The sequence below is a fragment of the Rhinichthys klamathensis genome, unplaced genomic scaffold, assembly GCF_029890125.1.
Source record: "Rhinichthys klamathensis goyatoka isolate OS25496 unplaced genomic scaffold, OSU_Roscu_1.1 h1tg000054l_1, whole genome shotgun sequence".
In the NCBI taxonomy this organism is placed as follows: Eukaryota; Metazoa; Chordata; class Actinopteri; order Cypriniformes; family Leuciscidae; genus Rhinichthys; species Rhinichthys klamathensis.
The window spans coordinates 62,501-202,500 of record NW_026606599.1 but is presented as its reverse complement, the minus strand read 5'-3'; the positions used below and the strand labels follow the sequence as shown (position 1 = coordinate 202,500).

Genomic DNA, 140,000 nt, shown 5'->3' with positions numbered 1-140,000 from the left:
GTCCCAGGCCAGTGTGATCGATGGGACTTGTGTGGTCTATCAGTGAATGAACTCACTCTCACGATCATCTCTCAGGTTTGGAGAAGAAGGCAGTGTTGTGTAAAGTCTGCCACACGTTCTTCAACACACACACACGCCCAGAACAGTGTGAATCAGTGCGTGTGAGATTCTGTTGGTTCATTGTGCAGCGATTATCAAAAAAACATTAGCATTAGGATCCATACATCACACATATCTCCTCTTCCGAGTGTGTTTGTTTCCCCATCCCGCCTCAGATGCACGAACCCTCGGCTTCCACTCAAGGCTCTGGCTTTGTGAGGATCTTTGTGTGCACTGTCGGAGATCGCGGGCCATTAATTTCACTCTTGAGAATGTAAATAAGTAAATGTGTGGGAGCGCAGAGCCGTTACTCACTCGATCCGAGAGAGCTTTATCACCCTCTGCTTCTCTGAAGGGACACGCATGAGAATCCAGCGCGCACACAATGCCAGCTCCCACAATGGCACCCTATGCCCATCTCCATCAGCTTCCGTCTCTGTCCTTCCCGAGCTCCGGGAACACAGGCCCGCTGTGTGTTTACCTCCGGCTGGGGCCAACACAGCACAAAACAATCCCCTTCATTGCCTGTTTGTCAGCCCTGAGGCTTTTGAAAAAAGAGAGATGGGAAAACAATTAAAAGCCCCTCCTGAACGCTGCACTAACATTTTCCCAGCTCAGGGAGCCTGTGAACAGGGACAGAGCCTCTAAACGGCTCCATTATCCCTGCGCTCTTGGCTGATGCCAGAGCCGCTTGTGTCTGAATGAAACACTCACACAGAGAGCTTTTGTGGAGCAACTTGGCAGAACACAAGCACTGGTTAATTAAGATCTATCTCTCTATCTATCATCTATCCATCATCTATCTATCTATCATCCATCTATCATCTATCCATCTATCTCTCTATCTATAATCTTTACATATATCATCTATCTATCTCTCTTTCCATCTATCTATCTATCTATCTATCTATCTATCTATCTATCTATCATCTTTATGTATATCATCTATCTCTCTTTCCATCTATCTATCTATCTATCTAATATCTATCTATCTATCTATCTATCTATCTATCTATCTATCTATCTATCGCACTATCCGTCCATCTATTTCTCTATCCATCCATCTATCTCTCTATCCATCCATCCAGATATTTAGTTGCAGACGTGGCTCAGTTGATGGCCGTGTAATAGAGTTAAGCATAATGTTGCAAATTCAGTGTATAAATCTATACTTGTGAATTCTAAACTAACAAAGAAGGCTCTTTTGACTAGCATTGCATTTCTGCGATTTACACATATTTTGTCAACAAGTTTGCATGTTGATATAGTCACAGTTAGTGTTAAAAGATAGTGATCGTCTCTTCGTCTAATCTTTTTCATCATAGTTTTCGTTAACAAAATGAACACTATACTTGATCGCGCTGAGAATAAGATCGCGCTGAGAATGAGATCGCACTGAGAATAAGATCGCGCTGAGAATAAGATCCCACTGAGAATAAGATCGCGCTGAATCGCGCTGAGAATAAGATCGCACTGAGAATGAGATCGCACTGAGAATAAGATCGCACTGAGAATAAGATCGCACTGAGAATAAGATCGCACTGAGAATAAGATCGCGCTGAGAATGAGATCGCACTGAGAATAAGATCGCACAGAATAAGATCGCGCTGAGAATAAGATCGCACTGAGAATAATATCGCGCTGAGAATGAGATCGCACTGAGAATAAGATCGCACTGAGAATAAGATCGTGCTGAGAATAAGATCGCACTGAGAATAAGATCGCGCTGAGAATGAGATCGCACTGAGAATAAGATCGCGCTGAGAATGAGATCGCACTGAGAATAAGATCGCGCTGAGAATGAGATCGCGCTGAGAATGAGATCACACTGAGAATAAGATCGCACTGAGAATAAGATCGCACTGAGAATAAGATCGCGCTGAGAATGAGATCGCACTGAGAATAAGATCGCACTGAGAATAAGATCGCGCTGAGAATAAGATCGCACTGAGAATAAGATCGCGCTGAGAATAAGATCGCACTGAGAATGAGAATAAGAAAGATCGCAATGAGAATAAGATCGCGCTGAGAATAAGATCGCGCAGAGAATAAGATCGCGCTGAGAATGAGATCGCACTGAGAATAAGATCGCACTGAGAATAATATCGCACTGAGAATAAGATCGCGCTGAGAATAAGATCGCACTGAGAATAAGATCGCACTGAGAATGAGATCGCACTGAGAATAAGATCGCACTGAGAATAAGATCGCACTGAGAATGAGATCACACTGAGAATAAGATCGCACTGAGAATAAGATCGCACTGAGAATAAGATCGCGCTGAGAATGAGATCGCACTGAGAATAAGATCGCGCTGAGAATAAGATCGCACTGAGAATAATATCGCACTGAGAATGAGATCGCGGTGAGAATAAGATCGCACTGAGAATAAGATCGCGCTGAGAATAAGATCGCACTGAGAATAAGATCGCACTGAGAATAAGATCGGGGTGAGAATAAGATCGCACTGAGAATAAGATCGCACTGAGAATAAGATCGCACTGAGAATAAGATCGCACTGAGAATAAGATCGCGCTGAGAATGAGATCGCACTGAGAATAAGATCGCACTGAGAATAAGATCGCGGTGAGAATAAGATCGCACTGAGAATAAGATCGCGCTGAGAATGAGATCACACTGAGAATAAGATCGCACTGAGAATAAGATCGCGCTGAGAATGAGATCGCACTGAGAATAAGATCGCACTGAGAATAAGATCGTGCTGAGAATAAGATCGCACTGAGAATAAGATCGCGCTGAGAATGAGATCGCACTGAGAATGAGATCGCGCTGAGAATGAGATCGCACTGAGAATAAGATCGCGCTGAGAATGAGATCGCGCTGAGAATGAGATCACACTGAGAATAAGATCGCACTGAGAATAAGATCGCACTGAGAATAAGATCGCGCTGAGAATGAGATCACACTGAGAATAAGATCGCACTGAGAATAAGATCGCGCTGAGAATAAGATCGCACTGAGAATAAGATCGCGCTGAGAATAAGATCGCACTGAGAATAAGATCACGCTGAGAATAAGATCGCACTGAGAATGAGAATAAGAAAGATCGCGCTGAGAATAAGATCGCGCTGAGAATAAGATCGCGCTGAGAATAAGATCGCACTGAGAATGAGATCGCACTGAGAATAAGATCGCACTGAGAACAAGATCGCGCTGAGAATAAGATCGCGCTGAGAATAAGATCGCACTGAGAATAAGATCGCGCTGACAATAAGATCGCACTGAGAATGAGAATAAGAAAGATCGCGCTGAGAATAAGATCGCGCTGAGAATAAGATCGCGCTGAGAATAAGATCGCACTGAGAATGAGATCGCACTGAGAATAAGATCGCACTGAATCGCACTGAGAATAAGATCGCACTGAGAATAAGATCGCGCTGAGAATAAGATCGCGCTGAGAATAAGATCGCGCTGAGAATGAGATCGCACAGAGAATGAGATCGCACTGAGAATGAGATCGCACTGAGAATGAGATCGCACTGAGAATAAGATCGCGCTGAGAATAAGATCGCGCTGAGAATAAGATCGCGCTGAGAATAAGATCGCGCTGAGAATAAGATCGCGCTGAGAATGAGATCGCACAGAGAATGAGATCGCACTGAGAATGAGATCGCACTGAGAATGAGATCGCAATGAGAATGAGATCGCACTGAGAATGAGATCGCACTGAGAATAAGATCGCACTGAGAATAAGATCGCACTGAGAATGAGATCGCACTGAGAATAAGATCGCGCTGAGAATGAGATCGCGCTGAGAATGAGATAACACTGATCTCAGTGTAGATACGGTGAGAGGGTTTTCAGTGGTTCATTTTGCAAACTAGCAAAAGTTAGGATGAAATGTTACTATCATACCAGCAAACATGAATAAGAATAAGTCAGTATCAGCTACTGGAGCATCTTTTAATGAGGGGTGCTTTGAAACTTTTACAAATCTTTTGCTTTAAATCAGTGTTCAGAGTGTGTGTAAAACTGGCCCCATCATGTCATTTCAGCTAACCAGACTTCAGTATGTAATACAACATTCCTGCAAAAGCATATATTTATATTCAACCGTTTTACGTTCAACTGAGATCCTTAGGTCAGCTTGAAAGTGAAGTTGTGCTCTTCTTTTCTTCCCTATGATGACGTATATCCGAGTGAAACGGCTTCTGGAATGAGAAGAATGTAGGGCGGGGCTTATGATAACTTGATAACTAAATGGAGGCGGATCTGAATGGCATTTGCAGTCAGTTGTGGAGGTTATTAGTACGTCATGAAGAGAACAGACGGCGTTTGGAGGAGGAGGGGAGGTTAACGATTCTGATGAAAGATTACCAGTGCACATTACTAAAAAAAATAACAATATGCACACAAATCACTTATAATAAACACCAGATATTATGTTAGGTCAGTTTGAGGTCGATATTTTAGTAATATAGTCATTTTCATGTCGTGTCAAAAAGTTGTTGGTCAATAAATAGCTGTATTCTGTACGTTTGACTCGTGTACGATAATTTTCTTCCAAATACGATAAATTTGAGCTTCTGGTACGATACTTGGACATTTCCAATCTGGCAACACTGCTTCTGACTTCAGGTTATGCATCAGGGCCCGTATTCATAAAGAATCTTAATGCAAAGAGTAGCTCCTAGTGACAAAATTCTAAGAAAATTCTTAGAAATGTGGGCGTTTAATCTTTATGAATACGGATGGCAGTGACGCCTGAAACACCCTGCAGTTTACAAAAGCTCAGTTTTGCACAAATTTGCAATGTGACAACACAATAATTACTGGATGTAAAAGGATAATATAATTTAAATATTAAGCCAGTTTGCCTACTTTCCACTCACAAACCATTGAGAGAAACATTAGCATATTTAAATTCATTTAATTTAAGGCCATCATTTAAAGCTCTGATGTCTTATCAAGTCTTTTTTTGATAAGGGGGGGGGGGGGGGGGGGGGTCATATTATTTTTGCATTACCTTATCAGGCAGTCGAGATGCAAGTAGAGAAATAAGAGAATAAATTGCACCAGAAGAGCTGTATAAACTCTAACATTCATTTGTTAGTGAATGTCTGTGGGCGATATTTCACATAATCTGACAGAATCTTTCAGATTCGTGAAAGTCCATAATTCATGTATAATTGCATAATTCAGAAAGCATAATTCAGAAAGTCATGTAAAGTCCATAATTTGGTGATTATCTGCATCAGTAATGTCTCCACATGCATCATGTTCCTTAACAAAAAACTGATTTATTCTAGTTTCCAAACAGAGGAGAAGCAAACAAAAGACACGGTAGAAAACTGTCTCACTGTCTCAATCAGCTTCCAATAAGAGACAGATCTTTGTGATGGGTCTATCAAGCTCGCTTGTTTTAGTCTTAACTTGAACTTTGCGTACAAGTCCATGTTCATCTTGTACTCTTTTGGAAACTCTTCCCATTACCCATGATTTTCTAGGTACTGATTCATCTACAATCAATACGATATCTCCAGGCTGATAATTAACTTCATTTATTTTTGACGTCTTTGAAGCTCTGGGAAATATTCTTTAATCCATCTCCTCCAAAAGAGGTCGGCAATGTATTGCACCTGTTTCCATCTTTTTCGTGCATATAGGTCTTCCTCTAGGAAGAGTCCGGCGGGCAAAGCAGGCTTTACCTTCAGCAAGTGGTTAGGTGTGAGAGCTTCTAGACCATTTGGATCATTAGAGGGGGTTAGTTATGGGTCGACAGATAGCTTCCACTTCACAGAGAAATGTCTGAAGACCCTCCTCATCTAGGTTCTGAACCTTCAAAGTGGCATTGAGAAGCTTCTTAATGGAACGGATTATACGCTCCCATACACCTCCGTGGTGAGATCCAGCTGGAGGATTGAACATCCACGTGATGCCACGTTGAAGCAGGGTGTTTTCTATTTTGGAATTGTTCCATTCTTGAATTGACCTTTTGTGTTCTCGATCAGCACCAGTAAAATTAGTTCCATTGTCAGAGTGCATTTCTATAACTTGACCTCTTCTTGCTATGAAGCGTCATAGTGCATTGATAAAGGAGTCTGTATCTAAGGATGTTGTTACCTCTATGTGAACAGCTCTGCAGGCCAGGCAAGTAAAGATGATAGCATAGCGTTTATGATAGCATAGCGTCCTGCCACGCTTGACCTCAAATGGCCCATAGCAGTCAACTCCACTTCTGGTGAATGGCGGTTCATTTGGAAGAACTCTGTTTCTGGGTAAGTCTGCCATCATTTGTTGACCTGTAGACCTGTGACCATCTAGACAGGATTCTTCTTATCAAGGAATTGGCATTGAAATTTTGGCACAATCTAGATAGAATATAGTTGCGTCCACTATGACCTGTTTCTTTGTGGATTTCTTGCAGAATCCGCTCTGATATTCTGTGGTCCTTTGGTAAGATAGCTGGATGTTTGGCTTCCACTGGCACGGATGCACGACTGAGTCTTCCGCCAACACAGAGAATTCTGTCTTGAAATACTGGACTTAACTTGATTATGTGACTTCTTCTACTAACAGATTCTTTCCTTTGCAGTGAAAAGATCTCTTTATCAAATTTCCTTTGCTGGCAGTATTGAATGATTGATAGCTCGGCTTGCTGAAGCTCATCAACTGTGAGATTCTTTCCCCAAAGTGCATGATGTTTCTCTTTGTCCCGTTCAAGTTCTGTTTATGTAAGATTCCGTTTTCTTTTCCTTTTGGAACGGTTTAGCAGCATGCTTTTTACTCTGAGTAGCCATGCTACAGCTCTTTTTAGAGATTTCCAAGAAGAGAATTATTCCATTAACCTCTCTATTGTGTCGCTTTTCTCTTTCTCCCCTAATGTTATCAGATTAACAATGACACTTCCTTTCTTAATCTCAGGGTCTGCTGCATTAAGGTCCTCTAAGTGATAAGAGTTCTCTGGCCGTTGCTCAGCTGTTTTGGTGATGAAGTCAGGGCCCAAAACCCAGGCTTTTTTTTGCATAAAGGCATCAATGCTTTGGCCTCTGGACGTATCTCCATTGGGGCACTTTGGAAGTGTGCAGTATTGCTGCTATCCTATTGGCCACAAACGTCCGGAATCTGCTTTTTTTTATTGGAGAGTTACTTAAGCACTGCTGTGCAATCAGTCCAAAACACTGATTCTTTTAGTGGTAACTGCAGCTCCCTTTTTAACATTTGGTCCATACGTACAGCTGAAGTTGCTGCTGTCAGTTCCAAGCGTGGAATTGTTGTTGGTTTGAGTGGTACAACTCTAGCCTTTCCTAAGGCAAAAGCACAATGAGTTTCATTGTCGGAATTCTGCTGCACTATGTAAGGGACTGTGCCATACCCGACCTCACTTGCATCAGAAAAATGCAGACCTAGTTTCTCCAAATTTTGCAGGTTTAAAGCATCTGTCAATTTTAAAATCATTAAGCTGAGGAAGATCTGCAAGCCATTTAGACCATTGCTTAGCAATATACTCTGGTACTGTTTCAACCCAACTGATTCTCAGTCTGCAGAGTTCCTGTAAGATGTTCTTCACAAACAGAATCACTGCTGATATGATCCCCAATGGATCATACACTGAGCTGATCATGGACAGAATTCCTCTTCTTGTTAGGGGTCTGTTTTGGATGACAACTCTAAATTTGAAGCAGTCTGACTGGATGCACCATTGTACCCCTAATGCAATGGAAGTGAATCTTGATCCAAATCGAGGTCTTTCCTTTATTTTGCCCTTTCTTCTTCAGGAATTTGTGCCAATGTGGCAGTACTGTTGCTAATTGTGTTAATTTGAAGCCCCCTGCTTGACTGTTGGCTGTTAGATCATGGCACAGATAAATGGCTTGATCGACAGAACTGACAGCTTTCAAGCAATCGTCAACATAAAAGTTGTTTTTTATCGTCTTTACTACGACCGCATCAAATTGGTGACCATTGTCGTCAGCACATCGTCTCAGGGCATAGTTGGCACAGTTTGGTGATGATGTGGCACCAAAGAGATGTACTTCCATTCTGTACTCCTCTAAAGCTTGGCTAAGCTCACCATCTGGCCACCACAAGAATCTGAGCAAGTCAGCATCTTCAGAGAGAACGTGCCTGCCATGATTGTCACAGGCTCTTGGCGAAATCTCATGATAACTCCAATTAGAGTACTGGTCAGGTCTGGTCCTTGAAGAAGTTGATAATTTAGGGTAGTTCCCTGGAACAAAGCCCCACAGTCAAATACAACACGAATTGTATGCTTGGTGGGATGGTACACTCCATGGTGAGGAAGGTACCATACCTTTCCATCATTATGGCTGAGGTTTGTTACCTTCACTGCGTAGCTCTTGGGGATTACATATTTCATAAAATTAACATAGTCATGATGAAACAATGGATTCTTCAGGAACTTTTTTCTCAGGTTTAATGCACGCTGCCCAGCAAGGCTGCGGTTGTTAGGCATTTCCACGTCTTTATCCTTTAAAGGCAATCCAATGTAGTAGTGCCCATCTATCATTGTGGTTGATTGAGAGACCCTTTCCATGAACAGTAGGTCTGATTTTGACATTTACATTTTTTCTTCCTGCTCAGGGTAGTCATATTTGAACTGCTGGCTCCAGAAATCTTCTAATCTGGAAACAGATATTCAATTAGAATATACTTTTATTACCCCATCTTTGGTTCGGTTACAGTTACCTTCTCTCAATTGTCCATTTACCGTCCATCCAAGAGCAGTCCTCACAGCATTTGGCCCCTCATTTACACTATGAATTACCTCCTGTGGCTCCAATGCCTTTGGTACATTAGTATGATCAGCAGACCTATTTCTGCATTGATGCATGGAACTTGTACACCCTTTAGATGCGGCCATTGGTCTACTTCTTCCTGCTGTGGGATGTGATCTTTGCTCACTCTAATCGCTCTTTGAGAGAAAACTTCAGCTAATTTAATGAAGTCATTATTATTCAAACCATTCACTCCCAAGTCTGTTACAACATTGCTGCACACAACCCTTTGCTTCCCCAAGGAGGATATTAACTGTTCGTCCACAGAGGTTGAGCTCTGTCATAAGCTTGTCAGTGCAGAAGGATGCATTACTTCCATGGTCTAGAAAAGCAGAAAAATTCACCACTTTACTGCCTTTTCCTGCTTTCACTTGTACTGGAACAATCGGCAGAGTACTGTTTGTGTCCCCGGTCTTGTGGCCTGCAGGTTTACTTTCTATACCTACAAAGCCACTGACAACAGTTGGATTCTCGTCCTTCCGTAGCTCCTCCTCCATAGGTGGAACTAGAACTTTATATTTAGCCCTTATATGCAGCACTGTAGGATGTACCAACGAACATAGACGGCAGCTTAATTTTTCCTCACAGGATTTACTCATGTGCCCCGACTTCAGGCAACTAAAACACAGGCCTTTGCTCCTTAAAAAAAGTCCAACTTGTCCTTGTGAAGTAACTTTTGTATCTTTCTACAGTGTTCCAGAATATGATCATCTCTGCAAAAGATACAAGGATTGTATCCATTCCATAATAACATTATGGCCTCTACAAAAGTGCTTGTATCTTTTTAAATGCTAGTAGGTAGTGGGTTGATTGGTTTGTGTTGGCAGACTGATGGCACTGCATTTTGATAACAATATTCACAGTCAGACTTTGATAACAATATTCACAGTCAGACTTTATATAAGGTGTTTACTATATAAGGTCTTTAACTACTATGAACTGTGTAAAACAATAGATAGAATAAAGGTTTATTGTGTTGATGTTGTACTGTAAAATACTTGTGCTGTTATTGAGGAGGATCCAGATAAGATTAGCACACGTTTACTGTATGTGTGAGTTTAAGGGTTAACAGTGTCATTATAGATATAATGACATTCAATTCAGTAATTTATTACAGATGTAATTACATGCAGGTATTTTTAAATAAAAGTACAATGTAAAAACATTTACAGTATGTACACAATAAGTGCATTGTATCAATTGATTGATTTAAATGTTAGAACATAGTTAAAGACACTTAATATAAAGTTGGACCCTATTTAATGATATATAATAACAAAAATAAATAGTTGACCAATTAGTTAAATGTGAAAATATCACCTTATTTACATATGATTGGAGTTCATTTACATACACATGATTAACTATAAAATGTATGAGCTTGTTTGTGAATTTGTCAGAGAGTTTTAGGAAAGGTCCTTGGGAGATTCATGAATGACACCCACTGTATGTTTTTTTATCATTAGTCTATTTGTTTCAGGCATTTCTTCAGTAATTTTTACAACTTGTTTCCCGTTTTTTACCTTGTTGAATTAAAATGCTTTAAATGAAATGAGGTGGAGGTGGGAGAAGAAACGGATGTCCATGTGTTCTGGTGGAAAAAAGTAAAGCTATCCGCTGTCCCTCTGTCTCAGTCCCTCAGAGGTGTTCTCACATCACCGCTCAAATGATTACGACACTACAACTGCAATGAAAGTCTACATGGCATGCAATAAAAATATTATTATACCTATTATATTTTCTCTACAACAGCAGTGGTATTTTGCCCGCATCATGTATTTTGTTGGTGATGTGGCCTTATAATAGTCAAATAATAGTAACTATAGAAAGTATTCAGATTATGCAACTTTCATGTTGTGAAATTTGGATTAGGTTACTAATGATGTTTTTGGGAACAATAATATGCTGAAATAGATTTACTCTTGGTGCAGTAAACAGTCTTTTGTCATTCTTTATCTTTCCTGAGAGACATTAGAGAAACTAATCCAATGCTTAAAACACAGTTGTAATGATACATCCACTAAAGGCGAGCTTGAGAACCCATGTGCAGTTTATTAAAGTATACCTGAATAGAATTGAACCAGACAGTGACTTGACATAAACTTGACCAAACTTAACCATAATAAACCATGAAACAAAGATTCACCAACAGCAAGGTACATTTAACAAAGCTAGACATGAGGGCTAATGCTGCGTTCCAGGCAGGTTTTTGAGCACGTAAATCACAACTTCAAACCACGACTCACGGCTTTGTAGCGTTCCAGGCCAGTCACGCCAAACTACCTGAGCGCAATATACATACTTATTGTTTCAGACACATAACATTGTAATACATAATCGTGTGTATTATTATTATCATTATTATTAATATGACTGCAGCGTTATATTGTCCTAAAGTGTATTCTCACCGTGTACCGCCTGCAGAAACACTGCATCCGGGGCTGCCATTGTTGTTTTGTATGGTTTGATTGGTTTCACGGGCTATGTGACGTCAGAGCTCGTAACTGGGAGTACATCGATCTAGTACGAGTTCACGGGTGGGAAGTCACGGGTTTGACTGCCGTTCCAGTGCACTTTCACGGGTTTTTACAGGTTGGAAAAACACGGGTTACAGGTTGCCTGGAACACGGCATAAATATACAAGGACTAATGACATAAGACACACCTGAAAGTAATCAACGCAATGAACCAATGGAAAAACACTACTAAATACCACATGACAAGACCATAAACCAATGAGAACCAGACACATGAACCAAAGGAACCAACCAGAACATGAAGCAATGGAAGCACATGACAAAAACTGAAAACATGGCTGACAAATTACAAAATAAAAGACAAAGAAACATAAACTAAGAGAGTATTAAATCATTATTATCAAACTATTTATGAAATCGTCTTGTTTTGTTGTGAATTTGCTGTTTTTTGGAATTTAATTGAAACTGTGAATCGCGAATTGAATCGAAGAAAATTAATATGAAGGGTTTTGGTGGTTTTAGTGTATTTTGATAGAGAGATTAACTGTTGTTGGAGAAAACAAGTGTGTGAAGAGCTTGGTAAAAGTATACTGAATATACTTTTTATATAAGTATATCAAATATAGTATATAGAAATTTGAGAATGCAGCCAAAAAAAAAAGAAGAAAAAAAAGTAATCACACGATTAAATTGAAATCCTACAACAGATTGTTTGAGTTTTAGATGTATTTTAGGGTTGTTTTCTCAACATTTTCTGCTCAAACACTAACCAGAATAAGCATGGGATTTTTTAACCAACAAAATAAATGCCAAAAGCCTACATATATAAATCCTCTTTTCCACAAGTAGTGTATAAAAACAAGGAACTTTTGTTGCATCTGTCCCTGTGTGTTAATGTTACAAATCTGATATTATACTACATTTCGCTTAAACATAATGACAATGTTTATACTTGTTTTGTTTTCTACATATTAAATGTACTATGTATATTGTATCATTTCGGTATTTTTGTGAATTTGTGATAGATACGCATTATCCCACCGTCAGTGCAGTCAACTGTTAGCATGCATATAAAAACACTCAAACAATAATGAAATCAGGCGCAGTTTGTATTCTTGATCAGACAGGAATAACTATCTATTTACAGCAAAGAATGAATGAATAAAATGAAACACATACAGCTCCCTCCAAAAAAGTATTTCTCATATTTCCTTGTAGGAATGTGATTATATAATCTGCAATTACAATGAATGGGAGAAACTGTAACACCTAATATGGGGAAGTAAGTCCTGCCTGACAAACATGAAATATATATATTTGAGATTTTGGCATTCCTAATTCAATTAGATAGGAAGTGTAGTTGCATGACTGAAAGTGTCTGCCCGAGTGCGTTCCCAAGATGGCCAGCTAATGAACGGGTGGCCTTGAAAGGAAGGTGTTTTAATTGGGCTGTGAGAAATTAGGACCAATCTATCTTCTGTCCTGTTGTTTCTTTCACAGTGTCTTTGTTTTGCTGTGCGTTTGATTCTGCTGGTTGTGGATGTGATGGTCTGTTGTGTGTGTGGACTCAGGAGTTAAGCGGCTCTCTGTCGGGGTGGAGGTGTGGCGTACGAGACGTGGGGGGTTGGGCGCTGGACTTAATGAGCTCCTCTGGGGTTCGGACTGAGATGATCAAACTACAGTCAGATAACAGAGGCTTTGTGTTTAATGATGGCTGAGCTCAACAGAGCTGCTCTAAGGCACTGGATACCTTTACATCTGCACCAATAATGCTAGTATTGCTAATGATCTTTACTTTAAGACTTAAAGTCGGCATGAAAGGGGAGATGCGCTGGTCTTTTATTCTCTATTGTGCCGTATATCAGAGTGAAATGCTTCTGGAACAAGAACAAATGGCTTGATTGTGTCCATAGGGAATTGATTGGATGGTTGGATGGTTGTGGTTTGCTATTGGTGGATCTCATGTGAGTGACAGGTTGCCCCGTCCTCGTCATCAGAGAAGAGATGCTGCAAGAGGGAGGGGAAGTTATTCTGATTCAAGATTGTTAATCAATAAGGATGTGCACCGATAAATAATTTATTTTGGAATAATTGATTCAGATTGGTCAACCAATGCATTCAACAATTAGATATTTGCCAATATTGACCGTTGTTTATGGAAACACTGTATACCAGACTGATAATCCAGGTAACTGAAACCGTCTCTCGTATAAAGTCAGATCACATCACGTCAGGTTTATTTGTATTGCTCTTTTCAAAGCAGTTTAAGAGACTGAATTACTATATTCATCATTATCATATCTCTCCATAGAGTCACTCTCTTTTGTCTCATATAGACGTAACTGCTGCCATCCTGCAGTCTCAGTTGTTTAATGTTGTGAAAATGACCTCCAAGGACTTCATTTGTAATATTATTTGACTTCATTTGTATTAATATTATTATAGCTAATATTGAAATAATTTAACCTTAAATCAATATTTCATGGCCACATATTTACGTATTTGGTGAGAAGCTGTGCAATAAGTGGTGTAATGTGCAACATAAACTCATTCCGGGTGATACGAGACCTGATTACCCTGTCTTTTCGTTACTGATCTGCTGATTGTACATCATCTTTACTAATGTCGTTTGTCATGGTTTTGAACCATCATCCACGTGTTGCACTACTTTGATACACTACTACACTACTACACACACACTTTGATCAGAGTGGAAGAAATGTGATTAAAATCCCAGTTCTCCACATATTTTACTCTGATTATGGTTTCCTGATTATGAGCATAATTTCATTAAAGTCCCCCGGAAGTCAATATTTGTATCCCTTAAAACTCATCTTTGATCACCAAAATGACATATTTCAACGTTTTTTCCTTGAAAAAAATGTTTAAAGGAGTTGTTCACTTTATAATGAAAATTACCCCTTGATTTACTCACCCTCAAGCCATCCTATGTGTATGTGACTGTAGCAGATGTAAACTATCAGATCAAGGGAAGGAAGAGGACAGGGTCGGCTTGAGGAGACTGTGGGTATTTATTCAAACTCAAAACTCTTTTCATATAAACAAAAGACGCGCACCGTGCGCTGAACAAAACAGACTCAGTTCGCTGCAATCAGCTGTCATTCGACGTCACTCGCTGTCGTCGATCTCCACTCTTTCTCTCCCGTCTCAGTCCAGTTCACCCACAAGTCTCCTCCGGTCTCTCTCAGCCATTCTCTCGTTTCCTTGTGACTTTTATCCGTCTCCCCACGCCAATTACTGAAATAAGACACAGGTGTTTGTCATTCACACTTAACCCACTCACGCCGCACCTGTCTCCCGATCCTCTCTCCCATTACAGACTTAGCTTAACCACACCCCCCTTGCCACAGTGACATTCTTCTTTCAGACGAATACAATCTGAGTTATATTAAAAAAATGGTTTCAGAAGGGCTTTATTAACCCCCCGGAGCCGTGTGGAGCACTTTTATGATGGACAGATGCACTTTTATGATAGATAAATGCACTTTTATGATGGACAGATGCACTTTTATGATGGATAGATGCACTTTTATGATGGACAGATGCACTTTTATGATGGACAGATGCACTTTTATGATGGACAGATGCACTTTTATGATAGATAAATGCACTTTTATGAGGATAGATGTACTTTTATGATGGAAAAATGCACTTTTATGATGGATAGATGCACTTTTATGATGGATAGATGCACTTTTATGATAGATAAATGCACTTTTATGATGGATAGATGTACTTTTATGATAGATAGATGCACTTTTATGATGGATAGATGCACTTTTATGATGGATAGATGCACTTTTATGATAGATAAATGCACTTTTATGATGGATAGATGGACTTTTATGATGGATAGATGTACTTTTATGATGGATAGATGCACTTTTATGATGGATAAATGCACTTTTATGATGGATAGATGCACTTTTATGATGGATAGATGCACTTTTATGATGGATAAATGCACTTTTATGATGGATAGATATACTTTTATGATAGATAGATGCACTTTTATGATGGATAGATGCACTTTTATGATAGATAAATGCACTTTTATGATGGATAGATGCACTTTTATGATGGATAGATGCACTTTTATGATAGATAAATGCACTTTTATGATGGATAGATGCACTTTTATGATGGATAGATGCACTTTTATGAGCTTCAAACTGTTGGTTGCAATTCACTGCCATTATCAAGCTTGGAAGAGCCAGGATATTTTTTAATATAACTCTGATTGTATTCGTCTGAAAGAAAAATGTCATATACACCTAGGATGGCTTGAGGGTGAGTAAATCATGGGCTAATTTTCATTTTAAAGTGAACTACGCCTTTAAAATAGCTTGAATGTAACTCAACACCCTTGCCTCATTTAGTATGTCAGGTTCTATGAATATGCAAATGAGCCCCGCCTCCACTCACTCACTCAGCTCAGAGATCCACTGGTTGAGCTACAGTACTGGCATAAACATATTATAATCACATTCTGAGGGCACACCTGTGACCATTGACTTGTGCCGTTTTATGAGATGAGTGGATGACATCACAGAACGATTACAGGACGCATCTTTACAGTGAAAAGCCTTACACCTGGAGCAGTGTGTTGTGATTGGTCGGCTGGAGCAGTGTGTTGTGATTGGTCAAGCGCTTTGAGTGTGTTTGGGAAAAGTCCCGCCTCTTACCATAACCGCCAGTTTAACACATTACTAACTAACTCAACCAGGCCCCGCCCCTTTATTCTGCGTATTAATTATTATAATGAGGAATATTGTGATGTATTCGTTCCCGGAAGAAAATCAAGACTACAATGGAGGCGTTTCAGGAGTTCAGAAACACTGACTCTGATATAGAGAAGAACTCCCGCTGGAGGGACTTTGGAGCTTTACAGAGCTTTTTCATGCGCAAACAGCAACATTACACACTAAAGAAAGATGAACATGATGAAAAGAAGAATAGGTACACTTTAAAACACTGCATTCTTCAGTTAAAAATGATGATTGATTGATTGATTGATTGATTGATTGATTGATTGATTGATTGATTGATTGATCGATCTGTGTGGTTGTGGGATGCACTTGTGGTTCGGTGTAATTCCTGTGGCTTTGTGTGTAAACAGTGTTTTATGGATAGCCGTGTCACATCTCTTAATGGTTTCTTCACGCAGATAATGTGCCAAGCAAAAGTAGCCATGTTTACTTTTTAAGCCGATTATGAGATCAGACATAACTTTACACAGAATTCTACCAAAGCATCATGTTAACCTGTGTCTTACTGTTATACTGTAGTTGAAACATTCACAGTGCATGCTAGACTTCCATTAAAACATATTCAGTTTATAAATACAAAGAAATGAGGGAACTATTTTCGTTCGCACTCCACAGTCTGGCACAAATGATCTCTATAAACATTGTGTTGAAAATATTCCCGTGGAAAAGCTGTGTGGAATCTGACAAAACACCTGGCACACAAACCCGTGCACAGTAGTTACGTGAGAAGGAATCTCGACAAAATAAAGTATAGAATGAAAGAAAATAAGTGAGAAAGAGAAAGACGAAGCATGTGAAAGAGAGAGAGATCGGCCCCTGAGGGGCCCCTCTGTGTGCTCACTATAGATGAATGAAGGCCTGCGAACCCTTCAACCAGAATGATCTGAGCACATCATTACAGCTCGCGTCTGAAACCTGTGCGCACACAGAATCCCTAATCACTCGCTCATTACAGCCGGAACCAGCTTCCGCACACTATACGAGTGCGTCCATGCACATGATGGAGTGCACATATGGGTCAATCGTGCTTATACCTCACCTCACAGCATCCATAACACCATAACATGCTCCGTTTATTTCTCTTTTGTGCACTATATGGAGAAAAGTATGCACTGGTAGTTGTGAAAATTGCTACCTTTCATAAGTTGACACTATACAATACTGTTAAATATGAATTATTTGTGTATTTTGAAGTATTATCATGATTTTCTATACATTCATTTTGCTCTAAAAATTCTATATTTTAATCAAATGATAATGTTTATACACAGTGATGAAGAGTAACTAAGATAAGCAATGCTACTGACTTTTCCAGGCCATTTTTCTGCATTATTTAGTACATGCGACTTTGCCGATCCAGAAGATTCCTGTAGAGCAGGGCTTCCCACCTCTGGCCCTCGAGGGCCGCTGTCCTGCAGAGTTCAGATCCAAGCCTGATCACACACACCTGAACAAGCTGATCGAGGTCTTCAGGGTCGTGAGTGTGTTCAGGGCTGGAGCTAAACTCTGCAGGCAGTGGAACGAATTCAGATAGTTTGGTGTTAAAGTGCATTGTGTGAGTTAGTGTGGATCAGTTATTAAAACTAGCATGCTTTTTTCCCCTCGCTCTTTGTTTTGACCTAATGGGATGCACGTGTGTGTCCTTGTGTGTGTGTGTGTGTGTGTGTGTGTGTGTGTGTGTGTGTGTCCTCCAGCACAGATCTGACCTCTGTCTGGACACTCACTGTTGCCCCGAGTCTTGACCCCAGACTGTGTGTGTGTGTGTGTGTGTGTGTGTGTGTGTGTGTGTGTGTGTGTCGTGACTCTGACCCATACTGCCTGGTTAGGACACTATGATATGATTAAGATTCATGTGGTATTTTCTGTTGTATATCTCAACCCCAGTTTACTATGAAAAGAAAACCTTAATTGTAATTGATTGTGTAAAATGATTTTAGTCGCAACATTTGTGATGTTTTGAATAAATGAAATGTTTAAATGTCAGATACATTTGACAAATTACATTTCATAATACTTTCAGCCTAATTGTTTAATAACATGGTGTTGTAGGTCGTCTTATATAAGTTTTAAGCTATTGGACCTTGTGGTAATTGCATAAGCAATTACTTCTCAAAATATCTTGAACTTTCTTCATGAAATAACATATGCAAGAGAGATGTATCCTTCACAGCTAAATTCACAGCATCACACAGATTCTGGAAGTATCTATAATACTGGAATATCATGGGAACGTTCCTGTAAATGTAGTTTGTGTCATTCGGTCTCACTTGAGAAAAAAATGCATTCTGCCAGACATTAAGGGCTAAAGATATTCACTGCACTCTTAAAAATAAAGGTTCCAAGAGGGTTTTTCCACAGGGATGCCATAGATTAAACATTTTTGGTTCACCAAAGACCCTTTCAGTGAACCATTTTTTCTTAGTGTGAAGAACATAAAAAAAAAAATCTATTGTGCAAACGAAAGATTCCAGAGATGTGAAGGGTTCTTCGTGGAACCATCAATGCCAATAAAGAACTTTTATTTTTAAAGAGTCTGAAAGCAAACTGAGTGTGATACTATATCAGCACTGATCATATCGATCGGTTCTGCATTGACTGAAGAGATTATAGTCTATGAACTTGTGTATTGAACATGTCATTTGATTACTGATTTGATTGCAGTGATGTTTATTTTATCAACATCTTTATTTCAGATGTTTAGGTGCTTTTCATCTATCTTTTACTCCAGTTTTATCTATTTATTATGTGACAAGCTGTTGTGGAGAGCTGTGTGTGTGTGTGTTTAATTCAAGAAGGTCCAAAAGGTTGTAATAGCTGTCAGAGAGAGACACAGAAGGAAAGAGAGTCAGAGAGAGAATCTCTTCACTCTGGACAGTAGCATAAAATTGGGATAATCGCCATCAATTGTGCCTCACAGTGAATTCCTGAAAGAGTGATTCATCCCGATAGAGAGAGGATTGAGCGAGAGGAGAATGGGTCCTGCCCCCCTCCGAGTCCATCCGCTGCTCTCCCACGGTGGGCATATGCATGACATCAGCGGGCTGAATGGGGCTGGCATCCTCCCGCATCCCTCTCCATGCCAGATTAAACCCAAAGGGAGGAAGAAGGGGGCACTGACACTTTGGGGAAGGACAAAAGCCCTCAGATGGGTAGCCGGGAAACTTCACATGGTCCTGGCCAAGTTAGAGAGAAAAAAGAGTGAATTCTCTGTTACCTTTCACTGGCCTCCTTTGGCATGGCATTGAGACACATCAAACACACATACCCACACACACACACACACACACACACACACGTTGTGTTTTCATGTTTTATGGGGACTTTCCATAGACAAAATGATTTTTGTACAAACTATGTATTCTATCCCCCTATACTAACCCTACCCCTAAACCTACCCATCACAGAAACTTAGTATGATTTATAGGCTGTTTTCCTCATGGGAACCAAAAAATGGACCCACAAAAAACAAGGATTTGTCCCCTAACCCCATAACTTAGGGTTTACCTGAGCCACACACACACTGCATTTCAACTATGATCCCTGGTGAGGAATTTTAACTCAAGGGATTCCCTTTCAAATAGGAACTTGCACTGAGTTCAAAGACATTTTGTCTGAAGCATATGTACAAACGCGACAAAGACATTGGCCGGCAACAGTCTAGTGCGACCGTGAGTTTAAAAGGCCACCTATAGAGTACACGTCATCACTTTTTTGTCTTCAGGAGACCATTTGTTTTGAAGCGTGTGAAGGCGAAATAGAATGGCATCCTCTGACAAGTGTTTCAGGAAGTGTGTTCCTCCATGTGCGTCTTATCTGACGCTGGAGAATACACTCTACAGGTGCGTAATTTGTCCCGGTGAGGATCATGAGCGTTCTGTTCTCGAGGGGGTAGAATGGGCAGGGAAATAGGACAGGCGTCTGCTCCCCATGGTCCGGGACCTCCTGCAACTGAGGCCCGGTGGAGACTGAGATCCCGGGGCTCGCGGGATCTCGAGCGAGATATGTTTCCTTACTCATTTCTCTGCTACCGACACGAGCGATCTGCTGGATGCGGATGTTCTCTCGCTTATATCATCTGATAGCGCTCTTCTGGCTCCGAGCCAGGAAGAGCAGGATGGGGCTGTTGAGGGCAAAAATATAGTAATGGAGCCCTCTCAACCTGCCTGCCCTGCATACAATGAACTGTTAGAGGTAATGGCCCTTGCGTCTGAGAGATTAGATCTTGCTTGGAAACGTGAGAAGCTGCAGATTCACAGCGAGGTGGAGAGGTCCTGGAAAAAAACATATTCGAGTCGCATTCGTCTCTTTCATCACGTGAATTATGCGAATGTGGAGGGGATGCGAAAGCGCGGATATCCATCAATGCCTTTCATTGATTATACACCTGTCTTTCAATTGGGGAAACATTGATGTTAAAGACTCCAACCCTGCAGTCAAAGGCATTACGAGTAACATCAAAGCTCTATGGCAGGGCGTATGCAGCTGCGTTACAGGCCGGTGGGGCTTTTCACTTAGTGGCAGTGTCGAAGGCCTACCAGGCCAACCTGCTTAAAGACCTGGATGTCGGCAAGGGACTGTCCCTTGAGTAGCTCACGGATCTTGCTCTCCGGGGCTCCAAACAGACAGCCGTCGCGATTGGTCTTGCGATGGCGGCCATAGAGAGACTTCTGTGGATCAGTCTGGCTGACATCGGGGAGAAACACTTTATTATCAATGCACCAGTCTCACCCTCTTAGCACTTCGGCACATCCGTCGAGACGGTGGTCGATAAGTTCAGACAGGTAAGGGTGCGGTCTGCAGCTTATAAAAGAATACAACGCATTCCAGGTCTGTGCCTCAAACCTTGGTGGACCCTGAGCCGTCTGCGGTCCACAGACAGGCCCAGAGGCCGGGTGTTGCCACTCAGGCTCCTCCCCCTGTGAGTATCAAGACACAAAAGAAGCGGGACTTGAGGAAAGCTAGAAAGAATTTGAGGGAGGTTATTAAAGCCAAGCATTCGGTTTAAAAAAAATCCTCCGTTCCTCCCCCCTTCCTTTCTGGCCCCTCCCCCTCCTTCTAAGACCTTGAGTGGGGGGTTTTGGAGGTGCTTTTTAAGCAGAACATCAAGTGTGTCTGCTTTCTGTGAGCCGCTGTGATGGCTGTCTCTTAGATTGAGCGTGAAGTTGAGGTTGAGCGTTTACTCTCCTAGAGAGTAACTTTGTTGGGCATCCGCTCACCTGAGCTGCAGCTAGTGACATCAGGTGTGTCGGCTCGCTGGGGGCCGCTGTGATGGCTGTCTTTTAGGTTTAGTGTGCGTGGCCTCCTCTCTTTCTGGAAAGTAGCTCTGTTGGGCCTCCGCTCACCTGAGCTGCGGCTGGACAACGACAACAAGCGTGTCAGCTCTCCGCGGGCCGGTGTGATGGCTGTTTCTTAGGTTGAGTGTGTTTGGCCTCCTCTCTCACTGGAGAGTAGTTCTTGGGCCTCCGCTCAATTGGGCTGCGGCTAGACAGTGACATTAAATGTGTCCACCCTCCTTTGGCCGCTGTGATGACTGTCTTTTAGGATGAGTGTGTCTGGTCTCTTCTCTTGCTACAGAATAGTTCTGTTAGGCTGCCACTCATCTGAACCGAGGCTTGACAGTGACATCAAGTGTGTCAGCCCACCATAGGCTGCTGTGATGACTGTCTTTTAGGATGTTAGTGTCTGGCCTCTTCTCTTTCTAGAGAACAGTTTGTTTGAGGCCCCCACTCAGCCCCCGCTTACCTGAGCTGCGGTTAGACAGCAATATCAAGTTTGCCGGCTCTCTCTTGGGCCACTGTGTTAAGCTGTCTTTAAGGAAAACTATGGTTGGCCTCTTATTCTAGAGTGCTGTTCGGCTGAGGCCTCTACTCATCTGAGCTCCAGCTAAGGAGTATATCAAGTGTGTCAGCTCTTTTTGGAGTCACTGTGATGAGCTGTCTTTAGGTTTGAGCTTGGTTGGGCTTCTCTCAGGCCTCTGCTCTCTGGAGCCCATCTAGACAGTGAAATCAAGACCGGTGTGACAAGCTGTCTTTAAAGTGAGTGTATTTTAGTCTCTTCTCATCATGAGAGTTGTATTTTAGGCCTTCACTCTCTTGAGCTCCAGCTAGATCCAGACATTGATATTAAATGTTTAGGCTCTCTTTGGGCTGCTGTGATATGCTGCCTTTTATGTTAAGCGTAGCCTGGCCTCACCTGAGCCTGCAGCTAGACAGTAACACCAAGTGTTTCGGCCCTCGTGAGGCCACCTTGGTAAAAGGTCTTTGAGGTTGACCACTATGGTTGACCACTCTCTTGCTTTATAGAGTGGTTTCGCTGAGGCCTCCACTATCCGGAGAACCTGTCTCGGGCCGTATTAGTAATATTTGACCCAGAGATGCTGATTTCGAGTCAGGCAGGGTTGAGCATTTCTTTAGCATTTCCCTGTGTTATTTTAGGGGTTGAACCAGATCCCCCTTGTATAGTGACACTCGAACGAACTTATGTTTCTTTTTGGCAGTATTAACTTAAAGGTAATACCTATTAGGAAGGCTGGCATTACCAGACCTTTGAGCTGTGCCCTTGGGACGGGCACTGGATGCCCTCCCTGGTAAGGAGGAATTAACAGCAGGTTCTTCCTTGAATAGGGCTTGGAGCTTAGGTTGTGGCCTTAGGGAATAGAGTCACTGACAGTTCCATATTTGACCGGAGTGAGGGATTGGTCTCCGACATCTATGTCCGTTGAGCCTTTCTTTGTGCTTGTCATAGCCATTTAGGCAGTTATTCCCTCAGCATGGCAGAGTGGGTACTCGTTCCCGAAAGAGTCTTTGGACCCAGTACGAGTTCCCATTTAAAAGCCCACGTCACACCTCTCCTCATAAAATTGCACTGGTTGCTAGAAGCCGCAAGCATCAATTTCAAAGCACTGATGTTTGCCTACAGAACAACCACTGACTCTGCACCTCTATACCTGAACTCATCACTTCAGACCTACGTGCCATCCAGAAGCTTGCGATCTCCAAGTGAATGGCACCTTGTGGTGCCATCCCAGAGAGGCACAAAATCACTTTCACTGACCTTTACCCTGACTGTTCCAAGCTGGTGGAATGACCTACCTAACTCCACCCGAGCTGCTGAGTCTTTAGCCATTTTCAAGAAACTTCTGAAGACGCATCTTTTTCTGCAACACTTGACCCATTAATACTAACACTTACTATTCTATTTCTATTAAAAATAATAATAATAAAAAACCTTGCTACGTGTACTGTGCTGGACTAACTGGGACTGGTCATGGCTCTTGCATATTGTTGCCCTATTGTTGGTTTGATTGCTTCTATTGCAATCCTCATTTGTAAGTTGCTTTGGATAAAAGCGTCTGCTAAATGATTAAATGTAATGTAAATGAAAGGGAACATCTCAGGTTACGCATGTAACCATGGTTCCCTGAGAAGGGGGAACGAGACACTGTGTCTCACTGTCATGCTTTGGGTATACCTGGTCACGTGCCCTTTCGACAAAAATACTGATGACGTGTACTTTAGGTGGCCTTTTATACTCACGGTTGCACTAGAGTGATGTCACGGCTGTCGCAGGCCAATGTCATTTTCGCATTTGATACATGTACTTCAGACATCGTAATACTGGAGGCGTTCACCAAAGTGTCTTTGAACGTAGTGTCTTGTTCCCCTTCTCAGGGAACCATGGTTACATGTGTAACCTGAGACATTCTGTCATCCTTCCAGAATGAGTGGATTCCCAACAATGGTAAAAATGGTAGAAGGTCTTCATAATGCTAGCTAGGACAGTTGGTCTGACATTCTTGTATTTTTAGAGGCTGCATAAATGGAAGATCCTGAAATGTATCCTGAATCCTTTGGGTGGGAGTGTCAGAATAATCTCACTGTTTAGATGCTGGAATAGAATTTCAGATGAATCCCAGTTAAGTCAGGCTTGGGTGTTCTGTACGTTAACCAATAGGCAATTCATTCTTAGTCAGCTCAGGTTTGTTTCTATAGTGCTTTTCACAGTGCACAACATTCCAGAGCAGCTTTACAGATCATGTCTTAATGGGATAGTTCCCCCAAAAATGAAAATGAACCCACGAATTACTCACACTGAAGCCATCCGAGGTGTATATGACATTCTTCCTTCAGACGAATACAATCAGAGTTATATTAAAAAATGTACTGGCTCTTCCAAGCTTTATAATGATAGTCAATGGGTATATTTTTTTTTTGGAAGTCCATCAAAGCGCATCCATCCATGATAAAAGTGATCGAAACGGCTCTGGGGGGTTAATAAAGGTATTTTGGCGTAAGTCGACAGTCGACGGCTGTCTGCCGGAAGCGAGTTATTTTAGTCGATAAAGTTTTAAATATGGATATTTTTCTTACATGAACACATCGCTTCACTCCAGAAGACCTTTATTAACCCCCCAGAGCCGTTTCGAGCACTTTTATCATGGATGGATGCGCTTTGATGGACTTCCAAAAAAATATACACATTGACTATCATTATAAAGCTTGGAAGAGCCAGGACATTTTTTAATATAACTCTGATTGTATTCGTCTGAAGAAAGAATGTCATATACACCTAGGATGGCATCAGGGTGAGTAAATCATGGGCAAATTTTCCTTTTTGGGTGAACTATCCCTTTAATGCCTTGATGATGTTGATGATCAACTAGATGATGTTTTACTTAATTAAATATATTACTTAAGGTATAAATAAAGGTGGATTGGAAGGTAAACTACGCAGCTGTACGGTATATGTGCTATATTTCAGTGGTTAAGACTGCATGAAGGTGTTCACTTCTGAGAGCAACAAAGAAATCGAATATATTTAACCCTAGTTAATTTTTCTTTCGTTTCTCCACTTATTTATCCAGCATTACATTTGTTAATGAATGTAACTTTCATATATACTTTTGGTCACTTGTTTGTTTGCAATATTATGTATATAAGGGTGACCCTAAAGGTACATTCGTCAGAGTTTAGTTCAAGTTCACAGTGACTAGACATGACAGATCTGACCCTGCTGTTGTTTTTACCTTTTGTCCCGCAGCTGGACGGTCATCACTGCGCATTGTTTAAATGATATGGAGATTTGCCTGTTGTCTCACACTCAGTAATTTTGAAGTTTTGTTTTATTTTGTTATTGTTTGTATTGTTTATGGTAAAGACTTTGAAGGGAATAAGGTGATCATTTCTGAATGAGACCCATCCTCTGTTTTTTAATCGCTGTCTCTCACATGTCCAGTACGCAGTCCGTCCTGTTCTAAATAACTGGATAGAAACAGCCAAAAGTGAAGAGCCATCAACGTCATGCGTGACCTTGTGCGCAGCTCCGAGGAATATTGAGATTTGATTGCCCAGTCACTGTTATTTATAGTTGGTAAATTATCATATGTAGAGAATCTTAATCAAAATGATTTTTTTAATGTTAAGTTTTGCATAATGCACAACACTATAAATCTAAATGAGATGATAAGGGGATGGTGGTTTTACAGAGAATTGTTTTGCCATTTTATTTTCAACAAGGGGATGGCAAATCGAGCACTGCATAATTCCAAGTAAAAGAACTCACACTATATAAAAGAATAAGTCAAGTCAAGTCAAGTCACCTTTATTTATATAGCGCTTTTTACAATACAGATTGTATCAAAGCGCTTCACAGTGATAACATGAAAACAATATAACAAAAACAATATAACAATATAACAAAGTTTGTTTCTAAAAGAAATTGCGTCAACGTCCACCTTAAGTAAGGCAGATCAATAATATTATTGAATATTAAATGTTAAATGTCCCCAACTAAGCAAGCCAAAAGCCAAGGCAACAGTGGCAAGGAACCAAAACTCCATCAGGTGACAGAATGGAGAAAAAAACCTTGGGAGAAACCAGACTCAGTCGGGGGGCCAGTTCTCCTCTGGCCAACGGAAGAACAGTGCATGATTCGGGCAGCATTACAAGTCAGATTGGATCGGAACATTTAGAGTATTTTTGGAAGTCCAAGTATGCACGCCGGTCTTAAGACGAGTTGTTGAGGATCAGTGCCGTCCACCATAGAGAGTCCATATCGCCCGTGTTTAGTCGTCACTTCACACAAGACAGTGACTCTTGCGTCCCAAAATCACCCCCCTCCGTCCCCCACTCAACTCAGCCCAGCTTACTGACCTCTACGTCCCTCCTGCTGCTGAGACCTAACCACAATCTCACAATCTCTCCGCAACCCAACCATACGCGCCAACCCGTTGACTAAGGCTGTCGAGCCCCACTGGTGCGTGAATAGGCAGTTTCAGTGGACAACGGTTCCGTATGGCATACTACCTACCGCAACACAATATCTGCCCAACCACCCTTCATTCATGCAATATACACAGGAACGTAATGACTGTAAATACTATGCAACCTATACAGATAACCTACAGTCTCTTCAAGTTTTATAGTCTTAAATGCATTTGATCTGATTCAGCAGTATTATAAAAGGTAAGCATTATGTAAATGCTTGGCTAAAAAGATGCGTCTTTAATCTAGTTTTAAACTGGGACAGCGAGTCAGAGCCTCGAACAATATCAGGAAGGCTATTCCAGAGTTTAGGAGCTAAATGTGAGAATGCCCTCCCTCCTTTAGTGGACTTAGATATCCTAGGAATGACTAGAAGCCTCGAATTTAGTGATCTTAAAGAATGCGATGGATTGTAGGGCGATAGAAGGTCCATTAAATACACAGGAGCTAAACCATTTAGGGCTTTATAGGTCAGTAATAGTACTTTGTAATTGATACGGAACTTGATAGGTAACCAGTGTAGAGATGATAAAATTGGTGTTATATGATCATATTTTCTTGACCTAGTAAGAACTCTAGCGGCTGCATTTTGCACTAACTGTAAATAAACATTTGTGCAATAATGCAATTTGCAGAGTGTCAAAGGGCAAACCTGAATCTTTAAGTAACCTGATAATTTAAAATTATCATATGAACGTTGCTGAATCTCACTTTTATCATCTCTATTTTGTTATCCATCAGCCGACAGCCATGTTTGTTTACATTGCTACTCGGTCAGGGAGTGAGAGCTTGTTACATTTACAACACATAGATTCCACTTCTGGGAGAAGAATAATCATTGTCAATTTATTTGAAAGATTGTTTTCTCAATTATTAGACATGTTAATGTCATGTTTAATCTGTTTTGGTTTCGTTTTCTCTGTGTTTTGTCCTGTTTTGCCTTCTAGTTAGTTTCCATGGTTCTTAATTAGTTAGCCTGTTCTGTTTTAGTCAAATATCCACAGTGTATTTAAGCCCTCAGTTTCCTGTGTTCCTTTGTCCGGTCTCGTCTATGTTACATTATTCTCCTTTGTTTTAGTTAGTGGATTATAATAAAGACTTTTGTTCCTCTTCTCCTTCGGCATGCGCTCTCGATACAACCTACGCCTCACATGTTAGATATCAGTGTGTTTTTTATGAACTATAAACGTCCTTTGTTACTAGGTCTTTGTACTTTGAACGTTGTTTGAAAACACTGAAAGTTTGTGATTATATAAATCCTATATGAGCGTATCAATCTCTGGCAGAGCATGAAAGCTGATTTGTGTTGAGCAGTCTTGTAAGTGTGATGGTATTGCAGCTTGCCTTGTTTTCGTGGGCCGGTTACAGTGTTTCTGAGGGCTGTAGTTTACGGACCCCTGGCCTAAATACTGTTTGGCAGAGAGACAAAGAGACAAACCCGTTTAGGTCTAGGACGACTGGAATCGTTGACAATGGGAACTTGGACATGTTTGAAGCTCACTTCCTTGGCTGACTGTATCACCTTCTGCTGTGTTGTGCCATCGTGAATGAAGCAGCTCCAGATCTGGCACTGTCTGTCAGGACACTGCAGTAGTAGAGCATTGGTAGAACCTGTCTGAATATGCCATATTACCACAGAGTTTCATTTGCCCAATGCTATCCTTGAATATAATGCTTGCTCAGTGTGTTAAACATGAATACATAAGTCTTAAGCCCTTTAATAATGACCAACACCCTTTGACATGTTTGTGTGCAGCAAAGCACACATTTAATATGTGTCAAACAAACTCATGCGATCCATCTGTGTCATATGCGCTAGAATGATTGTGTGTGTGTGTGTGTTAACAACACACCAAACTTGAAAAAGGCAGAACTTTTGGATGATAAATTTTCATTTTCTTAGACGTCAAAAATAGCAAAACTTCCTGATCTCCATCTGTGTTCCTTGAAGCTGGCGAGGAGATTTACCCATAGGGAAACCAGCATTGACTCATTAAGACAGACACATGTGCCATTCTGCCAGTTCCTCTAAACACGCATCCAATTAAAAATGTGTAATTACACGAGATCACACATGATCAGCCAACATGAACACCAGAGTCGCGTCTGTGAGAGGGAGCCGTGCTAATGTGAGGTGTACATGTGCATTGCTTATTTTCATACCATATTTTCCGACCTAATTTTATTTAATTTTCTCTCAGATTTAAAGTAAACCAATATGTAGATTAAACAGGATTTTAAGAGAGGTCATGTTAAACTGTGCTGATATCTGACATAAACTGTGAATGTACACTGACTGATTCAAGACCCCTATTAACCTTATAGCAACATTGTTTAGCTAGAGTAGTAATAGCAGGGCTTTAAAGTGTATTATGAGAAAATGCAATTTACTTTATTTTTTTTACAAGCAGAACTGCAGTATTTAGGCCTGGTTATAATTTTATACTAATAACCTGTTACTAAACATGTGTCCTTTGATGTTCATCATACATCACTTGATTTGCAGGACAACAACTGTATAAATGTAGTTCTTATTTGTAGGAACTCGAACACAGGGTGATGATGCCATAGCAACACATCAGTGCTATAGAATCGTGTCAATGCATTGGCTGATGAACAACGCGCGTAAGGAGCTTCCTTATAAGTACACACATGGTGCCATTGTGTCTGATTTTTCTTTCTGCAGTGCACAGTGTGTCTCAGCCCGCTGTCCTACAACTCACGCTGAAGTTAAATAATTCCCCTTTTGAGTGTCAGTTATGTGGCTTCAGCCTTGCACACTATGACGGTCTTGAAAGCCTTTCAAGCTCATTTCAAGAGGCACAGCAGTGGATGCCGAGGCTTGACACTGAGGGCTACCAAGCGGATGACGAATGATTGAAGATCCTGTTGTTTCCATACTGAATTTTGTTCATTAGCATCTTCAGATGCGACTCCTTTGACACTTAAGGTGTATGTAGTTCCTGCTTTAAGATTTGGCTTTGCCTAATAGAGTCGGTGCATTTTCTAGTGCTTTGGTGGCACGTGTGTTGCCTTCCCTGGGAAGTTTGACTCTTGGATCATCAGCCTATTGGTGTGCTACTATGTTTGCCACATGGGCTGAGCTACTGTTTGCATGGCGTGACTGCTTATATTCCCATTGCGTCATCATGCAGCGTTGAGTTCCAACAAAATGGAAAGTCTAGGTTACTGATGTAACCCAGATTCCAGTAGCACCTCATTGCAGTACACGAGATCCAGGGGGCGGAGTTTGATCCAGATCTAAGGGGCGGAGATGGGTAGGATTAGGGGTGGGGTTAGGGATCAGGGGGTGGAGATGGGTAGGTTTAGGGGTGGGGTTAGGGATCAGGGGGCGGAGATGGGTAGGTTTAGGGGTGGGGTTAGGGATCAGGGGGTGGAGATGGGTAGGTTTAGGTATATGTAAGGTGGGAGGAGTTGGATCTGGATCCAACTCCTCCCCCTGGATTTTGTGTTCTGCAGTGAGGACCATCTCCCAGATTCCCTGAGTGGGAACAAGACGCTGTGTAGCTTCTTGGGCTCGTGCCCTTTGCAGAAAAATCTAATGCAGTGGTGCCAAATATAGGCTAATAAGGCTCCTTATGGGCGTCATCCATCAGCCAATGAACTGGCATGATTCTGTAGGACAGCGTGACTACTGATGTGTTCCCATTGCATCATTACCCAGCGTCTTTGGGAACGTCTTGGTTAAATATGTAACCCTTATTCCCTTTTAGTCAGTCACGTTCAACGTTATGCCAGAACAACTGACTACTTGGGATCCCAATTCATCAGTCGTTCTGACGTAACGTAGAGCGCTATGGGAACGTTAAAGGGAACCAGGGTTACCTCATTAACCTAGATGTTTTGTTGTTATTTGTATGATTTTTTATGTAAATGCCAGCTGCCCCTTCACATGCTCATGCCATGATTCCACCTACTTACTCTTGTGTCTGTTTTTCTCTGCAGTTCTGGAAACATGCCGAAGCACGTGGAGGTCAGAATGCATGAAAGCCACCTGGAGCCCATTGAGGCGAGGCCGAGGTCCAAATTTGCCACAATATGCCAGAAGCTGCGCAAGAACCTGCTGCTCACACTGACTGTACTGGGTGAGTGTTCTTCAGCATCTCACAGGGATGAACGGGAACAGCAGACAGTTTCACAGCACTCGTAGCATGATTACACATAGAGCGACTGCTGAATGTCCGAACACCACAGCAAACAGCTGACTCTAAATCCTAGTATTTGTTTTAAACCTCCGTCAAAGGAAGTGAAATAAATTGTGGGGAATGAATATTTGTGCAGAGAAAAGATGCTTTCATTTCCTGCGACTGAAGCATTGTTGAACACAGAGTGAATACAGAGGAAGTCATTTTTACGCTGTATATCTGAACAGGTGAATATGCGATTAGCTCTAGAGAGTGTGTATAGCAGTTAGTGTCTCTGAGAAGAAATCTGCCGTGGGCGGGTGTGATACATGTGCGATATGTGTGTGTTTCAGGATGTAACAAACAAACTTCTTTGCAGGATTATAAAGCCAGAAAGTAATCTGCCTCAGCAGGACAGCATTAGTAAAGAGCGTTCGGTACATGTAGAGCTGGACGGGGAAAGACTGCACTGTTCCCAGAGCCTGCCCTACACACAGATATGGATAATGACGCCTCACACAGCATAGTTCCACAGCACAATATCTGAAAACATCCCGCATGTATGTCATGGTACAAATGACTACCCAGACCTGAATATCAAGACTCTGTTTATTTTTTGTCTAATTCAGCCTACTACACATGATCAGTCTTGCATTATTGCAATTTTTTCCCATTTATTTAACATCTGCCTTTGGTTTCAGAGGACCTTAACTGGGTGGTGAGATTATTTGTTTGGAATGACATATGTTCAGGAATATTTTGTCCAAATGATCCAAAAGAAGAGCTTCTCTTTCCCCCGTCCCAGGTGTGATTTTGGGAGCGGTTTTTGGTATGCTGCTGCGTGTCGCTTCTCCGATCGATGACAACATTGTCATGGTAATTGCCTTCCCTGGAGATATTCTAATGAGGATGCTGAAAATGCTCATCCTTCCCTTAATCATCTCCAGCTTAATCACAGGTAACACAATCCTCCTCTTTTAACAAGCTGTCGACTGTTAGATTAGAAATGGTGAAGATTTGCACATTCCATTTTACACTTGGCAACATAAACATGTCTTCACAAAATGAGAATACGTCTGATCTTTAATTCCTGTGTTTGCACTAAATGAGACTCAACTGAGCTCCCGTCACGAACGCCTCCTCCTGAAGTCTATATTGCAATCTGTCTGAAACGCTTGGTCTCTTCATGGTTATATATATTCCTGTAGTTAAATCAGTAAAGCATGGCGCTAGCAATGCCAAGATCATGGGTTTGATTCCCAGGGAATGCATGAACTGATAAATGCAGTGTAAGCTTTTTATGGATAAAAGTGTCTGCTGAATGCATAAATGACCGTATGGCTATGAAGTGGCCAAGTGTAAACAGCCTCTAAGTTTAAATTCTTAAATAACACAAAATCTTAACAAAAACTGTCCTTCAATGTCTGTGTATTCATTCAATTTAAGTATACAAGAGATAAATCGTTGAAAGCGGAGGGCAGCTGTGAAGAAGTCTCTCCTGTAGAAAGAGGCAGTAGAAGAAATCCTCTTTTCTCAGAAAGAGAAGGGTCTTTTTTCAGTCATTATGTTTTGTGAACATAAGCGCCCTATATTGGACTGGTTAAATATGTTGAACATTTGGTTTGATAATGTCCAACAGACATTCACAAAAGTACTTTAATATATTTTTATTTTTTATATAATATAATAATATACCGGTAAGTTTTATATAACACTTTTTATATAATTAAACTTCTCTAAACTTTAATTTTCCCTCATGCCAATTCACTGAGGTTTAAAAGTATAGTATAGAAAAGTATAGTATAGAAAAGCACAAAAGTATAGAAAAAGGTCAAGTCTCTGTTTAGTAGAGCTTTTGCATGTCTTTGTGGATAGCAAGGGTCAAACTGTCATTATTGCTATTTAAACTGCTTTATGATGGTATATAGTTATATTTTTGATATAGCATATGTATTATTTATCATATAAATTAACAAAGTTACCAGCCAGTAAATGTATAATTTTAGCTTTTTTTTAGAGGTGGATTTACACAGCAATCACATTCACAGGATTCCTGTGCACAGCCAACAGAAATAAGATGTGTGCTGATTGTTATAAAAGGGATGTTTAAAGATGTTTAATCTATGACTGCTTTCATACCCAACGCATGAAAGCAGATTGAACTAGACTAGAGTGATATAAGCTGTATATCAAGACATTTGAGCTGATGAATATGAAACAATGACATGCCCATTTCCCCAACCAAGGTCTGGCTGGCCTGGATGCAAAGTCAAGTGGTCGTCTGGGTTCCAGAGCCATGATCTATTACATGACCACTACTATCATTGCTGCTGTGCTGGGCGTGATCCTGGTGCTCCTCATCCACCCTGGAAATCCAAAACTCAAGGAGAATCTCGGAGAAGGAGCTAAGAATGATGAGGTCTCCAGTCTGGATGCCTTTTTTGACCTTATCAGAAACCTCTTCCCTGAGAACTTGGTTCAGTCTTGCTTCCAGCAGGTACGACTCCACAGCTGTGTGCCAAGATGCAAAGTTGATACGTGTAATGTAAATTTGGCTGGGGAAAATAATGCATTATGTTAATATTTGCTGTTTAATTCGTTACAAATAATTGATGCAGCATCTGCAAAGTTTCCACATTCACTTGGATATTCAGTGTGACAATATAATTCATCAGTTTCTTACGTAAATACAGCACTAGTAAATGCCTGCATGTAATTACACTGTTGACTGACTGAACACTTAAACACCAACAGCTACATGTACTGTGTCAGCACACTAAGCAGACTGTATTAAATGCTTAATGGTTGAAGTGGGACAAGAACTTGCAACAAAATGGTGAATTGATTGAGGTGATGTTTAAATGCACAGATCCAGACCGTTGTGAAGAAGATAGAAGTTCAACCTGACCTCGATGACACCAACAGCACTATGTCTGACTTTCTCTCTAATGCCACCAAGCCACCGCCCATTGTCATAGTCAAGAAATCTCTAGAGTTCAAGAGTGGAATGAATGTGCTGGGTAGGGCAATCATTCTCTCAAATATCTTTAGATAAATCCTTACCTTTTCATTTATTTATCTTTTTTCATCTTTGTCTTTCAATATGTTCCAGGTCTAATTGGATTCTTCATTGCCTTTGGAATTTGCATGGGCAAGATGGGAGAGAGAGCTAGGCTTATGATTGAGTTCTTCAACATTCTCAATGAGATTGTGATGAAGCTTGTCATCATGATTATGTGGTCAGTTGGACTTTTCATGTCCTCTAGCTGAATAAGAAGTCTAGTGATTATGTTTTATACCGATGGACTAACATTATGGACTGACTTTATAGGTACTCACCCTTTGGCATTGCCTGCTTGATCTGTGGAAAGATCATCTCTATTAAAGATCTGGAGGTGGTGGCCAGGCAGCTGGGGATGTACATGGTGACGGTTATTGTTGGTCTGATCATCCATGGTGCCATATTCCTGCCAGCCATCTACTTTGCAATTGTGAGGAAAAACCCCTTCACATTCTTCATGGGAATCTTCCAGGCCTGGATCACGGCTCTGGGCACAGCTTCTAGGTATGAAGTTACACTACATGATCTACATTCTATGTAGCCATACATTTGTAAAAAATAAATCAATAAAAAGCCATACATTAAACATATATATTTACCTTTTGCATACATATTGCAACATAATCACAAGCATAATTTATTAACCGAGTAAGAATGATCATTTTGTCTTTTCTTCTTCTAGTGCTGGCACTCTGCCTGTAACTTTCCGCTGTCTTGAAGAAAACCTTGGTATTGACAAGAGAGTTACACGGTTTGTGCTTCCAGTTGGAGCAACAATTAACATGGATGGAACAGCCCTCTATGAGGCTGTAGCTGCAATTTTTATTGCCCAGATGAACGGAATTTATTTAGATCCTGGTCAGATCGTCACTGTCAGGTAATAATAGGTTGGTTCGTAATTTTATTATGAACCAACATCCACCTAATAATTCATGCACTGTGCACCAACTAAATGTTACAATTATTCAATGTTTTTTGTAGGTTAATGTTCAACAATATGCATTTGTTTCTCCCAAGTTTTTCCCCCCAAAACCTCCAAATGTAACATTTCCCTTACCAGAAACTGAAAACTCATATAAAAAGTGATTTTCTCATTAGCTGTTAATTATTCTTGTCCTCTGCTGAGGCATACAGTAGCACCAAATCTTAATAAATAAGTTAAAAACACCTAGCCTACTAACAAAATAGTCTAATTTTTTATTTTTCAACTGAGGTCAGTTCAGTGTCGATCCAGTTCTGTTCAATAACTGTGTAAAGTTCAGCAATTATAAAATTAGTTCAATTCAGCTATGAAGGAGCTCTGTAGAATGAGAGTGATGTCATCATCCAGCTCGGATCGGTTCTCATCCAATAGTGTCAGTGCATTCAGATCAATAATATTAGCAAGGCAAGGCAATTCATTTATAAAGCACAATTCAAAACAACAGTTAAACACCAATGTGCTGTACAATTCTTAACCATGCAAAAAGCAAACATTCAGTACACACCAATATTACACGCAATAGTAGTAGTAGAGGTGAAGGAGGAATGGAGGGGGCTTTGGAGGTGGCTGAGGCGATGACATAGGGAAGGCAGGAGATGAAGAGGGGATGGTGCAATACAGACAACGAGACCCCGGCGGCGATGATGAAGGGCGTCTGACTGCACGGGCCCAGAGATAACAGTCCATGGGGGAAGGAGGGAGGAGCCAAGGTGGCGTGGAGGCAGACGTCAACTGGGTGATAACTGACGGAGGTGGAGCCGATGGATCCCAGGGCGCAGACGGAGAGCCGATGGAGATGAGCGACATCGCTGGCACAGGAGGCCTGGGCGATGCCGGAGCGATGACCCAGACTGCCCGAGAACTGCGGCGATGGCGGTGTGATGGAGTACTGAGGCGTAACCAAAGGGAAGGAGGCGGCCGCTGCAGCCGTAGGGGTGGAAAGTCCACATGTCCTTGGCAGAGGTGGAGTGATGACTGACCAAGGGGGAGCCGGTGGGACAAGGGAACCCGGTGGAGCCGTAAGACCGAGTGTGTCTGGAGGAGCCAAGGTGGAGCCGACAGCTCGACAGCCCTGAGGTCTCTGGGAGGTCTACGGGGTGATGGTAATTCGCCCCAATCCAGAACAGTGACTTCAGGGTCTCGTCGTCAAAGGGTCTGGTGACGGCAAGAAGGCAGAATTTCTCCATGAAAATTTTAAATTTGTGGCTCTTCTGAACTACAGCAGCGAATTTTGTGGCGTATTCCATTTTTGGGTCCGGTATTCTGTAACGCTAAATCCAAGGAAGATGAAGATGAAGCGAATATAATGAAAGGTTTATTCCTTCTTCAATAAGATGGTTTATCTGCCCATGCTTTATTTGCTTTGAATCATTGGATTAATTGTGTTTCAGCAACCCACATCAAGTGGAATGATTGTTGGAACACGATGGCTTTTTGGAAGTATTTATCTCTGTGTCCTCACGAGTAAGAACATGCATGGTAAGTGTGTGTAATGTTTGGTCGTTTGGCATGTGCCAGCTTTTCTTGAATGGACTTGTTGAACCTGCTGCACTTTTAAAATGAAAGTGTTTCTCCCAAGGTTCATTTTGAGGAAAGAAGGGCAATCTGCTGTCATCCATCGTTCTAATTCTGGGGTTCACAAGGTGTGGCATGAGCTAGAGTTTTGGGGATTCGATGTTGAGCTTGAGGCATTTGACAGAGATCAGACTGTCTCTGCTTCCCTCTCACTCTGTGCAGTGTATTCTCTGAAGAGTTTGCACATAAGGAGTTGTACTCAAGTCTGGAAACTCACAATGCAATCTCTATTAACTTGTATTATGTCTCTGTTTCCTATCGCTGCAAATGATTTAGCACTTTTGGGTACCAAACATTCTGCTCACATGATTGGTCACTCCGTGACTGATTTGCATGGTCAGGTTACATTGTGTTACACATTTCAGATGACAACAGTTCAACTGTGAGTTTTGGATACAATCATTTTTCGTTCATGCTCCACGCAATAATGCCATTGGAGCATAGGAGCAGTGCTCACGACCACAATGTCATGATTTCAACAGTGTGTGTCCCTATGAGGATGTTTATATTAAGTTGGCTGTACATTCTCCCGTTTTGGGATAGGCCATTCAGAGAACCATGTCATTGTGGTCGTGAGCACTGCTCCTATGCTCCAATGGCATTATTGCGTGGAGCATGACAAGACTATCTGTCTTTTTCCTCGCTGTCCTTGGGATTTTGCTTTGTCAGTTCTGTTTTCAGAGGATTTAATAGTACAGTGCCTGACACAACTCTCGATTTTTCTGTCCCTGGATGAATACTTCTGCTTTCACATCATGATCTGGCCTTTTAGTAAAAAAAAAACATACAAACAGTTTTCTTGACATTAAGATGTAAACATGATTTGATAAGCCATTGTGAATGGTATCAGTCAATTTCTATGCCGCCTGCTGTCGATATTTTGCATGTACATTCAAGACAACATCATCAGCATACATTTGACAAATAACATCTAGAGGAAAGACATTTGGTAAATGTTTTGCATTCGCACTAAACAACAATGGACCTATGATAGGAGAAGAACATCACCTGGTTTTACCTCTGATTCTGTGAGGATCACCGTTATTTCCGTCTCTGTTGTTGTCGCATGTTGATGTTGATGTGGAACAGAAGGTAATGTCCCACATGAAACTGGTAATTACAAAGGGAGTGTACTAGCTGTAGGTATTGGAATACATCCAATGCAGTTAGTGTACTTGCCTTCATTTAGGTGACACCTACGTGACCCAACATTGTGGGATTGGCACATTGTCTAAAGGCAAAGTGCAATGTCAGATGACTGTAGGGGAAGAATAACTTGAAGATGAAGGCGGTTGGGAAGAGTTTACTGGAGGTGATCAGGATGGAGGTGTAGCAGTCACATTGATCATCGTCTTCGTCCCCTTCTTCCCTTTGGAATTATGCTATGTGTTCCACCTGTCATTTGTCATACTGTTCTAGTTTGCTGTGAAGCTGGGCCATGTCGGCAGCCTCATCTTTCTCCTTGTCAGATATAGACTTGAAGAGTTTCCTCAGTGAGTCCATACTCAAAAAGTCTGTGGAGCTTGAAGTCTGTGGTGTCTGTGGCTGAATGCTCACCCTGTCTGGAGGCAGGCTCTGCTTGACTAGTAGTATAGCCTGAAACTGCTGCTCCTTTCTACTCCCCTGACTCTCTTCCGATAATGTGTGAGGAAAGGGCAGGCTATAGTCAGGGATGTACTCCTCCAGATGCTTGGCATGCAACAATGCATTTAGGGTCTATCAAAAGTCTTAATATGAGGGAGAGCCGTGGATTTATCTTCTGATGACAATAGTTGACCTGCCCCATGATAATCTAGGCTTATTCTACAAACTAGAATGGTGCTGGGCTGAGAAGAGCATCTATTATTTAACTGTTGTGATTCTATATGGACTAGTCATTCCCGGGGATTCCCCTAAACATGAGCTACTACTGCCGTGTCTCGTTCTCTTATTAATGGAACCGGGTAATATCCATGACCTGGACTAGTTTCGATGTTGAAAGTGACATAACCTATGCTGTTTATCATTAACATATAAGAAAAGTATATCTAAGTAATCAATTTCCATAATGACATATTATATATTCAATTTAAATAATGCATAATACAGTTTCTTTGCCTAGTTTAGCTTCATTTTCTTCTGACTTTTGTTCTTCCCAAAGTTGATGTACCACATCTTTTATTCTACACAGATAAGGCTCTTATACTACATATTGGAGAAATGTGCACTGGAGAAATGTCTGGCTGCTTGCCCAGGCTCAATTACCTGTTAAACAAAATTCAGAACACCTTTGTCTTGTGGGCCGTATATTTTGTACATAACCAGTCATGTCTTTTGCCGTTTTTCACTTGCTCTGGAGAAGAATGTCTACTAAATGCTTTGTATGTAATATGAATGAAACATAAGTGCTTGCATTCCCATAATTTAGTCTTACAGCAACACTTGCCAGTATTGGAGCGGCGAGTATCCCCAGTGCTGGACTGGTCACCATGTTACTCATCCTGACAGCCGTCGGCCTTCCCACTCAAGACATCAGTCTGCTGGTGGCTGTTGACTGGCTCCTGTGAGTATTCCTAATCTAGGTTTATTTTATCCTGATTAGGTCTGTTTAATGTTAACTGAAGGCATTTCCTGAAGCTGTCAGTAGCCGCATTTCCATTATCCTTCAAATTGAAAATTGAAATTCCGCCCATTGGAAACATGTCAATTTTGCAAAAACTCCCATATATCGCAAAAAAGTTTTTATGCTCGCATGAGGAGGTTTTTCAGGCATTTTGAAAAAGGGATATTTCGCAAAACTGCAATGGAATCAGTTTTTGTGCATTTATAGGTCACCTGACGCGGTGTGTTTGGACAGAAGACGAGACAGAGTTCTTGTTTAAACTCATAAAAGACAAAAGAATTACAGGAATACTGGATTCTAATCCACAAAAAAATGCCACAATCAAGACCTTGAAGCAGATTTGAGGAAGAAACACCCATAAACATCTCACATGTGGCCACTCATAAGTATAAGGGGCTTTCTTTGCCATTAATGATTGTATAACACGCCTAGTCTCATTTGATTAAAGGGGTCACGAACTGAGAAATCAAAATTTCCTTGAAGTTTTTATATTTCCTTGAGGTATTATGAGAATATGCTGAAAGTTTCAGAACTGAAAACTACTTTGTTATTCCAAAATCAGCTTTTATTGTTACCAGGCCCAGCAAACGACTCGTCCTGGAATGTGCCTCTTTATGATGTAATAAGGTAGTGAAAGACCGCCTCTGCAGAAGAAGATCAGCTTAGGCCCCGCCCACTGGCGTTTGCGAGATGAGGAAGAGAGTAGAGCACAGGGTCACTCACTGGACTAAAAATAGCATTACCTTCAGGAGGATCCTAATGATAGGAATGTGGATATTTATTTTCAACAAGGAGAATGTCTCAGTTGAACATTATTTATTCGTATTCGGTACATTTCACTGGATTCTTTGGTAAATCAGTCCGCAAACTCGGCGCAGGCTTCTACGATATGGACTCGACAGTATTGTCACAACATGTAAGTAACCCTGTTCATTCTAATGCCTGATCTGTGTCCAGTGATTTCTGATGTAATGATTCATGCAGTCAGATGTTCTTTGTCATGTCAGTAAATCAAATCAGTGACTAAATGGTCTAGCCTACTTCACATTGTTTCTCTTAGTAGGGTGTAAATAATCTGTTATTTAAACTGATTAAATTATATATAGAAAGTGATCAAAGAACGCTCCGTTTACAATAGCGGTAGCTGTCAATCAAACGCCACGTGCACACTGGAGCTGTCAATCAAACAGCGAGTGTTTATCAGTGACTGAGTTCTGGACTTGCGCCAAAACTCCCACAATAATCAACAAATCTCTTATTTCCATTGTGTTTGCACTGTTAGTTATGATGAAAGCATTCGTTAGTGTGCAGAAATCGAGTTGCAATGACGAGATCGCTGCATACATGTCTGTGTTCAGCTACATGCTCATCACTGCAACCTTTCGTGCCACGATCTAAATATAATGCCATAGATCTAATTGTAATGCTATAATTATCAATTTTCACGAGAAGTTAACATTGAGAGCTGTAATAGTAAAAACGTGCTAAAAGTTTTTGAGAAAGTTCCATTTGTAATACTAGCTATGTCAGCCAATCACAGCAGTGAGCGTTTACACTGAAGTCTCACAGCAGCCAATCACAGCAGTGGGCGTTTACACTGAAGTCTCACAGCAGCCAATCACAGCAGTGAGTGTTTACACTGAAGTCTCACAGCAGCCAATCACAGCAGTGGGCGTTTACACTGAAGTCTCACAGCAGCCAATCACAGCAGTGGGCGTTTACACTGAAGTCTCACAGCAGCCAATCACAGCAGTGGGCGTTTACACTGAAGTCTTACAGCAGCCAATCACAGCAGTGGGCATTTACACTGAAGTCTCACAGCAGCCAATCACAGCAGCAGACACGCCCCTTAAAACAGAGCGTTCAAATCAGAGCGCTAAAATCAGGTTAGGAAAAATGCCTTTTATTTCTAAATTATAAAAAAAAAATCGGTAAAAATCACACTAACATTATAAGTGCACCCCAGGAAACATTAATAATGGCTAGCGCAGTGGCTGGGATACATGCAAACCTACTGACATCCGTCCCCATGATTTTTGGAATGACTCATTGCGATAGGACAAAATTACATTTCATTTGCATAAAATTGGATAATGGAAACGCCGTCATTTCGCAATAGTTTTTATCGACATTTAGAAAATATTGCAAAAGTTTTGCGCAAATCTGTAATGGAAACACGGCTAGTGTCATTTTTAAGCTTATCCTGCTCTGGTTAAGGAAATTCTTTGTGATTGCTGAGCGGAGCTTTTCGTCTGGTGTTTTCTTTATTTTTCTCAGGGATCGTTTCCGTACCTCAGTTAATGTGGTTGGAGACTCGTATGGTGCTGGCATTGTCTACCACTTGTCCAAGGCAGAGCTGGACGCTCTGGACGCCCAACATGGGAAGACTGATGACATAGAGTTGATGACCAAGACCCCATCCTACTATGATGACCTCAAAAACCATCATGAAAACAACTCCAACCAGTGCGTCTATGCTGCTCAAAATTCAGTCTTATTAGATGATTGCAAGGTACAAGTCACGCTTATGGACGTAGAGACATCTATTTAACACATGCCTGCATGCTCTGCACATCTCTTTACTGATATCTTTTGCATGCTAGCATATATGTAAATGTACATATGTATATATATGTATCTGTGCATATATGGTATGTATAGTATAATTGTGTTTTTCTTGGAGCATATTTTCTGCATTTTACAACATAGGATTCTTTGTTGTTAACAAAGGACATCAGAATCTATATTTAAAAAAATGAAACCAATATTTTTACTATAAACTCTGCTGTTAGTATAAAAATGCTTTTTTTTTACCTTACATCAAAAATAGTTATATCATGACAATTACAGTAATAGCGCATACATCTTTGCCGTCCTATATAATATTGTGTCAACAATTGTCCATAGTAGCTAATCTAGGAACCTTTCCCTTTCTACATGATGTGAGCATCCTATATAGCACACACACTCCAGTGTTTACATACAGTGTCGTGCCACCACCAATTCCTTTGTGACCGAGGTTACATACATCATAATCCGTAAAAGAAACCATAACCATGGCAACTGGCCCAGATCAGCATGAAACGGCATGGTTTGCCAACAAGAACCCTTCGGCCTGATGGTGGAAAAAGGCTTTATTCAGCTCTGATGAATGCTCTATTGAGTGATTCAATTTAAGTGATTATTCAGTTAAGCCTGTAATTGAAATAAAAATCCCTGATGATCAAGTTTGAGAACATCAGCAATGAACCATTGCCTGAGACTAACCAAACTTTCAGGGGAGTTCAGAATGAAAGGGTAGAACCATCCTCCTGAGTAGACACATCTTCATTTTCTAGTTTTGATTAAGCTGCTTTCACGGCATGTTGTTATTACCTTAATTACGAGATGACTGTGACGTTCTCCTCTGAGCTACGTTTCTATGGAAACAATGCCAAATTGAATCTGCAGTGGTCATGTGGTACAAGTCGGAGCTCTTAGAACAGTTCTAGAGTTTAAAAGTCGTAATTACGAGTTCTACGAGGATGTGAGTGCTTTTTACAAGTCAGAATCTCATTATTACGGTAATTCCGATATGGTGTGAACATTATTAAGCTTTATTTTATGTTACAGAGATTTAAACACATTTGGTTCATGGATTCTGTTATTAACTGTTGTCTAATAGACAGAAAATCTGCTCCTTTTATTCTGCTGTCTGTTCTGCTTTCATGCTCTGGATACAAATCTATAAAATAACAAAATCTAACCCAGTTTATTGACAAATGCAATCCATTGTAGAAGCCTTGCAAAATAACCACTCATAAATGCATGTATGAATGTTGTACCTTGTTTGTTTGTTTGTTTATTTATTTATGAATTTTAATGAAAGACTGTGTTTTGTTGAATATTATAGAGTAGTCTGTGTATGTGTAATTGAATATTCTCACACAGGTAAAGCAGTCAAATGGTTTAAGTGTCAGTGTGTATTGTTAAATGCAGATACTTTAATCTTGGAGCACAGAATTCTGAATGGATTAAACATTGGATTTATATTTCCTGAGTGAATCTGAAAAGTTATATCTAAAATGAGGCAAAAAGAAGAAGGAAGTCAAAGGAATGGAGCACAGAGAGGAGACTAAGAATGATAACCATAATGATAACTTTGACTATAAACGCTATGGGAACGCTTCTGCGTGAGCCAGTGCCTGAAGCATGCGTCTAAACACGGCAATCCGATTGGCTGAACATATGAGCGTCATGGTGTAGCGCAGCGCATCACCATGTCCATAAATAGACACTAGAAATCTGCGCCAAAGGCTTCTTTGTCTTCAGAAGCCTCGTGTTTGATGAAAATTTTTATTGTGTGTTTGGAAAATCTTTAGACCTGGAGTTAGTCTATATAGTCCATATATATATATATATATATATATATATATATGTGTGTGTGTGTGTGTGTGTTAGCGTCCTTATACGCATAGTTTCAAGTTTGCTTTGGGGGCAAAGCATTCTGGTATGGAGTCGTCCGCGGCCTGACCCAGGTTAGGCCAGGACACATTGCAGCGATTTCTCTGGTGACTCAAGAACAGAGACTTCCTAAATCCCTGAGAGCATCCCCTCCTGGGGGTAATCTGTGCACACCATGATGTGTGTTCGATTTCCTTCGGGGCTCTCACTTATCCCACCGCTTCTGGTGATTGGGGAAGTGGAGGCGTCCGGCGGGCCATCTTCGCTCACAAGCGAATCGTCTCTTTAGTTAGGATGTACTCATACTAGGTATTGTTGTCTTGTACCGTGCCCTGGAGTGATTGTCCCCTCTCCCCCGCTAGCCTGCACTCACATTGCACTTAACATTCCGGGCCGGATCACGCTTGCGTCATTTACAATGAAACTTTTTTGTTTTGAAGAAAACAGAAAGAAAAGCACTTTTGCTAATAGACTGCCTAATAGATTTATCATTTATGTAGCGCAGAGATTGTACTGCACAAGTGCACTTATCAGAAGATTCTTACGGAAGCAGTTGACATTGATGGAGGAATTTGCAGCTTTACTTGCAAACTACAATTCCTGTTCATCAATAAGGTGAGAACCAGACTCGTTATGAACCTAAATAAACTTGATTAAATTAAATTAATTGAAAAGTCTACCGTCAAAGTAGTAATAGAAGATGTTTGCTGTCATAATGATGACAGTAGCGCTTAGCTGTTCCGTGCTCCGGCGCGGTTAGCGTTCACTCTACATGTGTACCGGGGCACGGTACAGAGCGATCACACTAGTCAAACGAACCAGACTTTGGGGGTCAAACGAGCTCGGGCACAGTTCAGATCGCCTAGTGTGAGTACACCCTTAGTTCGGGCGGTCCTTGCCAGTTCATTGCTTCAGGGACCGAAACAGACTGCTACTATTACTGGCAGCCCTCCGCAAGTAATAAGGGTTACGAGCAGATGCTTCATCGCATTCCTCTGTGGAAGACCCTGGAGTTTCCTAGGGTCCACTCGTGGGCCTTTTTGCTATCGCAAGACTCTCACAACAGATGGCTCTTTCACAGGCTGGGGTGCGGTCTTGGGTGGCTGCCCAGTTTATGGTCTCTGGGTAGGCCCATCTCATATGGCATAAAATCAGCTGGAGATGAGGGCTGTATTTCTAGCATGGAAGTACTTCTACATCTGAGGGGCTAACATGTGTTGTTCTGGACAGCTAACACACTTTTTGCCTATATCAGGGATGGGCAACGCCGGTCCTGGAGGGCCACTGTCGTACAGAGTTTAGCTCCAACCCTGAAAAAATCACCTGCCTGTAACTTTCTAGTAATCCTGAAGACCTTGATTAGCTTGTTCAGGTGTGTTTGATTAGGGTTGAAGCTAAACTCTGTAGGACAATGGCCCTCCAGGACTGTAGTTGCCCATCCCTGTCCTATATATTCATATATATTGGTTTGCACTCTCAAGTTCAGGGGACGATATTTCATCCCCGGCCTGAGATCGGAAGCTTTGGGTCTGGTACCAGCTCATAGATTCTGGTGTTTCGGCTGACAATCCTCAATCCTAGCATTGACCCTAAGAAGCCTTAACAGAAGCCCTATTTGAGTCCTTGTAGTCGTTGTCAAAAGTGGCTCTGTTATTAACATTTACATCACTCAAGGGCTACTACCAGGGTCTTTCAGTAGCCTTCTCCTGTTTAATCTTTGAATGAGGTGATGTCAGAGTTATTTTGCATCACAGACCGGACTACATTTCAAAAGTACCTTCTGCGGCTCCTCAGTCGGTCACTTTGCAGGCTTTCTTTTCTCCACCCCATGAGAAAGAAAGCTGCAGAAAGAAAGCCTCCACCTGCTATGTCCGGTCCATGCTCTGAGAATCTATGTCCACTGCTCAAGCCAGTGGCGTAGATCCTCTCAGCTTCTGGTATGCTTTGTTGGTCGAAATAGAAATAATGCGGTCACCATGAAGCCTTTGTTGCATTGGATTACAGATGCTATCAACCTATCCTATGAGGTGCATGGAATGGCTTCGACTCTAGGGCTCAGGGCCCACTCCACTAGGAGTATGGCATCTTCCAAAGCTCCTGTGAGGGGTGCACCTTTATATGATGTTTGTGGCAGGCTGGTATCAGAAAATACTTTCATCAGGTTCTACAGTTTGGATATGGATTCAACCCCAGGATCCCCAGTCCTTCAGGGTAGACCCAAGTCCAGTCTATGCCGATAAACAGCCTTGTGGGCAGGCTCTGTTTCTTTAGGCATAGCGATATTGTAATGGAAGTTCCCAAAGCGTCAATGGCATGACATAGCGTCGAGTTCCACTCGAATGGTAACGTCTCAGGTTACTATTGCAACCCGGTTCCCTGAGAGGTAATCTAGAATCTGCGTCATGTTGCCACACCACGGTTATGCCTGTGTGTCTTCAGAGAAATTTAATCTGTCGACGGCATTTCTGTCTATTTATGGACTCGGTGACTCGCTGTGTTATATCACAACGTCCAGCCAATCAAACATTCAGCCAATCATATTAGCATGTTCAAGCACGTGTCTCATGCAGAAGCGTTCCCAAAGCATCAACGCCATGATGGCATGTCTCGTTACCCCCTCAGGGAAATAGGTTATATACGTAACCTGCGATGTTACCAAAAGAAGTCACTCAAAAGAATCCGGTCGTTATGCCTGAAGACACCGCAAAAGCAAACAACTCACGGTGTGCTTTAGTACTACTGAGAAACCTTTATCTCCATACCAAAATCTCACTTGGTCAGATAGTGATTCATCTTTTCTGAATCGTCAAAATATTGGTGTCCGGGACTTAAAGTGTGCTATCAATGAATAGTGCTGATAATCCGCAGTAGAGATAGTATTCTCACTTAAAACGGAGTAGAAGCTTGGACCCAGAATTAGTATTATCTGAAGGTTGATGCATCGTGACAACAATAGCGCAGTCCACACCATAACCATAATGTCACGACACAAAGGAACAATGTTGTTACACTATTGGGATCTTTTTCAGATAACTGAATTATGAAAACAATGACAGCAAGTCAAAATCCATCCAACTTTAAGATTTAGATTTTTTAACTTGCACTTTGCAAAGGCTATTTTAATCGAAAAGGTAAGGCAAGGAAACTTGTTAGAACTTGTGAAAGAATGTTAACAATTTTGCTAAAAGACCCAGAATTCTTTGCTCCAAAGCTTCAAAGAGAATTTACATTTATTGTTGAACATACACATGGATGTGCACTCAAATTTGTTGATAACTGTTTCAGGTAACCTTGGCAGCCACAAACGGCTCAACTGCGGAGTGCACGCTTGTTGAGGAAGAACCTCGGAAAAACAATTAATGCAAGCACACAGACCCCGGCACCCAAAATGAGAGAAAAACCAACCTATATTCATGCACATAGAACAAATGGGTTTTGTAGTTTATTCCTATGGTTTCTATTCTTTTCTAACATGTTTAACAATGCATATGTTCTCATGTAACACAAGAATGTGAGGCCAAAAGCTCACACATGCAGCTGAGGCAGTTAGGGAAATTATTTGTGATGCTAATAAATATATACATAAACTTCCAAACCTATGAATTTTGAGGAGAAGGGGTGAAAAATGAGGGTTTTTAGAGGGAAAACAAAGATTCTTGCAGAGCCAACATCACCCACTGCTGTTTCTATGAGAATATGACAGAAACCTGAACCACCTTGCACAACACTGTAGCACCTCTTTGTCCGAACAGATCTTAAGCCACTTCTCAAAAGGGTAATATGGTGTTGCTAGGAAACAGAAGTAGGGACGGAGACAGCACACAGATGGAACGTAAAGCACAAGCGGCGTTATTTTGAGCCCCTCCTCCTCTGCATCGCTCACAGGGGAGGGATGTGTTCTCTGTGCTGTCAAGGAAACGGATGAGAGGGGGTTGCTCGTATGTATGTTGGTGAGTCTGTGGCGCAATAGCACAAAAACCTTTCAGGCACATTGCCATTATATTTACCATTCAGGTCGTACGAGAGCCCTTTGCATCACGAAATACACTGAAATATGCAATGCACGCCTTTTGTTTAGTTCATTTTAAAGCACAAATTGTCTATTTATGTTGTACAACCAAAACCAGGCCTGAACATGTGTCAGTCATACAACGAACATACAGATGATGTCACCTGTGTGAAAAATCATGAATTCCAGAAGTGCATCTTTTGAAATGACATGGCTATTTGTCTATGCTTTGGTGTGGTGGTGGTTGCTAAACCCGGTTTGGCATTATTAACAATTCTCTTTAGCTTAATATGTCAAGCACAACCCATCTAAAATATCTACATGCCTTTGCCCAGATACTCTATATATCCCATTTGTATTCTATATTTCGGCTGTTTTTCCTTCCACTGATGAGATGTAGAGATATACTCAGGCATATAAAATATAAATATAATAATTTTGTCCAGGAATAATTTTGTCAGGGGAAAAAAAAAACATTCCTAATGCAGACAGAGATGATTTGTATGACGGCCCTGTTAGCATGCTGGAGAGAATTTTTTACCTGTTTTTATAATCCAAGTAGGTTTACACATTTCTAAATACCTAATGCCTTCGTCTTTCACTGCTGACGTTACACTTTTTATTATAGTTATCTTTTTTTACGCCCCTTTTAAATGAGCTGAAGTTCTTACCTCAAAGAGACATTGCCAAGGCTATTGTAACTATTTTTAAGCAATTTTGTTTTTGAGCTTTGAAAAAACAAACAAAAAACAACTGAAATAACTACAAAAGCAAGTAGTATTACAACAGAAGGGTTTAATCGTAATAAAAAGGAGGATTTTATAACTACACTGTTATAAACACTACCTCTGGATGTACCATCCTCTTATCCATCTCTGACAGTGTCCTTCCCTCATTTTGCAAATGACTGTTTCTAAGCCCCGCCATGCTGCAAAACCACTATCAGAGAGACACAACTTTCCACCACTTCCTGTCAGACTGACCAATCAACAGAACACTTCCTGTCAGACTGACCAATCAACAGAACACTTCCTGTCAGACTGACCAATCAACAGAACACTTCCTGTCAGACTAACCAATCAACAGAACACTTCCTGTCAGACTGACCAATCAACAGAACACTTCCTGTCAGACTGACCAATCAACAGAACACTTCCTGTCAGACTGACCAATCAACAAAACACTTCCTGTCAGACTGACCAATCAACAGAACACTTCCTGTTGGACTGACCAATCAACAAAACACTTCCTGTCAGACTGACCAATCAACAGAACACTTCCTGTCAGACTGACCAATCAACAGAACACTTCCTGTCAGACTGACCAATCAACAGAACTCGTCCACATACCTCACTACGCCAGTCAGATATTCCTACAAATTTCGTTAAAGTGAGTGATAAATCCAGACACACTTTCAGTTTTCCCTGTGTGTGATATTTATCAGATGATGCTAAAAAAATATATTTAATATGCGTCTTTTACAAAGCTAAACACAGATATTGATAGAACTCTACCCCTAATATATTTCTAATAAGTTTAAGACATCTCGCTAAGATGCTTTGCAAACTCTTCGACGATCCAGTGTTATAACCTTTGCCAAGAGAATAAATGCCATATGAACACAAGTTCATTTGCCACATTATATAGTGTGTGGAATCATAATGTGAATTGTAAATGTTGTGAGTGTTGCCCGTTAAAAAGGCAGACATCTTGACACTTGAGATTGTTTGGTCATTGAGCGTTGAGCCACTGTTGTGTTTATCTCACTGTTAGATGCATGGACATTTAGTGTTTTTGCACCAGTAAGCATGACTTGTGAAGTGCCTCCCTGCACTTTGTGTATATATTGAAGGCAGGGGCGTCGCTGGGACTGAGTACGGGGCCCTGATCTATCGGGGCCCTCAGCGTTCCCCCTCGAGGGCCCCACCAATTCTACCATGGGGAAGCTGAGCAACCCCAAACCCACTGAGGGAGATTGATCCAATGAAATGTACTATACTGGGGGCCGAGAACACCAGCGGCGCCACTGAGTGTTGGTGACATTGGTATTTTATTTTTCAGTCATAGAAATATTGAGATAGTGTTTAATTGATGTGACAGTTTTTAATGAAGTGTTTTGTAATACTGTAGAAACATATACCCTCTTTGTGCTGCATACGCTAAAATACTATAGTGAAATGTATAGAAACGTATAGGACATTGCTTGAGTTTAATTCAGACTAGCTCTCTCAGCAAATTCATATCCATTGTTATATCTGATCTATGTTTGGAATGTTTTTCCCTACTTAAATTTATGTGTCCCTGCATTTTTATGTAAGAGATTAAATTTTAAATCTAACATCAGACTCAAAAAAAAGGATATTTGTATATTATATATAGCATCTCAAAATATTCAAACTATATTTTTGAAGATGGTATACAATAATCATATTGTCTTTATGTGATAGTCTTATATATGATTCTGTTATATGTACATCAAAAATATGTAACATCTTAAAAAGATATGATAAGATATGCTGAGATATGATCTTGATGATATAAAGCACTCTGTATTAAGTCATCCACGGTATCTGTAAACTTCATTTCTCAGTTTCATGCTGTCTGTTCTGTCTTGCACTTGACTTTCCAATGTTTCTTTTCTGATATATTTTGTACACGCACACAGATACACAAAGAAATTTACTGGCACAATTTTCATTTGAAACATTATTTGTAGAATAACCCAGATTTATTATTCTTACTTAATCGAATACATCTGAAACCATCATTAGTAGATGGTTTACCTTTCTTACATGTATCTTATATGTAAAACCCATCAGTTCTGCTCCACTTTTCTCTCATCCTTTTTGTGATGTGATTTGTTTTTTTATGTAAAGGGAGGGGAAACTAGTCAAAAAGGAAAGTGGTAAAATAAATGATTTCCTGTGTCATAGCTGTGAAATAAAATTGTGTTCATGCATATCAATATGTGTTGTACCATTGGTGTACATACAGTTATTATAACTAATAAATGTTGATTCATAACTAATTAAAGTCTTTTTTATTGACTGACAGTTTTATGAATACAGACAAATAAGTTGATGAGGTAATTCAGCTGGGTTAAATATCAGAATCAGAAAGAGCAATGTTGTCAAGTATGTTTGCACACACAAGGAATTTATTTTGGTAAAAAAGAAGCTTCCAGTACATAGAGACAACACCAGTACACAGATAGTAGAATACAGAATAGAGATATGTGGATATGATACACACACCTATGCAGAGTAGAAGGGAATAAAAAGGTTATTGTCAAATAAGTGTAATTGCACATGTTGAGGTATGAGGTCGGAGGACAGAAACTGTTCCTGTGTCTGGCTGTTGTGGTGCTGGTGTCGGATTTAATCGTTTTTCAACCCAAAAATTAATGTTTCTTTCCCTCCTCGACCCCCAGCCAGGGCCGCATTAAGAGCTCACTGGGCCCCGGGGCTATGAGTTACTGCAGGGCCCCCACCACTACAGGTCACCAACTACATGAGCTAAATGTTTTATCATTATACGAGTCATTTTATCCATCTATGATATACTTCACAGTTAAGTTATATTACTTTTAAAACGATTTTTTATCATATCAAAATTTAATGGGACTAACATTTCATAATTCTTGTGACCAATTTCAATAATAGTAACTTAAGAAAAGAATCTCAAGCTTACCGATGACAAGAGTCACAAATAACAATAGAACAAAGGCACATAAGAAATCGACCTTGAAAAATTTAAAGCACTGAATAATATTATATTGTATAAAGTAATCAAATGTACAAAACATAGTTTTCACTATAAATTCAACATTCATTCTTATTAATTTTACAAAAGTGATTCATTCAAGGGCAGTAAATTACTTTCTTTCTGATGTTTGATTAACATTATGGACACAAATGGCGACAGCAGCTTTATTAGCAGCTACTGTCACTTTAAGACCTCAGGGTCGGAACTCAAGTGAGCTGTGCAAAACCGCCTCAAGTTATCATTTAAAATAATTTGTATCCAAACCACAATGATTAAAAACGCGTTTAATTTATAAACTTACATCATAATGTCTCAGCAAAATTTATGTGGTATGTGGTAGTGACATGCCCCCTGAAATTCATACATTTTATATCATATTATAATGCAACTTATTAGGACTATATATTTATAGAATAGCAAAGTAGGCTTAATCAATATACAAGACTTAACCACACAGATATATAAAGGCTATCATGATCATTTTGCCAAAAATGAACCATGTAGCCTATTTGTTTAGATTATAATACGTTTTAATTTTAACTTAAACAAATACAACATTTAACATTCGAAACTCATCGGCTTAGACTGCATTTGAAGAAAAATAAACACAACAGTTTTCTGTAGCCTTGTGCGAACTTATTCAATAGAATTAGACTTCTAGAATGTTCTTTCCGGTGCAAAAAAATTTTTTAAACATTTTTTAGTAGTTTTTCTTATCATAGCCTACAAATGTCTTCGGAAACAAATTTTACTCGATTTACTGAAGCCTGTAAAATGCATTTGCAGCTGCACAGCTAGCACATTGAGCGTCTGGCTCGCTCAGGCTGCGCTGCGGCAACTGCACATCCAATGGCGCGGGCGCCTCTGACGTGCGACCAATTAGCCAACTCTACGTCATTACACGTCAGAGCCCATCAAGGTGGCGCCAAGTCCCCGAATTTGACATTATAGCAGCGGGTCTTCGTTCATTCATCATAGTCTGTCTGACATTATATATTAGAAGCTATGCGTCTGTCATGGATTTGCACTGAATTGATTCTCAAAAATACGGAACAAAGTGCGTTCCGTATCAGTTCAATACGGAACAAGCCTTGTATGTGTCAAATACGGAACGATTCCGTATTATACGGAACGGTTGGCAACCCTATTGCCCCCCGATGTATTTTTCAGTGCGTGAGTGAGAACATGATGTGCGTGACTCGTGAGAGCCGTCTGGCTTGTCACACAGTAACTAAAAAAGGCGGGTCTTTGCGAACGGTCACTATAATATTAATGATAATGATTCCATGATAATGCATGGAATATTCGCCAAAGCGCTACTAAATAACAGGGCTAATTTGTGGGGGGCGTTGCGTGGTAAGGCTTTGGCAATCAGATGGCTAGTAGTATCTGCTCCACAGCCAATCAAGGGCCCCCTCCTTGCTCGGAGAATCACGGCACACTATTCGATCTGTCCGGGTAAAAACAGAATGAACTGACTGTAATGTATGCCAGGACTGATTTTGAAGGCAAAAGTCCCGCTGATCTCATTGATTTCCTTCAAAGCTCTGAGAGCAGAGAGCATGGGTCAGCTGTACACATCAGCATGTGTTGCGGAGACTGCCCCTGTGTCCACGGCTTCTGTCGAGCGGACACTCTCAGCACTAAAGAGAAGTCAAACTTATGAAATACGACGGGATAGACTCGACTTTCAGCATTAGCCTCGATAGAAAAGACTTCTTGTTGGAACTGAAACGCACAGATAACCTGTACAACAGAGTAATTGAAGGATTTTTGAGGAAAGAAATTGGGATGGATTTAAAGTAAAAAAATAATCAGTAGGTTTGGTGAGTATAATGCTTTTTTTGCCCCCGTTTTTTCCGTGGTGAATATGATTTTCTTCTTACTTTTTCTAGTAAATTTATGATCAAAGGTTTTTTTTCAAACATTCTTACTATTGAAACGTCTGACAAGGGACTATTGTAACCCTTGAACGACAAGACAAAGGAGGGTCCGTTTCTGAACTAATCGGAACGAAAAAGCAACCGTAGCCTACTAATGGTGCGTTCAAGTCCTCCTGGGAAGTTCGTACGTACGAGGTGGGAAGTGGTGTTTACGACGGCCGGCCTTAATTACACAAAAATACAGTAAGGTTCTTAAACTCTTGTTCTAGAAAATGAAGAACAAAGAAGTGTGCATCAGGTGTACTTTGTTTTTTTTATGTTTTTAATTCATTTATGAAGCCACTGCAAACTTTATCGTTACATGTTGCATTGTTATATTATAATGTCATCTTATTCTGTGCAGGCAATTAGCTTACTGTTCTGTAAATAGAAAAGCCTGACAATATCACTGCTAAATACCTTTAAGTATTGTGGTATTCCGCCATATTTCTCACTGACACGCACACAACTAGTAAAGATCCCGAGCTCCCCACGGGTATTTACGGCACTGTGGTGGCGCACCCGAATGCAAAAGCCGAACTCACTCATTTCTCTCTACCCAGCCTTTTCCGAACTCAACGCATCAATCCAATAACTGCAGGTGCAAAAGAAAAACAGCAATTTCACAAAAATTATAGAGAGTCTGTGCGCGGCTACACTATTAAAAGTTGGACGATAACATCACGGTTTTCTCCAGAGCATCTAAAGAAACAAAAATTAATCATCACTGAACTTACTTAAGCTGGACTATGATGCTATTTTCTTCTAGAAACAAACTTTGTTGCATTATTTTCCTGTTATCTCTGTAAAGCTGCTTTGAAACCATCTGCATTGTAAAAAGCGCTATTTAAATAAAGGTGACTTGACTTGAATCTAAATGTATACAGTTCTTGGAGGGTGGGCAGGGGAGCACCAATAATCCTCAGCAGTTGAACCATCTGTAGTCTTCTGATGTCTTGTATCTGACCCTAACCAGACAGTTATACATGAGCATAGTATGACAGCAGAATAGAACTGCATCAGCAGCTCCAGTGGCAGGTTCAACTTCTTCATCTGGTGAAGGAAGTACAGCCTCTGCTGGGCCTTTTTAGAGATGGGAGAGATGAGAGATGGTGGGGCCCAGGAACCGGAATGGCTCCACTGCTTCCACAGTGCGGTTCATGATGGTGAGTGGGGGGTGTTCCTCCTGATAAGTCATTCAGTCCAGAGTGCGCTATGTACAGATTTCAGATCAGTCTCACTTGCAAGTATGGAAAATATGTGAGCAGTATCTGGACAGGTTCTGAATGTTTAAAAACCTACAGGTGAGTAATCCAGCAATTAAGCACCAAAGATATACTCCTCAAAGGGATGACAGCATGCACTCAGCAAAACAAGGAAATCCACGATCAACCGGGTCCTTTTTCTGAAGGAAACTCAAATCTCTCGAACACCGGAAGGCCAGTTCCCTATATGCTAAAGAAAACCACTGTATATTTCCTGTTAGGGTGACGTGGCCTCAAGAGATTTAAAGGTCACGAGAGAGATCTTGCGAGGATGGATATAGAGCTCAAGGATACACACATAAGGGTGAAATACAGCACACAGGAGAAAGCAATTAAAACAAATGACTCTGATATGTCTCAGAAGTCAATACTATGTCTCAGATAGCCATCTGTTCAACCTCCTGCCTATTTGCAGACTCGTCACTATTGTGTACGAGGCCGATGATGGTAGTGCCGTCTGCAAACAGGGTCTGTGGCAGTGCAGTCGTTCGTGTACGGGGAGAAGAGCAGTGGGGAGATAACACACCCCTGGGGGGCGCCAGTGCTGATTGTGCAGGTTTTGGATGTGAACTTTCCCATTCTCACTAGCTGTTGCCTATCTGTCAGAAAGCTGGTGATCCACTGACAGACAGAGCTAGGCACTGAGAGCTGGGTTAAATATGTCTGGAGGAGTGCTGGGATCATGGTGTTGAAGGCAGAGCTGAAGTCCACAAACAGGATCCTCACTTAAGCCCCTGGTTTGTCCAGATGTTACAGGATATAATTCAGTCCCGTGTTAACTGCCTCATCCACTGACCTGTTTGCTTGATAAGCTAACTGCAGGGGGTCCAGCAAGGGTCCTGTGATGTCCTTCAGGTAGGCCAACACCAGTCTTTCAAATGACTTTATGACCACAGACATGACAGCGACTGGGCTGTAGTCATTAGGTCCAGTTAAATTTTTTTGGGGGGGGGGGGGGGGGGGGGGATGTGCGTTTGAAGCAGGAAGGACTGCACAGGTCCATTGATCTGTTTAAGATTTGCGAGAAGATCAGCTGGGCAGCACAGGTTTTCTCTGCACCATCTGGGCCTGGTTGTTTCCTGAGGACCTGACGCACATCCTCTTATTTGATCTAAAGTGCAGAAGAGGAAGGGTAGGTGAGGTGTTGAGGTGTTGTTTGTTGTGCAGAGAGACTGTGTCAGAGTGGGTGTAGGGTGTGAGACTGGGATTTTCAAATCTGCTGTAGAAATCATTCAGGTCGTCAGCCAGTTGTTGTTGATAGTGTCTTGTAGTTTGTAATATCTTTCAGGCCATTCCACACTGATGCAGGGTCATTTTCCAGCTTTTTAGAGTAGCTCCTCTTAGACACTCTTATCTCTTTTGTCAGTGTGTTATTGGCGATATAAATCTTCTGGCGAAGCTGTCTGAGTTTCACTGAGAACCATGGTTTGTTGTTGTTGTATGTAGTCATGGTAAGAATGCACACACAAACTGATGTGAGATGTGACAGAATCTGTAAACTCAACCAAATCAGTGGCAGCAACTTCAAAAACTTGTAGCAAGCTTTTAAATCCTGCTCGGCTTCATTAGTCCATCTTTTAACAGTCCTGATTTCAGTTTCTGCCTGTAGGTCGGTATAAGATGCACCAGACAGTGATCAGAGAGTCCTAAAGCTGCTCTAGGGACAGAGTGATATGCATCCTTTACTGTTGTGTAGCAGTGGTCCAAAATATGTTTGTCTCTGGTAGGACATGTAATGTGTTGTCTGTATTTTGGCAGTTCGAGGGTGAGGTTTGTTTGAATAAAGTCACCAAGAATAATAATAAGAAAGTCCGGGTGTTGCTGCTCTGTGTCTCTTGCGACATGCGATGTGAGCATAAACTGCACTGGTGGTTGATGTACACCACTGTCGCAGTGTTGTCCGTCCAGACCAATACATGCTTGTCCTGCACCAAATGGAAACCGGCGCATGGCCAGCAATACTGCTAGCAACTCAATTGATATGCCACTGCAGTTGAGGTCCTGTCCAGGAGCCCGAAGCAGCATGCCCATTGGATACAGCACCCCAATCTGAAGGCATCTGTTGTGACAACAACATGCCTGGACACTTGTTCTATGTTCCCGTAGGCGGACATGCAAGTCCGCCAAAGGCTGAAAGTGCAGAGACAGATTGCTGTGATGATCACCCGACGAAGCAGTCTCATATGTAATTATCTGAGGGAGTGCCTGCAGCTGCGGATGTCATATTCACCAGGAGCCTCTACAACTGTTTCAGTGGAACCGCTGGTGTACCCACGGAGGGGCAATGAGGCCCAACCCAGGAGGCGTAGCGCCCTGAAATAGTGGCAGTGAGTGTGGTGTGACTCTTACCTGGCTCCATGGAACCGTCGAAGGTTCGGCTGGAGATGCGTGAGAAGGCGTCACCGTCCTCTGCTTCCATGCTTTGTGTGACCCAGAGATTGAGGAAACTGCTCTTTTATTGAGACTTTGGGTACCGCTGGTCCAAACTCTTTCAGAAACAAAAGATTCTCCTCCCGGCCCTCCTCCGGGGGAAGGAGCAGTGTGTTCACCAGCTTCCGGGTAAGAGTGCTTCCCTCCATCTCTGGGTCGCCTCTGTCTGCTTCTGTTCTGCCGAGAACTGCTGGGCAAAGTCCTCGACTGTGTCGCCGACGAGGCCGGCCTGGGAGATGGGGCCGTATGGAAACTGAACTTTGTCGGAATCCTTCATATTAGCCAGGTTCAGCCAGAAATAAATGCACCGCAATTGCACACTCCACCTGAGGAATCTCCGCGTACCCCTTGGCCCACCAGCAAAGCGGCTTCGGGCAGTAAAAGGTGTCTTCCACGACTTTGTTACCTATTCATGCATCTCAGTCATGCAACCACGAACGTTCAGGGCATATTTATGCATTTCTTTGTCAACTCTACCAATGCAGAAATGAATCTGCAGCAGTCAGGTGGTACAAGTAAGAGCTCTTTAATTTGTTTACTTTCATTTGTATTGTAATATTATGTGCTCTGAGACATGAGGTAATTTAATGCTGTCTCTTATGGAGCTTTGCTGAATCTGCTCATTGCTATTGCAAGCCACTTCGAAATTGCTACCCTACCTTTAAGCAAGAAGTTTTGTATTCCTCCTAAAGAAAATGTTTGTCTGAAGATATTTCTTGTTAGGTTTTGGACTTTGTGGGCCCTGTATGGAAAATAATTTCCTTTGTCAGTCACATTCTTACTGAAATGTGCAGCATAAACCAGCATGAATTCTATGCTGGTCCAACCTGGTTTATGCTGGTTGGTGCTGATAAAGTGCTGGTGTAGCAGGAGAACCAGCATAGTCATGCTCAAGAAAACCGGAGCTGGTGTTGAAGCTGGTCTTGTAGTGTTGAGTGAGTACAGGCCAGCTGTCTATATCCAAGCAATGTTTTGGGGAAATTTCTATATGTAACATATTAATGATGTGAATGCATAACGATATGAGATTAGAACATATAATGTATTGTAATATATATTTATAATTTTGTCATTTCTTTTGCTCCCTGTTGAATGTAGACCTGGAAATTTGAATTTGTTGTAGTTATGATTACATTATTAAGCAATGTCATCCGAAGTTTTAAATAAAGACAAATTCAACTTGTAAAATGTTTCAAAGGATCAAATGAAGTGTCTCCTATTTCAAAAACATCTGTACATTTGTTACGTCCCTTAGATTTATTTATGTTTGGCTAGAAAAAGGGAGTATAACATTAAATAAAGATGTTACACAGGAACAAATAGCACAATAACAATACAAAAACAAGGTGGGAAGGCGAGCTCGAGAGATGCCAAATCAAATAAATAAATAAAACAAAACAAAGCTAACTGGGTTTAATCAGCTAAGCTAACTACCAAAAGAAAAATGTAGAAAAGAAAAGTCTTCAGTGTCAAGACGGCCAAACTAAACTACGCTGACTAACCAGATAACAGAACTACAGGGTGTGGCACTCTCTCCTAAAATTAGTATGTTTCATACAAACAGGATTTCCTATGTGGTGCGCAATGTATGTCGCGCCACTTACTTCCCCGCTCCCTCCTTCCCAGCCTCACACACAACGTGATGACTGAAGAAGATAGAACGATATGAGAACAATACACTTTAGTACCACAATGTGACAAACGTTTCAATCAAAGAATAAACACACACAGTATAGAAGGACTCTTGCAACAGCAATGTACAACAGCAACAACAAGCTAAAGTGAACAAGCACCAGCAAAGTGAGCAAGAAGCTGGAGACGTGGAGGAGATACGGGTGTTTGAAGAAGCCGGCGTAATGTGATTGACAGTGTGAACCGGCTCGTCATCTTCCTTAATGAAGATTGAAGACTGAAATTCTGAAACACAAACACACAACAAAAAACTACCCACACATATGCACACAAGTGCATTTAGTACAAAATTAGTTGTTCCAATTTAGCAGACTTTAAGTATACCAGTTTACTATACCAACAGTACAATTGCAGGGTATTTATATTAAGTACATGAATATGTAAATGTATTTATAGAATACTTAGCATACAATAAATGTATTTCAAATTATGTTTGTTCAATTAGAGATGTTAAGAGAAGAGCTCTTTCAGTTAATAACAACTTGATAATGAAAGTTCAAAATCTAAAATTGCTGTTTTTAAAGACTTTCATGCTCCTTTGGAAAGTCACATGTGTAAAAATCCCATGCTGGGATCCTTTTTTGTGTGTGCAAAACACACCAATGCTGGATTTTTCAGCAGGAATGCCTGTTTAAGTGATGACCTGCACTACTTTTGGTTGTTTTCAGGAATTTGATTTTGTGTGGTCTGTGTTACAAATATTTCAATCTCTGTAGCACCAGTGCTATGTGCAAAAACAGTTAACCCAGAGTCACTGACACAACAAAACTCCAAAGATATGACGGGCAGATACTGTCTTCCTGACGGGGAGGCTCCAGTGACGTGAATCAGCCAATCAACTGCTGGGATTTATCCAGGGCGACTCTGGCCCTTGAGATCCACTGTCCTGCAGAGTTTAGCTCCAGCCCTGAACACACTCACCTGCTTGTATGTTTCCAGCGACCCTGAAGACCTCGATCAGCTTGTTCAGGTGTGTGTGATCAGGCTTGGATCTGAACTCTGCAGGACAGCGGCCCTCGAGGGCCAGAGTTACCAGCTCTGCTCTACAGGCTTCAGACAATCGTCACACCTGGAGGTCTTCTCTCTCTCTCTCTCTCTCTCTCTCTCTCTCTCTCTCTCTCTCTCTCTCTCTCTCTCTCTCTGTCTGTCTGTCTGTCAGAAAAAAGATTTAGCCAATATCTGTCGTTCAAAGTCAACTCATTGTCATGTAATCTCTGGCTTATCTTGGGTTTGCAGAAGAGCAGAAAGCAGGAGACTAAGTGATGGTAACACCCGAGTTTACTGAACAATCTTTCATCTTGTCTTTCTTCTGACCAGCACTGATTTCTCCAGTGTAATTATACCAGGCAAAGCCACTGAAAAAAACTACTTCATTACAAATATACTAGTGTAAAATTAAACATCAATTAATACTGAAATATAAACTGAATACACACGCGCGCACACAAATACAGCCAGCGGTTCTTAAGCACTCAGATCTGATCCTTAAATCCTTGATTTATTTCAAATCTCAGTCTCAAGGCCTCTTATTTTCGTTTTCATTCCCAGGTCGCTTTCTCTGGTCATGTTTTCTAATGTTTTCTCGGTTATCCAGATTGATGTTGCTGTTCCTCGTGATCTGTTCAGTGGACGAGTGTGACCGTCTCCGGCTCCTGAGCGAATGACGCTGACGCACCGTTCTCTTTACTGCTGCTCTTCTTTGTGATAATCAGAGTCTTTTTCTTGCCACAACATCTGTGGGTAAATAAAATATGCACATTCAGTTAAACCCAATTAACTTAAGAAAATAGCTGCCAGTAATTTATTTTTTTAAGAAATACAGTAGTTTTAAAGTTATCAAGCCAAACATTTTCTTGTTTATTTTTCTATTTATTTCTTTCAAATCAGGTTCTTGACACTACTGTCCATTTATTCTTTTGGAGCACTGATCTTTACGTGCACTTGATTTAAAGACATTTCGGGCCTGTCAAATACCCACTCTTGCACCCACTTGAGAGCACATGTCCCAGGACTGACGAATATCAACACTAACCCTAGTGCTGCTTAGTGTAGACCACAGTTCATGACGTATTATTTCAGTGTTAATTTGCACACTGTATACGAGTATGGTTTCTTAACCAGTTGGACGTAAAGACAAAGTTGCCAAATCAGTTGCTATTAAGTTTTTATGACCGCTCAAATGTTCTACACACACTCAAAGTACACACTTGCACACGGTGGCCAAAACTCCCAGAAACACATAACACAAATAGTACAAAAACCACAGGTGTGGGTATTGTGACAGATATGTTTCTATAGTATTTTAATAGATATTTATTTGTAATATCTCCATTAAAAAAGACGTACCTTTTTCTGGTTGCTACAATGATACAGATAAGCAGAATGAGGAGAACTGCCAAGATCGTAAGTAAAATGATCAGCAAGTCTGTAAAAGGATTATAACAAATTACATGTTATTTCAAACAAACTGTTTACATAATTTCGGTCATGACATAATGACTTTGAGCGATGAGACCTCACATGACAAAATATATATACAGTATTTATGCTTTTCCCTTTTGAGGCTTCTCAAATATGTGAGGAAAACAACTTGGAAATAACTTGTTTGTCTGCTGTCAGCAAGTAATCAGATTAAGAGTGAGATTTCTTGGAGCATTGCTTGCTGGAAGGAAACAGATATTCCAGAAGGTGCTCTTTGGTTGGTTCTCAGTCATAAAACATTATGGGGGGAAATCCAAGGCACTGTATTGCAAATGTATTCATAGGGATAAAATCCCACTTCCACAATCATGAGACTCTTCTTGACTAGGAATGTGTTCCGATTTCTGTCAAGGCCTTTGGTTTTACATGCATTACTAAACCAGCTCATGTCAATAATATAGAGTGTTTCAGTGGTGGTTGAAATTATATTATATGTTAATTCAGAAAAATACTGTTAAAAATGTGTAGTATTAAGACTGCACATGTACTTTGAAAATAACAACCATTCACTTTCCCCATCCTTTAGGGATGGAGATCTACGGTGGCCCAGAGAGCTCAACACACTGCAACTGAAGAAAACACATGCAAATAGAGAAAACATCTTTATCAGTTTCACAACACATGTGTGCTCCAAATACTCACAACACAACCAAATACAGAAACGCGCCGCAAATAATACAGACCTCAATGGTTTCCAGGGGACCCAATAAGTGACGAACCCGGCTGGGACACGCTTACAGCTCGTGAGCACCCTATGCCCTACTCCCTTCGAAGGGCAGACGGCTGAGCCCCTGTAGTGGGACGTTGGGGTGAGAAGGGCACTTGTGGGCCATTTGCAATGCACTTGATGAAGGGAACAACGAAAGACAACGTAATTTCCTGATTATTTTCACCTGGGATGTTGCCATGACAACGCAGTACGCTGTCCATCAGCTGAAGAGCTGTTATTACGACAGAAATTTCTTATTATTACTGTTAACAACTGTTGCAAATAATATACTTTTATACATTTATTTAACTTTAAAACTTGCCTTCTCATCTTTGGACCCTGCATTACCTAACATTTCTTATTTAACTTATTTAAACATAACATGACAAAATGTGTACAATGTAACTGATGTATAGATTATCTTACCCTCATGTTCTTTTTCTTTATTTTTTTTTAGGTCATTGTTAACTTCTTTTCTCATTTGTATTCAAACATGTCTTAAGAGAGCAGCCAGAAAAATGGAGCGCAACTGGAAGAAAACTAAACTAGAGGTATTTCGGATTTCATGGAAAGAGAGCTCGATTGCTTACAGAGAGGCTTTAAAAGCTGCTAGATCTGCTTATTTTTCAACCCTATTAGAAGAAAATAAACATAATCCTAGGTATTTATTTGAAACATTGGATAAACTAATGAAAAATAAAGCTTCAAACCCAGAAGTGTCAAAGTAACACGGCAGTAATGACTTTATGAACTTCTTCACTTATAAGATCGATAATATCAGGGACAAAATTATAACTATGCAACCGTCTACCACAGTATCGCATCAGACAGTGCATTGTAGTCTCCCTGAGGAAAAATTCGATTCATTCATTACTATAGGAGAGGAAGAATTTTTTTAAACTCGTTAATTCATCTAAATCGACAACTTGTATGTTAGACCCTATACCGACTAAGCTACTGAAAGAGATGTTTCCAGAGGTCATAGATCCTCTTCTTAATATCATTAATTCATCTTTGTCTCTAGGATTCGTACCAAAAACCTTTAAGCTGGCTATGATTAAACCGCTTGTTAAAAAACCACAACTTGATCATACAGAATTAGTCAATTACAGGCCGATCTCGAATCTGCCTTTTCTATCAAAGATACTAGAAAAAGCAGTATCCTCACAACTGTGTTCCTTTTTAGAAAGAAATTATATCTGGAGGATTTCCAGTCCGGATTCAGACCGTACCATAGTACTGAGACAGCTCTCGTTAGAGTTACAAATGATTTTCTCTTATCATCCGGTCATGGTTGTATCTCTCTATTAGTGTTACTCGATCTTAGTGCTGCATTTGACACCATCGACCACAACATTCTTTTAAATAGACTCGAAAATTATGTTGGCATTAGTGGAGTTGCACTAGCTTGGTTTAAATCATACATCTGACCGTTATCAGTTTGTAGCAGTAAATGAAGATATGTCTTATCGATCACAAGTTCAGTATGGCGTACCACAAGGCTCAGTACTAGGACCGCTGCTGTTCACTCTGTACATGCTACCATTAGGAGATATCATTAATGTGCATTCACACCAGACGCGAATAGCGCGTCAAATTTGTGCCTACCGCGTCTAGTTATACGGTTGAACACTTTGAATCCATTCGCACGTCAAGAGCGAAATTGACGCGTGTAAAAAACAAAAGTATGAAGCGAAATTTACGCGCATCGGAGGCGAACTCCGTTGGCGGCCATCTTTTTACAAGATGGCTATGTTGATCGACATTCATCGAGAGTCACCGCTCTGTATTCACTATGGAGAGCAGAACGGCGGCGTAGGGGTCATCGTCGCCATATTTGGGTCCACCGGACCCTTCGGAGGCAAACCCAGTTTGGCGAGTTTCACCATTTGCTCCAGGAGCTCCGCCTGGATGACGGCCGCTGTCAGCGGTACTTCCGCCTGTCCCGTGCCCAGTTTGATGACCTGTTGTCCCGCATCGGAGCGAGGATCACCCTCGCCCTCACTCACCTAATCTGTCATTTTTTTTTGTTTTGATGATAAATTGAGCCAGCCTCCAAAAGTGATTAACCTGTCCTGTGATTTCTCTCTCTCACACAACACTGTCCAGACACGACTATTATGTTTTTATGCATTAAAGTATGTTGGTTGTCTTTACATTAAAATAATGTTGTTTATAATCTAGATTAGATACGGAAAAAATAGCATTCAATACAAAATTAATATGTCTCATATATTTAAATCAAGTTTTTATGTGATAAAATATTTGCTTTGTTGTGCATAGAACCACACCAGGCATTGTCATATTACAAAATAAGTTATTGAGGCCAAACATATAAAATAACGTTATAAACTGAAAAGGCCTCTCCCCGTTTATCACGTCACTTCACCACGTGACAGCAGCAAGCAGGCTCCTGATTGGTTAACGCGGCTCGAATTGACGCCAAAGTTCAAATTGTTCAACTCGGGCGGCAGACGTGAATTCGTGTCAAAGGCGTAAATGCACAAAAAGCACATTCACGCTTAATGCATGAATGAGGCGTATTCGTGGCTTCCGTATTCGTGGCTTCGCTCTACGCCTCATTCGCGCCACAGGAATTTTTTACACGCGTAACGCGTCTTTGCATTGACTTAACATTGAAATCACTCGTGCCAGATGCTCTATTCGTGTCTGGTGTGAACGCACCATTAGGAAGCATGCCATTAGTTTTCACTGTTATGCCGATGATACTCAGCTCTATATTTCTTCACGACCCGACGAAACTTACCAATTCACAAAATTAACGGAATGCATAGCTGATATAAAAAACTGGATGACTAGCAACATCCTACTACTTAATTCTCAAAAAACAGAGAAAGTCTGTTTAGTCTTCGTCGTCGGTTAGGAACCTGGGTGTGTGTGTGTATGGGTGTGCTCTTTGATACCAATCTTTCATTTGAAACCCACGTTTCTAAGATCTGTAAAACCGCATTTTTTCATCTTAAAAATATATCTAAATTACGTCATATGCTCTCAATGAAAAATGCAGAACAATTAGTCCATGCGTTCATGACCTCAAGGCTAGATTATTGTAATGCTCTACTGGGTGGTTGCCCTGCACGCTTAATAAACAAACTACAGCTAGTTCAAAACGCTGCAGCCTCGAGTTCTTACCAGAACCAGGAAATATGACCATATTAGCCCGGTTCTGTCAACACTGCATTGGCTGCCTATTAAACATCGTATACATTGTATAAATTTTAAAATATTGTGATTACTTACAAAGCACTAAATGGTTTAGCTCCGCAGTACTTGAGCGAGCTCTTAACGCATTATAGTCCTTCACGTCTATTGCGTTCTCAAAACTCTGGCCAGTTGATAATACCTAGAATATCTAAATCGACTGCTGGCGGGAGATCCTTTTCCTATTTAGCACCAAAACTTTGGAACAGTCTTCCTACCATTGTCCGGGAAGCAGACACACTCTGTCAGTTCAAAGCTAGACTAAAAACACATCTCTTTGACCTAGCATACACATAATACATTATCGACTTCTATACTTCAATGTTAGGCTGCATAGATTAGGTCAGCCGGAACCGGGAACACTTCCCCACACAAATACCATTCTGTCCCTGATGGAGTTTTGGTTCCTTGCCACTGTTGCCTTGGCAACACATGTTGCTGTAAAACTGATAAAGATGTTTTCTTAATTTGCAGGTGTTTTTTCTATTTGCATGTGTTTTCTTCAGTTGCGGCGCGTTGAGCTCTCTGGGCCACCGTAGGGATCAGACCCCAAGACCAGCTCCAGCTCCAGTCCTGCTGAGTTCAGCCCTGACTCTCTAACTGAACACTGAAACAAGCTGATCAAGCGCTCAGAACTGCTTGCAAACTGGGATTGGAACTAAATTCTGCAGGACAGTGTAAATGAAAATAGCAGTCTCAAAATAAATACAAATGAATTGGCCATGATTTATATTATAAAGAGGCTTTCTAACCTGATGATCTGGTCGTATGTGATCCTGGAGGACTGTTGTTTGGGCTGACATGTCCTGGAGTAATGGAGACAGAAGCACACATTACAGCACGTCAGAAATCATATACTGTAACAATTCTTATAAAAAGGTTCAAAATGAGAGGTTTCACAGTGATTCAACAGAAGAACCATTTCAAGAATGAAATTTCACCTGTTTTATTAGTTGTTGTTGTTTCATGCCTGGATGTTCTCTCATCCATTGCCATCCCTGTGGTGTCTGCATTAGGTAGTAAGGTTGTGGACTCCTCTGTATTCTCTGTATAGTCTGTATCATGCGTCTGGTCGGTCTCATTGTGCTCCACTGGGCTCCGTGGGCCACTGGTCTGTGTCCAGTGACCTGGAGTAGACACTGATGTATCTCCCAAAGCCTCAGATGTTGAAGTTTCACTCTCTTCCGCTTCAGCATTGTGTTGGCGTGTTGTGACTTCTGTAAAATTACAATTATGCAGAATTTTGTATATACACACCAAACATTGATTGGTCCTTTTTTGAAAAGATTTCAACCTGCTGTCAGTAAGATATTTACTCAGATTTAATTAGACAACTAGTGTTATTAACTGCAGAAATATGAGATGTTCTGTGATCTTGTTGCAGGACAGCACCATCCAGTGCACAATAAATAACACACAACGCCACAAACAAATGTCATTACTTATTCAAATATTTACTTTGATATTATTTTCATATTATTTTGTGTATGTATATTTAATGTCACTCATGCTTTATCAATGTTGAATATGCCAAAAAAGTACTGCAGCTTATCACTTTATTAAAATTATGCCAAACAAAACAACAGTAACACTTTATTTCAATGGATTCAACTAACTATAAGTAACTTTGTAACTACATGTCAACTAACAAAATGGTTTTCACAGGATGAATTTAAGTGTTAAAGCTTACTAATAATACCTCACTGATTCTCGAGAGTCGGGACAAAACATGTCCCACATAGAAAAGTCTAATTTATTCATCAGAAATTCATCATGTATGACATACTTACAAAGTTAAATCTAAAGGAATTGTATATACCTATCTGATTTTTAGAATAAACTTTTTTATCTTTTTGGGGAAAAGTTTTAATTGTATGGTCTGTGGTTAGATGGTCCATGTTATTGCACTTGTCCTCAGCAAGAGGTTACAATATTAACCATCCCAAAAAACTTTAAAAAAGCTCTACAATTGTGAAAACATATATATCAAATAAAAAATAAGGGGTATAAATATAAAAAAACTATGCATGAAGTGAACATCAAACAATATTTTCCATAAATATCTGCCTATTAAAGTTGTGTCCTCAGTTTCTGTCAACTCCGTCATATTTTTTCATAAAGCTCTTTAAATCAGGAAATAGCATGGTCAGCTATATCCTTGAGGACCCCTTTTCATCTCCCTGTCTGTGGTGAATGCAGCACTACCACACATGCTCTGGTACGTTTGACATTTTTTTATATTTTAGACAAACAATGTCAATATTCCTATGGTCACAGCTGCACCATGTCAATACCATCTTTCTGTTAAGATACTTTTTTTAAACTATAGTGGATTGAATTTAAGCATTTTAGTGAGGTTATTGGGACAGCTAGCAACTGAGGAAAAACTACCTAGCTGCAGTGTACAATACATGTTTTGGCGGGAAAATACATGCCCTTACGTCAACTCCGTCAGGTTCTATGTTGACAAATCCACCAATAACCGCTTAATGTGCGAATATAACATTATTTGTGAATAAAGTGAAGGGTTAAACTGTTATTTCAGGGTTTTATTTACACATAAATGCACATACATAGCATGCATTACATTATTTAACCATACGCATGTCCGACGCCTGCTGCTCAAGGCATAAGCGCAGGTTAGACAAAAATGAAATCTTAAGTAAGCTAATTGAACCTGATTCTATGCTGCAGATTATGTGTTGCAGTATTGTTGTCAAGGAATGTCAATTTAAGATCACACCCAGTATAAAGTAGGCAGTGCAGGGAAATCACACATCCAACACACACACACACACACACACACCACTTTAAAGTAAATGGCTACTTACAAAGGAGGAAAGGAAGAGGAGAAGAGGTGGATGAGAAAAAGTAGAGCAGGAAGTGGTATAGGGGAGGTAGATGAAAACAGAGGGGGAGGAGGGCCCCTGGTTTCCCTTATTGTTTTGTTTTTTTTGATAGTTGGAAACAGTGTAATTTATAATAGTTGGAAACGGTGTATGTGCAATATGTTTATTATAGTTTGCTTTACAGTAAGTTCAATACTCTAATAACAAGGAGTAGTTTTAGTAGTAATTTAAAGAGCACATCTGAGCACATCACAATGCACACATATTTTTTGTCAACACCATCAGATCTTCATCAACACCATCAGATCTTCATCAACACCATCAGATCTTCATCAACACCGTCAGATCTTCATCAACACCATCAGATCTTCATCAACACCGTCAGATCTTCATCAACACCATCAGATCTTCATCAACACCGTCATATCTTCATCAACAGCGTTGGATGTATGTTTTTGTTAATTTTTTGGGGAAAAAATGTTCTTCCTTCAGTTTATGTTGTTTTTGTAATAAAGGACCATCTGATCTTCTTATGTTTTATTTATTTAAGGAATTTGTTTTTACAATATTGAAATTAAAATCAAAGTTTGAAAATGCAAATATTTAGAAATCTGAGTTTTCAGAATAGTGTGAAATCACAACTTAAGTTTATATATTGTATTTTTTTTTTTACATATCAGAGTAACTAAACACTATTAAAATATACTTCAGAACTTTAGATTCTTGTTGGATTGGAAGAATTAAAATTGTATACTTTTTAGTGTGTCTGACGGAGTTGACACAAATCCAGTTCTGAAGGGAAACATGTTTATTTGTTAAAAATGTGTTTTTATTTAGAACCTGTTCCTTTACATGGTACCTTTCTCTGCAGAAACATACAACTCTAATTGATATAGTGTGTATTTTTTTTTACGTTTTTTAAAACGTGTTTTGTCACGACTCTCAAGAATCAGTGACCTAACTTATGATGATTTACAAAACATGTAATAAGGGGAAAAGCTAAAAACAGTTAACGGGATATTACACTACAAGATCTTTCATATAAAAGTGTCTTCATTCTAAATGTATGAATTTAAAAGGCGTTCATACCTGTGTTTATACTTGTAGATGCTGTGACAGGGTTGGCATCTGCTTTTTTTGAACTTTCAGGGTTAATCTCAGCTGTACAGTTCTTCACTGACAAATCTGTTTAAAATATAATGTTTTGTTAAAAAGATAGTTGATCATGCATTGACCAAAAAATACACCATGTTGCACAAATCAAACCTTTAGCATCGTAACAGAAGGCGTCGTATTTCTTCTTGTCTCTTCACATACCTGTGTTTATACTTGTAGATGCTGTGACAGGGTTGGCATCTGCTTTTTTTGAACTTTCAGGGTTGATCTCAGCTGTACAGTTCTTCACTGACAAATCTGTTTAAAATATAATGTTTTGTTAAAAAGATAGTTGATCATGCATTGACCAAAAAATACACCATGTTGCACAAATCAAACCTTTAGCATCGTAACAGAAGGCGTCGTATTTCTTCTTGTCTTGAACCTTCTTGATGATGCCAGTTTGGTTGCCAGCACAGAGATGATTTGCCTTGTGACGGAGGATCACCAGCTCTGTGCTGTTTACCCAGCCATACCTGCAGAGAAAATGCATATCTGTATTTAGTTTGATGGAAGTCATTAGGTGATATTCAGTTGAATGGAAGAACTCAGGTGATGTTTTACCTGCATGTCTGTAGTCCTGCTTTATAGGCTTCCTCCACCTGCATCATATTGGCTAATGTAGACGATAAATCCTCGCACAAGCTCTTGGCCATCTCAAACGTCAGACTATAGCGTTCTTTCCCCTCTACATGAAACACTCCAACATAGCTGCAGCTCCGCGCACGCACCGCTGAAAGACAAACAGAGGAGAAATGATAGAAATAAATGAATTATATTTACATAGTGCCATTCTAGAACACAAGCATTTCTGAAAAGCATAACAGACAAAGGGAGAAAGAAAACACTAAGAGAGGCCAGAGGTTTAAAGCATGAATCTAAACAGGGAATGGAGCTGACAACACTGAGACCTACAGAAAGGTCAAGAGCTTTGGGACCAATTAATACTGTAACCCTTCACATTTATCTGTTCAAGTCTAGATGTTACGGTGCTGGGTGGATGGAGTAATCGAGTCAGGGATCTAATCACAGGCTGATTTATTCAAACAATACAAGATGAAGACATTCCAGAAAAAAAATAAGGCATAACAGTTTAAAGGTTAAAACAAAAACCAACACATGACACACATTAAACACAGGGTGATAATTGCACAGAATAATGAGGAACTAAAGACACTGAGTTGACCATAGTGTATAACCATGGGAACAAACCAGGAAATAAACAATGAAATGTTAAGTAGAAGAACGCTTTTCAATACTCAAAATGAGGCTTCCTCGTTTCCTCGCTCCTCCGTTCTCCAGCCTGTGACCCGGAAAACCAATCAAACAAAGCCATCTTGAAGAATATCTCAATTTGTGGCATCTCGAGGAGGCGAGGAACAATGTGAGGAAGCTTCAAGAGAGGCGATGAGCAAAGATGCACAGGTGTATCCCATAGACAGTATAAGAAGTGGACAGAGCCATCTCATTGGAACTCAGTTGAGACAGTTGAAGCCCATTTTTAGCGAAACTAAGCTTGATGACGTGAGCAACCTGTCTGACAGACGTTACTCTTCTAGTAGCTGTGCGTGAAAATTGCCAACATTAATCTTGCAGAGACGGGAAACTTGAGCAAAGAGTCCTTTATCGTGAGCGAGCAGGAGTAAGTATTCCGTTGCTTTTATGGACTCATTATCTATGGGCTTCTCCCTTGACGGGACGTCCCCCCGATTGCCTGCGAGCTTCTCCTCCTGTCTGTAAGGTCATTTCTGTACAGCGCGACAGAGAGTCGAGTGGTTATGACGCAATCGTTAGCCTATTTTTACTAAATCTGTTTCTACGGGGCCATACTGTAACATAGAAGGTAATGGAGCCCTTTCTACATTGTCGTGTTTCTTTAGAAATAAATAATGGACAAATGGAGTCTTTAAACGCCTCAGATGTAAAGTTATTCACTGTCAAAGTGACGCCAAAATGAATGGGAGTCAATGGAAATGCTAACGCAAGTGAAGTTCTGCTACAAGATGGCGGCACCCGGCCGGCTTCAACTTCCGGTCGATGGATTACCCCCTTGGTGTATCCTAGCGGGAAGGCTTTCTTGTTGAGAAACCTGACACGCGCATAAATTCTCCTCCCCCGTCAGATGTTGACGCTGTGGGGAACCTGGTGTCTGAAGCACATGTGAAATCACACCAATCCCACTGGCTGACGGTAGTGCTATGACGTCACATGGAGCAGCCATACGTGTAAAAGAGCGATTGCATTACACATCATCAGTTGTGTTGTCTTCTGGAAGAAGCTTTGTCTGTGTGCTGTCTGTGAAGTGTGTGTGTCTCGCCAAAACAAAAAGAGGAAAGGAATAATGGCAAGCACAAAGTAGCAATTCAGACTGCGTGCATTGCCGTGCTAACCCTTCATAATGAATTTATAATCTGTGTTGTTGTGGCATGTTCACAGTGAAGAAGCTCGGGTCCCGCTTGGCTCTTGCTGGCTGTAGAGCTCAAGGGGGTTTCTCTTTCGTGGACTTTGTCTGCTATCCCTGAGGCTCTGCTTCCAGATCTGGAAGTCTGCTCTGCATGCTATTGGCATCTACTTCTGTTCTGAGGAACTAGATGTGGAGGCAGTTGAGATGGATATTACAAGCTAGTCCCCCTTCTCCACCATAAGCTAGTCCCCCTTCTCCACCATAAGCTAGTCCCCCTTCTCCACCATAAGCTAGTCCCCCTTCTCCATGATATGAAGATTTATAACTGGTCTGGTGTAAAGCAGGATGTCGCTCATGGTTGTTTGGATAAGCGATCCTGTTGTATTATAAGCATTCCTCTCCAGTGAGCCTTACATTTCTCCTGGACCTGCACACTGAGGTGTCAGGCTTGTGGAGGAATCCTTATTCTGCTAGTGTAGTTACCTCAGCACATTCGAAATATTTAGGCATATGTGAGGATGCCCCGGGTAGAAGAGAACCTCGCTGGCTATCTCTCCCCTGGGTTGGGATCCTCACTGAAGGCTCCCATCTTGCCTGGCGATGGAGAGGAATTTGTGTTTGAATCTGTAGGGCATTAAGGAGAGTGGTCAGAACTTCCTCCGTGGTGCCTTGATCTCGCCCGGTGAACTTTTCGGGACACCAGTTAAGATGGTGGTGAAGTGGTAGCCATGGTTTAAAATTAATAAATTTAACTAAAAATGTATTTAAGAGCAAATGAGTTTTATAAAAAAATACTTTGGGAAACTTTGTGGGGGAAAGAATAGTGCAAAACCCTGCTTATTTATTAAACAAGTCATTACACAGTATATTGTATTGTACACAGTTTTGGGTAATAAAACTACAAAATGGACTACATTTTTTAAGATGTGCATTATTACATTTCATTTACTTTTTTAATAATAAAATTACATTTATGATCACATTACTTCATTTATCAGATGAACAATTAGTTTCTATTTGTTCACGACTAGTTGTGAATTGCTATAGCAATGTTAAACTCATGGTTCCCTTTCTATCGGTCACTTTCGGCATTGTGTTTAAAACCGACACTAGAGGTCACTCTTTAAAGCCCCAATCACCTCTTATGTATTCAGAAAATGCCCATAGAATTGGCTTTAAAAGTAAGGCTTCAAAACGCACCTGACCTGATCGCCCCAGGATTGGGGACAAGCCTTTCTCCTGATGGAGGGGCCCGCACAACTACCAGGCATTGAACACTGGCAACAGAGCCTGTATGGACACTGACGCTTAGCCTCCTCACGTTCTTTTGCACCATGTTCGCTCTCAGGATCAGTCAGTTGTGACGAGCCATGACGTGGCCATCTTCCTCGGCAGTCACAGCCCTCATCCACAGTGGACCCCCGGAACAATGCAAGTGCTTCAGCACATTTTGCACCATGAACATGAATGGACACAAGGTCTCCCGGCGTGGTTAGCCTTGTTCCTCAACGCCGCAGCAACCCCGCCCCATGACACTTCACAGCAATAGACCTGAAGGACGCTTACTTCCATGTCTGGATCCTTCCTCGGTACAGGCTGTTTCTATAGTGTGCCCTTGCCCCATTGAGGGAAGTGGGCATTCGCATCCTTAACTACCTCGACGACTAGCTAATTCTAGTTCATTCTCGAGAGTTGTTGTGTGCACACAGGGACATGGTCCTCGAGCACCTAGCCTGATAAAGACTTCAGATCAACTGGGAGGAGAGCAAGCTCTCCCGCTGTGCAGAGTATCTCTTCTCTTTCCTCTCTGTGGAGTTGAACTCGGTCTAAATGACAACACGTCTTTCAGAAGATCTTGCTTGTTCAGTGCTGAACTGCTTGAATTTGTTACCTCGTCGTTCGGCCTGTTTCAAATTATTTCTGGGGGATTTGGCATCCTTGGCCGGGATAATGCGGCCTGAGTTGATGCATATGCCTCAGCATTGGCTTCATGACCGAGTTCTGAGATGGGCATGGCCACACATCACATTCAGCCCTTGGATGGACCTTTAATTTTTTATGGGCAGGAGCTTTGCACATTTTCCTGGATCACACACAGAGCTTTAGAAGATCAGATCAGCTCTTTGTCTGTTTTGGAGGACAGCAGAAGGGGAAGGCTCTCTCCAAGCAAAGCCCACTGGATTGTGGATGCCATTTTCTTGGCCTACAAAGCTGAGAGTTTACTGTGTGATAGTCTCTCCCCCTAGAAGTTGGAGCACTCCACAGAGGCTATTCCCCAAGTATTACTACCCATTGGTAAGTCCATAGGATGTATTTTCCACATAATAACCTCCCCTTTGGGTATGATATGGTCTCCGTAGTGTTCCTTTCTCTGTAGAGAAGTAGAACGCTTCCCAGCGTTAACAACAAGGTGAGCTCAGCTGTAATTTGACTATCTAAATTAATTAACAGGAAATACACGCGAGAGAAAAGCAGTCTGCAAGATCAAGCATCAACTTGGCACGCTACGCATATAGGTCTAGCATACAGGAAAGAACAGTTTATTTTTAATGTATGTGATATTGTGTTATTTATTCTCTCTCCAACTATTCTGGATCGATTCAGAGAATTTCAGAATCGAGTCTGAGCTTAGTTTTTAAACACAGATGCGTGATGACGCTGCGCGTGCTTTAGAAACAACCGTATTCTGCTTGCTTCTAATTTCTCTCTCACACACACACACACACACACACGACACCGCTCGAACCTTCCGAAAAATAATATTTCATAAAGTTCGGGGTTTAACCGAATTACAAGGACATTCGCGGGCTTCATTGCACAGCTTGTGACGCTTTGCTTTATGTTATAACGTTACTCTTGCAGTGCGCGGTCTTGGCCGCCGGAATTTTCCTTACAAATGCTCCACGAAGGCATTATTTATGTCTTTTGGAATGCAGTTGGCTTATATATTAAAAATATGAAAATCACTGAGAAGGCTGCTTTCATTTTAAAATACTTAAGCGCGCTTTTTGAAGAGCGCTCGTGCATGCGGCTGTGAGCGACTCATTGGTTAAATGCACTTGCATCTCAAAATGCTTTTATGACGCGAAATTAATGTAAACACGGTCAGTTATATCTTAAACCAACAGGACAAACCACATTTACAATTTCAAAAGAGATATGTGCATTAGTGTGAATGCAGCTTATCGTCTCTAAACTGAGGGGGGGGGGAATCACTCCAGCTCTTGAATGAAAAACGTTCAGACAGCCAACTTTTAAATACTGAAAGCACTCTTTGTTTATTGCTTGTAATGCTTTTTTTTTGTTCCTCTTTATTTACTAGCTTTTATATTTTGAAGCTATATTAGTTTATATAGCCTATTTAAAATTCTTAAAGTCCCCATGAATTCAAAATTGACCATACTTACTTTGTTTGCCTAAATTGATCGTTTTGTGGTGAACAATTCATCCATGCAAGTGAATCCACACAAAAACATTTTTTGGCTTCATAATCTTTAATCAAAATCTGAAATTTCCCCTCCCCTCTGCGGTTTGGGTGTCTGCTTAACATCCGTAACCATGCCCCTCCAACTGACAGTAGACAGGCTGAATGACAACACCTACTTTTCTAGATCCAATCAGGTGCTAGTTGGAAAAAAAGCCACGCCCACTATTTTGCCTCATTTAGTATTCCGTTTCTCTCGGAAATACATCACAACACTGGAGAAAAGTCGTTTGCAACTTCCGGTTCACGGGGACTTTAACATGTAATTGGTTTAATTAAATGTTTTTTTATATATTTTTTTTTTAAGTATGTATTTTTACACATGTAATTAAATACATATTTTAAGTGTTATTAAGATTAATTAATAAGAAAAAAAGTAGATCGGATCAAGAGCTGCCTAAAGATTCCCATCCCTACGATTTATTGCTTGTCTTTGTCGACTAATACAGACGATAAAGAACTTAAAAAGTAATCGCATATTAAATCGCAATCGCAATATTGTTAAAAAAAAATCGCAATTCAATTATTTTCCATAATTGTTCATCCCTAGGTCTAACATTATAACACGGAGTCGGCTTTGCTACTTTGGCTAAATGTAATTTACATGAGACTAGATAATGATCTGAGATGTCATCGCTCTGCTGCAGAATTTCAACGGCATCAACATCTATTCCATGTGATAATATTAGATCTAGAGTATGATTATGACAATGAGTAGGTCCTGACACGTGTTGTCTAACTCCAATTGAGTTTACAATGTCTTTAAATGCCAATCCCAATGCATCTTTTTCACTATCTACATGTATATTAAAATCACCAACAATTAGTACTTTATCTGCAGCCAATACTAATTCTGATAGAAAGTCCGCAAATTCTTTTAAATTTTTCGGAAAAGGTCAGTCATTCAGAATTATTTTCAGAATTATAATCAGCTGCAGGGCTTTTAAAATATTTAAAATATTTATTTCTAAAGAATCTTCCTGCACAACTTTTGTTGATTTGCCAAAAAAAACAGGGATTATATTGCAAAAATATAGATTTCCATGACACAAAAAAAAAAGGGCCATTTGTATGAAACTTCTCAGAAATGCTCTTATGAATAGTCTTAAACTTTAAGTCTTAAACTGATTTGAGTGTCAAAAATTCTCAGTAAGAACTAAGACTCTTGTAGGAGTAGGATCTTTTTCTAAAAAAAGCATAAGACTCACTCTAAAGCAAGTAAGTGACGTGAGGGGTGACGTAAGGACTACAACAGGATTTCTACATTGTGAACTACATTGTGTTCAAGAGTTTAAAGCCACAGCCACCACTTACAATTTTGTTGGCGATGGCCTAAGACTAATGGTCACTTTCCTGTTTTCTTCTGAGGATGAAGGTTAGCGTGTGGATGTAGGAAGACTCGTATCTAGGGAGATGGATAATCATTTAATGGGCTGGGAACAAGCTCTCAGTCCATCTCTGCTACACACAGAGATGCTCACAGGAGGATATTTACACCAGGAAAATCTGGACAGTGGTTTTCATTCACTTTTAATTCTGTTGAAACTCGTCTGACTCTCGCTGGTTTTCTTTTGAAATGCTGAAATTTACAGCTGCCCAGTTGCATGTCTCTCCAACCAACAAAGAGTTTCTCATCATTCCCACAACACAAACACACACACGTCTTAATTTGACATCTATCATGCTGAGTTTTTACACAAAACACCTCAAAAAACCCAGACAAAGTGAGAGAGATCAAAGTAAATCGGAGTGACTGTGGGATTGACTAGCTTTATTTGGTTCTCCATTTAGGTATTTATTGGTATTTCAACAGTTCAGTCACAAATAAGAGGTGCTTTAAGATGTGAAAAAGACATAAATGATATAAAACAATACAGCGCAGCAGCAAAGCACAGATTCATCCATCCAACTTAACAGTTGGCTTAAAGTTGTGACATACTTAAGAAAAAAATGTTTCCACAGTAACCATTGAGTCTTGCGAAAACAGTTTTTTTAGGGGGCGTGAGGTTTCGTTTCCTGCATGCGGTACAACACAAAAGTGATGCTCAAAGGCTTCATGTGAGGGATAATCTGGAACCAACATTACACATTCTAGACCATTATATTTCTCTCTCATTTACTTAGCCTATCTTTCTATAACTCAGTTTGTCAACAGCCTAAACTCTTCTGGCTCTCTGCTGGAAATGCTGAGCTTCTGCCCAGCAGATCCTGTTCTCTTCAGCAGCCGTTGATCTGTATTCAGACAGCGCTGCTCCATTCATAGTCAATATACAGAGACATGACCCCTCTGATGGGTTTCTCACCTGTGGTAGACTGTGATCTGGATGAGGCCAGTAACCCTGACCAGAGTCCGAGCAGCACCATCCACATCCTGATCGCCGGTGAGGGAATCTGTGAGAGTCAAGGCTGTTCTTCAATCCAGAAGCTTGATTGCTGTAATAGAGCTGGGACGTTTGGGTGCTGTGAGGTGAGATTTCAGTGTGCAGAACTAATAGAGAGAGAGGAAAGGGTGGGACACGTTTGAACACTCCCTTCTACGCCTCCCTCAACCGCTCTCTGTCTCTCTCTCACTTTCAGTGTGTTTAGAAAAGGGAACCTGTTTATCTGTACATCACTGACTGTCATGGTTCCCGATGCATCCTTCACCTCTAAATCCCCCTCACATCTACTTCATCCACTATACGCTACGGCGTTCTCTTGTCACAGATCACATGTCCTGTATGTGGAGCATCACCAAAATCAAACTCTAGAGAAGAACAGTCAGACTGGAGTTGGAAAAACTAATTTTGGAAAGTTGAATGTCAAAGTTTCCGAGAACTACATGTGACACATGTGTCAGCCGCTTACAAGATGATACCATTAATCTCACAAAAAGAACATATCCAGGTCACTTTTTTTTTATTACGCCTGTGTAGTGATGATTAAGATTTGCTGCATTGTGACATTATTTTCATCCAATGCATTGCCCCGAAATTCTCATTGCAGTAATGCATTAACTCTTCAATGAGTTTTCTTTTATTTATTTAGCAGCACATCAAATCCTAGCAGTCATTACCCACGTCAATTACATGAAATAATTATCAGATACAACTGATCTTTTCAGGCTTCTCACAATCTCATGAAAAACAGAAACTGCTCAGTATGTACATGTAGAGGTTTGAGTCCAGGTCAAATGCTCCAGTGACATTAGTGCTGTTGTGTTGTCGGTGTTGTTGTTATGACACTCATCATAACCGACTGCATCTTCACAACTTCTCTCCTCTCACTTCCTGTGCAGAGCTGTTGCTGCTAATACTGTTGTGATTCCTACCGTTGCTGTGGTGACAAGAGCTATAAACACAAAAACAAACGTGCATGCAAATTTTTAAACAAAATCGGGTTCAGTAAAGATAATTCTACTTACATTTATTTTATGTAGGGCTATAATTTTAATTTTAACACTGTCTCATTTGTTCAAATGTCTCCATGCTCATGCATTAGCTAACTAACAATGAGCAGTATATTTTTACAGCATTTATGAAGACTTGTTAAAGGTTTTGTCACACAAGGTTTCAGGAAACACAATGAAGATAAGAGCTTTAATATTCCACACAGACAATATTCCAAACTGGCAGGAAAACAAAACACAACCTCTGACATAGACAGTGAGGCGAGAGTGACTGTGAGGGTACAACTTATAGAGCAAACACAAACGAGATGCTAATCAAACACAGCAGAAACACAGAACTCATAATGATGGTAACCAAGGATAAAAAACGAGTGGCAGGAAACTAAGACAAAAGGAGAACATGTGACTGAGAAAAACAAACTAAAAGTCCATGAAAATGAAACTGTGACAGTTAATTAATAAAATTACACTTTTTCAAATTGCATTGACTAACGTGAGTAAAACTTTTGATTTAAAAAATGCCCAAACCAGCTAACAAAATATGTTTTGCTAACATTCCCATTGAGTTATGAAAACGTTATTTCTGAATCTTTTCTGAACGTTCAAAACATCCCATTTTTTAAAAACTTTTTAAAAACTTTTTTTTTGGTACATGAACGTTAAGGGGACATTTAATTTGATCATTCTTCAAACATTATTGGAATGTTACTTTTGAGTGTTCTGAAACAAGTAGTAATATTTCAAATAAAACAGACAAAAACATTTCATGAATGACATATAATGTTTTTTTGCTAACGTTTTGAGAACATTATTAAAGACCGGATAACTTTGAACAAACGTTCTATTAAAGTTACTTGAGGAACGTTTGTTCATAGCTTTGAGAGAACCTTGCGAGAACGTTCCCTGTTAGATGAAGTTCTGAGAATGTTCACGGGTTGGTTCCTATGAAGGCAAGTGGAGGATCTGTGTGCAGCAATCAGACTTTATTAAACTAATGAAAAACAAAACAGATGGACCCTGTAGAACTAACGGAACCAACCTTAAACACTGAAGACACCAGACAGAGAACTGGACTGAACAGAGGGCCGAAACAGACCAAACGATGGAGCAAGGAACTAACACACAGGAACTGACACACAGGAACTGACACACAGGAACTGACACACAGGAACTAACGTATGCAAAACTAGTATTAATAAGATTTATTTAACAGTTGTATGCAAATTATTATCAAATAGATGAAATGTTAAAGTTATTTGCCCGTGCGGAGTCCGTAGGGTAGCAGATGCAGTTCCTGCCTGAAGATGAGGGCGGGGGCGGAGCCTACCCCAAACTACTGAGAAGGGAAATTGATACCCACCAGTTGACGAGTGCTTCGCGGTGCAGCATGCGGTGGGTAATCTGCGCATCTGCCACGTTAGGCGTACAGAAAGCAGCATATGCCGTGAAAGACTGTCACGTTAGGTCAAGGTACGTAAAGCCGTTTGGCCGTGTATACTGCCACAATAGGCAGAGGTAAGAGAAAAGCTGAGTTGGCCGTGAGAGAGGCCCTGATAGGCCAGTGTGTGAGAAGCCGCATAGCTCATGAAAAGGGGGCCATGTTAGGCCATGGTGTGGAGAAGACGGTGTGGGTGCTTGAGTTAGCCCCGATAGGCCGAACGGAAAAAGCAAGCTGCATAGGCTGTGAAATAAAAAAAGGAAAGGAAACTGCCGCCACACCTAGAAGTTTGTATAGATAGTCTACTTACCGCAGGAGATTTAGGATAAGGGGTTTATGATATGCTGTAAACTTACCTGACACTTGTTAAGTAACAAAGTTATCTTTAGTGTTAGCAAAAGAGGATTTGAGTAATGTATAATGTGGTTTACCGAGGTGCATGAGGACCCTTAACCTGTTGATTTAGAAGGGTTGCTTAGGCCCTGAGTGGGGTAGAATTGGGAATTAAAGCGATTGAATTTTAGAAGCGTATGAAAAACATCACCACCAGTAGTTTAAATTAAGGATGTACCTTTGAAATTACTTGAGAGAGCTTGATGAGCATTCCTGACGGTTTGAGCATCACATCTTATTTAGGATTCGTATGCTGAAGAAGACCATCTGCCCAGGAGCTTGATTGACGAGGATGGAATCACGCATTCGGCTGCTGTTGTAGCAGCACAGATTCTGAATGAATGTCCAGTGTAAAGATGAGACGATAGCCCCAAGTTCTGAAGGACGGTCGCTAGATGAGTTCTAAACCATTCTCTTGATATGGGAGAACCGTTGGGGAGGGCAGGTTGATTGGGGGTGCAAGGACGTGCTTTGAGAAAGCTTACCGTAGAAATAAAGGGGCAGTAGTTATTGTTGATTCTAGATATTGTGATTTATGCCTGAGCCTAATGAACCGGTCTTAAAATGCTTCAGTAGGATTGAAAAGAAATGAGGTGAAAAACGTAAGTCACTCGAGTGGGGTCAAATTTATGGGATGCCGAAGTGAATTCCCTGGACGCATGAAGCCAAAGAAAGTTGTTAGAAACACAGCTTCCAGGAGAACGTTAATATAATCAGAGAATAAACCATGACGCAGGGAGTTGACCAGCCTTTCTAATATAGGCATAGTTATGGTGAGGTCAGGAACTTTATGCGTAGCTTTAGTTAAGCCTTTGAGTGACAGACGAATGTTTGGAGAGGAGAAAAAACTGGGAAAATATGGATTGTGAAATCTGGCGTGAAATTTAATTCCTGCGAGCAGTTTGATTAAAGTTGAGATTTTCAAATTACGAGATTGGAAGTTGTGGACTAAGAAAGCGCAAACTGTAGTGACTAGAATGGGGAATAGAGAAATATGATATGCAAAACAAAACATGTTAAACGAAAACCAAGCAGAATGGGAATATGGGCAGCTTTAATAATAAATCTATGACTAACCGACTGCCAAATAATTCCCCTAAAACCGACAGGATTGCCTGACAGGGAGATCTCCCTTTGTTTATTATGGCAACGGCCGATTCGTTGTCGCAAAACATAGTGATCCGTTTACGAGACCAAGCCGGTCCCCAGAGAACGCTAGATACTGAAATGGGATATAATTTGTAGAGGGCGGATGAAACGGAGCCTGAATTTAAGGTAGAAAATTTAACTGGCCATCTTTTGGCGAACCATAGCCCTTGAAAAAATCCCCCAATGCCAATAGAGGGAGAGGCATCAGTGAATAGTTCCAAAGCTATGGGCGATTCGGGAACGTCATTATAGAAAATAGATATTCCAGCTTTGAAGCAGGTTGTTCCAGAAACCGAGATCGGACAGGCACCCCTCATCTATGACAACAGTATCGCTTTGTAACACTTTCCTACTTCATTTTATGCTGGGGTGCCAGACAGATATATATTCTGCCAAAATATAATCAAGATATAATCTTGTTTGGGGTCGTTAGTCACGTCAAGAAGGAAAAGCGAACACAGGTCACATGTATTAAGTAATTAACATGAACCCTTAATGTTTCAAGAGTAGACTCTAAGAAAACCCAACCACTATGATTCAATATGCAAATATTGGAGTAGGCTATATTCACCATGACAGAGTACCAAATTCATCACACCACACATCACCATTGGAATAATAGGAATAAAGAACATACACAACACCAATTTAAACAATACAGCAAACAACGCAGGTTTCATTCATATCAAACCTTCTTCACACAGTTCACATAGTCTTAGTGTGGAAGGATTGTGCGAAAAGAGGAGTTCAGAGAAACAGTCAGTCATTTTAGTCCATCAAGGTTTCCACAGTGTATCAAAGGGCAGCAAATAAACCACAAAGTCAGTTAGTCCTGCAATAACCGCTCTTGAGTTTATATATCCTTTTACTCACGCTCCACGACTTCACCCGAGTTAACGATCAACTCCGGCTTCTCTCAGATACTTCAAATACCTTTGGAAGAGATCGCTCGAACTGTAGTCTCTCTCGATGACTGGGACGTCAACAACAGCGCGTCGCTTCTCTCAGTGACCACGGCAAACGACCATACTTTGTGTCGTTTAATCATTTATTTGCATACATTAAAAGATGAAAGTGCATTGTCACAGCTTAAGTTAACCACTGAGTGAGCTAGAGTAAGCAGCCAGGAAATAAATGCTCTACCTTGGGGGATAATACTCATAGCGAAATTAAGATGGCCTAGAAGAGAGAGCATGTCGCGTTTAGAGACGGAACGTGAAGAGATAAATAATTCCATGAAAGATCTGATTCTAAGAAGTTTCTCGTTAGATAAAGAAGCTTGCATTTTGACTGAATCTAGTAAAATGCAGAGAAACCCCAGAGTGGTTGAAGGGCCTAATGTTTTATCTTTGGAAAGAGGAACGCCTACGTCACTGAAGGTCTGTTTAAGCGTATCTAAAATAGAGGTTTGAGGAGACGAAAAGTCGATCAATAAAAAATCATCAAGGAAATGCAAAACGAATGGAAGCTTGCAGACATTCAACAGGATCCATCACAGAGCTTTGGAAAAAAACTAAATATATGCGGCAAAATAGAACTTGGATTCCCTTTTTAATAGGTACGATTTTAAACGTGTCGGTAATATCAGCCTTAGCGAGCCAAGCACCTTGACCTGCCAACTTATTTAATTAAATGGCGTTACCGACTGAATCGTAGTAGAGAGAGAAAGGTTCTGATGGGATGCATTCGTTGACGCTCGCTATCGTGTTAGAATGCGGCAAGGACATGTCAAAAATGTAATGCTTTTTCCCAGAATATTTGCGAGTTGCTATGCCAAGAGAATTGAAAGGGCTGATTATTTTACATTTATTGAGTTCTTTCTTTAGCAAAACAGAAACCACATCAGGTTCGGCTAAAGCTGATTGCAAGTTTTTGGGATTTCTCTCTGTTCGAAGGCCTCAGACGTCGTGGGCAGACAGATTTCGGGTGTGGGTCCTTGCAGAAGCTACAAATATGTGAAAATTTGCATTTAGAGAACATGCAGACAGATGGAAGTTGTTGCAGAGAGGAATGCCATTGAAAACCGTACTAGAGCGGCCTTTAGCATCAAAAGTGGCGCTTACAGGTTCAGCACCGTGGACAGCGACCGGAGCCCTGCTGACAAGAGCATTAGGGCAGAAAGATGCAGAGTGTCCGTGAGAGCTACATACTGCACAGGTCACAGTTTTTTGGCCACCAAAATGACTAATCAGCAGTTCAGTGTCCGTAATGGACAAGTCTAATTCAGTGTTAGTTAGCGTAATGAAAGAGGCTGATTTTGCAGAGAAAGATCTGTGATATTCACAAAATAATGTGCCCCCATTTCGTTGGTTAAAGTCTGCCATCATTGCTAGGTATAAATCAAGTTCTTCCCGGCGATCGGGAAAAGCTTGGCGGATAACATCTCTGTAAATGGCGAAGCCAATAACGAATTCGGAAAAGGAGAGGTTACGTTGCAGTCTGGAATCAGCAGTTTTTAAGAAAACTGCCACGTCGCTCCAGTCCACCATTTGTCGATGTGCCGCTGGTGACGGGAGCAGCAGAGTAGCCAAGTTAATGTCCTTACCTTGAATGGGGGGACATGGCAGCAGCGGCTGGTGGAACAAAGCGCCTACCACAGCAGTAGAGAGGTTAAACTGAGAAGTCGTACGTGCATGTGATACTGGAGTCTGAGCTGTAGGAATCAAATAAAACTCAAATCAAACTTTATTTATAAAGCACTTTAAAACAACCGAAGTAGACCAAAGTGCTGTACAGAAAAAAGAAACAGAAAACAGAAAATAAATACACAGGAAGAACAGCTGCTGGTGTAGCGAAAGATGTAGAAGGTGCAGCTGGGAGACCACATGGTCCAAATAGAGGAGTGAGAGCCGGGGAGGAGCCAGAGGGCATAGGGAATCCGGGAGCGCGGTTAACAGGTTAACGCTTTCTACATTTTTTAATCTAGATTCGAGACCTTTAACTATCTCTGAGAGGCCTTGAACGACCTGAATGAGTTGGCTATTAATATCCACTAGTATGTGGCAAGGAGGAGACGATTTGTTGCCAAAGGCTTAGGTCGTTTAGCAGCTCTGGGAGAAGACGACTTGGCTGTACGTTTCCTACCAGCTAGCTTTGGCTGAGCTGGCCGTGTTGGAGTTATTGGGAGGGAATCCGCAGGTGTATCTGAGGAGCAGCCCAGGGTCTTGGAAGCCAGTAGGAGATCTTCTTTCGTCAGATTGCTGTGATGGGACTGCCTTGAGCCTCTAGAGCAGAGGTCGGCGACAGGCAACAGGCCAAAACTGGCCCGCCAGCAATAATATTTGGCCCGTGCCCGCAGCCAGATTATTTTTTATAGCGTCTGGTTCTGAAATAGATCCGTCATGACAGCAACGGTTACTCACAATCACTTCGTCTTTAGTGTTTTTGCCTTCAAAATAAAAATATGAGAACGTTTTAGCAGCAAAGTTTTATTTTGAGATGAATTGAGAGCTTTTAATTTGAAAAGTTCTGACAGACAATCAAAATAGTGGATTGCTTTGTTGAAGATAAGACACACCGGCTTTGCATTCACAAAACTAGTTAGGATGAACGCATAGTTGTCTTTCCATTCTTCTTTGTATGCCCTATTTTCACTGTCAACTTTCCTCTTTAGACTCTTTGATAGTGCCTTTTTCTCTCACCAGCTAGCTTAAATGTTAACATCACTCTGCACATGACGTAATAGCGTACCTCCAACATGCAAACAATAAAAAAAAAATGTACTTTAGTACGTGAGGATGCCATGGAATATTTCTGAGTGTAAAAGTAGGCTACGTCAAATAATTATTACAATAAGTTAGGCTCCATTGTGTAACAAGCAAATTAAAATGATACACATTTATTATTCATAATATGGAAAGAGGAAATAAAACCTAGTTCGTTAAGAGCATGACTCTGAAGATTGAAAATCTCATAATTTAATGTTGATTAAATTAATTAATTTTATTTTTATTAATATCATAATCAGAAGTCTTATGTATCTGTTTTATTACTTTTTAAATACATTCATAATCATTTGTAATCATTGCATTTTGGGAATCATACTGTTTTGAAGATGTGGGAGAGAGAGACTTTGGGAGACTTTGTGATAAGTTAGACTGCATAAGAGAATGTGTTGGAGTGAGACTGAAAGTATATGCAGTGTATAGTTTCCACCGGGATTGGATATACATTCCATTGTTAATGGGAACCACATGTTTCTCTGGTAATGTATGTGTTATCATTATTATTGAATTTTATTTCAGACACGTAAATAATGGTCCATATTACAGACAAAAAGAGACACACATAAAAGCAATACATGTATCACCTGTATAGGCTCATAAGCCAGTGAGACCAGATACTAGAAGAATATCGCACCAAGCTTAGTCCAGGGTTGGTCAATGCAGTGATGATACTGTTCACAGAGCTCGAAAGCCTGCACATGCACCTGTACGTAAGATTTCGCAGTACAGCAGGGCAGTTTGGCAAACTCACATCTACAAACATTTGGCTCGCACTACTCCATCGTGGGACCCTCAGTAGCATCCGCAAGGCATCATTATATGCTATTTTAATGGCATTTTCGGAGACAACAGTCATACACAATCAATGAACGTCGCACTCCAAGAATTACTAGAGGAGACCCACTAGGCCCTACCCACTAGTAACTGCAAAGCCCCCCCAAGGGAACTTACATGCAAGAATCATCAGGGTAATCATAACAATCATTTCTATAAATCCGATGACAGCTCATGTCCCCCTAATGTAAAGATCATAACATTTAATAGATCCAGTAATAGTTAACAAACACAAGTCTGAGATGTCCCTTGTGGTCAAACCCATCTTCCTCAATCCTCTTCCCGATGGTCCATGCATCAATGCTTTCCAAGAGATGATCACTGGCAGATGTTTAATTGTTGATGACTCCCCAATCCATCCTTGAATAGCCTGTTCATTTTCGGGAGAGCCATATTTGGAAATCTTCATTCTCCGGGAGTCCTCCATCCTGTATCCGGCGACAATGGCGACGTCCATTACGGTGACGGTATTTCCATGGACCACAACAAGATCTGGCTTAAAAAAGCTTCTACCCGTTGGAATTATGGGCTCCAGACTGGTCTTAGCTGCGGCTTTATTTATTGTTATCTGTAGCGTTCTAAGTACCCTGTTGTGTCTTGCACATCGACCATTATGTGTCACGTCGCACACCTGCAGGATATGATTCAGTGTCTCTGTAGTGTGACATGCTCCTCTAGAGGCGAGTTCAGATGGTAGGCGACTCCTTCCTCTTGACGAACGTCCCTTCGTCGCTAACAATCCTCCACGCAGTTGTAGTCCACGTAGATGTAGTCGCGGGAAGACTCTTTCAGGGTTCTTGATCCATAGATGACTCCCCTGATCGATGTTCGACGCTGTCAGATCTCTTCCGTCGAAAGAAGCCGCCAACAGGTTTCTCCAACCTTGTTTCACCTCCTCTTTGCTGGTGACCACCTCGCCACCAACCTTGCAGTGTCTGTTGACTGCAGTCAACATCTTCCGAAATGAGGGCAAAGATATGCTATTGGTGTGTCCTTTGGGAGGCGAAGCCACGATCTTACTGCCGTACGAATCATTCAGTCCATTGTTCTCAAAGTGTTCCGATGTGTAGATCGTCAGCATAGGCCAGTGCGTCAATCTTCATTCCACCTAACTTAATGCCCTTATCAGGGCTGGCCATCAATAACACATCTCCCATAGTCAGGATGAACAGCAGTGGTGATAACGGATCACCCTGGCGAACACCTCTTCCACAATGAGTGCCCACACCTCCAATATACGTCGTTGCTGTTCGGTACAGATGCCTCAGGTAATTCACAAAGGGGCTTGGGATGCCTGCTTTTATAGCTGAGTTCAAAACTGCATCATGGGAGACAATATCAAAAGCTTTGGATATATCAAGGGCCAACAAAGACACCTCATCCGTGTTATCATGAGCCTGTCTCAAGATTGAGTGTAATAACATACTTGCTTCCAAACACCCATCTTTTTTCAAGAAGGCAAATTGTAAGTCGGAGAATTCCAGATGTTCTTGCATCCTCCTTGCTAAAATTTTACTGTTTGATGTTATTTTTAGTATTATTTTTCTTTCTTTATTTTCATAATAATTTCATAATGTATTTTGTGAAGTCAGAGTATGTTGTACATGTGTGCTGAGCAGAGAGCTGGTAGAGTTAGCTTTTTCATACTACTCCTTTTGTAGCGCCTCCACAGGTGTGCAGTGTACATGGTAGTGCAGTACGCCTTAAAGAGTCTGATTTTGACAGGTATTGAGCACATTCCACATCTGCGACTCAGCATGTTAGCCTGTCCATAGAGCATGCCACACTGTCTATAGATGTCTCTGTCATCAGACAAGTCTGCAGTCACATAGTGCCCCACATATTTGCATTCATTAGTGACCTTAAGTCTAGTGCCTGACAAAAAAAAATCAGGAAATGTCAGTGTGGAGTCCTCTCTGCTCCGGGCTATCATGATAGGGCTTTTCTTTGGGTTGTATGTTATATCAAAGTCTGTTCCATATTGAGAGCACACATGCAACAGCTTGTAACCCCGCGCTATATGGACAAAAAATGTTACTATGGTTTTTTCTTGGTCAATAGTATAAAGACTGAGCCCCTTTGTCCGGAAAGCAGGAGGAGATGGCAACGATGCCGAATGAAGACTTCTGTTTGTCTATGGTCTCTTCCTCCTATGTCTTATAGAATGATAAATAAATACGAGAGATCTCTTGGCAAAAATCACTGGTGTCTCTTTTCATGAAATGAATTAACAACAAGGGGAAAGCTAATTTTTTAAATCTACAACTCAAACATGCCATTAATGGGCTTACTCAAGTCCTCTTTTATTTTGAGGTATTTTGATCCATTCCGCATCTCCCACATATGTGCTAAAACATAGCAAGGCTTATTTTTCTTTATTCATTTTCATAATAATTTCATAATGTATTTTGTGAAGTCAGAGTATGTTGTACATGTGTGCTGAGCAGAGAGCTGATAGAGTTATATTTTGCTATGTGTCCAATGTAACACGTTCACTGAGGAGAGATGTTCCAATGATGATGATACATTAAATGTGTACAGGTTCCTTACAAGGAAAGGGATGTTTCAACTGATGCAAATGTACCACTAATGTATACACAGAGGGATAGTGGATTGTACCATGTGTAAGCATGGTCGCAGAATAAAATTTAGAGTCGATTTTAAGATCCTTATTTTTGCATACAAGGCCCTACATAGTTCGGCACCAGATTATATTTGTGATCTTATTAGGCCATACACAGCCTCTAGGTCACTAAGATCTTGTGATCAGTCACTCTTATCTGTCCCACGCTCTCGGTGTAAATCAAAAGGTGACCGAGCTTTCTCTGTAGTTGCCCCAAAGCTCTGGAACAATTTACCTTTAACTATTAGGACCTCTCCATCTCTGGTTGCTTTTAAATCCAGCTTAAAGACCCATTTTTACTCTCTCGCATTTGAGTAAATTTTAAATAATTTGGTGTTCTACGTTATGTATGTGCTGTTTGTATAAAATGAATGGTTTGATCCTTCATTTTATCTATTTTTTGCCTTTTGTCTACTACTTTTTCTTTTCTCTTTTTATTCTTCTATTTTATTTTTATTATACTGTAAAGCACTTTGGATCAACTACGGTTGTGTTAAACTTGTGCTATATAAATAAACCTTGACTTGACTTGACTTGACTAAGCATGAGGTATACATTTAATTTTTAAACATAAGCAACATGTTTTTCTACCTTACAAGGAAGTTAAAAGTCGCTCAGTTGTGTATATAAGCTCAATCCTTACTGTACCACCCCAGGGAAACATAAAGGCATGACAGGGTGAGAGGAAGGAGAAACATAGAGATGAGGGGGTGACTGAGAGAAACCCAGAGAAACCATTACAGCTGGCATGATGGGGTGAGATGATTATCTTCATAGCACAGCGGATTGATTGCTGTTGCATCAGCGGCCAATGAGCTGCAGCTCAATATTCAAACAAATACTTGTAGTGTTGCTGTTAACAGTATGTAGCACGCTTTCAGGACGTCTAAGATAAGTGAATGATCTTTTATTCCATATCTCTGTGCATATTGTGTGATAATTCTGGTAATTCATTCCCAAATGGAGCAATCTTTACAACTTTTAAACTAGCTTTATGTTAGAAATGTTTTAAACTAGCGTCATGTCAACAGTTGCAGATAGTATGGAAATGAAAACAGTTAAAGTGATATAAGCATTTGCACTTTAAACGGCATTAACCATATTTAGCGGTATAATAATGATGCATTAATTTATTTCCAAGAGCAATTCATTAGCGATGCTAAATGTGTGTGGTTGATTCAGATGCTCGTTTTGTCTGGGTCACACTAAAGAACAATCAATACAGTTAAACTAAGCATCGTGTTTATAGTCTTGTGAAGTGACTTACTATGGGGCGTTATGCAGTTGTGTCTTTGCAGCAGAAAATGGTCTATTATTTGCATTTCTGTGAGTATATGCTGTCTAAGATATGGATGAGAAGGTTAAAGTAAAAAAGCATTCACATTCAAAGGAATTACATGTTTAGCTGCTTAAAAATAATGGCATGTTCTTTTATTTCAAGGGTAATGATTGCATTAACTATGTTTAACATGTCGATGCAACGTCAGAGCCCGGCCCTGTCAATCATTATCACTGCTAATGGCTTTTCATTTATCAAATAAGAGTATAAGGGTTTTGTGATCATTATCGAATGACTTCATTGATGATACTTGCTCAGGTGGTTGCTGGGTTTCTTATCTCTAGCAGCTTGCAACGTTATATTTATTGCTCATGAGAACACATACCATGCATTCTAGTGCTAAGCCATTTAACAAGATAGCCAAGGCACACATAGCCTTAGGTCACTAGCGTTAAGCCGGTCAGGGTGGGGCCCCGGCTGCGCCATACCGGGCCACGTCACGGTCCTTGATTTAATTTTACTCATAAAGGGTTTTTTGAACCGCTCTTAGTCTGACCCGTCGCCTAGGACCTGTTTGCCTTGGGAGATCCTACCAGGGCCATATAGCCCCGGACAACATAGCTCCTAGGGTCATTCGGGTACTCAAACCACCCCACTACATTAAGGTGGCAGTTCAAGGAGAGGAGAGTCTCACTATGGCCTTTAGAAACCATAGTGTTATTTAAACTGTTAGAGGTATTCACTCCACAACAGCGAAGACAGGGAGGAAGGTGGCGCGGAGACATGGAGAGAATGCTAGGAACCACGGGTCAAAGCCATCGATACAATGCATCCAGCGGACGCCAGAGAGCACGCCGTTTGCGTGCAATGCTCATCACTGCAACCTTTATGCCACGATCTAAATATAATGCCATAGATCTAAATATAATGCTATAATCAATACTTTTCCACAATTAGTTAACCTTGAGAGCTGTAATAGTAAAAACGTGCAAAACGTTTTTGAGTTCCACGTGTAATACTAGCTATTTCATATGCAAAGATGTCAGCCAATCACAGCAGTGGGCGTTTACACTGAAGTCTCCCAGCCGCCAATCACAGTAGTGGTTGTTTACACTGAAGTCTCACAGCCAATCACTGCAGTGGGCGTTTACACTGAAATCTCACAGCAGCCAATCACAGCAGTGGGCGTTTACACTGAAATCTCACAGCCAATAACAGCAGTGGGCATTTACACTGAAGTCTCACAGCCAATCACAGCAGTGGGCGTTTACACTGAAGTCTCACATCAGCCAATCACAGCAGTGGGCGTTTACACTGAAGTCTCACAGCAGCCAATCACAGCAGTGGGCGTTTACACTGAAGTCTCACAGCAGCCAATCACAGCAGTGGGCGTTTACACTGAAGTCTCACAGCAGCCAATCACAGCAGTGGGCGTTTACACTGAAGTCTCACAGCAGCCAATCACAGCAGTGGGCGTTTACACTGAAGTCTCACAGCAGCCAATCACAGCAGTGGGCGTTTACACTGAAGTCTCACAGCAGCCAATCACAGCAGTGGGCGTTTACACTGAAGTCTCACAGCAGCCAATCACAGCAGTGGGCATTTACACTGAAGTCTCACAGCAGCCAATCACAGCAGTGGGCGTTTACACTGAAGTCTCACTGCAGCCAATCACAGCAGTGGGCGTTTACACTGAAGTCTCACAGCCAATCACAGCAGTGGGCATTTACACTGAAGTCTCACAGCAGCCAATCACAGCAGTGGGCATTTACACTGAAGTCTCACAGCCAATCACTGCAGTGGGCGTTTACACTGAAATCTCACAGCCAATCACAGCAGTGGGCGTTTACACTGAAGTCTCACAGCAGCCAATCACAGCAGTGGGCGTTAACACTGAAATCTCACAGCCAATCACAGCAGTGGGCATTTACACTGAAGTCTCACAGCCAATCACAGCAGTGGGCCTTTACACTGAAGTCTCACAGCAGCCAATCACAGCAGTGGGCGTTTACACTGAAGTCTCACAGCAGCCAATCACAGCAGTGGGCGTTTACACTGAAGTCTCACAGCAGCCAATCACAGCAGTGGGCGTTTACACTGAAGTCTCACAGCAGCCAATCACAGCAGTGGGCGTTTACACTGAAGTCTCACAGCAGCCAATCACAGCAGTGGGCATTTACACTGAAGTCTCACAGCAGCCAATCACAGCAGTGGGCATTTACACTGAAGTCTCACAGCAGCCAATCACAGCAGTGGGCATTTACACTGAAGTCTCACAGCCAATAACAGCAGTGGGCGTTTACACTGAGGTCTCACAGCCAATCACAGCAGTGGGTGTTTACACTGAAATCTCACAGCCAATAACAGCAGTGGGTGTTTACACTGAAGTCTCACAGCCAATAACAGCAGTGGGTGTTTACACTGAAATCTCACAGCAGCCAATCACAGCAGTGGGCGTTTACACTGAAGTCTCACAGCCAATAACAGCAGTGGGTGTTTACACTGAAATCTCACAGCAGCCAATCACAGCAGTGGGCGTTTACACTGAAGTCTCACAGCAGCCAATCACAGCAGTGGGCATTTACACTGAAGTCTCACAGCCAATCACAGCAGTGGGCGTTTACACTGAAGTCTCACAGCAGCCAATCACAGCAGTGAGTGTTTACACTGAAGTCTCACAGCCAATCACAGCAGTGGGCGTTTACACTGAAGTCTCACAGCCAATAACAGCAGTGGGCGTTTACACTGAAGTCTCACAGCCAATCACAGCAGTGGGCGTTTACACTGAAATCTCACAGCCAATAACAGCAGTGGGCATTTACACTGAAGTCTCACAGCCAATCACAGCAGTGGGCGTTTACACTGAAGTCTCACAGCCAATCACAGCAGTGGGCGTTTATACTGAAGTCTCACAGTGAATCACAGCAGTGGGTGTTTACACTGAAGTCTCACAGCAGCCAATCACAGCAGTGGGCGTTTACACTGAAGTCTCACAGCCAATCACAGCAGTGGGCGTTTACACTGAAGTCTCACAGCAGTGGGCATTTACACTGAAGTCTCACAGCAGCCAATCACAGCAGTGGGCGTTTACACTGAAGTCTCACTGCAGCCAATCACAGCAGTGGGCATTTACACTGAAGTCTCACAGCCAATCACAACAGTGGGCATTTACACTGAAGTCTCACAGCCAATCACAGCAGTGGGCGTTTACACTGAAGTCTCACAGCAGCCAATCACAGCAGTGGGCATTTACACTGAAGTCTCACAGCAGCCAATCACAGCAGTGGGCGTTTACACTGAAGTCTCACAGCAGCCAATCACAGCAGTGGGCGTTTACACTGAGGTCTTACAGCCGCCAATCACAGCAGTGGGCGTTTACACTGAAGTCTCACAGCCAATCACAGCAGTGGGCATTTACACTGAAGTCTCACAGCCAATCACAGCAGTGGGCGTTTACACTGAAGTCTCACAGCAGCCAATCACAGCAGTGGGCGTTTACACTGAGGTCTCACAGCCAATCACAGCAGTGGGCGTTTACACTGAAGTCTCACAGCAGCCAATCACAGCAGTGGGCGTTTACACTGAAGTCTCACAGCCAATCACAGCAGTGGGCGTTTACACTGAGGTCTTACAGCCGCCAATCACAGCAGTGGGCGTTTACACTGAGGTCTCACAGCCGCCAATCACAGCAGTGGGCGTTTACACTGAAGTCTCACAGCAGCCAATCACAGCAGTGGGCGTTTACACTGAAGTCTCACAGCCAATCACAGCAGTGGGCGTTTACACTGAGGTCTCACAGCCAATCACAGCAGTGGGTGTTTACACTGAGGTCTCACAGCCAATCACAGCAGTGGGCGTTTACACTGAGGTCTCACAGCCAATCACAGCAGTGGGCGTTTACACTGAGGTCTCACAGCCAATCACAGCAGTGGGCGTTTACACTGAGGTCTCACAGCCAATCACAGCAGTGGGTGTTTACACTGAGGTCTCACAACACACACGCCCCTTCAAACAGAGTGCTCAAATCAGAGACTAAAATCAGGGTGACCATTTTTTATGTAAAAATCACACTAACATTACTGTATAAGTGCACCCCAGGAAGAATTATAAAACAATCAAACAATGCCGTTCATGACCTTTATCCCTTTCTTAAAGGATTAGTGCACCTCAAAATAAAGATTTCCTGATAATTTACTCGCCCCAATGCCATCCAAGATGTTCATGTCTTTCTTTCTTCAGAGGAAAAGAAATAAAAAAAAATTGAGGAAAACATTCAGGATTTTTCTCCACACAATGGACTTCAACGGTAACCAAATTGTTGAAGTCCAAATCAATGCAGTTTCAAAGGGTTTTGAAGAGCTTCAAAGGGCTCTGGACGATCCCAACTGAGGAATAGGGTCTTATCCAAGCGGCAACATTCTAATCTGAAAAATGAAGCCTACCCGGAAGTGCGAAAAACTGCAATACATCGAAAATCCGCTAGAGGGAGGTCCCAAAAGGGAGCAAATATCCATAGACCCCATGTTAAAATGTCCGTTTTCACAGCATAAATTCATGTTTTTACAGGTTGGTCCCATGGACTTTTATTGTATTTTTCGATAGGTTCCGAGTGCCTGACAACTGTGAGGGGGGTGAATTTTTTTCTAACTCGTTAGTTTAGATCGTATTTAGATATAAAATGTATGACAAATAAGGGCGTGGTTAACTTTGATTGACAGCTTGATTGACAGCTGATAACAGGCTGCGTCGAGTGGAATTTCTGAAATCTGACGTCTCGGCCATGATCTGACACAACACATCATGCCACCTCTGTATCCTTTCTGAACATTTGTATTGAAATATCGTACATAACATGGGTTGCTCTGCTATAAACTGCACTAACTGACACTGTAGGACTAGGAGTACTTCGCTCCTTTTTTTCCGGTAAGTGACATTCCACTACTATTTCACGTAGTTAGCACTATTGGGCATCAGTGTTTGTGGGCAGTGGCACTGCAACAGTGAGCATTAAATCGCCTCAGATAAGTTAGCGTCCGAGGTACTTTACCTATGGTTATAACTGACGTTTGAAACACTGTAAATGCGTCTGCCAAATGAATAAATGTAACATTAGAATAGACTAATCTGCGAGCCAGTTGGTCGCGCGTCAGAGGCGCCCGCGCCATTGGATGTGCAGTTGCCGCAGCACAGCCTATGAGCGAGCTACAAAATGCGTTTTACATATAGGCTCCAGTAAATCGAGGAAAATGAGTTTCAACATAAGAATGATACTGGCTGTAAAGAGTAGCCTAGTCTGCCAGTCGATCCTGTAGCGGTACAGATAGCTGAGGCTCGGCTGAAGAGGCGGGGCCACCGGCCGGCTCAGTCTCACACAAAGCCCGCCCTTTTACCCATATATGGGTTGGCCAGAAGGTGGGCGGGGTTAGGATTTCCCAAGATTTTCAAAAGATGTCGCCGCCCATACCCCCCATAAACGGCCTCAAACCGTTCTTCAGAAAGTCTATGGGTGACGTCACAGACGCTTTGTCCATTTTTTTTTACAGTCTATGGTCTTATCTAGCGAATAACATTTTCATTTCGAGGTGAACTAATCCTTTAAACATCTTACAAAGGATTCTAAAGAAATGTATTTTTACACACACAAGTCACACTAAACTGAAAAAAAAAAACAGGAAGTGGTTGCAGTGGTTTCAGTTTTGCAATTTGCACCATGGAAACACAAAAAGAAGAGCGGATTCAGAAGAAGGAGTAATGAAATTCATCTAAGAGAGTAACACTATGTCTCCAGTATTATTTAGTGCCATATTTTTTGCCTCTATCAGTTTAAGTATCTATTTAAATCCACTTGGGGTTCAGAGTATTTATTTATTTCCACAATAATTTCACACGTCTAAAGTAATTAAATGGTCTTGTTTCATAAATACAGTGTATATTTTTCTTTATTTCCTTCGAAAGAAAGGAAGTGACATGTGACAACAAGCCCCATAGGTGGGGAACACTGTAACCATATGACAGCTTAACATGTTATATGGGTTCATCAGAAAAGATATACTAAACTATACAAACTAAATTAGTTGGTTAATAAAATGCAATTATTCACTTTTTCATATGAAATGTGTCACGATTCCATCCAATCCCTCAACTCCAAACTCATCAGCTCCTCCCACTCGTTCCCGTCCCCCGGAATCCTGACCGCCTACAGTACATCTGGGCCCGTATGTATAAAACTTCTACGAAATGCTCTCAAGAATAGTCTTAAGCTTTGAATTAAGTGTAAAAAGTAGGACTCTTCTAAGAGTAGGGGACGTTTATAAAGAAGCTAAAAGCAACTTTCAGTATAGTCTAAGACTGATTCTTAAGTGCTGACTGAAGTGGCTGTGATTGGCTGTGCTGTGAGGACTGCAGTGATGTCAACCCAAAATGTCCGCCCTCAACCATTGAATCAGCCAATAGTGAGCCTACAAGGGTGAGGTCACTGCAGCATGACACCAATCATTTCATCTAATTATAATAAAATCATTTAATTATGACACTGAATCTTTAATATTTACATTTATTTTCAATGGATCCAACAACTCGAAATTCACGAAATTCTCATAAAAGTTGCTTTATTTTACTGCAGATTTGAAGATCAATTCGCCTTTGGCTAAGCCCCGCCCCCCTTAGTTACTGTTGCTACGTCCGTCAAACAAACTTCCTCTTGTCTCTGGTATCAACATGGCTTATGCTGTGACGGCTCTTCCTGCTGAAATTTTATCAAACTTTTATAAAGTAGCAAATAAAGTGTCCGATAGAAGTAGGCAAAAGCGGCTGCAATATACGTTCGAAGGCTATATTCACGACATACAGGTGAAACACAAGCAACAACAAGGCATCCAAATAGAGGCAAAAGCACACCGGTCACAGTCAACAAATGACCCAGCGCATATCCTACTAATGGAGACGGAGGCTGGGACTAACAATATCTGTTCATGCAAAGCTGGAGGTCTCTATTCACTTCTATAATCGTTATTACAAAGCAAACGGACTACGCGAGTATAGCGTTGTATTTATTAGCAGCGTGTGCTAGACGACACTTGTCAGGATTTGACTTCGGTTTGGGAAGGGAAAAAAACGCACACCCGCCTCCAACCTCTCTGGGAAACGCGTATCTGTGTTACAAATGCCCCAGGCACAACGCTTAACCATATTTTAGATAAAACTACGACGGTAATAGCCTGCCGAGACCACAAACATGAGATGCCCGTGTTAAAGTCAATGGAGCGCTGTGAAAAAGTGTCGGACTACTGTGGGAGCTCGTTCTTGGCTGCGCTGTGATTGGTCAATCTACATTCTAGGGTGTGGCTTAGCCAAAGGCGAATTGGAAAGTAAATGAACTGCCATACAGTAGTGGCCAAAAGTGAGGCAAAGGAAAATTGACAGATTCACCCTTTGTTCAAATAGCATTAAAAATGTGTTAAAGATGTTGTACGCGTATTGTGATGTGCTTGGAGTCTATTGTTTATTTGTTATAACACAGTGAAACATGCCAAATTATACAGACATCCTTTTTAGCCAGGCTGTCAAACAAATGAACAAGAGAGGACAATGAAATATTAATAACTGACTATGTTGCAGACAATGTATGATTTTTCTTTCTTTTTTCCAAACCTGTAGCTGTGGTTTGCCCTTTTTTCAACAATATTATTGATCTGCTGAACGATGACATCACAGTTTTCTGCTGTACAGCCAAAATAACTGTTGCATTATCTTCCTGTTATCACTGTAAAGCTGCTTTGAAACACTCTGTATTGTAAAAAGCGACTTGCCTTGAAATAATTTTGTCAGATAAATATCTTCACTAAGTTTATTTTTATATTTATATATTTTAAATATTTTAAAATATGAGGGAAGAACAAAACACTATTTTCCTCATATGTTGATGGTTTAAGCAAACTTGTAGGGTCATTAAAAAAATAACTCCGCACATCACTTTTAGCCACTACTGTGTTTGGTGTGGGCAGTGCCACAATAGTGCTTTTAAAGGGATAGTTCACTTTGAAATTAATTTTTGGTATGTTTTAGCTTACCTCAAGGGCATCCAACATGTAGGTGTCTTTGTTTCCGCAGTCGTTTCAATTTTGATATTTTAAGGTCAAACCGTTCTTGTCTGTCAGTCATATAATGCAGGTCTATGGTCACCACCTCAAAGAGCAGCACAGAGAAGTCCAAATTAAACATGATTTAATGACTCGTAAATGTAAGTACACATTGATGGCCTAAGACACGAAACGAGCGGTTTGTGTGAGAAAACGAACAGTATTTATATCGGTTTTACCTCTTGTAAACACAGCCACGTCCCAGTGATCTGAGGGCGCCGGCGCTTCGGTCTGCGCGTTACAAGCTCACACTCATTCCTCGTTCTCTTCACCTGTCTTCCTCTTCCTCGTTCTCTTCATCTGCCTTCCTCTTCCTCGTTCTCTTCACCTGTCTTCCTCTTCCTCGTTCTCTTCACCTGTCTTCCTCTTCCTCGTTCTCTTCACCTGTCTTCCTCTTCCTCGTTCTCTTCACCTGCCTTCCTCTTCCTCGTTCTCTTCACCTGTCTTCCTCTTCCTCGTTCTCTTCACCTGTCTTCCTCTTCCTCGTTCTCTTCACCTGTCTTCCTCTTCCTCGTTCTCTTCACCTGTCTTCCTCTTCCTCGTTCTCTTCACCTGTCTTCCTCTTCCTCGTTCTCTTCATCTGCCTTCCTCTTCCTCGTTCTCTTCACCTGTCTTCCTCTTCCTCGTTCTCTTCATCTGCCTTCCTCTTCCTCGTTCTCTTCACCTGTCTTCCTCTTCCTCGTTCTCTTCACCTGTCTTCCTCTTCCTCGTTCTCTTCACCTGTCTTCCTCTTCCTCGTTCTCTTCACCTGTCTCCCTCTTCCTCGTTCTCTTCACCTGTCTTCCTCTTCCTCGTTCTCTTCACCTGTCTTCCTCTTCCTCGTTCTCTTCATCTGCCTTCCTCTTCCTCGTTCTCTTCACCTGTCTTCCTCTTCCTCGTTCTCTTCACCTGTCTTCCTCTTCCTCGTTCTCTTCACCTGTCTTCCTCTTCCTCGTTCTCTTCACCTGCCTTCCTCTTCCTCGTTCTCTTCACCTGTCTTCCTCTTCCTCGTTCTCTTCACCTGTCTTCCTCTTCCTCGTTCTCTTCACCTGTCTTCCTCTTCCTCGTTCTCTTCACCTGTCTTCCTCTTCCTCGTTCTCTTCACCTGTCTTCCTCTTCCTCGTTCTCTTCATCTGCCTTCCTCTTCCTCGTTCTCTTCACCTGTCTTCCTCTTCCTCGTTCTCTTCATCTGCCTTCCTCTTCCTCGTTCTCTTCACCTGTCTTCCTCTTCCTCGTTCTCTTCACCTGTCTTCCTCTTCCTCGTTCTCTTCACCTGTCTTCCTCTTCCTCGTTCTCTTCACCTGTCTCCCTCTTCCTCGTTCTCTTCACCTGTCTTCCTCTTCCTCGTTCTCTTCACCTGTCTTCCTCTTCCTCGTTCTCTTCATCTGCCTTCCTCTTCCTCGTTCTCTTCACCTGTCTTCCTCTTCCTCGTTCTCTTCACCTGTCTTCCTCTTCCTCGTTCTCTTCACCTGTCTTCCTCTTCCTCGTTCTCTTCACCTGTCTTCCTCTTCCTCGTTCTCTTCACCTGTCTCCCTCTTCCTCGTTCTCTTCACCTGTCTTCCTCTTCCTCGTTCTCTTCACCTGTCTTCCTCTTCCTCGTTCTCTTCACCTGTCTTCCTCTTCCTCGTTCTCTTCACCTGTCTTCCTCTTCCTCGTTCTCTTCACCTGTCTTCCTCTTCCTCGTTCTCTTCATCTGCCTTCCTCTTCCTCGTTCTCTTCACCTGTCTTCCTCTTCCTCGTTCTCTTCATCTGCCTTCCTCTTCCTCGTTCTCTTCACCTGTCTTCCTCTTCCTCGTTCTCTTCACCTGTCTTCCTCTTCCTCGTTCTCTTCACCTGTCTCCCTCTTCCTCGTTCTCTTCACCTGTCTTCCTCTTCCTCGTTCTCTTCACCTGTCTTCCTCTTCCTCGTTCTCTTCACCTGTCTTCCTCTTCCTCGTTCTCTTCACCTGTCTTCCTCTTCCTCGTTCTCTTCACCTGTCTTCCTCTTCCTCGTTCTCTTCACCTGTCTTCCTCTTCCTCGTTCTCTTCATCTGCCTTCCTCTTCCTCGTTCTCTTCACCTGTCTTCCTCTTCCTCGTTCTCTTCACCTGTCTTCCTCTTCCTCGTTCTCTTCACCTGTCTTCCTCTTCCTCGTTCTCTTCACCTGCCTTCCTCTTCCTCGTTCTCTTCACCTGTCTTCCTCTTCCTCGTTCTCTTCACCTGTCTTCCTCTTCCTCGTTCTCTTCACCTGTCTTCCTCTTCCTCGTTCTCTTCACCTGTCTCCCTCTTCCTCGTTCTCTTCACCTGTCTTCCTCTTCCTCGTTCTCTTCACCTGTCTTCCTCTTCCTCGTTCTCTTCATCTGCCTTCCTCTTCCTCGTTCTCTTCACCTGTCTTCCTCTTCCTCGTTCTCTTCACCTGTCTTCCTCTTCCTCGTTCTCTTCACCTGTCTTCCTCTTCCTCGTTCTCTTCACCTGTCTTCCTCTTCCTCGTTCTCTTCACCTGTCTCCCTCTTCCTCGTTCTCTTCACCTGTCTTCCTCTTCCTCGTTCTCTTCACCTGTCTTCCTCTTCCTCGTTCTCTTCACCTGTCTTCCTCTTCCTCGTTCTCTTCACCTGTCTTCCTCTTCCTCGTTCTCTTCACCTGTCTTCCTCTTCCTCGTTCTCTTCATCTGCCTTCCTCTTCCTCGTTCTCTTCACCTGTCTTCCTCTTCCTCGTTCTCTTCATCTGCCTTCCTCTTCCTCGTTCTCTTCACCTGTCTTCCTCTTCCTCGTTCTCTTCACCTGTCTTCCTCTTCCTCGTTCTCTTCACCTGTCTCCCTCTTCCTCGTTCTCTTCACCTGTCTTCCTCTTCCTCGTTCTCTTCACCTGTCTTCCTCTTCCTCGTTCTCTTCACCTGTCTTCCTCTTCCTCGTTCTCTTCACCTGTCTTCCTCTTCCTCGTTCTCTTCACCTGTCTTCCTCTTCCTCGTTCTCTTCACCTGCCTTCCTCTTCCTCGTTCTCTTCACCTGTCTTCCTCTTCCTCGTTCTCTTCACCTGTCTTCCTCTTCCTCGTTCTCTTCACCTGTCTTCCTCTTCCTCGTTCTCTTCACCTGTCTTCCTCTTCCTCGTTCTCTTCACCTGTCTTCCTCTTCCTCGTTCTCTTCATCTGCCTTCCTCTTCCTCGTTCTCTTCACCTGTCTTCCTCTTCCTCGTTCTCTTCATCTGCCTTCCTCTTCCTCGTTCTCTTCACCTGTCTTCCTCTTCCTCGTTCTCTTCACCTGTCTTCCTCTTCCTCGTTCTCTTCACCTGTCTCCCTCTTCCTCGTTCTCTTCACCTGTCTTCCTCTTCCTCGTTCTCTTCACCTGTCTTCCTCTTCCTCGTTCTCTTCACCTGTCTTCCTCTTCCTCGTTCTCTTCACCTGTCTTCCTCTTCCTCGTTCTCTTCACCTGTCTTCCTCTTCCTCGTTCTCTTCATCTGCCTTCCTCTTCCTCGTTCTCTTCACCTGTCTTCCTCTTCCTCGTTCTCTTCATCTGCCTTCCTCTTCCTCGTTCTCTTCACCTGTCTTCCTCTTCCTCGTTCTCTTCACCTGTCTTCCTCTTCCTCGTTCTCTTCACCTGTCTCCCTCTTCCTCGTTCTCTTCACCTGTCTTCCTCTTCCTCGTTCTCTTCACCTGTCTTCCTCTTCCTCGTTCTCTTCACCTGTCTTCCTCTTCCTCGTTCTCTTCACCTGTCTTCCTCTTCCTCGTTCTCTTCACCTGTCTTCCTCTTCCTCGTTCTCTTCACCTGTCTCCCTCTTCCTCGTTCTCTTCACCTGTCTTCCTCTTCCTCGTTCTCTTCACCTGTCTTCCTCTTCCTCGTTCTCTTCACCTGCCTTCCTCTTCCTCGTTCTCTTCACCTGTCTTCCTCTTCCTCGTTCTCTTCACCTGTCTTCCTCTTCCTCGTTCTTTTCACCTGTCTTCCTCTTCCTCGTTCTCTTCACCTGTCTTCCTCTTCCTCGTTCTCTTCACCTGTCTTCCTCTTCCTCGTTCTCTTCACCTGCCTTCCTCTTCCTCGTTCTCTTCACCTGTCTTCCTCTTCCTCGTTCTCTTCACCTGTCTTCCTCTTCCTCGTTCTCTTCACCTGTCTTCCTCTTCCTCGTTCTCTTCACCTGTCTTCCTCTTCCTCGTTCTCTTCACCTGTCTTCCTCTTCCTCGTTCTCTTCATCTGCCTTCCTCTTCCTCGTTCTCTTCACCTGTCTTCCTCTTCCTCGTTCTCTTCATCTGCCTTCCTCTTCCTCGTTCTCTTCACCTGTCTTCCTCTTCCTCGTTCTCTTCACCTGTCTTCCTCTTCCTCGTTCTCTTCACCTGTCTTCCTCTTCCTCGTTCTCTTCACCTGTCTCCCTCTTCCTCGTTCTCTTCACCTGTCTTCCTCTTCCTCGTTCTCTTCACCTGTCTTCCTCTTCCTCGTTCTCTTCATCTGCCTTCCTCTTCCTCGTTCTCTTCACCTGTCTTCCTCTTCCTCGTTCTCTTCACCTGTCTTCCTCTTCCTCGTTCTCTTCACCTGTCTTCCTCTTCCTCGTTCTCTTCACCTGTCTTCCTCTTCCTCGTTCTCTTCACCTGTCTCCCTCTTCCTCGTTCTCTTCACCTGTCTTCCTCTTCCTCGTTCTCTTCACCTGTCTTCCTCTTCCTCGTTCTCTTCACCTGTCTTCCTCTTCCTCGTTCTCTTCACCTGCCTTCCTCTTCCTCGTTCTCTTCACCTGCCTTCCTCTTCCTCGTTCTCTTCATCTGCCTTCCTCTTCCTCGTTTAAACCCAGCTAGTGTCTTCTGCTGGTTAGATCAGCAGTAAAAACAGTATCTATACTACTCAATAACATATTGGAGATTAAAATAACTAGTTTCAAACTTAATATACCAAAATATATTTGCAAATTTAATTATTATTGGTAGAAAATATATTAATGTAAATATATTTTGAAAAATATTTTAGCATATATATATATATATATATTATTAATTTATTTTTCATGTGGGTTAGCTTTTGACCTTTACCGATTGTATTTACTCCTCAAAATTCATAAAGGTTGTGTTCATTTATGACCATTATGATCAAAATGTGTAAGAGTCATATGCTTTTGTTAGTCACTAGCTTCTGGATTAAGGAAAAATCTTATTGCTTTTCTGTTTTGTTTTTTGTCAAGGGAACCAGGGTGATGACTACACTGGCCAACTGCATCATCACTACAGCGTCTGGAGCTGGAAACAGTGACACTGGACACACTTCCTCATGGGATTCAATAGAGTTCAGTTCTAACCCTAATCAAACAATCCCAAAGACTGCAGATGAATCCGAAATCGCCCCCTAAACCCTCATGCACTATTCCCTATGTTAGTCCACTAATACGGTTCACTTAAAGGAGTGAATGTACACTAGTGAGCAAATTCAGACAGTTGTTGAGCATACATCATTGGTTGTACAGTCTTTATTATTATTGTGGTGCATTGTGGGATTGAATGAGTGCACTGGATAATGTCCACTATGGTTTCGGACACCACTACAAATGGCTGTTCCCTCAATAGTGGCCTATTTAAGGGTAAGGGGATTTTAGATTAGGCCCATGATTAGCTTTCTGATGACTTCTAACGAATAGCCCTGACTTACGTCATACACAAATATACAGTCTTTATACATTCCTAAAAAAGCATATATGGATGAAAGCATTTAAAAAAAAAAATTTTTATATGCATTTAGTTTTCTGCTTAAAACTGCAGTGAACCAAAGACAGTCTCAAAAACACGGTTTGAAATCGCTGGTGTTTCTGACGTCACAAACGCACATAAGCTCTTTTGGCTAATTCTGTGTTCATGTTATCCATATCTAAACTGAGTTTATATATATCTAAACTGAGTTTATATATTTTAGTGTTTTCATCCAGTTTTCTTTAACTAAAGTATCAAGTTCTTCTGTTATCTTTCTAAGTTTGTTCTTTAACTCTTTGCCTCTTCTCATAGCCATTTCCCTGACTTTGTTTAAATAGCTCCTACTTTTAGATACAACTTACATTTTTGTTTTCAAAAATATTTGCAAACAATTTTAAATGTAGCACAAAATAATGACCAGAGAGCAGATTGTTGTTTAATATCCAGTATCCACGAATCATATATCGTTTATCCAAATACCATCAAAGAAAATTAATATCTATGTGATCTGAAAGAGGGGTACATGTCATTTTTGTTTCAGATATACAGTATGGTGAATTAAATCACGAGGAATCAGACAGTTAGGGTTTAAATATCTCCATACATCAGTTATAAAGTAAAATAAAGCTATATTTACTTATCCTTCTCTTTACTTTAGATCTGTTAATATTTCACAAATCTACCTACACATTTCTAGATTATGTGGCGTGCTCTCTAACGTTGATGCCACAGAGATCGCAAATTATTCAAGTAGGATTATCCAATCTGCGACCCAGTATAACCCACCTTCTGAACGAGTCAATGGTTTAAATGAGTTAGAGGATAGCAACACCTGCGGAGTGACTGGATCATGACTAAACCTATAGATCTCCCACTGGTTTCCCCTGAACTGGTTTCTCCCGAGAGTTTGGGCTTGATAAGATGGGGTTTAAAAGACACTTCATATTCAGTAATATTATTGTAGATCTGAACACTGACTCTGCTGTCTACAGTAGATCTGAACACTGACTCTGCTGTCTACAGTAGATCTGAACACTGAGTCTGCTGTCTACAGTAGATCTGAACACTGACTCTGCTGTCTACAGTAGATCTGAACACTGACTCTGCTGTCTACAGTAGATCTGAACACTGAGTCTGCTGTCTACAGTAGATCTGAACACTGAGTCTGCTGTCTACAGTAGATCTGAACACTGACTCTGCTGTCTACAGTAGATCTGAACACTGAGTCTGCTGTCTACAGTAGATCTGAACACTGACTCTGCCGTCTACAGTAGATCTGAACACTGACTCTGCTGTCTACAGTAGATCTGAACACTGAGTCTGCTGTCTACAGTAGATCTGAACACTGACTCTGCTGTCTACAGTAGATCTGAACACTGACTCTGCTGTCTACAGTAGATGTGAACACTGAGTCTGCTGTCTACAGTAGATCTGAACACTGAGTCTGCTGTCTACAGTAGATCTGAACACTGAGTCTGCCGTCTACAGTAGATCTGAACACTGACTCTGCTGTCTACAGTAGATCTGAACACTGAGTCTGCCGTCTACAGTAGATCTGAACACTGAGTCTGCTGTCTACAGTAGATCTGAACACTGAGTCTGCTGTCTACAGTAGATCTGAACACTGAGTCTGCTGTCTACAGTAGATCTGAACACTGAGTCTGCTGTCTACAGTAGATCTGAACACTGACTCTGCTGTCTACAGTAGATCTGAACACTGAGTCTGCTGTCTACAGTAGATCTGAACACTGACTCTGCTGTCTACAGTAGATCTGAACACTGAGTCTGCTGTCTACAGTAGATCTGAACACTGAGTCTGCCGTCTACAGTAGATCTGAACACTGACTCTGCTGTCTACAGTAGATCTGAACACTGAGTCTGCTGTCTACAGTAGATCTGAACACTGAGTCTGCTGTCTACAGTAGATCTGAACACTGAGTCTGCTGTCTACAGTAGATCTGAACACTGAGTCTGCTGTCTACAGTAGATCTGAACACTGAGTCTGCTGTCTACAGTAGATCTGAACACTGACTCTGCTGTCTACAGTAGATCTGAACACTGAGTCTGCTGTCTACAGTAGATCTGAACACTGACTCTGCTGTCTACAGTAGATCTGAACACTGAGTCTGCTGTCTACAGTAGATCTGAACACTGACTCTGCTGTCTACAGTAGATCTGAACACTGACTCTGCTGTCTACAGTAGATCTGAACACTGACTCTGCCGTCTACAGTAGATCTGAACACTGACTCTGCTGTCTACAGTAGATCTGAACACTGAGTCTGCTGTCTACAGTAGATCTGAACACTGAGTCTGCTGTCTACAGTAGATCTGAACACTGAGTCTGCTGTCTACAGTAGATCTGAACACTGACTCTGCTGTCTACAGTAGATCTGAACACTGAGTCTGCTGTCTACAGTAGATCTGAACACTGACTCTGCTGTCTACAGTAGATCTGAACACTGAGTCTGCTGTCTACAGTAGATCTGAACACTGACTCTGCTGTCTACAGTAGATCTGAACACTGACTCTGCTGTCTACAGTAGATCTGAACACTGACTCTGCTGTCTACAGTAGATCTGAACACTGAGTCTGCTGTCTACAGTAGATCTGAACACTGAGTCTGCTGTCTACAGTAGATCTGAACACTGAGTCTGCTGTCTACAGTAGATCTGAACACTGACTCTGCTGTCTACAGTAGATCTGAACACTGACTCTGCTGTCTACAGTAGATCTGAACACTGACTCTGCTGTCTACAGTAGATCTGAACACTGAGTCTGCTGTCTACAGTAGATCTGAACACTGAGTCTGCTGTCTACAGTAGATCTGAACACTGAGTCTGCCGTCTACAGTAGATCTGAACACTGACTCTGCTGTCTACAGTAGATCTGAACACTGAGTCTGCTGTCTACAGTAGATCTGAACACTGAGTCTGCTGTCTACAGTAGATCTGAACACTGACTCTGCCGTCTACAGTAGATCTGAACACTGACTCTGCTGTCTACAGTAGATCTGAACACCGACTCTGCTGTCTACAGTAGATCTGAACACTGAGTCTGCTGTCTACAGTAGATCTGAACACTGAGTCTGCTGTCTACAGTAGATCTGAACACTGACTCTGCTGTCTACAGTAGATCTGAACACTGAGTCTGCTGTCTACAGTAGATCTGAACACCGACTCTGCTGTCTACAGTAGATCTGAACACTGAGTCTGCTGTCTACAGTAGATCTGAACACTGAGTCTGCTGTCTACAGTAGATCTGAACACTGAGTCTGCTGTCTACAGTAGATCTGAACACTGACTCTGCCGTCTACAGTAGATCTGAACACTGAGTCTGCCGTCTACAGTAGATCTGAACACTGACTCTGCTGTCTACAGTAGATCTGAACACTGAGTCTGCCGTCTACAGTAGATCTGAACACTGAGTCTGCCGTCTACAGTAGATCTGAACACTGACTCTGCTGTCTACAGTAGATCTGAACACTGAGTCTGCTGTCTACAGTAGATCTGAACACTGAGTCTGCTGTCTACAGTAGATCTGAACACTGACTCTGCTGTCTACAGTAGATCTGAACACTGAGTCTGCTGTCTACAGTAGATCTGAACACTGAGTCTGCTGTCTACAGTAGATCTGAACACTGACTCTGCTGTCTACAGTAGATCTGAACACTGACTCTGCTGTCTACAGTAGATCTGAACACTGACTCTGCTGTCTACAGTAGATCTGAACACTGACTCTGCTGTCTACAGTAGATCTGAACACTGACTCTGCTGTCTACAGTAGATCTGAACACTGAGTCTGCTGTCTACAGTAGATCTGAACACTGACTCTGCTGTCTACAGTAGATCTGAACACTGAGTCTGCTGTCTACAGTAGATCTGAACACTGACTCTGCTGTCTACAGTAGATCTGAACACTGAGTCTGCTGTCTACAGTAGATCTGAACACTGACTCTGCTGTCTACAGTAGATCTGAACACTGAGTCTGCCGTCTACAGTAGATCTGAACACTGACTCTGCTGTCTACAGTAGATCTGAACACTGACTCTGCTGTCTACAGTAGATCTGAACACTGACTCTGCTGTCTACAGTAGATCTGAACACTGACTCTGCTGTCTACAGTAGATCTGAACACTGAGTCTGCTGTCTACAGTAGATCTGAACACTGAGTCTGCTGTCTACAGTAGATCTGAACACTGAGTCTGCTGTCTACAGTAGATCTGAACACTGACTCTGCTGTCTACAGTAGATCTGAACACTGACTCTGCTGTCTACAGTAGATCTGAACACTGAGTCTGCTGTCTACAGTAGATCTGAACACTGAGTCTGCCGTCTACAGTAGATCTGAACACTGAGTCTGCTGTCTACAGTAGATCTGAACACTGACTCTGCTGTCTACAGTAGATCTGAACACTGAGTCTGCTGTCTACAGTAGATCTGAACACTGACTCTGCTGTCTACAGTAGATCTGAACACTGACTCTGCTGTCTACAGTAGATCTGAACACTGACTCTGCTGTCTACAGTAGATCTGAACACTGAGTCTGCTGTCTACAGTAGATCTGAACACTGAGTCTGCTGTCTACAGTAGATCTGAACACTGAGTCTGCTGTCTACAGTAGATCTGAACACTGAGTCTGCTGTCTACAGTAGATCTGAACACTGACTCTGCTGTCTACAGTAGATCTGAACACTGAGTCTGCTGTCTACAGTAGATCTGAACACTGAGTCTGCTGTCTACAGTAGATGTGAACACTGAGTCTGCTGTCTACAGTAGATCTGAACACTGACTCTGCTGTCTACAGTAGATCTGAACACTGAGTCTGCTGTCTACAGTAGATCTGAACACTGAGTCTGCTGTCTACAGTAGATCTGAACACTGACTCTGCTGTCTACAGTAGATCTGAACACTGAGTCTGCTGTCTACAGTAGATCTGAACACTGACTCTGCTGTCTACAGTAGATCTGAACACTGACTCTGCTGTCTACAGTAGATCTGAACACTGACTCTGCTGTCTACAGTAGATCTGAACACTGAGTCTGCTGTCTACAGTAGATCTGAACACTGACTCTGCTGTCTACAGTAGATCTGAACACTGAGTCTGCTGTCTACAGTAGATCTGAACACTGACTCTGCTGTCTACAGTAGATCTGAACACTGACTCTGCCGTCTACAGTAGATCTGAACACTGAGTCTGCTGTCTACAGTAGATCTGAACACTGACTCTGCTGTCTACAGTAGATCTGAACACTGACTCTGCTGTCTACAGTAGATCTGAACACTGAGTCTGCTGTCTACAGTAGATCTGAACACTGACTCTGCCGTCTACAGTAGATCTGAACACTGAGTCTGCTGTCTACAGTAGATCTGAACACTGACTCTGCTGTCTACAGTAGATCTGAACACGAACACTGAGTCTGCTGTCTACAGTAGATCTGAACACTGACTCTGCTGTCTACAGTAGATCTGAACACTGAGTCTGCTGTCTACAGTAGATCTGAACACTGACTCTGCTGTCTACAGTAGATCTGAACACTGAGTCTGCTGTCTACAGTAGATCTGAACACTGAGTCTGCTGTCTACAGTAGATCTGAACACTGACTCTGCTGTCTACAGTAGATCTGAACACTGAGTCTGCTGTCTACAGTAGATCTGAACACTGAGAACACTGAGTCTGCTGTCTACAGTAGATCTGAACACTGACTCTGCCGTCTACAGTAGATCTGAACACTGAGTCTGCTGTCTACAGTAGATCTGAACACTGACTCTGCTGTCTACAGTAGATCTGAACACTGAGTCTGCTGTCTACAGTAGATCTGAACACTGACTCTGCTGTCTACAGTAGATCTGAACACTGAGTCTGCTGTCTACAGTAGATCTGAACACTGAGTCTGCTGTCTACAGTAGATCTGAACACTGACTCTGCTGTCTACAGTAGATCTGAACACTGAGTCTGCTGTCTACAGTAGATCTGAACACTGACTCTGCTGTCTACAGTAGATCTGAACACTGAGTCTGCTGTCTACAGTAGATCTGAACACTGAGTCTGCTGTCTACAGTAGATCTGAACACTGAGTCTGCTGTCTACAGTAGATCTGAACACTGAGTCTGCTGTCTACAGTAGATCTGAACACTGAGTCTGCTGTCTACAGTAGATCTGAACACTGAGTCTGCTGTCTACAGTAGATCTGAACACTGAGTCTGCTGTCTACAGTAGATCTGAACACTGACTCTGCTGTCTACAGTAGATCTGAACACTGAGTCTGCTGTCTACAGTAGATCTGAACACTGACTCTGCTGTCTACAGTAGATCTGAACACTGACTCTGCCGTCTACAGTAGATCTGAACACTGAGTCTGCTGTCTACAGTAGATCTGAACACTGACTCTGCTGTCTACAGTAGATCTGAACACTGAGTCTGCTGTCTACAGTAGATCTGAACACTGACTCTGCTGTCTACAGTAGATCTGAACACTGAGTCTGCTGTCTACAGTAGATCTGAACACTGAGTCTGCCGTCTACAGTAGATCTGAACACTGACTCTGCCGTCTACAGTAGATCTGAACACTGAGTCTGCCGTCTACAGTAGATCTGAACACTGACTCTGCTGTCTACAGTAGATCTGAACACTGACTCTGCTGTCTACAGTAGATCTGAACACTGACTCTGCTGTCTACAGTAGATCTGAACACTGACTCTGCTGTCTACAGTAGATCTGAACACTGAGTCTGCCGTCTACAGTAGATCTGAACACTGACTCTGCTGTCTACAGTAGATCTGAACACTGAGTCTGCTGTCTACAGTAGATCTGAACACTGACTCTGCTGTCTACAGTAGATCTGAACACTGACTCTGCTGTCTACAGTAGATCTGAACACTGAGTCTGCCGTCTACAGTAGATCTGAACACTGACTCTGCTGTCTACAGTAGATCTGAACACTGACTCTGCTGTCTACAGTAGATCTGAACACTGAGTCTGCCGTCTACAGTAGATCTGAACACTGAGTCTGCCGTCTACAGTAGATCTGAACACTGAGTCTGCTGTCTACAGTAGATCTGAACACTGAGTCTGCTGTCTACAGTAGATCTGAACACTGACTCTGCTGTCTACAGTAGATCTGAACACTGACTCTGCTGTCTACAGTAGATCTGAACACTGAGTCTGCTGTCTACAGTAGATCTGAACACTGACTCTGCTGTCTACAGTAGATCTGAACACTGAGTCTGCTGTCTACAGTAGATCTGAACACTGAGTCTGCCGTCTACAGTAGATCTGAACACTGACTCTGCTGTCTACAGTAGATCTGAACACTGAGTCTGCTGTCTACAGTAGATCTGAACACTGACTCTGCTGTCTACAGTAGATCTGAACACTGAGTCTGCTGTCTACAGTAGATCTGAACACTGACTCTGCTGTCTACAGTAGATCTGAACACTGACTCTGCTGTCTACAGTAGATCTGAACACTGAGTCTGCTGTCTACAGTAGATCTGAACACTGAGTCTGCCGTCTACAGTAGATCTGAACACTGACTCTGCCGTCTACAGTAGATCTGAACACTGACTCTGCTGTCTACAGTAGATCTGAACACTGAGTCTGCTGTCTACAGTAGATCTGAACACTGACTCTGCTGTCTACAGTAGATCTGAACACTGAGTCTGCTGTCTACAGTAGATCTGAACACTGAGTCTGCCGTCTACAGTAGATCTGAACACTGACTCTGCTGTCTACAGTAGATCTGAACACTGAGTCTGCTGTCTACAGTAGATCTGAACACTGACTCTGCTGTCTACAGTAGATCTGAACACTGAGTCTGCTGTCTACAGTAGATCTGAACACTGACTCTGCTGTCTACAGTAGATCTGAACACTGACTCTGCTGTCTACAGTAGATCTGAACACTGAGTCTGCTGTCTACAGTAGATCTGAACACTGAGTCTGCCGTCTACAGTAGATCTGAACACTGACTCTGCCGTCTACAGTAGATCTGAACACTGACTCTGCTGTCTACAGTAGATCTGAACACTGAGTCTGCTGTCTACAGTAGATCTGAACACTGAGTCTGCTGTCTACAGTAGATCTGAACACTGACTCTGCTGTCTACAGTAGATCTGAACACTGAGTCTGCTGTCTACAGTAGATCTGAACACTGACTCTGCTGTCTACAGTAGATCTGAACACTGACTCTGCTGTCTACAGTAGATCTGAACACTGACTCTGCTGTCTACAGTAGATCTGAACACTGACTCTGCTGTCTACAGTAGATCTGAACACTGAGTCTGCTGTCTACAGTAGATCTGAACACTGACTCTGCTGTCTACAGTAGATCTGAACACTGACTCTGCTGTCTACAGTAGATCTGAACACTGACTCTGCTGTCTACAGTAGATCTGCTTCAGCTGAGTGTGTCTCATCTGTGAGGAAGTTCGATCACTGGTTCTGTAATTCTCCTGTTGATCAGTGTGAACGGCTGTGACACGATCGGTCCTGTGTAAAGCTGACGTCACTCTCGGTGAGAAGTGTGTGAATAAGGAAAACACAAACCACTCAGATTCAGTATAGCAGAAGACAGGAGTTTATTGGATTATTGAATAATCCCCAAAAATAGACGGGTTCCTGACATGATTTATAGCTTTCATGATTTAATACTTACTGTAAGTTGACAGATATTGTCTGTATGTTAAACATTGGGATTTGATCATCAGTGGATTTGCTGAATGCTTCTCTACTGAGGCACAGCATGTCACAATAACCGGAAGCGTCCAGTGTATTGATGGCAGGAGACGCGCCACGAACGACATTATTAATTGACCTAGAAGTGTTTCTCTCTGTACACGTGTCTTTACATCTCAGTGAATAAATAGCATCAGTGGAGTCCTCTTCAGGGCAGACCGGCCCGCTGAGGGCTCTCGAGGTGCGAGCGGAACCTCTCCAGGAACCGCGAGGCCAGCTCGTCGTCCACCAGGCGTGCGTCGCTGGACAGCGTGACGGTCATGAGCTGGTGTGTGTGTAGCGTTAGCCCGTCGCGCAGCCGGAGCTCAGCCCGCGAGCCGCCCACCGCCAGGATGCAGGCCTGAGGAGGATTGATGACCGCGCTGAACTCACTGATGCCGAACATGCCCAGGTTAGAGATGCTGGAACACAACACACACTGCTGAAACTCACACACTGCTGAAACACACAACACACACCTCAGAGACTCACACACTGCTGAAACACACAACACACACCCTTAGATACTCACACACTGCTGGAACACACAACACACACCCTTAGATACTCACACACTGCTGGAACACACAACACACACCCTTAGATACTCACACACTGCTGAAACACACAACACACACCCTTAGATACTCACACACTGCTGAAACACACAACACACACCCTTAGATACTCACACACTGCTGAAACACACAACACACACCCTTAGATACTCACACACTGCTGGAACACACAACACACACCCTTAGATACTCACACACTGCTGAAACACACAACACACACCCTTAGATACTCACACACTGCTGGAACACACAACACACACCCTTAGATACTCACACACTGCTGGAACACACAACACACACCCTTAGATACTCACACACTGCTGAAACACACAACACACACCCTTAGATACTCACACACTGCTGGAACACACAACACACACCCTTAGATACTCACACACTGCTGGAACACACAACACACACCCTTAGATACTCACACACTGCTGAAACACACAACACACACCCTTAGATACTCACACACTGCTGAAACACACAACACACACCCTTAGATACTCACACACTGCTGAAACACACAACACACACCCTTAGATACTCACACACTGCTGAAACACACAACACACACCCTTAGATACTCACACACTGCTGGAACACACAACACACACCCTTAGATACTCACACACTGCTGAAACACACAACACACACCTTAGATACTCACACACTGCTGAAACACACAACACACACCTCAGAGACTCACACACTGCTGGAACACACAACACACACCCTTAGATACTCACACACTGCTGGAACACACAACACACACCCTTAGATACTCACACACTGCTGGAACACACAACACACACCTCAGAGACTCACACACTGCTGGAACACACAACACACACCCTTAGATACTCACACACTGCTGAAACACACAACACACACCCTTAGATACTCACACACTGCTGAAACACACAACACACACCTTAGATACTCACACACTGCTGGAACACACAACACACACCTCAGAGACTCACACACTGCTGGAACACACAACACACACCCTTAGATACTCACACACTGCTGGAACACACAACACACACCTTAGATACTCACACACTGCTGAAACACACAACACACACCTCAGAGACTCACACACTGCTGGAACACACAACACACACCCTTAGATACTCACACACTGCTGGAACACACAACACACACCCTTAGATACTCACACACTGCTGGAACACACAACACACACCTCAGAGACTCACACACTGCCGAAACACACAACACACACCCTTAGATACTCACACACTGCTGGAACACACAACACACACCTCAGAGACTCACACACTGCTGGAACACACAACACACACCCTTAGATACTCACACACTGCTGAAACACACAACACACACCTTAGATACTCACACACTGCTGAAACACACAACACACACCCTTAGATACTCACACACTGCTGGAACACACAACACACACCTCAGAGACTCACACACTACTGGAACACACACACTGCTGAAACTCACACACTGCTGAAACACACAACACACACCTCAGAGACTCACACACTGCTGGAACACACAACACACACCCTTAGATACTCACACACTGCTGGAACACACAACACACACCTCAGAGACTCACACACTGCCGAAACACACAACACACACCCTTAGATACTCACACACTGCTGGAACACACAACACACACCTCAGAGACTCACACACTGCTGGAACACACAACACACACCCTTAGATACTCACACACTGCTGGAACACACAACACACACCCTTAGATACTCACACACTGCTGGAACACACAACACACACCTCAGAGACTCACACACTGCTGGAACACACAACACACACCCTTAGATACTCACACACTGCTGGAACACACAACACACACCTCAGAGACTCACACACTACTGGAACACACACACTGCTGAAACTCACACACTGCTGAAACACACAACACACACCTCAGAGACTCACACACTACTGGAACACACAACACACACCCTTAGATACTCACACACTGCTGAAACACACAACACACACCCTTAGATACTCACACACTGCTGAAACACACAACACACACCCTTAGATACTCACACACTGCTGAAACACACAACACACACCCTTAGATACTCACACACTGCTGAAACACACAACACACACATTAGATACTCACACACTGCTGAAACACACAACACACACCTCAGAGACTCACACACTGATGGAACACACAACACACACCTTAGATACTCACACCCTGCTGAAACACACAACACACACCCTTAGATACTCACACACTGCTGGAACACACAACACACAGCTCAGAGACTCACACACTACTGGAACACACACACTGCTGAAACTCACACACTGCTGAAACACACAACACACACCTCAGAGACTCACACACTACTGGAACACACAACACACACCTCAGAGACTCACACACTGCTGGAACACACAACACACACCCTTAGATACTCACACACTGCTGGAACACACAACACACACCTTAGATACTCACACACTGCTGAAACACACAACACACACCTCAGAGACTCACACACTGCTGGAACACACAACACACACCCTTAGATACTCACACACTGCTGGAACACACAACACACACCCTTAGATACTCACACACTGCTGGAACACACAACACACACCTCAGAGACTCACACACTGCCGAAACACACAACACACACCCTTAGATACTCACACACTGCTGGAACACACAACACACACCTCAGAGACTCACACACTGCTGGAACACACAACACACACCCTTAGATACTCACACACTGCTGAAACACACAACACACACCTTAGATACTCACACACTGCTGAAACACACAACACACACCTCAGAGACTCACACACTGCTGGAACACACAACACACACCCTTAGATACTCACACACTGCTGGAACACACAACACACACCTCAGAGACTCACACACTGCCGAAACACACAACACACACCCTTAGATACTCACACACTGCTGGAACACACAACACACACCTCAGAGACTCACACACTGCTGGAACACACAACACACACCCTTAGATACTCACACACTGCTGGAACACACAACACACACCCTTAGATACTCACACACTGCTGGAACACACAACACACACCTCAGAGACTCACACACTGCTGGAACACACAACACACACCCTTAGATACTCACACACTGCTGGAACACACAACACACACCTCAGAGACTCACACACTACTGGAACACACACACTGCTGAAACTCACACACTGCTGAAACACACAACACACACCTCAGAGACTCACACACTACTGGAACACACAACACACACCCTTAGATACTCACACACTGCTGAAACACACAACACACACCCTTAGATACTCACACACTGCTGAAACACACAACACACACCCTTAGATACTCACACACTGCTGAAACACACAACACACACCCTTAGATACTCACACACTGCTGAAACACACAACACACACATTAGATACTCACACACTGCTGAAACACACAACACACACCTCAGAGACTCACACACTGATGGAACACACAACACACACCTTAGATACTCACACCCTGCTGAAACACACAACACACACCCTTAGATACTCACACACTGCTGGAACACACAACACACACCCTTAGATACTCACACACTACTGGAACACACAACACACACCTCAGAGACTCACACACTACTGGAACACACACACTGCTGAAACTCACACACTGCTGAAACACACAACACACACCTCAGAGACTCACACACTACTGGAACACACAACACACACCCTTAGATACTCACACACTGCTGAAACACACAACACACACCCTTAGATACTCACACACTGCTGAAACACACAACACACACCCTTAGATACTCACACACTGCTGAAACACACAACACACACCCTTAGATACTCACACACTGCTGAAACACACAACACACACATTAGATACTCACACACTGCTGAAACACACAACACACACCTCAGAGACTCACACACTGCTGGAACACACAACACACACCCTTAGATACTCACACACTGCTGGAACACACAACACACACCCTTAGATACTCACACCCTGCTGAAACACACAACACACACCTTAGCAGGGTTCCAGACTGCGACCAAATTGGTCGCATATGCGACCATTTTTTGAGAATGTGCGAGTTAAAATGTTATATGGTCGCATTAGTGCGAGTGGACGCTTGAGCAACAGAACGCCGCTGTATCAGCTGCTGCAGTCCGTAACTTATGTTCAAAATGAACGAGTAGGCTATATCATGAATCCATTTTCCAAACCGTGTTTTTGACTTATTCTGAATCCCTACGGTACGCCTATAATAAGTGTTTATATTCGGACTATTTTATCCCGAGGTCGTCTCGGCTGCGGAGTAGCCCAGTGCCTGCGTGACTCGCCATAGACATTAACGGAGAGTAGTTCCGGCTACAGTGTTCTTCCACAAGACACGTGCAGTTTATTTATTGACGAACGTAGACGTCACGCGCATTGCACACTGATGGTGAAACGCGCCAATTACGAATTCACGAATTAAGGCATATATAAAAATGATAAAAATGGTCTCACGAAACACAGAGCCCCTTCCTGCTACGTCTTTTCAGACGTCTTTTTATATTTTCCTCTGTCGAGCGATTACTCTCATGATCACTCCACAGAGGAAAAGGGAATTATTATAAAATGCAGAAGGGAAGGAGTGTGAGATTTCTGCTTTTTGTTACAACTATAAACTTTGATAACGAAAAATCTGTATCAGTTTATTATAATACTCTAATCTTTTAAAATGTAATGCATACATTTGAATGTTTAATGATTTTTAAAAGATAGAAAGATGATAATAGACAGATAGATAGATAGATAGATAGATAGATAGATAGATAGATAGATAGATAGATAGATAGATAGATAGATAGATAGATAGAATATGATTCAAATGTAAATAGATAGATTGTATATAATTCAAAAGTAAAATGCTTAAAATTACAGATTAAAATTACTGTCCAAAATCCATAAAAATCCTGAAATTTGGCAATGATAATTAATATATTACAGGTATTTATGCTGCAACCCAGAAAGCCTTTGCTAGCCTTGGTCCATTAAAACCACTATTCATCAGCATGCATTGATTAATCCCATGGCATGTAGCAAAAAAAAAGAAAAGAAAAAGGTGCGACCAAATCATATGCTGGTGCGACCAACTGAGAAAGTTGGTAGCACCAGTGCAACCAGTGGAAAAGTTAGTCTGGAGCCCTGCTTAGATACTCACACACTGCTGAAACACACAACACACACCTTAGATACTCACACACTGCTGAAACACACAACACAGATACTCACACACTGCTGAAACACACAACACACACCTTAAATACTCACACACTGCTGGAACACACAACACACACCCTTAGATACTCACACACTGCTGAAACACACAACACACACCTTAGATACTCACACACTGCCGAAACACACAACACACACCTTAGATACTCACACACTGCTGAAACACACAACACAGATACTCACACACTGCTGAAACACACAACACACACCTTAAATACTCACACACTGCTGGAACACACAACACACACCCTTAGATACTCACACACTGCTGAAACACACAACACACACCTTAGATACTCACACACTGCCGAAACACACAACACACACCCTTAGATACTCACACACTGCCGAAACACACAACACACACCTTAGATACTCACACACTGCTGGAACACACAACACACTTCAGAAACTCACACACTGGCAAAACTTCAGTTCATGTGGAATCACACAAAAAATAAATTAAAAATCTTTTTTCTGGGTTTGTGTCACTCGAAGAGACGTTTTAAATGCAATATAGTGCATATATTTGTCAATGTTTGGACACCAGCAATTCACATAAACAGACAAAAACATGTTTTCCTTTTAACTTTAAGTGAACGTTGTGTTAGACAGCCACTGAATGCTGATATCAGGCTTATGGAAGCTTTTGTCTTTAAGTGCCGCTTCCATTTTCAATAAGATCGTTCTTCTTCTTCTACAACACAGTGTTAACCCTTTGTTATAGAGTGGTTCTTGGTTAAGAAGTTCTAAACCGGATCTAATGAAAGTTACTTGTGGTGTTCCACAAGGTTTGATGTTAGGCCCCAAACTGTTTCTATTGTATATCGATGATATTTGTAAAGTGTAATGGTATGGTATGATATTTGTAAAGTGTAATGGTATTTGTAAAGTGTAATGGTATTTGTAAAGTGTAATGGTATTTTTAATACCAATTAAAAAATGGTATGGTTTGCTGATGCGACAGTATAAATATAAATATACTGTTCGGGAAAAACTTTGGAACAGCTTCTGATTGCAGTGGAAATTAAATTGATGGTCTTAAAAAGATAATCGACTTTCACTGAATTTGAGTAAAACAAAGTTCATAATATTAAGCAATCGGGAAAGTAATACCAAAGCTAAAATTAGGATTAATAATGAGTTTATGAATATAAATTTGGGTAGGCATAATAAGCAAAGGCTTCAGAGGTCTACATCTTTTTCGGTTATTATGTTTGTTTGTTTTTTACTATGGAAAATGATCTGTGGGGACTGAAGTACATTTTTGTTGAAATTTCCCCCGTCCTGTAGAGGCTCAATAACACAAGAGCTCAGGACATCACAGCAAACAGTGATAATCTATTCAAACAGTGATGATCTTAGACGTGCTGCCATTGCTGTAGTGTTATCTGCCATAAGTCTAGAGTCGGTTCCCCACACCAAACTACTGCAGGCTTTAAATGACGTACAATACAGAGTTGTAAAGCCTCATTAAAGGGATGGTTCTCCCAAAAATGTAAACTCTGTCAGTAATTACTCTCCCTTATGTTGTTCCAAACCCGTAAGACTTTCGTTCATCTTCGGAACACAAATGAAGATATTTTTGATTAAATCTGAGAGCTGTCTCACTCCTCCATAGGCTTCTAAGGGATTGAAACTTGCCGGCCCAGAAAAGTTATTAAAGACATCGTTAAAATAGTCCGAGTGACTACAGTGGCTCAAGCTTCAGTTTATCCAGTGACGACAATACTTTTTGTGCGCAAAAAAACAGCTAGGTCCTGGGTCCTCACACACATGACCAGCGTCGGCCAATAGCGAGCCGGCGTTCTGACGGAGAGCCCAGAAGCAGCGCTGTTACACTACGCCTACAGCGCAGGAGAAGCACATGGAGGACAAGAGATTGGGGAATAAAGTCGTTATTTTAGGGGGGTTTTGCGCATAAAAAGTATTCTCGTCGCTTCACAAACTGAAGGTTGAGCCACTGGAGTCACATGGACTATTTTACCGATGTCTTTACTACCTTTCTGGGCCTTGAAAGTTGCAATGACGTTGCAGTCTATGGAGTGTCAGAAAGCTCTGAGATTTCATCAAAAATATCTTAATTTGTGTCCCGAAGATGAACATGGTCTTACAGGGTTGGGACGACATGAGGGAGAGTAATTACTGACAGAGTTTACATTTTTGGTTGAACTATCCCTTTAAATGTACTTGCATGGAAAACATTGAACACTACAATTCTGGAAATGATGGGAGTTATACGGGTCTGAAAGGACATTTCATGAGTAAACTATGATCAGACTATGCTCACCTGAACGATCCCCCCTGATACTCCTCTGGTAACAGCTTCCCGTCCCGCGCCTTCTGTGCCAGAGCCTGGGGAGAGGAAACCAGTTCAACATGCCATCACAGAGTAATCGAATCTATAATCGAATAATAATAATAATCTAATCTACAGAGGTTATGTGTGTGACGTCCCCTGCGGTCACACACACTGAGTGGCAGAAACACTGAGTGTGAAACACACAAAACACATCTAGAACGGGAAAGAGCTTTGAGACTGACTATATAAATAGATTTGACAAGAAATCTGAGGTATATTCACAGACTGACGAAAGCTACAGAACAGAGAAGCGAATGGATCCTGTAATTTACAGAAACCACTGGATCCAGACGGAGAAAGCGGGATTTGCAGTTTTCATGTTGTGTCAATATACTGAATTAAGGGTTAAAAACATACTCTATATTGTATTGACAACTCATCAATTAAATATTTACCATCATATATTCTGCATAATTAGATGTTTTTAAACAAACACTGACAAAAAAACCCCCAAGTTTTAGGGCTGGACGATATGAAGATATATATAACACTGATATGAGTGATCACATGGATTTAGGCCTATATTGTATTTATATAAAGCGTTCACAGGCAAATTTGCCTTATGTATTTCCCCGGCGTAGAAATCCGGCTCATATAAATCTGAGGAAACATGATTCCTGCCACATGTCAATATCCACGATCACTGGATCTGTGTGAGTTGTAAGGAACACTATATCGAGTCCAAGCTTTAGTTTAAACTGATAATAGTTCGTTTTCTCAGTTTCCCTGTTAACTCCAGCAGCTCTTCTGCCACTCAGTGTGTTCCCGCGGGACAGTGACGTCAAGACATAACCTCTATACACAACAACATCTCAAGGCCCAGATATTCAAGCATAGTCTGGAGTGACGTCATGCGATCAGAATCAGGCTGAAGCGAAGCTGGTTTCAGGAGAGCGAAACCGCACTGCGCTGGACACGCCTCTGACACGCCATTGGGCAGCGGGTGATGATGTCACCGGGGGGTGTGGCTCCGAGGCTCCGCCCTCTGAGGTTAAATCTTCTGTTCAGTCTGTCGAGGTCAGACACGAGTGAAGACGTGAACGCTAGAAGCTGAAGGACACACTGACGGTCTGTTGTATGAGGTTCTGTGTGAATAAACGTGACGACCTCAGAGCGGCGGCAAACATGTCCACATCACTGTGATCGGAAGCTTTCTGAACCGCTGTTTTGCTGTTATTTAGAGGAATGTGCAGCGCGCCGTCGAGATGTTCACTAGCAGTACATCGCTTGAAACTTCTTTACCCCTAAACGAAGCCCTTCTCCGTGAGTATATCTGGGCCTTCAGATGCATGTCTGCTATGGTCACATGATCAGCTTCAGATTGTCTGCTGGAGCATTAGAGTGTGTGTTTGAACTATGATGCTAGCGATGACCTTAGCGGTGTTAGCAATCTCCGTCAGCCCTTTATCAGCAGCGTCTCTGATGATGGGGGTCATGAGGCCCCGCGCTGTTGCCACGGCGACGCAGATGTGGATGGAGCCGAGAGGCTGAGGGCCCTCAGAAGACCACACGACGTTCACCTCGGGCATCTCCTGCGGGACAACACACACCACAGCGTCACTGACATGATGATGAAGGTCATTTTCAAAGATCCATAATGGGGCACTTTAAGTTGTATGGCCAATGAAATGAATTATATCACAAGTTTATTTAGCATAAAAGAACATCTTGAACAACATTCTGAATGAATGATTTGATATAGTACTATGATTCATATTTTCAAAACCCCCACAAATAAACTGATTGAACATTTGCTGACTTACTCTGAGTGAGACGGCCACGGCTTTGATGATGAAGTCATTGACCGACACCTTGATGTTCTCTAAACACACACACACACACACGAGATGTGAACATGACAAACAACACACACTGGGTCTTTAATATACATGCATGTGTGCGTAAAGAATGAGTGGATTCACACAGAAATCATGTTTCATTGGTAAGTTCCACCAGTGTAGTCCAAACTGTGGTTTGTTTAGTGTTGTTAATCCATGATGGGGTGAACTGCAGCTGTGTGTGTGTGTGTGTGTGTGTGGTCACCTGTGGCCAGCTGTCTCCTGAGCTCGAGGACGGCACCGAGGTCACAGTCCACTGAAGCGTAGGCGTGTGGGATACTGCTCTTGGACTGAGTTAGTCTCTGAGCGATGACTCTCCTCACGTTAGAGGCCGTCACGTCTGTGAACGAGCCCTGAAAACACAACACACTCGTCTCTGAGGGCTCTCAACACACACAGATCGCTCAAGCTTCACACGTTCAACATGAGAAGAGTTCGGGAAGTTCACGAGACTGGAGGATATATGCTGACCACTGATCATTTTATATTATAATACATAATTTCTCATTAAAGGGATATTTCACCCAAAGAATAAAAACTAGCCCATGATTTACCCACCCTGAACCCTTCCTAGGTGTATACGACTTTGTTATTTCAGACGAACATAATCAGTTAGATTAAAATAATGTCCTGGCTCTTCCAAGCTTTATAATGGCAGTGAATGGAGGGCGAGATTATGAATCATAACATATCCATCATAACAGTAATCCATAAGCCTCCGGGGGTTAATAAAGGCCTTCTGAAGCGAAGCCATGCGTTTGTGTGAGAACAATATCCACATTTAAAACTGATCAATATAGGATCTGGGCTCACCGGCGCTGCAGGTCTCCCGGGCACAGAGACGGGTGTGTGTGTGTGTGTGTGTGTGTGTGTGTGTGTGGACAGAGAGGATCTGGGCTCACCGGCGCTGCAGGTCTCCCGGGCACAGAGACGGGTGTGTGTGTGTGTGTGTGTGTGTGTGTGTGTGTGTGTGTGTGTGTGTGTGTGGACAGAGAGGATCTGGGCTCACCGGCGCTGCAGGTCTCCCGGGCACAGAGACGTGTGTGTGTGTGTGTGTGTGTGTGTGTGTGTGTGGACAGAGAGGATCTGGGCTCACCGGCGCTGCAGGTCTCCCGGGCACAGAGACGGGTGTGTGTGTGTGTGTGTGTGTGTGTGTGTGTGTGTGTGTGTGTGTGTGTGTGGACAGAGAGGATCTGGGCTCACCGGCGCTGCAGGTCTCCAGGGCACAGAGACGGGTGTGTGTGTGTGTGTGTGTGTGTGTGGACAGAGAGGATCTGGGCTCACCGGCGCTGCAGGTCTCCCGGGCACAGAGACGGGTGTGTGTGTGTGTGTGTGTGTGTGTGGACAGAGAGGATCTGGGCTCACCGGCGCTGCAGGTCTCCCGGGCACAGAGACGGGTGTGTGTGTGTGTGTGTGTGTGTGTGTGTGTGTGTGTGTGTGGACAGAGAGGATCTGGGCTCACCGGCGCTGCAGGTCTCCCGGGCACAGAGACGGGTGTGTGTGTCTGTGTGTGTGGACAGAGAGGATCTGGGCTCACCGGCGCTGCAGGTCTCCCGGGCACAGAGACGGGTGTGTGTGTCTGTGTGTGTGTGTGTGGACAGAGAGGATCTGGGCTCACCGGCGCTGCAGGTCTCCCGGGCACAGAGACGGGTGTGTGTGTCTGTGTGTGTGTGTGTGTGTGTGTGTGTGTGTGTGGACAGAGAGGATCTGGGCTCACCGGCGCTGCAGGTCTCCCGGGCACAGAGACGGGTGTGTGTGTCTGTGTGTGTGTGTGTGGACAGAGAGGATCTGGGCTCACCGGCGCTGCAGGTCTCCCGGGCACAGAGACGGGTGTGTGTGTCTGTGTGTGTGTGTGTGTGTGTGTGTGTGTGTGTGGACAGAGAGGATCTGGGCTCACCGCTGCTGCAGGTCTCACAGGCACAGAGACGGGTGTGTGTGTCTGTGTGTGTGTGTGTGGACAGAGAGGATCTGGGCTCACCGCCGCTGCAGGTCTCCCGGGCACAGAGACGGGTGTGTGTGTGTGTGTGTGTGGACAGAGAGGATCTGGGCTCACCGCCGCTGCAGGTCTCCCGGGCACAGAGACGGGTGTGTGTCTGTGTGTGTGGACAGAGAGGATCTGGGCTCACCGCCGCTGCAGGTCTCCCGGGCACAGAGACGGGTGTGTGTCTGTGTGTGTGGACAGAGAGGATCTGGGCTCACCGGCGCTGCAGGTCTCACAGGCACAGAGACGGGTGTGTGTGTGTGTGTGTGTGGACAGAGAGGATCTGGGCTCACCGCCGCTGCAGGTCTCCCGGGCACAGAGACGGGTGTGTGTCTGTGTGTGTGGACAGAGAGGATCTGGGCTCACCGGCGCTGCAGGTCTCACAGGCACAGAGACGGGTGTGTGTGTCTGTGTGTGTGTGTGTGTGTGTGTGTGGACAGAGAGGATCTGGGCTCACCGCCGCTGCAGGTCTCCCGGGCACAGAGACGGGTGTGTGTGTCTGTGTGTGTGGACAGAGAGGATCTGGGCTCACCGCCGCTGCAGGTCTCCCGGGCACAGAGACGGGTGTGTGTCTGTGTGTGTGGACAGAGAGGATCTGGGCTCACCGGCGCTGCAGGTCTCACAGGCACAGAGACGGGTGTGTGTGTCTGTGTGTGTGTGTGTGTGTGTGTGTGGACAGAGAGGATCTGGGCTCACCGCTGCTGCAGGTCTCCCGGGCACAGAGACGGGTGTGTGTGTCTGTGTGTGTGGACAGAGAGGATCTGGGCTCACCGGCGCTGCAGGTCTCACAGGCACAGAGACGGGTGTGTGTGTCTGTGTGTGTGTGTGTGGACAGAGAGGATCTGGGCTCACCGCCGCTGCAGGTCTCCCGGGCACAGAGACGGGTGTGTGTGTGTGTGTGTGGACAGAGAGGATCTGGGCTCACCGCCGCTGCAGGTCTCACAGGCACAGAGACGGGTGTGTGTGTGTGTGTGTGGACAGAGAGGATCTGGGCTCACCGCCGCTGCAGGTCTCACAGGCACAGAGACGGGTGTGTGTGTGGGTCGTCCCGTGGCCGGAGAGGAGGGAGGAGGCACTGCGAGTGGGACAGGAGGAGGAACAGCTGCTGGACGCCCTTTATCAAACTGATTCAACAGTTTCACTGCGTCTCTGAAAAAAGAACAGCACAGATCATCACTGGAACAACTTACCGACAGAGCAGATCGACCAATCACCTGTTCAATATCAGAGAGATCTCCACACTGAGCAGATTGACCAATCACCTGTTCAATATCACAGAGATCTCCACACTGATCAGATCGACCAATCACCTGTTCAATATCAGAGAGATCTCCACACTGAGCAGATCGACCAATCACCTGTTCAGTATCAGAGAGATCTCCACACTGAGCAGATCGACCAATCAACTGTTCAATATCACAGAGATCTCCACACTGAGCAGATTGACCAATCACCTGTTCAATATCACAGAGATCTCAACACTGATCAGATCGACCAATCACCTGTTCAATATCAGAGAGATCTCCACACTGAGCAGATCGACCAATCACCTGATCAATATCAGAGAGATCTCAACACTGAGCAGATCGACCAATCACCTGATCAATATCACAGAGATCTCCACACTGAGCAGATCGACCAATCACCTGATCAATATCAGAGAGATCTCAACACTGAGCAGATCGACCAATCACCTGATCAATATCACAGAGATCTATACACTGAGCAGATCGACCAATCACCTGTTCAATATCACAGAGATCTCCACACTGAACAGATCGACCAATCACCTGATCAATATGAGAGAGATCTCCATACTGAGCAGATCGACCAATCACCTGTTCAGTATCAGAGAGATCTCCAAACTGAGCAGATCGACCAATCACCTGATCAATATTAGAGATCTCCACACTGAGCAGATCGACGAATCACCTGTTCAATATCAGAGAGATCTCCACACTGAGCAGATCGACCAATCACCTGATCAATATCAGAGAGATCTCCACACTAAGCAGATCGACCAATCACCTGTTGAGTATCAGAGAGATCTCCACACTGAGCAGATCGACCAATCACCTGTTGAGTATAAGAGAGATCTCCACACTGAACAGATCGGCCAATCACCTGATCAATATCAGAGATCTCCACACTGAGCAGATCGACCAATCACCTGTTGAGTATCAGAGAGATCTCCACACTGAGCAGATCGACCAATCAACTGTTCAATATCACAGATCTCCACACTGAGCAGATCGACCAATCACCTGTTGAGTATCAGAGAGATCTCCACACTGAACAGATCGACCAATCACCTGATCAATATCCGAGAGATCTCCATACTGAGCAGATCGACCAATCACCTGTTCAGTATCAGAGAGATCTCCAAACTGAGCAGATCGACCAATCACCTGATCAATATCAGAGATCTCCACACTGAGCAGATCGACCAATCACCTGTTGAGTATAAGAGAGATCTCCACACTGAACAGATCGACCAATCACCTGATCAATATCAGAGAGATCTCCACACTAAGCAGATCGACCAATCACCTGTTGAGTATCAGAGAGATCTCCACACTGAGCAGATCGACCAATCACCTGATCAATATCAGAGAGATCTCCACACTGAGCAGATCGACCAATCACCTGTTCAGTATCAGAGAGATCTCCAAACTGAGCAGATCGACCAATCACCTGATCAATATCAGAGAGATCTCCAAACTGAGCAGATCGACCAATCACCTGATCAATATCAGAGAGATCTCCATACTGAGCAGATCGACCAATCACCTGTTCAGTATCAGAGAGATCTCCACACTGAGCAGATCGACCAATCACCTGATCAATATCAGAGAGATCTCCACACTGAGCAGATCGACCAATCACCTGATCAATATCAGAGAGATCTCCACACTGAGCAGATCGACCAATCACCTGATCAATATCAGAGAGATCTCAACACTGAGCAGATCGACCTATCACCTGATCAATATCAGAGAGATCTCAACACTGAGCAGATCGACCAATCACCTGATCAATATCAGAGAGATCTCAATACTGAGCAGATCGACCAATCACCTGTTCAGTATCAGAGAGATCTCCACACTGAGCAGATCGACCAATCACCTGTTCAATATCAGAGAGATCTCTACACTGAGCAGATCGACCAATCACCTGATCAATATCAGAGAGATCTCCAAACTGAGCAGATCGACCAATCACCTGATCAGTATCAGAGAGATCTCCAAACTGAGCAGATCGACCAATCACCTGTTCAGTATCAGAGAGATCTCTACACTGAGCAGATCGACCAATCACCTGTTCAGTATCAGAGAGATCTCCACACTGAGCAGATCGACCAATCACCTGTTCAGTATCAGAGAGATCTCCACACTGAGCAGATCGACCAATCACCTGTTCAGTATCAGAGAGATCTCCACACTGAGCAGATCGACCAATCACCTGATCAATATCAGAGAGATCTCCACACTGAGCAGATCGACCATTCACCTGATCAATATCAGAGAGATCTCCACACTGAGCAGATCGACCAATCACCTGTTCAGTATCAGATATCTCAACACTGAACAGATCGACCAATCACCTGATCAATATCAGAGAGATCTCCACACTGAGCAGATCGACCAATCACCTGTTCAGTATCAGAGAGATTTCCACACTGAGCAGATCGACCAATCACCTGTTCAGTATCAGAGAGATCTCCACACTGAGCAGATCGACCAATCACCTGTTCAGTATCAGAGAGATCTCCACACTGAGCAGATCGACCAATCACCTGTTCAGTATCAGAGAGATCTCCACACTGAGCAGATCGACCAATCACCTGTTCAGTATCAGAGAGATCTCCACACTGAGCAGATCGACCAATCACCTGATCAATATCAGAGAGATCTCCACACTGAACAGATCGACCAATCACCTGTTCAATATCAGAGAGATCTCCACACTGAGCAGATCGACCAATCACCTGTTCAGTATCAGAGAGATCTCCACACTGAGCAGATCGACCAATCACCTGTTCAGTATCAGAGAGATCTCCACACTGAGCAGATCGACCAATCACCTGTTCAGTATCAGAGAGATCTCCACACTGAGCAGATCGACCAATCACCTGTTCAGTATCAGAGAGATCTCCACACTGAACAGATCGACCAATCACCTGTTCAATATCAGAGAGATCTCCACACTGAGCAGATCGACCAATCACCTGATCAATATCAGAGAGATCTCCACACTGAGCAGATCGACCAATCACCTGTTCAGTATCAGAGAGATCTCCACACTGAGTAGATCGACCAATCACCTGATCAATATCAGAGAGATCTCCACACTGAGCAGATCGACCAATCACCTGATCAATATCAGAGAGATCTCCAAACTGAGCAGATCGACCAATCACCTGATCAATATCAGAGAGATCTCCACACTGAGCAGATCGACCAATCACCTGATCAATATCAGAGAGATCTCCACACTGAGCAGATCGACCAATCACCTGATCAATATCAGAGAGATCTCCACACTGAGCAGATCGACCAATCACCTGATCAATATCAGAGAGATCTCCACACTGAGCAGATCGACCAATCACCTGATCAATATCAGAGAGATCTCCACACTGAGTAGATCGACCAATCACCTGATCAATATCAGAGAGATCTCCACACTGAGCAGATCGACCAATCACCTGATCAATATCAGAGAGATCTCCACACTGAGTAAATCGACCAATCACCTGATCAATATCAGAGAGATCTCCACACTGAGCAGATCGACCAATCACCTGATCAATATCAGAGAGATCTCCAAACTGAGCAGATCGACCAATCACCTGATCAATATCAGAGAGATCTCCACACTGAGCAGATCGACCAATCACCTGATCAATATCAGAGAGATCTCCACACTGAGCAGATCGACCAATCACCTGTTCAGTATCAGAGAGATCTCCACACTGAGCAGATCGACCAATCACCTGTTCAATATCAGAGAGATCTCCACACTGAGCAGATCGACCAATCACCTGATCAATATCAGAGAGATCTCCAAACTGAGCAGATCGACCAATCACCTGATCAATATCAGAGAGATCTCCACACTGAGCAGATCGACCAATCACCTGATCAATATCAGAGAGATCTCCACACTGAGCAGATCGACCAATCACCTGATCAATATCAGAGAGATCTCCACACTGAGCAGATCGACCAATCACCTGATCAATATCAGAGAGATCTCCACACTGAGCAGATCGACCAATCACCTGTTCAGTATCAGAGAGATCTCCACACTGAGCAGATCGACCAATCACCTGATCAATATCAGAGAGATCTCAACACTGAACAGATCGACCAATCACCTGATCAATATCAGAGAGATCTCCACACTGAGCAGATCGACCAATCACCTGTTCAGTATCAGAGAGATCTCCACACTGAGCAGATCGACCAATCACCTGTTCAATATCAGAGAGATCTCAACACTGAACAGATCGACCAATCACCTGTTCAGTATCAGAGAGATCTCAACACTGAACAGATCGACCAATCACCTGTTCAGTATCAGAGAGATCTCCACACTGAGCAGATCGACCAATCACCTGTTCAATATCAGAGAGATCTCAACACTGAACAGATCGACCAATCACCTGATCAATATCAGAGAGATCTCCACACTGAGCAGATCGACCAATCACCTGATCAATATCAGAGAGATCTCAACACTGAGCAGATTGACCAATCACCTGTTCAGTATCAGAGAGATCTCCACACTGAGCAGATCGACCAATCACCTGATCAATATCAGAGAGATCTCCACACTGAGCAGATCGACCAATCACCTGTTCAATATCAGAGAGATCTCAACACTGAACAGATCGACCAATCACCTGATCAATATCAGAGAGATCTCCACACTGAGCAGATCGACCCATCACCTGATCAATATCAGAGAGATCTCCACACTGAGCAGATCGACCAATCACCTGTTCAATATCAGAGAGATCTCCACACTGAGCAGATTGACCAATCACCTGTTCAGTATCAGAGAGATCTCCACACTGAGCAGATCGACCAATCACCTGATCAGTATCAGAGAGATCTCAACACTGAGCAGATCGACCAATCACCTGATCAATATCAGAGAGATCTCAACACTGAGCAGATTGACCAATCACCTGTTCAGTATCAGAGATCTCAACACTGAACAGATCGACCAATCACCTGTTCAGTATCAGAGAGATCTCCACACTGAGCAGATTGACCAATCACCTGTTCAGTATCAGAGAGATCTCCACACTGAGCAGATCGACCAATCACCTGTTCAATATCAGAGAGATCTCCACACTGAGCAGATTGACCAATCACCTGTTCAGTATCAGAGAGATCTCCACACTGAGCAGATCGACCAATCACCTGATCAGTATCAGAGAGATCTCAACACTGAGCAGATCGACCAATCACCTGATCAATATCAGAGAGATCTCAACACTGAACAGATTGACCAATCACCTGTTCAGTATCAGAGAGATCTCAACACTGAACAGATCGACCAATCACCTGTTCAGTATCAGAGAGATCTCCACACTGAGCAGATTGACCAATCACCTGTTCAGTATCAGAGAGATCTCCACACTGAGCAGATCGACCAATCACCTGTTCAATATCAGAGAGATCTCCACACTGAGCAGATTGACCAATCACCTGTTCAGTATCAGAGAGATCTCCACACTGAGCAGATCGACCAATCACCTGATCAGTATCAGAGAGATCTCAACACTGAGCAGATCGACCAATCACCTGATCAATATCAGAGAGATCTCAACACTGAGCAGATCGACCAATCACCTGATCAATATCAGAGAGATCTCCACACTGAGCAGATCGACCAATCACCACTGCAATATAAATTGCAGATATCTACGAAAGCCCGAAAATGCCATGCATTATAATATTTTCTTGTTTTCTCATGTTCTCAACATAAAAAAAAACAGTGGCCGTCTCGACATAACCGTTATCAGCAATAAAACTACATGAATCTATCAGTAGCGCTGCACATCTGTAAGATTAATATGACAACACACACGTTTAACTCTGACACTCAACAAATATTCTTGTGTTCATATTTTTGACACAAGGAACCTTGGCTGATGGACCAATCATATTGTCATGGAGAATATATACATATAATGATGATGATGATGATGATATAACCATATGTCTCTGTAATATCTACTATAGCTGTATATTGCAGCTGAACTGTCATCTTCAGTGGATCTGAGGTATTAATAGGTGTCAGTTTCTGCGTTTCTATGGGCACCCAGAGGAGGGAGAATGGGTTTCCATGGTAACGTGTGTTACTAACGAGCCCGTTCAGTGTGTGTGTGTGTGTGTGTGTGTGTGTGTGTGTGAGACTCACTCTTTAGTGATGAGGCCGCGTGGTCCTGTAGCTTTGGCCAGATGAGGGTCCAAACCATGAGTGTCCAAAATGTGTCTCGCAGCAGGACTCAAGCGTAACCTGTTCACAATCACACGTGAACATGAACAGCACAAACACACACACACACACACAAAGCAAAAGCATCACTTTACTGTCACATGACACTAGGATTACTCTTTTATTGGCTTCTGAACTCCCGCTGTTCTGTTGCTATCTCACGTTCATCAAGAGAACAGTATCTCTCATGTTCATCAGTGTGTGTGTGTTCTAGCCTTCAGCGATGGCCATACGTGACGCTTTATTTCAGAAACAGTCTCTATTTCTGCAACCACAATGATAGTCAGGTACTGATTATGAGCTTTATTTAATGTTGAAAGAAGTGAATGCGAGTTTGAATATAATTTAATTCACATACTGAAAGTGACAATAAAAAATTCACCTCAGATCTTGATCCATGAAAGGAAACAAGAACATTCTCAATCTGGATTCAGGGCTAATTATTCAACAACTAGTGTTTCTCTAAAATTGACCAACGACGTATATTCAGCATAGAGAGTGGTGACCTCTTTATCCATCTCAAGAATTATACTTCAAAACCCCACGTGACCCAAATCCAAGATATACTCCAATCAGATTCAATGCATTCCAAGATTGGCTCTATTCGAATAGTTTATTACTTAACAAAGCTAAATCTCGTACCATGGTTTTTGGTACAAAGCGTATGTCTAAATTAAAATCTAATAGTCTAACAATAATTTGTAATGATGGTAAATACCAGCACAGAGTAGACCATATTAAATATTTGGGATTATGGCTGGATCCTGAACTTACTTTTAGACCTCACATTGACTATATACTTCGTAAAATTAATTTTGGATCGAGTGTATAGTACAGACCTAAAACTGGTTTTACATTTAACGTTCGAAAAAGACTTGCTACACAACTTATATTACGCAGATGTACTTTATCAGAATGCATCTAAAACTAATATCTTGCCTCTTACTACAACTTATAATAAATTGTGTAGATTTGTTATTGGATGCTCATACATTGTATTATGTAGGCTATGACTTACTCAAATGGTCTCCACTCAATATAAGGCGGCATCATCACTGGATGCAATTTATTTTCAAATGTGTACATTTTAATTACCCTAATCATTTGAGACCGTATTTGATATCATATTCTTCATCATATCATTGAAGACATTCTTCACATTATTATTTTTCTCACCCCTTTAGTTAAGAAAGTTTCTGGCAAGAAAGCATTTAGGTTTAATGCTCCTGCAGACTGGAATCATTTACCTTTAAATGTACGATCTTTGACTTCATTTTATATGTTTAAATGGTTTGTTTCGTTGTTTAGAAACTTGTTGTAATTGCTTTAGATGATATATCTATGATCATATGTATTAATGCTAGGCAAAAAAAGTTATTTCTGTAGGGGTGTGTTTGTTGTTTTTCTTTTGTTTTGTGTTATTTAACTTTTGTGTATTAGGACCCCCTTGAAAACTTGTTATCGTATAAACTTATTTTATAACAAAGACCGTTTCAGTCACTCTGTATGTATTTTTAATCAAGTTAAAATTGTGTAATATTTATTCGTTCGATTATGTGCTTATCGGTTTGGTTGTGAGTACAGAGAGACTCCGCCCACACGCTCTTCTGATTGGCTGTGACAGGCAACATTTCAATGCTGAATAAACATACATGTACAACACGAGGATGATTTTGTGCTCTATAATTAACAGTACGATATATACAAGTAATATGAGTGTTTACACAGTAAGATGATGAATATTACAATTACAAATTCTTAATTTTGTCATCCTCGCATGAATTGTAATAGAGATTAAAATACATCTTCATGTTCAGAGGGTGTACATTTATGCCACACTCACAAACAACACACCTAGTTTGACGGAAAACATGCAGTTACTGACTGTTTGAGCGCTGAAGCGACCGGAGCCAGAGGAGGGGCGGAGCCAGCAGCAGTGGGCGGAGCTACATCAGTGGGCGGAGCTACATCAGTGGGCGGGGCTACAGCAGGTGTGACGGGCTCCGGCGCTGGAATCTCCACCTGTTTCCAGTCTTCACCTTCAGCGGCCATCAGAGCGATGAGAGTCCCCAGACGCACACCTCGACTGCCCTCCTGCACCTGGAACCACACACACATCCGCCAAACTTACCTATGCATATTCACTCTTTCACAAGTAGCGTAAATCACTATAGGAGGCACATTGACATGCAAATAGTGTAATGTTAAAACAGAGGTGTGTAAGCATCGCCGAATGGCTAACAAACAGGTTTCCCTAACAGGACATGCTCACCAAAGTTTTTAAGCTGGGATCGTCTGTTTTATTGTGGCAATCAAGTAAAGCACTGGTCAAGAGTCAAATTACTGTTATATTTCCATATCCTTCAACATACAGAGTTATTGAGGCCGATTTAAAGAGTTCAGTCTCACTATTCATCTAGCGTTTCAGTATTTCATTCTGAAGCTTCACTATGGATTGAATAGCCCTCACACACTCACACACTCTCACACGCACACTCTCACACACTCTCACCCACACAGACACACACTCACCAGTATTTTAGCTAGGACTCCGTCCTCACTGGACTCCATGACCACCACAGCTTTATCGGTCTCGATCTCACAGAGAGCGTCCCCAGCGGCCACATCATCACCTGCTCAAACACAGTAAACGCAGTTGTGTTACTCATATTCACTACAGTTAGGAGTGTGAATATATCCGTCAGCTTCCTAAGACACATTTCACATGTGTGTATTAGGGGTGTAAAGGTACATGTGTGTGTCCTGAACCGTCACGGTGCGCACACCACGGTTCATACAGTCACAGCGATACACACCACAGTTCAGGAGAGTAATGCAACACTGTTTGCTAACTGCAGAGGAAGAGATGATCTACACACCAACCCAAAACAAGTGTTCAGCATGCAAGAGCTGGCTCGTAGCCTACGCTGAGTTTCCATTCAGTGTTTTGATATGATCCACAAACATCGCGGAGAAGAAACCGGGACAGAAGACAGCGCATCCATAAGCGCATAAGTTTGTTTGCTTTACTTTACAAAAGCACAATGTTTACTCTTTATTATTCAAAACAAAACAAATCCCCATTTAATTGTGTTATCTCTGCCAATAGGTAACACAGTTAACTTATGTGTACCGTTACACCCATATAATGCCAAAAGTTTTGGGACGTCTCCCTTTACATGCACATGAACTTTAATGACATCCCATTCCTGATCCGTAGGGTATACTATGGAGTTGCTCCACCCTTTGCTGCTATAGATGCTCCAACTCTTCTGGGAAGGCTTTCCACAAGGTTTAGGAGTGTGTTTATGGGAATTTTTGACCATTCTTCTAGAAGTGCATTTGTGCGGTCCGGCACTGATGTTGGACGAGAAGGCTCGAGTCGGGTTCTATCGGGTTGAGGTCAGGACTCAAGTTCCTCCACACCAAACTCCTCATACATGTGTTTATGGTCCTGCTTTGTGCCCTGGAGCGCAGTCATGCTGGAACAGGAACATCCACAAACTCTTCCCACAAAGTTGGGAGCATGAAATTGGGTTACTATTATGACAGGGTTACTTCAGGTCTTACTGTCCCTCTCTAATGTCTCACTTCAACATCAATCTGAGATGTAAATGGGATTCTTAGCAACACAACTAGCCATGTTTGCACACTATATGGTCACATGTGGACAGCCAAACGCCACATCTGTAGAAACACTTGTTTCATAGGCATTAACACAGAGTCATGCTCTAAACACGGACAGTCTCTTTCACACAGCATGAGTGAGCTCAGACACACACACACACACACACACACACACACACACACACACGGTCTCATTCACACAGCATGAGTGAGCTCAGACACACACACACACACACACACACACACACACGGTCTCATTCACACAGCATGAGTGAGCTCAGACACACACACACACACACACACACACACACACACACACACACACACGGTCTCATTCAAACAGCATGAGTGAGCTCAGACACACACACACACACACACACACGGCCTCTTTCACACAGCATGAGTGAGCTCAGACACACACACACACGGTCTCATTCACACAGCATGAGTGAGCTCAGACACACACACACACACACACACACACACACACACACACACACACACGGTCTCATTCACACAGCATGAGTGAGCTCAGACACACACACACACACACACACACACACGCACACACACACACACGGTCTCATTCACACAGCATTAGTGAGGTCACACGTTCACACACACACACACACACACACACACACACACACACACACACACACACACACACACACAGGTCAAGCACTCACCTTCTTTCTTCAGCCACTTGACAATGTTTCCCTCCTCCATAGTGGGCGAGAGCGCTGGCATCTGCACCTTCAGAGGAGCGACCCCTGCTGGACACACACAACACACACATCAACAACAGAACCCTGCTGGACACACACAACACATCACACACATCAACAACAGAACCCTGCTGGACACACACAACACACACATCAACAACAGAACCCTGCTGGACACACACATCACATCACACACATCAACAACAGAACCCTGCTGGACACACTCATCACATCACAACCAGAGGCTCGCAGGTTATACATTCATCAAAGAGGATTCAATATAAAGTCATAGAAATGGACCGATCTGATCCTGGATGCTGACTGGCCAACCCCTGAAAAACAACCCCACACCGTAATCCCCCCTCCACTCTCGGCACAATGCAGTCAGGCAAGTCCCGTTCTCCTGGCCACCGCCAAACCCGGACTCGTCCTTCGTTCTCCACACGTCCTGCTTTATTTGAGCCACAAATGTTTTGCTCCCATTTTATGGTTGATTCGGATCCATTTAATAGTGAAAAGGGCATCAAAAACTTTCAAAATTACATTATCAATGTGACGGCCCAGAGAGAGCAATCACACACTTCAGCAACAGAGCAAATATTGATCAATGTCACAATCATCTGATTAATGTTTAAACCTCACGACATGATCAGATGATCAGAATGAGACGAGATATTAATACATGGCGTATTTCTGTGTGCTCATCTTTACAGGAGAGTGAAGGCATACTGCACAAATAAACATCAAATACATGTTTTTTATTCATTATCATACAATGATTTTCTACACTGAAAATATGAAATCTTGGAGCTTGAAATTGTGACATCTGTGATTGTTTACAATCTCTGCATTTGGATTTGAACAACACAATATGCATTTATTAAATTTACAGCCCATGTGATCAGTGTTGATCACGTGACGGCAGATCAATATCAGCTCTGCACATTTCTATTAGCCATAATAACAATAACAAGTGCATCAATTCATGACACTCATTAATGTGAGATCAAATCATTGATTTGTTTTGGCAACATATTTGACAGAAGATTAAAATCTTATGTTTTCTTAGACTTGTTCAGTAAGTAATTGTTTATTATGAATCTGGCAGTCATCCAGTGCGCAGTATTAGCATCTGATCCGTCACTGTACTGAACTGTAGAGCAAAGACACAGTAATATCTGCACGGCAGAAGTGTTGTCGAGCTGTTATTAATAAATAAACACATTAATGTCCTTCTGACACTCACCACATACTGAGGGCGACCGGGACAGGTGTCTGAAGGCGGCTCCGGTCCAGCCCGCGGTCCGCTGGGGTTTGCTCTGCGCTATTACTCTACTCTGAGTCGATAACGGGTGCTGTGCTATTGCTCTGAGAGCCATGAAGACGCCCCTGCGCCCGAGTCTCATGGACGCCGCCATCTTCCCTGTGCCCTTCTTCCTCACACTGACTGACAGTCTCTCTCGAGCTGCGCATGCGCGGAGAGGAGCGGAGCAGCACATGCGCATGCGCGGCCCCTGCTGGACTGGAGGATCAACAACAACAACACTTTTCAGCACTACACCGCATAGAGAATTGATTTAAATTCATGTTAATCAAAATAATCCCCCTCCCATCTCTCCTCTATAATGACGTGTTTCCTGGATACATTCAGCATTTTAGCTCGATTTCAAAGGGTTTTAGAGCTTTAATGAGTCTATGAGAAGCTGTGAAGCCGAGAAAAAGGAAAGATTAAAAATAACAGGGAAATGAGTAAAGAATGTCCTGCGATGTGGCAGTAGTGGACAAGATTATACTTGAACCTTTTCCGATGTGGGAAATATGACTCAGTAACTCCAGAAGATGGCGGTAATGCGACATCCAGGCCGCCGATTAAACCACAGAGGAAGAGGACGTGCATGACGTCACGGTGACGCTGCTCAGCTGAACCCGGAAGAGAGAGAGAGAGCTCGAGCGCAGACTCATAAACAAACTCATCGAGTGGAGAAACATCTAATAATCCATCAATCTTTATAAAAGCTCAGACAACATCAACATGGACGGTAGGAAGACTCTCGCTCGAAGGCTGTCACACACTTCGTGTTACTATTGAATCTTTTTTAACTTCCGAATGAATCATGATTCTGTATTATACTGTCTAATAATAAGTATGAGCAGATATGCGGTGTGACAGTGATTAATGTGTGATTTGATGATTGTTCACACTGATGTTGTGTGACTTGTTTATTACTGGTGTAAATCTACACATATGTAAAGCTGTAGGGCGTTTCATGTTGTTCTGATGATGATGATGATTGTGTTTCTCCCACACAGACACACTCTTCCAGCTGAAGGTGAGTGTATATATATGTGTGTGTGTGTGTGTGTGTGTGTGTGTGTGTGTGTGTGTGTTTCTCTGTCGGTGATGAAGGCTCATGTCTGATCTTCATCTTCATCAGTTCACCTCTAAACAGCTGGAGCGACTGGCGAAGAAGGCGGAGAAAGACTCGAAAACCGAGCAAGCCAAAGTCAAGAAGGTACGGGGTGTGACGTCACTAACTGAGGGGGGAGGGGGGCGGCGTCATTGTGACGTCAGCCGCGTGCATGTCGTCACATGCTCATCATATGGCTGTTTAGCACTTATAAATGTGCTGTGATGTTATTATTGTGTGTGTTCTGTAAAGAATGTGGCGTGTGTGTGTGTGTGTGTGTGTGTGTGTGTGTGTGTGTGTGTGTGTGATCTCCAGGCTCTCCAGCAGAAGAATGTGGAGTGTGCGCGAGTGTACGCAGAGAACGCGATCCGCAAGAAGAACGAGGGCCTGAACTGGCTGAGGATGGCGTCTCGAGTCGATGCCGTGGCCTCGAAGGTGCAGACCGCTGTGACCATGAAGGGGGTGAGACCACACTCACACATACACACACACTCTCACACACTCTCTCTCTCTCTCACACACACACACACACACACACACACACACACACACACACACACACACACACACACACACACACACACTCTCACACACACTCTCTCACACACACACACACACACATACACACACTCTCACACACACACAGCTTTGTTTTTGTGATATATGAGGACATTCCATAGGCGTAATGATTTTTATACTGGACAAACTGTATATTCTATCCCCCTACACTGCCCCTATCCCTAAACCTACCCATCACAGGAGACATGCTGCATTTTTACATTTAAAAAAAAACATTGTTTTTTATGTTTTTTAAGCTATTTGAAATATGAGGACTCATGCAATGTCCTCATATATCACGTGTAAGTTGTAATACCAGTGTAATATGCATGTCATTATACACATTTGTGTCCTCATATATCACAAAAACAAACACACACACACACACACACACACACTCTCACACACACACACACACACACACATACACACACTCACACATACATACTCTCTCACACACACACTCACATATACACACTCTCACACACACTGTCACAATCACAGACACTCTCACACACACACACACTCTCGTACGTCACCATACATCTTAGCTTTCCCATTCCTGTCGTGTTGTTGGTCACGTCACAATAGCCCCCCCCAGCCCCGGACGTAAGCATGACGTGGTAAAAGAACGGTTCTAGTCCAGCAAAGAGTTGGTGCCGCTTTGGAAACAATTTTCCTGGCCGAGAACCGGTTCTTTGGCTGTCGAAACACAAAGAACTGGTTCGAGAGTAGACACCGGCTCCGAACCGGCTCTCAAAATGCTTTAGTGGAAAAAGGGGTAACACACTCCCACACACACTCTCTCTCTCTCTCACACTCACACACACTCTCTCTCTCTCTCTCTCTCTCTCTCACACTCACACACACTCTCTCTCTCTCTCTCTCTCTCTCTCTCTCACACTCACACACACTCTCTCTCTCTCTCTCTCTCTCTCTCTCTCACACTCACACACACACTGTCTGTCTCTCCTCAGGTGGCGAAGAACATGTCTCAGGTCACTAAAGCGCTGGATAAGGCTCTGAACTCCATGGACCTGCAGAAGGTGTCGGCCGTCATGGACAAGTTCGAGACGCAGGTCCAGAATCTGGACGTACACACCTCGGTGAGTGTGTGTGTGTGTGTGTGTTTCCGCAGAGCAAATTAGAAACACACACAGTAGCACTAC

General features: G+C 42.4%; 4 protein-coding genes across 6 annotated transcripts in view; 2 read left to right on the top strand and 2 right to left on the bottom strand.

Moving 5' to 3' along the window:
• The first annotated feature begins 30,327 nt into the window (after positions 1 to 30,327).
• On the top strand, positions 30,328 to 46,780 carry slc1a2b (solute carrier family 1 member 2b). Of its 2 annotated transcripts, none has more exons than XM_056248302.1 (10): positions 30,328 to 30,493; positions 31,338 to 31,490; positions 32,779 to 33,029; positions 33,402 to 33,552; positions 33,645 to 33,771; positions 33,864 to 34,097; positions 34,276 to 34,470; positions 38,558 to 38,692; positions 41,030 to 41,264; positions 46,481 to 46,780. In XM_056248302.1, the coding sequence occupies exons 1-10, from the start codon at positions 30,364 to 30,366 to the stop codon at positions 46,553 to 46,555; spliced, it is 1,686 nt and encodes a 561-aa protein (XP_056104277.1). In that variant the 5' UTR covers positions 30,328 to 30,363; the 3' UTR covers positions 46,556 to 46,780. The 2 variants fall into 2 exon arrangements, with proteins under 2 accessions (XP_056104277.1, XP_056104278.1); XM_056248303.1 differs by having other exon boundaries at positions 41,030 to 41,218; positions 46,481 to 46,575.
• Positions 46,781 to 59,755: 12,975 nt separating this feature from the next.
• On the bottom strand, positions 59,756 to 76,979 carry cd44b (CD44 molecule (Indian blood group) b). The gene is made up of 8 exons (XM_056248306.1): positions 76,886 to 76,979; positions 69,259 to 69,427; positions 69,034 to 69,170; positions 68,629 to 68,724; positions 65,632 to 65,907; positions 65,443 to 65,496; positions 60,625 to 60,703; positions 59,756 to 60,012 (listed from the first exon to the last, which is right to left on the bottom strand). Exons 1-8 carry the CDS (start codon positions 76,950 to 76,952, stop codon positions 59,901 to 59,903), a joined length of 990 nt encoding a protein of 329 aa, XP_056104281.1. The 5' UTR covers positions 76,953 to 76,979; the 3' UTR covers positions 59,756 to 59,900.
• A 34,730-nt stretch (positions 76,980 to 111,709) lies between these two features.
• On the bottom strand, positions 111,710 to 137,335 carry pdhx (pyruvate dehydrogenase complex component X). Of its 2 annotated transcripts, none has more exons than XM_056248299.1 (11): positions 137,112 to 137,335; positions 135,827 to 135,913; positions 134,043 to 134,143; positions 133,396 to 133,610; positions 131,433 to 131,531; positions 124,994 to 125,144; positions 122,220 to 122,367; positions 121,940 to 121,998; positions 121,550 to 121,708; positions 120,105 to 120,169; positions 111,710 to 112,291 (listed from the first exon to the last, which is right to left on the bottom strand). In XM_056248299.1, the coding sequence occupies exons 1-11, from the start codon at positions 137,281 to 137,283 to the stop codon at positions 112,039 to 112,041; spliced, it is 1,509 nt and encodes a 502-aa protein (XP_056104274.1). In that variant the 5' UTR covers positions 137,284 to 137,335; the 3' UTR covers positions 111,710 to 112,038. The 2 variants fall into 2 exon arrangements, with proteins under 2 accessions (XP_056104274.1, XP_056104275.1); XM_056248300.1 differs by having other exon boundaries at positions 135,827 to 135,910.
• A 441-nt stretch (positions 137,336 to 137,776) lies between these two features.
• Positions 137,777 to 140,000, top strand: part of chmp1a (charged multivesicular body protein 1A) — a 9,226-nt gene continuing 7,002 nt past the window's right edge. The window contains exons 1-5 of the mRNA XM_056248298.1: positions 137,777 to 137,904; positions 138,176 to 138,195; positions 138,301 to 138,378; positions 138,589 to 138,735; positions 139,809 to 139,937. Of these exons, the coding sequence (XP_056104273.1) occupies positions 137,898 to 137,904; positions 138,176 to 138,195; positions 138,301 to 138,378; positions 138,589 to 138,735; positions 139,809 to 139,937 (381 nt within the window). The 5' untranslated portion in view covers positions 137,777 to 137,897. The remainder of the gene's footprint in view (positions 137,905 to 138,175; positions 138,196 to 138,300; positions 138,379 to 138,588; positions 138,736 to 139,808; positions 139,938 to 140,000) is intronic.

What these genes read in the sequence shown, in the direction of transcription:
- pdhx (XM_056248299.1), bottom strand. Translation starts at nt 137,283, where the DNA reads ATGGCGGCGTCCATGAGACTCGGGCGCAGGGGCGTCTTCATGGCTCTC. An exon ending in CCGGTCGCCCTCAGTATGTG is followed by an intron (nt 135,914 to 137,111) that starts GTGAGTGTCAGA and finishes GTGTGTGTCCAG; the next exon opens with CAGGGGTCGCTCCTCTGAAG. An exon ending in CCGTGGCCGTCTCACTCAGA is followed by an intron (nt 121,709 to 121,939) that starts GTAAGTCAGCAA and finishes GTTGTCCCGCAG; the next exon opens with GAGATGCCCGAGGTGAACGT.
- cd44b (XM_056248306.1), bottom strand. Translation starts at nt 76,952, where the DNA reads ATGTGGATGGTGCTGCTCGGACTCTGGTCAGGGTTACTGGCCTCATCC. An exon ending in CTTCTGTTACGATGCTAAAG is followed by an intron (nt 68,725 to 69,033) that starts GTTTGATTTGTG and finishes TATTTTAAACAG; the next exon opens with ATTTGTCAGTGAAGAACTGT. An exon ending in ATCTACAAGTATAAACACAG is followed by an intron (nt 65,908 to 68,628) that starts GTATGAACGCCT and finishes GTAATTTTACAG; the next exon opens with AAGTCACAACACGCCAACAC.
- slc1a2b (XM_056248302.1), top strand. Translation starts at nt 30,364, where the DNA reads ATGCCGAAGCACGTGGAGGTCAGAATGCATGAAAGCCACCTGGAGCCC. An exon ending in GGTCAGATCGTCACTGTCAG is followed by an intron (nt 34,471 to 38,557) that starts GTAATAATAGGT and finishes CCCATAATTTAG; the next exon opens with TCTTACAGCAACACTTGCCA. An exon ending in GTGGCTGTTGACTGGCTCCT is followed by an intron (nt 38,693 to 41,029) that starts GTGAGTATTCCT and finishes TATTTTTCTCAG; the next exon opens with GGATCGTTTCCGTACCTCAG.